General features: G+C 42.4%; 1 protein-coding gene across 1 annotated transcript; it reads left to right on the forward strand.

Moving 5' to 3' along the window:
• The first annotated feature begins 25,378 nt into the window (after positions 1-25,378).
• ADAMTS5 (ADAM metallopeptidase with thrombospondin type 1 motif 5) lies at positions 25,379-116,048 on the forward strand. The gene is made up of 8 exons (XM_040423204.1): positions 25,379-27,257; positions 45,785-45,917; positions 69,808-69,975; positions 84,667-84,950; positions 87,286-87,469; positions 93,543-93,718; positions 94,469-94,644; positions 107,511-116,048. Exons 1-8 carry the CDS (start codon positions 26,223-26,225, stop codon positions 108,064-108,066), a joined length of 2,712 nt encoding a protein of 903 aa, XP_040279138.1. The 5' UTR covers positions 25,379-26,222; the 3' UTR covers positions 108,067-116,048.
• The last annotated feature ends 28,131 nt before the right edge of the window (positions 116,049-144,179 follow it).

Here is a 144,179-nt window from a genome sequence, read left to right on the forward strand (position 1 = left end):
CATTCAGACCTTCCTCAGATACGTTCGCTTGTTGGTCTCCTCGTCAGGGGGCAACCCGTTAGCCATCACCGGGCATTCATTTCGTATAGGTGCCGCCTCCGCGGCCTCCAAAAATAATGTACCGGCACACGTCATTCAGAAATTGGGCAGGTGGAAATCTGCATGCTATGCTCGTTATGTTCCTGATCCTCAACAGGAAATGTCACTTGCTTTCAATTATTTGTTGTTGTAATTTCACTTAGAATACACAGATCCTAACCTTTCCTGCATCCGTGTGGTTTTTGGCCCCTTCAGGCTACCCTCAATACAGCAGTTCCGGCATAACTCTACTGCTTCAGGTAGGTACAGGTACATAGTTCTCAGCCAGCCGATCCTGGCACAAGTGTTAAGCAATGAAGGCATTGCTGGGTTTGTGCTAGGGGAGGCGGGGCCACACAGGGTTAAAAGGCAGTCGAAGATACCTGCTGCCGCACGTTCACCGGCACGTCTACCCACCCAACCCTCCCCTTTTTCAACACATAATCCACACTGGGGTAGCCCCCTTCAGGCTACCCTCAATACAGCAGTTCCGGCATAACTCTACTGCTTCAGGTAGGTACAGGTACATAGTTCTCAGCCAGCCGATCCTGGCACAAATAGACAGTTGGGCAGCAACCAAAAAGAGGGGACCCTACTACATGTATTGTAACTTTTTTTTACCAACTTTTCCAACTATATTACTATTAATTCTTTATCTACCACTATTAGTAGTAGTAGAGGTAGTAGTAGCAGTAATAATAATAATATAGTTTAGGTTAGTTTCACACTAGCTGCAGCCTTCTCCGGCAGACTGTTTCGGCGGTTGAACAGCCTTCTGGATCCGTGCTATATATGGGGGCGGGCCGGAGTTCAAGCGGCAGCATGGCAAATATGCCGAGAGGCGGCCGGAATAAAACTACAACATGTCGAAGTTTTACTCCGGCTGCCTCTCGGCATGTTTGCCGTGCTGCCGCCAGAACTCCGGCCTACCCTCATTATAGTCAATAGGGCCAGAGCGGTTGTACACCCACCGGAACAGGCTGCCTCTAGTGTGAAACTAGCCTTCGTAAAGCAATACACAAAAAAGATAAAGTAATGATTTTTTCTTCACATAAATCCATAAAAAGAATAACAGCCACAGAAAAACTGCTGATGCCTCCCTTGGATGCTTTGTGAATATGAGAAGTCCTCATTAAATGCTTAGACTTTATCTCCATGCTGTCTTTTTCTCTAAGCACTTTAAAATAGGTCAGTTTCCATTAACTCACTGCAGCCTCCATGGTCTTTTGATGTAGTCTTTCCACATGATGAATGTAATGTATTTTGAAAAAAGGGAAAAATAAAAAATACAGCATAAAACTCAAAGCAAATTAACTCACCTGTAAATAATAGATAAAAAAGAAACATTTTTATTCCATCAAAGTTAAATTACCTTTTGCATGAAAACTAATAAAATTGGACAATTGAGATCAATGGATTAACAAATTCAATTGAAATTATAGTAAAGGGCTGGCCAATTAAGTTGGCCATACATTTTAAATAGCTGTCAACCAATTGCATGTTCATTCGATAGCTATCTCTTCAGAATACCCACACACAACCATGCCTGTCTCAAGGAATTGTGCATTTGTTCTCAATGGGAAGATTGGAGTAAAGTCCAGTTTTCTTGCATGATACACAGGGCAATGATCAGGAATGAACTGCTCCCTCCCTATCTATGCCCAATCATTTAGCTGCAATTATCTTTTCTGTATGGAAATGAATTATCTCTACTAAGATCACTCATCTCCATACAGATTCATTGTTTGTCGGCAGCACATCCGTTTACAGCGGATGATTTTCTGCCCACAAACAATCTCAAATGCCTCATAAAGGACAACTCACCCAGAATAATTGGAGGCGATCAGCCTGTGGCACTGCTGAAGTGTTAAGGTTGCTCTGAAAGTGGCCTTCAGCTCGTCTGCATTGTTGGGTCTGGTGTCTCATCTTCCTCTTGACAATACCCCATAGATTCTATATGAGGTTTAGGTCAGGCGAGTTTGCTGCCCAATCAAGCACAGTGAAACCGTAATTATTAAACCAGGTATTGGTACTTTTGGTAGTGTGCGCAGATGCCAAGTCCTACTGGAAAAGGAAATCAGCATCTCCATGTAGCATGAAGCATGAAGTGTCCCCAGAGGGAAGCATGAAGTGCTCTAAAATGTCCTGGTAGATGGCTGCACTGACTTTGAAATGCAGAATTATCTTTCATCTGAAAACAGGACTTTGGACCACTCAGCAACAGTCCAGTCTTTGTCTCCTTAGCTCAGGTAAGACGCTTCTGACATGTGGCTTGACACAAGAAAGGCGACAGTTGAAGCCAGTTGCATGTTTCTAGCTGCTACCAATCAGGAGATAGGAGCATCAAAAGCAGCCCTCCTTCCTCCAGTTAGCTACTTTTCCCACTGCCCGAGCTGGACTAGGGCAAAACAGTTAGGTGGTTAAATTGCTGAAATAAATTAACTTTCTGATGATATTCTCAATTATTGAGATGCACCTGTACATGGTTGTTAACAGTCCAAAATTTCAGAGACAATCTAGGCAAATTTGACAGAATATGGTGCAAGTTTATGAAAAGCCTCTCCTAAGTGGGTGATATCAGGTGGGTTTGGGCTTACCAACGAAGATGTTGATAGAAAAATCCTTTTAGTCCTCAAGCACACAACTGTATTTATGATCCTCATCCGATCTGCATTTTTGGCAGACCGCACACAGACCCATTCATTTTTATGGGTCCCCAAAAAATGCGACCAGCACAGGGATGTCACGTATGGCCATTACACAACTTATAGAACATGTCCTAGTCTTGTCCAAATTGCGGACAAGAATAGGCAGTTCTAGTGAGGAGAATTAGAAAATTGTGGCATGCACCTGTTCAGTAAACATGTATTTGTAAACATAGAAACATAGAATGTGTCGGCAGATAAGAACCATTTGGCCCATCTAGTCTGCCCAATATACTGAATACTATGGATAGCCCCTTGCCCTATCTTATATGAAGGATGGCCTTATGCATATCCCATGCATGCTTGAACTCCTTCACTGTATTTTCAGCTACCACTTCTGCAGGAAGGCTATTCCATGCATCCACTACTCTCTCAGTAAAGTAATAAATACTTCCTGATATTAATTTTAAACCTTTGCCTCTCTAATTTAAAACTATGTCCTCTTGTAGCAGTTTTTCGTCTTTTAAATATTCTCTCCTTTTTTACCTTGTTGATTCCCTTTATGTATTTAAAAGTTTCTATCATATCCCCTCTGTCTCGTCTTTCTTCCAAGCTATACATGTTAAGGTCCTTTAATCTTTCCTGGTAAGTTTTATCCTGCAATCCATGTACTAGTTTAGTAGCTCTTCTCTGAACTCTATCTAAAGTATCAATATCCGTCTGGAGATATGGTCTCCAGTACTGAGCGCAATACTCCAGATGAGGTCTCACTAGTGCTCTGTAGAGCGGCATGAGCACCTCCCTCTTTCTACTGGTAATGCCTCTCCCTTTACACCCAAGCATTCTGCTAGAATTTCCTGCTGCTCTATGACATTGTCTGCCTACCTTTAAGTCTTCTGAAATAATGACCCCTAAATCCCTTTCCTCAGATACTGAGGTTAGGACTGTATCACTGATTTTATATTCTGCTCTTGGGTTTTTACGCCCCAGGTGCATTATCTTGCACTTATCAACATTAAATTTTAGTTGCCAGATTTTTGACCATTCCTCTAGTTTTCCTAAATCCTTTTCCATTTGGTGTATCCTTCCAAGAACATCAGCCCTGTTACAAATCTTTGTGTCATCAGCAAAAAGATACACCTTACCATCGAGGCCTTCTGCAATTTCGCTGATAAAGATATTAAACAATATGGGTCCCAGAACAGATCCCTGAGGTACCCCACTGGTAACAAGACCTTGGTCTGAATATACTCCATTGACTACAACCCTCTGTTGTCTGTCCCTCAGCCACTGTCTAATCCATTCAACAATATGGGAGTACAATCACAAAGACTGTAATTTATTGATAAGCCTTCTATGTGGGACAGTATCAAAAGCCTTACTAAAGTCTAGATAAGCGATGTCTACTGCACCTCTGCCATCTATTATTTTAGTCACCCAATCCAAAAAATCAATAAGATTAGTTTGACATGATCTCCCTGAAGTAAACCCATGCTGTTTTTTATCTTTCAATCCATGGGATTTTAGATGTTCCACAATCCTCTCCTTAAGTATAGTTTCCATTAATTTCCCCACTATTGATGTCAGGCTTACTGGCCTATAGTTACCCGATTCCTCCCTACTACCTTTCTTGTGAATGGGCACAACATTTTCTGATTTCCAATCTTCTGGGACGACTCCTGTTACCAGTGATTGGTTAAATAAATCTGTTAATGGTTTTGCTAGTTCACTGCTAAGCTCTTTTAATAGCTTTGGGTGTATCCCATCAGGCCCTGTGACTTATTTGCATTAATTTTAGACAGCTGACTTAGAACCTCTTCCTCTGTAAAGACACATGCATCAAAAGATTCATTAGTCTTCCTTCCTAATTGAGGTCCTTTTCCTTCATTTTCCTTTGTAAAAACTGAACAGAAGTATTCATTAATGCAGTCAGCTAGTTCTTTATCTTCTTCCATATACCTTCCTTCTTTTGTTTTTAATTTGGTAATTCCTTCTTTTAGTTTCCTTTTTTCATTTATGTATCTGAAGAATGTCTTATCGCCTTTTTTCACTGACTGAGCTAATTTCTCTTCTGCCTGTGCTTTAGAAGCTCTTATAACTTGTTTGGCCTCTCTCTGCCTAATCTTATAAATTTGCCTGTCATCCTCTTCTTTTTTTTTTTTTGAATTACTAAATGCTATCTTTTTGTTTTTAATGATTTTGGCCACTTCTGCTGAGTACCACAGTGGTCTCTTCCTTTTTTTGCTTTTACTGACAAGCTTAATGCAATTATCTGTTGCCTGCAATAGTGCCTATTTTAAGTAGTCCCATTTACATTAATAATTAAAAGTGTCCAGGATTTAAAAAATATATATCATGGCTGCTTTATTCCTGTCATCCTGTCATTGGGTTGTGAAAAAGTTAATGGGACTTAACTACAATACCTCACATAACCTGTTGATAGGTGCGGCACTGTTTTGGGAGGAAAGGAACAAGGTTTTTTCTTATTCTGGACAAGACCCTTAACAACAAATGTCCTAGCATTCAAGAAATACTACATTGCTTTTAACTTTTCTGACCATGTTCTAGTGAGATCCTTTCATCTCAGTCTACTCTCCATGGAAGGACCAACAAGTATACCAAACAGCATAGTGCCGCATGGATGATCACACTACTTTAAGAGGATCTAGTCAGCTTTCATGTCTGATTTAGCCAATACATCCCCCAAAAAATAAAAATTTTAGAGCATCTTTTCTTGTGCTATTCCTCAGGTACTCCTCTTGGAAATATATAACTAATGTAGAAAATGGGTGTTACCATTTAACTTGGACAATCAAAAAGCACTGTCCTAAAGACAACTAAATGCCAACACCCTAAAAAAAGCTTAAGGGGAAAAGGGTGCTGGGTGCTGTAGGTGAAAGGTACATTTAGCGCTTCCTCCGGATAGCTCAACCAGGATTAGCACATACAGAGTGGTGCTTGTTAAAGAGAACCTGTCTCCTCTCCTGAAAAGTCTGTTTTAGTAACTACTTGCATAGCCCATGTAATAACAATTGTGGAGCATCAATTTTTATGATTCCTTTATTATTCCTGCTGGAAGTTATGAATGAATTACTAGCAATTTACTAGTACTGCCAGTGTCAGACCTTTACCTTCAACTGGTAACACCCATCTGAACCTCCATGGCAAACTGTTAATAATCTATTCCTAACTCCTAGCAGGAATAATAAAGGAATGGCACAACATAGAATCATATGAATTGGTGCTCCAAAGGGCATGTAAGTAGTTACTAAAACAAACATATAAAGTGTGGTGATGGGTCCTCTTTATGTGCGCCAATGAAAATAAACCAGTATTTAATAATGTACATTATATAACATATATTCTATTAGGCAAATGTCATCTTCCTTGTCCTCCAGCAGCCTGAAGTTCCCCATTCCCTGCCTCTGTAGTACCCAAGACCTGGTGGTACTACAAATTGTATATTATTATGTTGTGCACTGTGTATTATATTGTTCCTGGCCATTACAACCAGCAAAGAATGGTTGGCAGAAACAGGGTTAATCACCCTGTTCCTCCCCTCCTTGTAGGAATGGGCTAGTCCTTTTTCCTGCCAGGAGGGGAGTTCCTGTCCAGAGACAGAGTGGAGAGGAAGCAACTTGCAGAGCTCCTGCTCCTGTTACAGATTTCTCCAGGGAGAACTACTCCAAAAAGCCTCAAGTAAAGCCTTGAGAGTCTCGACAGCAGAGTGACCTGTTACTTCTGCATCTACAGACACTAGATTGCACTTAATCTACCCGTCCTGACCTTGGCTTGTTTCCTGACTAAAGTTTTATTTTATACTGCCGCTCCAGTGCCTCTCAGTCCCTGTGGGTCATCATCCATTTGACAGAGCCTACTCCAAGAGGTAGTAACCTGGTGGTTGCCCTGCATGCAGCAGAGTCTGAATCCCTGTATAGGTATTAAAGGGTGAAACCAAGGGTGGCCACAGAGATAACACCCTTAAGAGTAGCCCCAAGTGAAATCTATTCCAGGGCACAGTGGATCCACATCCACTTCTGTAACACAATACTTCTTTAAGGATAAATACAATGACATATTTCATATCTACAAAAAACTTTGAAGAGCCGACTAGATAAATCTAGAGTGCAGGGATTTATCGACTGGGTGCTTTGACTAGTCCTTAAACGTTGTGTAACTTGTTGTCTGACTGCTGTTATACAGTAGTTGATCTGCTATTCTTTCAAGATTTTTTAATGTCTTATGGGTTTTATGCTCTACCTAGCAACAAGAAGGGCTCAAACTTACAAGAAAGACAGACAGCTCTGAAGTGGAAACAAAGAAAAAAAAAACTGAGATACAAGAGAAGAATAAGAATGGAGAATAAGAAGATATTGAATGGGCTCAAGTACTATGGGATTATGAATTTATAGTGTTTTATATGTTTATATGTATTATAAGGCTCTTCTTTGTTCAGAAAACATGGCTAATCCATCTCTGAGAGATTTCTATACATATTCTGTCATCCATTATTTTCACCTATGTTGATTCTGTAAATGTTTTATGTTCTACAATCTACATCACAAACTTTTTCTACTAAGGCATCTCCATCTAGAACATGGAGATGCCTGGGCCTCACCAGTGGTCGAATTTCATGCCAAAAATTATGGGAATGTGTCTTTCATTTGTTTCCTCCACCCAGCACAAAAAAATGTAGCTTATGTTCCTAAACCAGTGATTTGACTCATCGCTTGACGGTTTGACTTTGACATTGCAATACAGTGGTATAGTTTGGGGTGGCCACGGGGACCATGTGACCCAAGTGCTGGGCTCAGTGCAAAAAGATTTTACAGATTCCATTGAGTTCAATGATAAGTGTATGATTTTCTATCCACTGATCTCCTCCTGAGGCCTCATGCACGTTCCACGGAGTCATAGCAACCAATGACGCTGTGCGCTCCTGCTGTCAGCAGGAATCCCGGCCGGGTTACCACGGACTGCTCTCGGCCGTGGAACACGGCCGTGTGCATGAGGCCTAAGTAGTGGCTACAGGCATCCAGTTTTATAATATATGGTGTGAGCTGAAGCAGATGATTTAGAGCAGGGATGCCCAACATGCGGCCCTTCAGCTGTTGCAAAACTACAACTCCCAGCATTCATGGACAGTCTACAGATATCAGGGCATGTTGGAATTTGTAGTTTTGCAACAGCTAGAGGGCCACAGGTTGGGCATCCCTGATTTAGAGCTTTATTGTTGAATGAGTGTCATAGAGTCACTTATGACACTCCTTCCGACATAGAAATCCAGAAAGTAGGTGAAAAGCATGATTCTTATCTTCTAATAAAAATGCCTCCTTGATATAAAAAATAGTCAATTCATCAGAAATCTCATTGGGGGCCCTTGCTAAGTGCCATGGGGCCCTATTATGAGAGTTGTACATGCAGAGTTCTACATGTGAGTGCATGTCCTGTGAATGGTTCCAACTGAAATGCAAATAAGATTGTGCCAATGACTGTTGCTGCTTGTTTGTTATAAATAGCTACCATTGCCTCATGTAGCATGATCTGGGGTGTGCAATAGGTTATGGGTCTAGTCTGGGCACTGTGCTCCCAGGGCTGGAACAGTACCCCCGATCACCACATAAATTATATAAAAATTCTAATTATCTCCCATTCCCCAGAATATAAATAAACAATAAAAAAAAATGAAGATTATTTTCACTACCGCAGCCCAAAATGCCCAAACTATTAAAATATACTGTAAATGTATTTATTCTGTATGGTGAACACTGTAATGTAATGTCCGATTTACAATTTTTTCATCATTTCACATCCTAAAAAAAATGTATAAAAATTAAGGAAAATGTCATGCACACTCCAAAATGGTATCAAATGACAGATCACTGCACAAAAAATTAGCCCCAACACAGCTCTGTAGACATAAAGTTATGGAGGTTCAGAATATTGTGATGAAAAGAAAAACAATTTTTTTTTTAAATAAAAAATGAACCCACTAAAACAAAAAATTTGTCAGAAAAGATTAATATTAGGTGCTGGGGTCTGATATTAATATAGGGGTCTAATCTAGGTAGTCTGGATGAGGAGGTCTGGTTTTGGGTCTGAAATTTATTTAGGAGCCTGGTCTGTGACCCACTAAACTTATAGGTGCTTTGAGCCCTTGAGGAGCCAGTGAGGAGGATGGAAGTGGTCCTGATGAGGTGTTGTGTCACGGTGTACTCCTTCAGGCGATTGCTCCCTAGGGATCAGTGCAGTGAAAAGGTGGTTTGAAGAACCAGGCCAGAAGTAAAAGTATAAAAAATAAATCTTTACTTAGTACAGAAATTAACTTGTGGAACATCTAGCAGTATTACGTACAAAGTGCATTTTCTGGCACCAGATGAGGAGGTATGGTGGCTAGTTGTTTGGCAGTTAAATGGCACTTGTGGGTATAGGTGTCCACTGTGTGATAAAGGCTTGAAGTTAGTATGGCATGGTGGTTATTCTAGGTGATGGGCGTCTGACCTGTTTTCCTTCACCGGCAGCAGGGTCTGTCAAGCTGAATCTTGCTGGACATTTTACTGACTTTATCCACTGTAGCTTTCGGGAAAGCTGCATCTTCAATCTGGCAATCATCCTGATGTAAGAGTACATGTACGGCGCTGGTCAGGTTTTTAAAGATTGCGCCCGCTGCTGAATGCTGCGGGCGCCATAGCCGCGGGTGGCTGCCTGCTTCTTATAGCAGACACCCGCTGCTAATGTCCGCAACCGGCAGTAATGCCGATCGCGGACATTTAACCCCTCAGATGCCATGGTCAATCCTGACCACGGCATCTGAGCGCGTGAAACCCTGCAAGCGCGCTCTTCCGGTGGTGCTTTGGCTCCCCCCTGCCGCGATCGGAGGAGCCGGAGCGTGTGTGCAGCAGCCCCTGTCTTTGTTAATGACAGGAGGCTGCTGAATAGTATTTCCTATGGAGCCTTTGCCGGTAATAGGGCTCCATAGGAAACAAGCAATTTTTTCATAGACTCCAATGCTAGTGCTTTGGGGTCTATGATAATAGCAATCTAATGATTGCGTGTTATAGTTCCCTATCGGAACTATAAAAAAGTGTAAAAAAAAGGTTAAAAAAAACAAAAAAAACATCAAAATTCAAATCACACCCTTTTCCCAAAAAGAAAATGAAAAAAATACACATCATGGGTGTCGCGATATGCCAAAACGCCCATAGTATAAAAATATATTCCCTACATGGCAAACCTTAAAATGGAAAAAAGCGTCAAAATGGTCGATTCGCCGTTTTTGGTCCCTTCATTTTCTACAAAAAAACTAAATAAAAAGTGATCAAAAAGTCATACACATCCCAGAATTGTATCAGTGAAAATATCAGAATGCCCCACACAGCTCCGTACACATAACTACAAAAAGGGGTCAAGATATGGCGACAAAAAAAAAAAAATGATTTTTTTTCCCCCACTTTTTAATTTTTTTAGCACTATCAAAACGCAATAACAACTACACATATAAGGTATCGCCGGATTTGTACTGACCTGTAGAATAAAAGTAACCAGTCAGTTTTATCGTACATCGAACGTGGTAAATAAAAAAAAAACGAAAAACTGTGGTGGAATACATCATATGCAATATTAAATGGTGGCGTTAGAAAGTACAACTTGTCCCGCAAAAATGTCTATGTTAACAGACACATAAAAATGTTATGGCTCTGGGAAGGCAGGGAGCGCAAAACGAAAAAACGCAAAAAAAAATTCCCGTCCTGAAAGGGTTAAAGTCCCTTGGAGTAGTAGCTGCTCAAGCATGCGATTCCTATCTCTTCTCTGTTTGGACTCGAACTCCCCCTCCTGGGAGTAAGTAGGACCAGCCCACCCCTACCAAGATGGGAAGAATGGGGAAGTACTAGTTACCCCTGTTCCTGATGACCATTACCAACTGTATTTCCACTGTTGGAAGCCTTCAGGTTAATGTCTCAGTCGCTTGATGTTATGGAGCTGCTACTCAAGGAATTGTCTACTGGATTCTACATAGTGGGAATTTCACTTTAAAGTATTGTGCTTGCTTTTCATCTAGATCTCGTCTGTTGCTCGCTTCTTACTCTGTCCATATCTTTTTCGACATGACTAATCCAAGGTCATGTCACTGTAAGCCTGAAGTGGGAGCATGTCCACACATCTCGAGATCTGCGCAATTACCGGTGTGTACAGTAGATAACACTTTAATAACTTATTGAGCTTTGCCAGCGCTGCCCTCCCTGTACATCTGTAATATGAAACGTTCGACACCTCTTTAGAATTCCGTGTGACAATGTCATCGTGGATAAATTTATTATCAGATACTTTCCATTTGACACATATCTGATGCCGGAGATTCTGGACAGCTAATGTCAAAAAAAAAAGAAGAAGAAGAAGAAAAGGAGTTAAAAATAAAACTTCTGCCAAACAAGCTCCAGTTAAGGCTACTTTCACACTCGCGTTTTGTGCGGATCCGTCATGGATCTGCACAAACGCTTCCGTTCAGATAATACAACCGCAGGCATCCGTTCAGAACCGTAACATAGCCAAAACGGATCTGTCTTGAAAACCATTGAAAGTCAATGGAGGATGGGTCTGTTTTCTATTGTGCCATATTGTGTCAGTGTAAACGGATCCGTCCCCATTGTCTTACATTGTGTGTCAGGACGGATCCGTTTGCCTCCGCATCGTCAGGCGGACACCGAAACCTCCAGAGCGGAATGGAGACTGAACGGAGGCAAACTGATTCATTCGGAGCGGATCCTTATCCATTCTGAATGCATTAGGGCAAAACTGATCCGTTTTGGACCGCTTGCTAGAGCCCTGAACGGATCTCACAAACGGAAAGCCAAAACACCAGTGTGAAAGTAGCCTAAAGCGGCTCCTCTTAATATTCCAGGAGTGCGATGGGAGCCATCAGTAATCATGCCGTGCCAAACCTGCATTGATTTCTGCTTTGCATTTGATAAACAGACTTTTACCTTTTTTTTCTAAGTCCGGCCTGACCGGCATCTCGAGACGAGATCATGTATTTATTTCTCTTTCATTTCAAGTCTAAATGTCACCCGCTTGTTTATTCTCAATTTTATTTGGAGCTGTTTGGCGTTGTCACCCTGGTTTCACGTGGCCGCATGTTTCCATCTATCGGCCTCAAGACCAGAAACTCTCTCCTGATTCTCTGATCACCAGGTGGATCCATAGTGATCTAAGTTTTGGCCACATGTGTGATTTTGTAACCGGTCTTAAAGCGGTATTCCCACAGGAAGTTGTAGCATATCACCATTTCATGACTGGAGGTGGTCAAATCTTTGGGAGCCTCCTCGATTCTGACCACTGTGAATGGGGCTCTGTTGCAATTCCGGCAAAGCGGGTGGCAAGTGAAAATCTATAAAGGTGCGGTAGGGATCGGGAGAGGTCCATGCACACATCGGTTTTTGTCCAGACAAATCCCGGGATATTAGCCAGGTAGCGGCTGTCTGATCTCATTATAGTCAATGGGAATGGTGTGTTAGCCGTGTACCAGGGTGGGCTCCCCAGGATACAGCGAAGTCACAGACAAGGAAAGCGACACTGACACCAGCTAAATTTGCAAGAACAGAAACTTTACTTAGGCAAAAGTAATAACACAAAAATAACCACAGCAATACAAACATGCACAGAAAACACTATATCCCAGACCCACAGTCACTGTCCCTGCCCAACGGACAGGCCTAGCCGATGGCGGACACAGCAGAGCCTGCAAAGTCAATACTGCTCTGCAGAACAGTCCTGTACAACCTGGCAATCACATAACCCTAACTATCTATCTAGTTTCAGGCCTAGGTTTAGTCTCTGTTGCTTCAGGCACCATTAGTATAAAGCATGGAGTAAACGGGTGTACTGACCTGCGTCCGTTCTGGGCCCTAGGATGCCACTTACCCGGGATGGCCACCAAGCTCTCAGCAATCGTGCGGCCTTGCTTAATGATAAGGCTTTTTGTCCACGCACTGGAACTGGTCTTCCTGGGACAACCTTTCTTTCAAAGAGCTGGATTCATGAATTCAGTAAGGCGACAACAGCTACTCTCCTTCCTTTGAATGTCCATTCACTGCCGGACATCCGCAAGCCAGGATGGAATCGGATTCAGTCCCTCACAGCACAATCCTTCCACCATGTCAGATCATCTCAGACTTCCTGCTTTTTTTTTAAGCAGCTTGCATGAGTCATCATCTGCTTTGCATATGCAGATCCCAGAGTGTGCTGACTGTAGCTGCAAAACAGTGGCCTCTAGTGCCCGGAATGCCAAATGACAGCTCCAATACAATCTAGGCATAAACATTACACAGGCAGAATTTTTCCACATTCTCACAGGTGGGCACTCCAGTAACATCCGGGCAATGCCGGATCCAGAGTACTCATAATGGCAGTGTGAAACCGGTCTTAGGGCTCATGCACACGACCATGTGCCAGCCGGGCCCGCGCTGCAGACCGCAAATTGCGGTCCGCAATGCGCAGGCACCGACCGTGGGGCCGCCGCATGTGGATCGCGGACCCATTCATTTGAATGGGGTCCACGATCTGCATCCAACTCTCCGCACTGCAAAAAAGTAGTGCATGCACTACATTTTTGCGGTGCAGAGGCACGGACAGAAAACCCACGGAAGCACTCCGCAGTGCTTCCTTGGGCCTCCGATCCATGCCTCTGTTCCAGACCGCATCTCCCGGGTTGCGGACCCCTTCAAGTGAATGGGTCCGCATCCGTGATGCAGGGTGCCCACGGCCATGTGCATGAGCCTTTAGAAGGTGTCATATTTGTATTTGGATAGTTGTGATTTCTGAAGACTCCATCACCCTGGTTTCACACCTGAGCGTTCTGAAAGGAGCGCTCTGTATGCGCGATTGTATGGGCGTTTACAATCGCGCATACAGAGACAGGCGAACACACATTGTCGCGCGTTCCCGAAAGTCTATTGTACGGGAACGCGCGACAAACGCCCAAAAAAAAGCTCAAGTACTTGTTTGAGCGTCGGGCGTTTTACAGCGCGATCGTACGCGCTGTAAAACGCCCAGGTGAGAACCATTCCCATAGGGAAGCATTGGTTTTCATGTGTTGAGCGTTTTACAGCGCGTTTGAACGCGCTGTAAAACGCTCAGGTGTGAACTTAGGGTCACACTGACTTTTAAAAGTTTATTTTTATTAGCATTTGGGTTCCCCCACACAATATTTTGTCCCTGTTTTTTTGGGGGGGGGAGTCTCAAAGATGCTCGATTGATGTGTTTTTGTAGTGTTTTTTTTCTGCAGTTTTGTAGTTGTTTTTGCTCCCATAGTGTGTTTTTGCAGCTATCGTTTTTTTAATGACTTTTGTCTGAGAGGAAAGTATGTGACCCTTTGTAATGTCACCTCCTCTATAGAGCTGTGAGGGGAAAAAGAATATTGCTAACGTCCATTGTACACAGGGGTGCACCTAGCATTTCTGCTGCCTGGGGCGAAAACTGAAATGGCGCCCCTGCCTCCCCAATGCCAATTTCTTAACCTAACTCCTTCCCTTCAGCCCATGGCCCCTTTGGCTGCCTCTCTCTTGCCCCTACCTGGTGCTGCCTGATGCGATCGCCTCACCTGGCCTCATTGGTGGTGCACCCCTGATTGCACATGCATTTTTTTTTTAAGCAACAAAAAAAATAATACAATGGGACAATGGGAGAAATACTCCAGACCATAAGGGAAAAATGTCAGATTCAGTGCATTATACAATTGGAAAAAAAAAGACAAAAAAAGACCATTGACCTAAATTAACCACGCCTCAAGGGTAAAAAAAAACATCAGTGCATAAAAAAGCCTGTTTGCCCCACGTTTAATATTTATTAACTTACATAGCACCGCGCTTTACAGACATTATCATCCCTCACTGTCCCCAGTGGAGCTCACAATCTAAGTTCCCTATCAGTATGTCTGTGGGAGGAAACTGGAGTACCTGGAGGAAACCCACAGGGAGAACATACAAACTCCATGCAGATGTTGTCCTTAGGGCTCATTCAGATGGCCGTATGGATGAGTCTGCATCCGTTCCGCAATTTTGCGGAAGGGGTGTGAACCCATTCATTTCTATTGGACCGCAAAAGATGCGGACAGCACACCGTGTGCTGTCTGCATCCGTGGTTCCGTAAAAAACGGTAGAGCATGTCCTATTCTTGTCCACAATCACGGACAAGAATAGGTATTCTCCATTATGGTTGCGGCCATGAGCGGTCTGCAAATTGCAGAACACACACGGCCGCTATCCATGTTTTGTGGATCCGCAAAGCGCTATGGTCATCTGAATGAGCCACTGTCTCATACACTACCATGCAGTATCTGGAGCTCGTACTTCAACCATGGGGTGCATTTAGGATCAGTTGCGTTTTTGCAGGGCTGACATTATTTCCTTCATTATCTGGGGTTTCTTCAAGAAAACACGTGCAATGTGTCTTGGCACGCCATTTTGCCTTATTTTTTGTTTCGTTAGCAATCATTTTTTCCCATGTAACACTATACCTGAAATGGCATTACAAGGGTATATCATTTCCTCAGAAAAAATTAGGCATGCAAAAGATGACATTCAAATGGCTGGTACTAAGACACACAATGAGGGAAATGAATCAAACTGGTGTAAAGTAGAACTGGCTTAGTTGCCCATAGCAACCAATCAGATTTCACCTTTCATTTTTCACAGCTCCTTTGGAAAATGGAAGGTGGAATCTGATTGGTTGCTATGGGCAACTAAGCCAGTTCTACTTTACACCAGTTTGATAAATCTCCCTCTATATGGGCAAAACATCTCAAAAACGTCCTAGAATACGATCCGAAAAATGCTGATCAATTCAGTGGTTTTGTGAGGCATTTTCTACTGAGGCCATAATCTATGTGTGAAGGATCTCTTAGGCTGGTTTCACTCATATACGCCTCTTTTACACAAGCGTATCAGTCCGGATTCCGGCTACGGATTCCAGATAATATGCCTCCCAGACTGTCATCAGTATTGCTTCAGTAATTCATCCGGATTTACATGCTTATTACTTCCTTCCTGCATTTTGATGCACTCCCATAGACTATAATGGGCACACAAAATTAGGCCATGCTGCGGATTTCAAATCTTGATAGAGACGGAGCAGATTCCAGAACACAAAATACACGCCATATACAGATTACAATCATGCTTGTGTGAAAGAGGCCGTGGGAAGATTTATTATGAAGCTGTCTTAAAGGAAAACTGTACTTGTTGCCCATGGCAACCAATCACAGCACAGCTTTCATTTTACCACAGCACTATTTAAAATGAAAGCTGTGCTGTGATTGGTTGCTATGAGCAACAGAGACAGTTTTGCTGTTCATTTACAAGTGATGAATGCAAATAGTGAGACTTAAAGGGGGTTTTCTGGGAGATAGTGAGGTCATCAATAGCTGATTGGTGGGGGTCCGACACCCGGGACACCTGCCGATCAGTTGTTTGAGAAGGCTGCTCAGCTCGCAGTAAGGGCTCATTCACACGACCACATGGTCACTGTGCCGGTGTTGCGGACCACAAATAGCGGTCCGCAATCCATGGTTACCAGCCATGTGCATCCCGTATTGCGGTGTGGACAAATTGACTTAAATGGCTCCGCGATCCACAAAATATGGCAAAACATAGGACATATCCTATCTTTTGCAGTGAGAGGCACAGACCCGAAAGCCCATGGAAGCGCTTTAGAGTGTTTCCGCGGGCTTCCGATCCGTGCCTCCGCTCCGCAAAAGATAGGAAATGTCCTATCTTTCGCCATATCTTGAGGATCGCAGTGCCTGTGTACTACGGACCCACCGTTAGCGGTCTGCAATACGGGCACGGACCCCTTACATTCGCTTGCATAAGCGCTAACGCTGTGCGCTTCTCTCAGCTTTCCCTAGGCTGTGTGACGTTCGACATTCATTAGTCACATGGCCTAGAAGTGAATGGGGCTGAGCTGCGATACCAAGTACATCCAGTATACAATGTACAGCGCTGTTCTTGGTGAGTTGAGAGAAGGTCGCAGCACTTCTGCGAGCGCTGCTGCCTTTTCAAACAGCTGATCGGCTGTGGTCCAGGGTGTCATACCCCCACCGATCAGATACTGATGACCTATCCGGAGGGTCATCAGTAAAAAATTTGCGTAAAACCCCTTAAAAAAGGGTTCTCCATGATTTTTGTACAGATGACCTATACTCAGGATACGTCATCCATATCACTTTGGTGGAGGTCTAACTTCCAGAAACCCGCCGATCAACTGATCAGGAGTAGCACTGGAATTACACAGCCCCATCCATTGTGGTTACTGCAGCGCCACTCTCATTTACTTCAATGGGAACTGCACCGCAACAGCCAGCCCCTGCCACTACATGGTGAAGGGAGCAGCCCCTGCCACTACATGGTGAAGGGAGCTGTGTTGTTCAGGTGCCTATTGAAAAGCAACTGATCGCTGGAGGTGCTGGGAGTCAGACGCCTTAGGCCTCTTGCACACGACCGTATGGCTTTTTAAGTGTTTTGAGGGCCGTTTTTACTGGATCCGTTTTTTGTTTCCGTTGTGTTTCTGTTTCGGTTCCGTTTTTCCGTATGGCATATACAGTATACAGTAATTACATAGAAAAATTGGGCTGGGCATAAAATTTTCAATAGATGGTTCCGCAAAAACGGAACGGATACGGAAGACGTACAGATGCATTTCCGCATGTGTTTCGTTTTTTTTGTGGACCAATTGACTTGAATGGAGCCACGGAATGTGATTTGCGGGCAATAGTAGGACATGTTCTATCTTTTAATGGAACGGAAATACGGAAACGGATGGCATACGGAGTACCTTCCATTTTTTATGCGGATCCATTTAAATTAATGGTTCCATATATGGACCGTATACGGAACACAAAAAATGGCCCATATACGGAAGAAAAAAGGTTGTGTGAAAGAGGCCTTACATATGCATATACCAATTACATATGTATAGTTGCCAACAGTCCCTAATTTTTAGAGACAGTCCCTGAAAATTTGGGCTGCCCCGGGGGTGTATGTAAATCCTGTGGTTCTATGCTGTTAGGGGGCGTTAGGGTGACTTCTGTCCCGAATTTACCAAACTGCGAGGTTGGAAAGCATGTTGATGACCAATCCTAAGGATTGGCCACCAGTGCAAAAGTTTCAGAGAACCCCTTTAATACTATTAATACTATATACTGTAGGTAATTGGCGCCTAAGATAATAAATGGTTTTTATATCATACAGTCCTGATCAAAAGTTTAAGACCACTTGAAAAATGACAAAAAATCATATTTAGCATGGCTGGATCTTAACAAGGCTCCAAGTAGAGCTTCAACATGCAACAAGAAGAAATGAGAGTGAGACAAAACATTTTTTGAGCATTCAATTAATTGAAAATAACGATTAAACTGAAATTTTAGGACCACATGCCTTTAAAAGGCCAAATCTGTGCAAAGATGTGGATTCATTGTCATTTTCTGTCAGGTAGTCACACGTTGTGATGGCAAAGGCAAAAAAACTCTCCCTTTTTGAACGTGGTCGGGTTGTTGAACTGCATAAGCAGGGTCTCTCACAGCGTGCCATCGCTGCTGAGGTTGGACGCAGTAAGACAGAATTTCTTAAATGATCCTGAGGGTTATGGAACAAAAAAGTCAAGTGGAAGACCCAAAAAAATGTCATCAGCACTGAGCCGGAGGATCCAATTGGCTGTCCGTCAAGACACTGGACGATCCTCGACCCAAATTAAGGCCCTTACTGGTGCTGACTGCAGCCCCATAACCATCAGACGGCATCTGAGACTGAAGGGCTTCAAAAACAAAAAACGTCTTCAAAGACCTCGTCTCCTTGAACGCCACAGAACTGCTCGTTTGGACTTTGCAAGAGAGCACCAAACATGGGACATTCAAAGGTGGAAGAAAGTTTTATTCTCTGATGAGAAAAAATTTAACCTTGATGGCCCTGATGGTTTCCAACGTTTATGGCATGACAAGCAGATCCCACCTGAGATGTTTTCTACGCGCCACAGTGGAGGGGGCGCCATAATGGTCTGGGGTGCTTTTTCCTTCAGTGGAACAATGGAGCTTCAGGAAGTGCAGGGGAGTCAAACGGCCACTGGCTATGTCAAGATGTTGCAGAGAGCATTCCTCATGACTGAGGGCCCTCGTCTGTGTGGTAACGACTGGGTTTTTCAACAGGACAACGCTACAGTACACAATGCCTGCAGGACAAGGGACTTCTTCCAGGAGAATAACATCACTCTTTTGGCCCATCCTGCGTGTTCCCCTGATCTAAATCCAATTGAGAACCTTTGGGGATGGATGGCAAGGGAAGTTTACAAAAACAGTTCCAGACAGTAGATGGCCTTCGTGCGGCTATCTTCACCACTTGGAAAAATGTTCCCACTCACCTCATGGAAACGCTTGCATCAAGCATGCCGAAACGAATTTTTGAAGTGATAAACAATAACGGCGGAGCTACTCATTACTGAGTTCATGTTTGGAAGTTGGATTTCTGTTTTGGGGGGGGTCTACTTTTTTTGGAGGTGTGGTCCTAAACTTTTGATCAGCTGAAAAACAGCCTGTTTCAGTTTATTTGTTGTTTTCATTAAATTGAATGCTCAAAAAATGTTTTGTCTCACTCCCATTTCTTCTTGTTGCATGTTGAAGCTCTACTTGGAACCTTGTTAAGATCCAGCCATGCTAAATATGATTTTTTGCCATTTTTCAAGTGGTCTTAAACTTTTGATCAGGACTGTACAAGGACGCTTTTTTCTTACATTTCATATATATTTGTGGATTTTGAGCTATAACAGTGCACATGGGTCCTTGCATTGTGGTGGAAAACAGATGAGCCAACCAACTGCACAGCAAATCAATGTCTGACAGATGACCAGGTGAGGAGGAGAGTGATAGTAGCAAAAATGGTGGTTGTAGTTGGCACTCACTCTGACGCTCCCCTGTATCATGCAGTAATAGAGAAGGGTGCACCTTTTACTCCTTTTGGGACACTCTGTGACCTGATGATGGTTGAGGTGCCCTTGGTGTTGGTGGATTTGAGGTGCAAGGCAGGTTCCCTTGGCACAGCTTTGGATGTCGGTGCAGTGTGACGGTGCAGGAAATAAGCAGGCCAGATTATCAGCAAACAGTGCTTTATTGAAGTTCAAATGCATAAGGTACAGTTCTAAGCATGCATGGACTGGCAGTTCTTACACAAGTGTAATTTTGTGGTGGATACCGATTGATGATGGATCAGGTTCAGAAGAATGAAGAAGTAGAGGTGAATGGGTTAGAAATTAGGAGGTGTGATAGGCCACCCTACAAATATGTGTGTTTAGGGAGAACCGAAAACTGTGGATGTTGGGAATTAACCTGATGTCTTGGGGTAGGGCGTTCCAGAGAACTGGTGCAGCTCGGGAGAAGTCTTGGAGATGGGAGTGAGAGGTTCGGATTATGGCGGATGTCAGTCGTAAATCATTGGCAGAATGGAGAGCACCTGTAGTATGGAAGACAGAGATGAGGGAAGAGATGGGATGTAGGGGGTGCAGCACTGTGGAGAGATTTTTGGGGGAGAATGAGCAGTTTAAATTGAATCCTATATTGTATGGACAACTAGTGCAATGACTGGCACAGGGTGAAGGCATCGCAATAGTGGTTAGGGCTCATGCACACGGACGTTGCTGTTTTTGTGGTCTGCAAATTGCATCCTATTCTTGTTCGTAAAAAGGACAAGAAAAGGACATGTTCTATGTTTTGCGGGTGCCGCAGAATGGACATACGGATGTTCTGTCCGCATCTGTTGCGGCCCCATTGAAGTGAATGGGTCTGCATCGGACCTGCAAAAAATGTGGATCAGATGTGGACAAAAAACTCGGTCGTGGACATGAGCCTGGCTGCTGCATTCAGGACAAATTAGAGAGGAGAGAGTCTGCTAAGGGGGAGACCAATTAGTAATTAGCTACAAAGTCGGGAATGGATCAGAGCAACTGTGAGAGTTTTTGTTGTTTCTACAGTAAGAAAGAGCCTGCTGTGGCCACATTTTTTACATGGTCACACAACATCAAGTGTCACTATTTCCCAGTTTAGAGGTTCAGTTGAAGGATTAAGGGGCACGCTCCTTACTCTACAATACCCTAGTCAAGGGACCCTTGTTCTGGAGCTCAATAGCCTCTTGATATACCCTTGCAATAAACCATAAACTTCTTATTAGGGGCTCATGCACACAAAGTATTTTCTTTCCATGTCCGTTCCGTTTAGTTTTTTTTGGACCGCATGCTGAACCATTCATTTCAATGGGTCCGCAAAAAAAAACGGAAGTTACTCTGTGTGCATTCTGTTTCCGTATGTCCGTTCCGCAAAACAAAATAGAACTTGTCCTATTATTGTCCGCATAACGGACAAGGATAGGACTGTTCTATTAGGGGCAAGCTGTTCTTTTCAGCAAATTACGAAATGCACACAAACGTCATCTGTATGTTTGTCGGATCCATGTTTTGCGGAATGCAAAATACATATGGTCGTGTGCATGAGCCCTTAATATATTATATTGACCACTATAGTGTTTTTATTTTGGTTGTTTTTGAAGGCTAATGACACTTAGGCACCCTATAAGTGACAGAGACTCCTTAGCATGATAGATGTGTATTTGCTGATTGGGACCACAGGGGAAACACGTGAGGCTACGATGTGCTGATGGGGGTAGTAGTTGTTTGGACTCACGGTTAGCAGAGCCTACCTGGGCCGGCAGTGCAGTGGATGGGAAGACAGCACTAAATCCTCCAGGGCACTCTCTATTTGCAGGGAACACCAGACAGATGGAAGTTGAGGTGCCCTTGATGGTATAGGTGTTTAAGGTGCTTTGGTGGCTGGGCCCCTGTGTTCGTGACGCCAGCACCGTAAGGTGTAAATGTTGAGTGTTGTAGTGGAAATTATGAGGATACAGTTGTAATAAAACTGTTGAACATTTACTGAATCAATTGTCTTCAGGTAGTCAGTACAGATACAGTTCATTTGTATGGCATGAGTGATGACTCAGAAATAGGTTCAGTAGTATTCCTTTTATCAGATTTAGGCAATTGTCAGTAGAGGAGTTCTCTTTAAGGCTGACACTTTACAGGCAAGACTTCTGTATTATTCCAAGTCCAAACTATAGCACTCTGGTACGAAATATGCTGTTTTCTACATATCTTGAGCTATCCAATAAGTGTGTTTCTCCCTCGTGGCAGGCAAACTCTCTGCAACATTAATTGCAGGGTGCTCTCCTGAAGTATTCAGGTTCACTATATCCTGGAAGGCTTCTAGTGAATAAGGATAATTATGGCCTTTATTCATCCAGTCGTGTCCAGTAACTTGGAAAGTTACTCTTGGTCACTTGTGCTTGTGAAGTCCATAGGCCAGCTCTAACCTTCACTAGGCTTGCTTCATATTTAGATGTAGACTTACTGTCCAGTGCTAAGCTGCTGCAACTGCTCTTAGTTTGTCCTTTCCAGGATAGATTAGGTGCCGGAGAAAAGAAATTGCAGCTACATGGTGTATAAGGCTTGTTTCTCTACCATCCATACACTTGCTTTCCTCCTCTCACTACGCTCTGAACTAACTGAATTCACTTCCTGTTAACTAACTTTATTAGCAAACCCCTGGCTATACCTATTATGTGGCGCCAGCACCACCTAGGGGCAAATGGGTGTAATGACATTGCCAGCCTGATAAATAGGAAATACCTTACATTGCAACTACATCAGATAAATAGGCAGATGTTTAAAGTGTCCCTTTTACACACATATGTGGGACGCTGCAAGTCTGCTTGGACACTTACCACCTGGTGGAGGAGAAGACCTGCTTACTCTGCGTTTAGCATGACTGATCCATGGAGGCTCCCATTTGGTGAACTGAGGGAGGTCCACAGCCAATTTTCTAATATACTTCTATTATCTAAATTGTTCCGTTCATTAGTGGGAGAGTGGGAATCTGAAAAGAGAAATGTAAGGGCTTGTTCACACTACCGTGCTGTGTTTTGCGGTCCGCAAATTGCGGATCCGCGAAACACGAATGCTGCCCATGTGCCTTCCGCAATTTGAGGAACGGAACGGACGGCCCTTTATAGAAATGCCTATTCTTGTCCACAAAACGGACAAGAATAGGACATGACTTAAAATTTTTGCGGTGCTACGGAACAGGAGCAACGGATGCGGCCAGCACATGGAGTGCTATCCGCATCTTTTGCGGCCCCATTGAACCACGGTCGTGTGAATGAGCCCTAAGGAGGCACCTTCAGCATAAGTGCCTTATGGTATAAGTGGTTCCCGTTGTTACTCCCGACTTTTTACCTGCATGATAGTGAACGTAGAACGGTGGGAGATGCTTCTTTGTGCGCAGATAATGCTTCATATACTGTAAGTCGCCGTAGGTTGGAATTATACAGGCAGAAGCAGATTTTCTCCTTCTAGGTCCTTTTCTGGCTTTGGCTCAAAAACCTGCATTAAAAAAAATGCATGTGTGTTTCTAGCCACAACCCTGACAAGGGGCACATAAGTCAATTTAGGATAGTGTACTTGTAACAATGCCTGGAAATCAGGGGTGACGCCTCCGAATCATTGTAGAAATGTCATTCTGTCCATAGATCATTGACAAAGAGGTATGAGGCTAGGGCTACACGGTGAAATTCATGCCACACCAATGTCGCGCAGCATATTCTATAATGCTAGTCTATGGTGTCTTGGATGGTTGTTTTGCTTCTGTCGCAGTTGCAGCATGTCGCATGTCGCCACGCGACACCATAGACTAGCATTATAAAATGTCACGTGACATTACTGCGACAAATGTCGTCGTGTAGACCTAGCTTTAGTGTTGTCATAGGGAACAACAACTGCTTACAATGGTAGCATGTAATTGCATATCTAGAGACATTTTATATTCTGGATCCTGGGAAAGTTGGATCACTTTTAGCTATAGATGGTAAACACAATGGACTATGATTATTAAAGAGAACCTGTCACTATTCCCCCTTCCCCCTGACACATCGATTTTTAGTAAATCTTTGCATTCCTCAATTCTACAAATTTGCACTGCATTGTCCCATTCCTCTGTTATTACTCCTGATTATTTTTGACAACTGGATGTTACCATCCCCTTTGTCAAAGGTACACGTCCCTACATCCTGGCATTTCCACTACTGTGTAGAGGCACACCTCCAACCGGTAACAATTAATGTATACATTTCCATGAGGATCAACAGAGGAAACAACACAAGGCAACAGTTTAAGAAAAGATGTCCCAGCACTGTTATGTCAGGATGACAAATTCTCTTTAACCAGGAATTACATTTACAGGTGAATCTTACATGAATTTGTTTTGGGGGGAGGGGATGCCAGTAAAAACATACTAATGTTGGATAACAACTACCTGTAATCAATATATATATATAACATCCGGTAGAGGAGGAGGAAGGGAGCCCCATAGTCAAGAGAAAAATGTGGTGCCTTTCGGGAGCTGCTTGACATTATTGGGTTCTTGTGGCATCTGTCCCTAAAATCTGGCACTTCCACTACTGATCGGATAGTATCTGACTATGTAGAGGCACGCCTCCTCCTCCGGGTAACACCCAGTTGTCAATATACATTTCCAGGAGGAGTAACAGAGGAACAGGATAAGAAGCTCCAGCATTTTCAGGGGCATTGAGGAATCCTCCTTAACCAGAGAAAGAGACTAGGAATTATATTTACAGGTGAATCTTACAAGGTATCAAATCATCAGCATTCACTTTTATCAATCTGTATTTAGGATTTTTTATTTATTTAATTTAATTTATTTATTTTTATTTATTGGGGGGGGCTGGATTCTGAAAACCAGTACAGCACTCCAGCTGTTGTGAAACTACAACTCCCAGCAGCATGCTCCATTGTCTTCTATGGGATTTCTGAGAACAGCCTAGCAAGTGTGGATGCTGGGAGTTGTAGTTTGATACAGCTGGAGAGCTGGAGGCTGCTGACCAGTGACACAGAGGAAGGAAACCCCAAATGTGGTGCCTTTCAGTGCTGCTCCTTACTCAGGGCAGGGGATGCCCCCAGTAAACTGCATGACATCGCAGCACCTGTGGAGACCACCTACTATACATCTAGCAGTCTTAAGTCACCTATGTTCTGGGACTTGTAGTTCTACAACCAGCAAGCACCCAGGCTGCCACACTGAGGGGACAGCGTTTCCAATCATACATTTGTGAGTTTCAACTCTTCTCATTAAACAGTACTGTGCCCCCCCCCCCTCCTCCTCCTCCCTCCTTCCTCTCCACCCCAACCCCCCTCTTTTTGGGAAATGAATCTCTGCAGGCTATTTCATTACCAGTAGAAAATATTGCTGAACTCAGATCTAAAAAAAAAAAGAAAAGCGAACCACAATCAGGATCCTTAATCCACGTGTCATCTGCAATTTCATCCCAGTACAGTACTGGTGAACACAATCTACTGGGATGGTTTCCATTTAGCACTTTATTTTATTTTTTACTGCTTCTCCATTTATGTGTGACCTACCTTAAGGTTATACAATCAGGGTGAAGGCTGCACAAGACAAATGGTTGGGCTTGTGTTTATTCAGATGCCAGTGGGACAGCATGCCCAGTCCTCCCCCCCCCCCAGACCCTTCCCAGTAAACAGGTCCCATCCATAAGGACAATTAAGTGACACCTCTCATCTATCACTTGACAGCTTGGATAGCAATAGACACAAGGCAGGTATATCCAGCCAAAGCATGCAGGCAGTAGGACATTCCTGATCCAGTCCTCCTCCCAGAAGAGTCACTACAACCCCCACCATCCAAGGGGTTATTTTCATGATGATGATGATGATGGGATGATGACTGCCTCCTGTAAATTTCCCAGTTTCCAGGACAAGACATTAAAAGGCAATAAAAAGGAGGTGCTGGAGATGAAGTCAGCTGTTGGTCAGGACAGTTGTGAAATAGCAGCAGCAGCAGCAGCTAGAAGCAGAGGAGAATGAAAGAAAAAGCCCTGCACAGAGTGGGAGGGAGGGGAGCACTCCCTTTAAGAGGCAGTGACTACTCACATTTAAAAAAGCATTCCAGTATAAATTCATTGTTCCTCCTCCTCATCTTCACATCTCTGTCTCTCTCCTCTTCTTGCACACGGGGCTGGAGAGAGTAAAGTGCAAAACACTTGGCTGTGGAGGACTCCAGGGAAAAAAAGCTCCCAAAAAATATCAAATCCAGGGACCTTGCTCCAGACAATCTGTGGTTCCCAAGGAGTTAACTCATGCTGCCCTGCAGAGCCTAACAGCTGTGGGCTCCCAGTGCCTGGGGTATTGTTCCTGGTAGCCTAGCAAGCTGGTGGATCTGATGGAGGAGAGGAAACAAGTCACCTCCAAGAAAGTTTAGAGCCGTCTTTGCTCCTGTTGACATTTCACTGCCGGTTGATTCATCCCAGGCTGGTTCTTTCCTTCTTCTTCTTTTTTTTTTTTTTTTTCCTCTTCTCTCTCCAATTTCCAGAAAGAAGAACAATGATGCTGATCATGCTAGTTATATTGGCTGCTGCTAGAACTGCAGACACCAAGCCTGGGAATCCACCTGCTTCTTCCAAGCATCACCAAGGTTCTGAACCCCAGAGAAGGAGTGGGATAGTGCAGAACATTGACCAGATCTATGTTGGAGGAGGTAAGGTGGGCTACATCCTCTATGCAGATGGCAAGAAGTTCATTTTGGACTTGGAAAGGGACGAAATGCTGCTTTCTCCGCACTTCAGCACCAAGTACCTGGGACGTCTGCATCCTCAACATCGTTTTCATAGGCACTGCTTCTACAGGGGGACCGTAGACTCCAGCCCACAGTCCTTGGCAGTCTTCAACCTTTGTGGGGGTCTGGATGGCTATTTTGCAGTCAAGCATGCCCATTATACCATCAAGCCTCTCATTAAGGGCAAGGCAGTGATAGGGCAGGTCTACAGGGACGGATCTGAGAGGGTCCTACATGTTTTTATCAAGGATCGCTTCAGTTTTGAGACTGTGCCTAGTAGAGCTAGCTGTGAGACCAGAGGTTCTGGCAACCATCTCCATAAACATGGGAATAGCTCCAGAAGACATCACAGCGAAGACCACCCTAGGTGGGGTAGCCCACACAAAGCCAACCAAAGTCTTTCCTCTTCTTCTGCTGACCCCAAACTCAAGGAAACCGTCTTATTACAGGAAGTAACCGCACTAAAAAGACGCCAGAGGAGATCCATCTCTAAGTCCAGACACGTGGAGCTCCTCCTGGTAGCTGACGAGTCTATGTCCAAGAAGTATGGGAAGGACCTCCACCATTATCTGTTGACCTTGGCTTCCATCGCTTCCAGGCTTTACAGTCATCCCAGCATTGAAAACCACATCCGCTTGGCAGTGGTGAAGGTGGTGATGGTCACTGACAAGGAGAAGGGGCCTGAGGTGAGCAAGAATGCAGCCACCACTCTGAAGAACTTTTGCAAATGGCAACATCAACACAACCAGCTGGACGATGAGCAGGACCAGCACTATGATGCTGCCATCCTCTTCACCAGAGAGGTAAGTGCTTGTGCCAATCTGCTGGGGTGGGTTCTCTGCCTTACATGACCTTACATGACTTGTTATGTTTTAGCATTTACTTTATGGTTTGCAATGTGTATTTAGCTAACCACAATGGGAATCACTAGTTGGAGGACTTACTTTGCTGTAGGTCAAATACTTATGGCTCCTGACAATATGTATGTATGTTAATTAGGGCAGCCAGGCATTTCTATCCTGTATACCGAGCTGGCACTTGTAGTTCTCCTTTACCTGGCATGCTACAGACTACCTCCTAGTATGGAATGATGAGGGTGGAACTAATAGCTCCCAACTCTTAGAGCATGTGACTTGTAGTACCACCACCTACTGCTAATGTAAGGGTGCCAGATGTAGTATTAAACTATATTTGCCCAGAATTGCTTATTTGAGGTAGATCATCATAAAGGTTTGCTGAGATTTGTAGTTCTTCACAACCTAGAGCTTGGTTCCTAGGTGCCTACAGCTTTTCCAGGCATGAATTAGAACAGCCAACATGATTCAGCATAGTTTGGGTTAATAGAGCCAGATTTGCTGAGGCTTGTAATTCCCACGCATGATACATACTGCCTTGTAGGCGTTGAGTAGAATTACACTGCAATCTTGGGACTTGTAGTCCACCCTGTATAGTTTATCCTTAGTAGCAACACCTTGCCTTACATTGACTTCCTATGTGATGCTTGTAATACCCCTGCTGGCATTTTCCTTGTACACATGATGGCTGCATGCCAGGGAGTGAAACACTACAAGTCTCAGCACCTCCCTGCCACCCTGTAAACCACTCAGAGGCTTCTAGTTCCCTCGCTGCCTGGCAGCCAGCCTGGAAAAACAAAATTGCCAAAAGAGCGCAACGTTAAGTATGCAAGCCTCGCCGGGACTCTAGAGCCTAGAAGCTATAGGTTACCTACATTTATGGTCGGCTGATGTCTTCAGTCGAGCTTCCCAAATCTGTAACATGGAGTCGGCTTTGTTACATTACAGATCAAAAATAGAAATCTTTGTGCACAAATACAATAAATGAATTGTATACCTCCAGTTGTGATGGAAGCATCTTGCAGTCCTTCTCCGGCAGGTGTTTCCAGTGATATATTATTATGGAAGAGTGTCCCATAATAACATATTCTAGTTCTCCAGTGTAGTCATTCATTTCATTCTGTATACACAATGTGAGAGGTACACCCGAGCTTTCATATGGCAGAGATATTCCCTGACACTATGAGTAATTGGAATAAACAAGCACATTCCTTCCACATCAAGTGCCTGGGGCTGCTGCAACCTCTTACGTCTACTAAGCAGAGGAGGATTCCTTCCATATTATCTTCATTATCCGTCTATTCCTCAAAGAAATAAGAGTCAGTATGCAGTAGTTTGTAATTCTCCACTGACTTGCTTATTGAGAAGAGTCTTGACAGGTGACAAATGACAGTCTTCAGAATGTCATAGCTCATACACATGTAAGTCTCCTACCCTTTAGAAACACATGTAGACGTGTCCTATACCATATATCGGGTTCACAGCACGGTATAATTGCTTACATTGAGTTGCCAAACATGTTTTCATCCAGACCTGGAAACATGGATGCCTGTGAGATGACATCACCGACTTCTACCTGCAGACCAAAATATTAGTGTAACTAACGTTGCGAACCATTACGAAGGTGACAAGTACACAACTTGATCGTTATGCAGCATTGTTCAAGAAAGTAGTCCAGTTTATCCCTTATTTTTTGGAACCCTTCCCCCCCCCCTTTATTTGCCTGGGGTCACGCTGAGCACTTTCTAACGAAGGCCGTGCAGGTTGGGTGGAGGAAATGTGAGATCTGCAGCTGAAAGTTTAAACAAGGCCCTGGAGGATTGCTACAGCTGGCTAAGACTTGTATCCTGGCCGGCTGCTTTATATTTGAGAGGTCGCCCAAAGCCTTGAGGAAAGGCGTGGGTAACGTAGCTCCTGTGGTTCGTGGGTAAGATGTGAATTAGAATTTTGCCCACAGAGAGGTATTAAAGTTCAGAGAGAAGGTCTTATCGTAAGCTGGAATAAAAAACACGCTTTCTTTTGACTCGACGCGAAGAGTAAGATTTACACTATTTTTTATATCAATCAGATGTAAACGCCAAAAACCACATCATTGACCACAGGATGGACCATTTAACACTTGTGTATGTAATTTCTAGGCTTGATATATATATATCACCAACATCTGCCATTGCTAAACTATGCATAATCTGAGAAAGAGTAGGTCCACCCAGGAAGATTATTTACATGCAGTTTCGGACTGAGGTTCTTTGGGACCATCGAGGGAACACCGTCTATCTACAAAACTTATACTGTAAATGCAATCTAAGGGGTTATCTGCGAATCATCCCATAAGAAATAAACCCTAGTGGTAAGACTCTAAAGTCAACAAAACAGGGGTCCTGAGCCCCCTATTCCTCCACACTGCATGACTGCAGTGAGGAGAATTTGGAATGGAGCAGAGGTCGAGAATGAAAGCTGCCACTTCATTCAAAGTCTATGGGATCGATGGTTACAGCCATGTTGTCTTTCTACGTCAATCCTTAGACATTGGGGTACATTTATTATTAATACGCCCCTGCACTTGCAGTGAATTACTGAAGTTATGTAGAGGCGATGGCCTCTTACATTTAGACCATTTTCTATTCCTAAACCAGATTCCTGGCGTGAGCGGGGGAAGAAGTCGCAGATTCTGCCACAACATGGCATGCTACAGAATCTGTGCCAGATATACACCAGAAAAGTGGCATATATCTGTTCGTAAATGAGCCCATTGTTTCTAGTGGCAGGACACATGCTTGTTTACCATACCTTTTTAAATTTCTTTTAATTATGATTCTGAAGAGAGGATGAGGGCTCGGATCTTTTGTTCCAGTGACCAATGGGTTCCCATTGCTAGAGATATTTTTCGCTTATCCTTTGGATAGGTATTCAATTTCAATTTTAGGAAAACCTCTTTAAGAGATGATCGGCTTGGATGTACTTAAAATAGTCTGATAGCTACTGAGATGGTGCACCCATGGTGTGATTGTCGCACTGTGGCAGTTCATCTTTTTCTCAAGTCATTTGAAAGAGACTACACTTCCAACAGTTTGGTCTTCTATATGGGACAGGGAGGTCAGGCAGTGAAGTCCTGGGCAACTAGGTCAAGAGCATATGCACTGTAGGGACAGCCAGTGTATCTGTGGGTCCATGAAGGTCCAACTAGGCTTGCCCCATCCTTCTTCCCAATGGATAGTGGAAAAAAAGAAAAGGCTTAACTCAGGGTTATGTGGCCAACCGTCCTACAGTATGTGAATGTTGATGAACGAATCTGTCAAATAACTTTCACACTCAAGTAGGATAAATTAGGACCAAGTTAAGGTGAAGTTTTCTTAGGAAAGGTGCAAGCATGCTTGGCAGCACAAAAACCATGCTATTCTATCTTCTACTGCCCCAATAGACAATCTCCTTAAGAAATATCGTGAAGGAACAAAGCTTAGCAATCAATGTATCAGCTCACCATTTTTCTTAAGGGTTATGCCATATGTCCCAGCTTTGTTGTTTTCCTGAAAATAATAATATAACTGCTATGGGGAGATATTACCCTCTAGCATAACTGATATTCCAACTTGAAGGGAGTTTGTCAGCATTTCTAACCCTGCAAAACGGTTGACTGCACTAGATAGGAGATCTTAAGACCTGTTTAACCCTGTCATTGGGTACTGTATGTTCTTTGTATTAGCATGACAAAGAGAATGTTTAACTGGAACCCACTACTTTGGCAAGCGTCCTAATGCGGAAGAGCTCTTAACTTTCTGCAGTGAGTCCTTCACAACCTCTCACCCCCCTGCTCTTGAGTGATGGCTTAGCGTCCATCCAGGAGCCTGCTCCAGCCATCATCCTGTATAGTGATGTACGCTTACTGCAGATAGCCAAGGGCACCTCAGCATTAGAGAACATCCAGAGGGCACTTGCCATTGTGGCACACAATGGATCTATTCTTCTTTTTCTTGATGATACTGATACTACAAACATACACAAAAGTATGTTTAAGTGGGTCTTCTATCTAGTGCTGCAGGGTCAAAACTGCTGATAAACTCTCTTTTATAAACATTGTGGTCATCGGAACTTATCAAGGATGGAGGATCATTTGGAAGTCCTTTGGTCACTAGAGTTTCTTAAATATCTACAGCCACAGTGAAAACCAACATTAGTAAGTCTATTAGGGTCATCACCGCATTGTATACATACCACTGTCAAGTGGTAGAGACTCAGTCAAACATTCACATGGAAAAACCACAGCACTTTCCTGAGTGCAGAATATAATTTCTATTTATGCTGACGACTTGCATTCATCAAAGAGTCAAAAATAAGGAAATACCACATGTGAAAAAATCTTCCAATGTTACACTCCTCCCAGACCTTGATCATGGTGACAATCTGCGGTCTGTTCAAAGGAGGTCGACTGGAGGAGGATGGTTGCACCCAAAAGTGGTTTTCATATGTGACTGTGAAAGCCAATGACAGGAGGTCAAAGACAGTAGAAATATTTTTTGTAGCTACAGTACATTTCATCGGGAGCTTGGGATTGATTGCTTTGCATTTACAACAGCAGATAAAATCCTTCCAAGCCAGTGAAAAATGAGGCCCATGGTTCATTGAATCTACCTGCTTCTGGATGATGGCTGTGCTTGACGTCAGTTATTACTATTTTGACCATACTACATGCGACTGACAAGAAGTAGTTTAATGAATACATCTTGGGTAGACTGTATCCAATCTGCTCACATGGAAGAACTTTATAGCTGGTGCCTATTCCATATTTCAAGTCCTTCTACCAAAAGCTACAGGGGGTACAGAGGTATCTGTTGAACCTTAGCCCTGGTTCCTAAAAGGACTCAGAGGCCCTTCTGCCACATAAGAAGACACCAATCGTATTAATGAGAGATGGTAGCAGGGGGCCCTGTTACAGAATTAGCACTGGGACCCAGGAGCTTCAAATTACATCTCTGCTGGCATTTCAGTGGTCTTACCTCAATGTAATTTCAATATAAATGCACCAACTGGACATGAATGGATGTGCCAGCTGTCTGTTGTATTTAAAACGGTTTTGCGAGATTCTGATTTTAATGACCTATCCTCAGGAGAGATCATGAATATCAGATTGATTGGGGAACCAACACCCAGGACCCGACTGTTCAGCTGTTTGAGGAGGTTGTGGTACTTTGGTTAGAACCATGGCTTCCTCACGTGGTCCATTGGATAGTGGCTGCGCTTGGTAGTGCAGCACAGCTACATTCACTTCATTGTGACTGAGTTGCGGGTAACGTGACTGGTGATCATGACATCACTGGACTAGGAAGAGGCCGCAGCATTCACCGGAGCGCCGATGCCTCTTCAAACAGCTGATCAGCGGGTGTGCCAGGAGTCAGACTCCCACCTATCTCATATTGATTATCTATTCCGAGGATAGGTCATCAATATAAAAATCTTAGACAACCCATTAAATGCACCTGTGGTCCTCCATATGTAGTACACATGGCTGGCAGCTTCCATTAATAGAAGCAGCTCCTGGAAGATTCGATCTTGGCTTGCTAAATATACCTTTAACCTTTAGCTGATTTTTCATAGAGGTGGGAGGAAATGGTGTTTACTCATACACAGGTGGGTTTATCTCGCTATGTTTGTCAAACCTACTGCAGAACCTCTTGAAATAGCATCAGGAAGAAAAGAGAAGAAATAGTTGATAACATTTTGTCATGACTAGTCAGTAGGACATCATCAGACTGTAAGACTCATTGCCCACAAAGTACGGTATTTATTTGCAACAAGCAGTCATTGTGCAATGGCTATTGAAGAGGAAGTCACCTCCCTTGGTGGCCCAGATATAATCCTAAAGCTAAATGGCCCCTGGTGACCCAGACAAATCCATCCATCGTCAGATTCTTCAAACGTGACACTATCGTCAGTTTCCAATGCATTACATTCACTCCGTCTCTTCTTTTCATGTTAGATGTTGCATGCCAACCTCAGAGTTTATAAATTCATTTCCACATCAGAGGTTTGGAAAAAACGTCCCTGGAATGTCTTGTGGAAACCACTCGTCCAGATGGCATGGCATAACTTCCAGAGCTGGAACTGCTTCTTAGCGGGTACTTTTGCTTTTCTCCACTTTCCACTTGAGAATTCTTTTTGCATTATATACTGATCCATCCTGGTGAAGCTTTATGACCCAAGCAAAATCATTGTTCTATTTATAAGTCACCATGAGACTGCAGATGACCCATTCCTCCCTTCCCACCGATGGTCTTAATCTGATTAAGAAACTCTAGATCATATTCTAGGAGTACGTGTAAGCCTGAAGTTTGGCCACCTTCCCTTGGCAAGTGGTTTCCCCTAAGATGAAAGTCTGTGAAATTATAATTGGTTCACATAAACAAAGCGTTAAATTTAGATGGTAAAATATACAATGTAGTATTTGTTTTCATGATCTACAATAGGTAGTCCCAGTAAACTTCATGCAACTAACTCGAAACATATGCTACAACGGTTCGTCCAACGTACCGTAACCCCAGGAGAAGTCAGCTTCCTAAATATGTTTGGAACAATGAAGCAAAGGGTTTGGAATTTGCAGTTACGACGTCTGCATTATTGTAATATTGAAGGCCCTTTTGGAAAAATGATATTCGCGCTGGCTTGCCTGAGTTAACCTTTTATTTCAGATGAAGAATGAATACAAATCTATTACCATGAATGGCACGAAAAGGAGAAATCACCTTGGATATTGAGATTACATATTCCTCCGAAATGATCTCAGCCATTTTTTTCTTTTTTCGATGCAGTGGGTAGAGCGGTCCAACTTTAGCAAATGTGTTTTTCATGTATAAAGTTGGTTGCTTGGAAACGAGACGCTAAACGACCGTCTCGGTGTTTGGATGGGCTGTGACTGCTGCCTTTGCCTAAGTTTGGACGTCCAGATGTCGTCTTCTAATGGCATGTTTACCCGCCATGAAGCAAATGCGTGAGGTACATTTTCCATTCCTGTTTACCAGTGAAGTCAGCTTTGAACTTGGTGTCTATGTGCGAAAGAAATAATATTTGCATTTCATCTGTCAGTGAAATACATCTCACGAGTGGTTGGTAACTGGGAAATGCACTGAAGGTATGCATTAGCGGAACACAGGAAAATTTAGAGCCAGGCGCACAAGTGAAACTTTGGAATTTGTCATAAACATTACCTGGAGTGAATCTGTACATTCGCTTTTGTTGCCAGGTTATCCATCCTGAAGCTTATCACAACCTTGGTGCAGTTGGCGATATATTCTAAAAAAGTGAAATAATATTAATGCAAATGGAAGAATACTTTGAGATATGATGTAGGAAGCTGGAAGAGGTACGACAGGTAGCGCTAAGCAGTTATGTAACCTTGCTAGTGCTTTTCACCACCAATTTCACAGTCACCATGAACTGCATGGACCTTCTGACCTAAGTCTAATTGGTGAAGACCAAGGAGATCATTTATTATGGGAAGTACGCTACTTTTTGGTGTACTTTTGTCGCAGATTTGGTCGCAAAAAGGGCTGAAACTGTGACTTTTCCCTGCTCACGCCACTTTTCCGATGTGGTGGAAAAAGGGGGCATGACGTGGTATGGGGAAGGCTGTCAGACCCATCTGATTCATCATTTTATATGCCTGTTTTTTAGTAGAAAATGACTTAGATCTACACCAGCAAGGGAGATGGCGTAGATTTAAGCAAGTCGCACGGCCGCCGGTAAAGCACCTAGGTTATGTAGAGGCCAGTGCTTCTACATAACTTAGGTGCGTCAAGCGGCAGCAGACAGGGACTAAGACTGGCGTCTAAATTGCCGGTCTTAATAAATGTCCCCCCAAGTTTTTACTTTAGGTTACAGTAACATAAAAGGTTTGATCACATGACATGAAGATTGCAATGACACATTGTGACTGCATTAGGTTTCTTTATGGCATTCAACCTAATGTGAGCGCAACACAACTGTTGCCAAAACACTAAACCTGCTGGGTTTCTGGTTACATATGGCTTTGCAATAGGTTATGATCTTCGGTGTACAAGTCCCCAGTTCATAACCTCAGTGTGAGCTCCCATTAACTGTAGGCGGAAATAGAGCAAGACAGGACTGGATCAAGATTCAAGCCAGGGTTAGGACCAGTATGTGAAGCAGGAAAATTGCTGGAGGACAGGATCATTAAATATATGATTTTGCCAGACTTTGTAACCACAGCAGCACTCAAAAGAAGTCCCAAGGAGAAACTGATATCAAGATCTAACAAACAACAAGAATCAGAACTAAGAAGGGCAAACACAGAAGACATACCAGACCTGGATGTGGGGTTAAGACCAGGAGCCAAGATTGTGACATAACTACACAGACTTCCAGACACAAAAGATAAACCAGCTGCTATGGTAAGAGGATGTGGCACTAAGAATGAGCAAATTTCTCAAAATTATTTGTATTTTCTGAAACTGAATCTGAACACAAATCCACCCTTAGCTTCCTTCCTCTCCTTTACCAAGGTAATCTAATGTGCATATGTTTTCCCAGAGACCAGGAGGAGCATTGTCTAGCCTTTAAGACTCCTCACACCCACTAAGTGCTCAGGTGCTCTCCATAAGGAGAAATAGTACCAAGGCTTCTCACCTAGCTAAGCCAGTTTTCTCTTCTCTGCACTGATGAGGGACATTCTAATGTATCAATGGTGGGAAGACAAGAGTGGAATACTACATTCTAATGTATGCTTCAAGTCCTGTTTAAAAGGCTAAGCATTGAGCTATTGGATTAAGACCTATTATCCGGTGGCATCCAAGGCTTAGCTTTCTGTTCTTTTTGGAAGGAAAGCTAATATGTATACTCAGAGGAGGCTTGCCTGATATGACTTATCCTGTAGGTGAATCTCTCCCTCTCTCTCTCTGATAAAATTGAGGTCAAATATCAATTCTAACAAATTGATTTGTTCATTTCTAAATGGCACCTTAGGGTAGGCCATCAATGTTTTGTCGGTGATGTTCTGATCTGTAGGACCCCCACCGATCTTCACAACAAAGGGAATATGTCATTTTACCCTCATTTACAGAGGATCATCCATTCACTGCAGCTCATCTCATTCATTTTTATTTACTGGTCACCTCTTGATTTTTAGGAGGGCTACACTTTAATGACAGGATAGTTTTTCATCTCTTGTACAACCACCACAAACGTGCTGGTTAGATTTCTAGTTCTACTAAAACCTGTGAAACATAACGTCAAAAGTAATATCGCACTGAGAAAATCAATGAAAGCAACATTATTCTTCTGGTGCTGGGAACAATGACATGTTGGACCTCTGATCGGGAAATCAATATTAATTTTAGCTCCAGATTTCAGGACATCTGTATATTTTGAAGCAGAGAACTAAAATGCCAGCGTAATCACACAATGTCATGCCCACAAAGCTGCTTGTGATGAATGTACACAGATTTTCTTTCAGCTGACCGATATATATATATATCAGTATACAGTATATATTATATGATATAAAAGAGTAGCCTATACGTTCTGCAGAATCTAGTGCCTTGATGGACACTTGGTAATCCAGGGAGAGCATGTTTCCCCTAAATGATCTCACTGCTCTTCCTGGCAAGGTGGCCTCACAAAATCTGGTGTGTGTTTCTCACCTTTACACCTAATCCAAGATCCTTGGGCCAATTCCCCATCCCTTACTTGGTAACATTGCCCAAGGAGTGAAGAATGATGCACCATTGCAAAAGTGCTAAGCCCCATTCTCTAAAGGTCCCTTGAATAGAGTCTTTGTACAACTTTGGTGTGTGATCTACGTTATCTTCAGACCTACTGTAGCGTGGTAGATGCCCCCATAAGGTAAACATTTTAAAGGGTTCTCCCATTATCTCCTATCCACAGTGCCAATCACTCTCAAACACAAATAGGTACCCAGTGTTCTCTTTTTGAATGGAACGGTGGCCACGCATGCAAGCCGCCACCCCATTCATCTATGGGGGACTGCTGGAGATAGCCGAGAGCTTGAGCTATCCAGTGGTTAGGGGATAAGCAGGGGCGTAGCTATAGGGGGTGCAGAGGTAGCAGTCGCTACTGGGCCCAGGAGTCTGTGGTGGCGCAAAGACCCTTGAGCCGCATAAGAAGACACCAGTATTTTAGAAAATGCATGCTGGTCAAGAATTTGGCGTGGGGGGGGGGGGGGGGGTGCCATTTCAATTTTTGCCTCAGATAGCACAAGAGTATGTGCTTCCCTGTCCCCTGGTCACAAAGAATTGAGAGAAGGGGGACCCAAGCTAAATTCTTGCACCAGGGCCCATGAGCCTTTAGCTACGCCCCTGGGACAAACCAGCAATTTTCTTATTTTGTTTTGGAATCATGAGTCTTCTTCTTCAAGGGAATGTTTCATTATAGATATTTATTGTATAATGATGGCGCTGACCAATTGACTATAGACTATATGGAGCTCAGGATATTGCGTACTATGTACAGTCCTCTGATGTGCTCAGGGTTATGGTCATTACTAAAGTAAAATAATTGCAGTAGAAATCTATGCCTGCCCGTAGCAGCAGAGTAGATTCTATTTTCTGTCTTTAGGATAGTCCACGATGTACCAGATTGAGGTATTCAGCAGATTTGTCAAATTTCATTCCGAGGAACTTCAGGATAAGAATAGCACATTTAACACCAGGCTTAATAAATCTCTCCCCACCTGTCTATCAAGAAACTGAATAAATGATCATTTTAGAACAGTTGCTGAACCTTTGTAGGCCTCACTCACACATTTCTAATCCCTTCAATCCTGCTTGTGTGTGAGGAAAAAAAGGGAGTGTGACTAGTGTTGAGCGAGCATGCTCGGCCGAACACCACGTGTGCTCGAGCGCGATGCTCGAGTCAGTGTATTTAAATCTAATTGAGCCTCTATTTTTATGCAGAAGATCGCTGTACAGTGAGGGAATTCCTCAGTGTGAGTCCGTGGCTTAGGAGTCCCTGTTCTGACTCCATAACTTCCATTTTTAGGTCCATCATTCAGTTACAGATCATTCATTTCATAATATACTGACAAAGAGTTAATTGATAACATGTTGTCTGCCTCCAGCCACCACTAGAGGGAGCTTAAGAGCACACAGTATACTATGTTGTTATTGAATTTAATGCAATAAGTACCACCCTCTAGTGGTGACTGCAGGCATTCAGAATTTTACATTTCACTATGTCAATGCAGAGGATTTGGGGTTATTTTGGACTTAAATATTGATAACCTATGGTTCATCATTATCAAATCAGTTGGTGACTGATTCCCTGCCCATCAGTTGTTTGAGGGGGTTGTGATGGTTGGACGAACACTTGTTTTCTGGCAGCAAATGCCTGTGGTTGTATATATTGTACACCTGTGCCACCTGGGGTCATCTAATCCTCCTTCTTCATCTTTCCTGTCTTCAGGGCTGAAAAATGGCTGATGCAAATAATTAAACAGTGGAAGTGCCCCACGATCAGATATTGATGACCTATCCTGAGGATAGATCATCAGTATTTCAGTCCTGGCAACCCCCCACCCACCCCCCACAACATATCCCGCTGTATAGGCATTCAGTATGCAGAAAGCATACTATTATGGCAAATGCTGGGTGCATGGAGGACTATGGACTTGTCAGGCTGAGTTCACACCTCAGTTATTTCCATCAGTTAGGGTCCATTCAGACGTCCATTGTGTGCTGTCCGCATCTTTTCCAGCCCCATTGAAAATTAATGGGCCCGCATAATTGCGGAACGGATCCGGACTCAAAGTGCGGACATATGAATAGACCCTTACTGTGAGCCAAAACCCATAGTGAAGCCTACTCAGAGATCAGGTGTAATGTAAAGATCTGCATCTATTCTGTGTTTTTACCCGCACCTGGTTTTGGCTCCCAATCACTGATGGAAATAACTGACCAAATAACTGAAGTGTGAACTCAGCCTTAGGGCTCATGCACATGACCGTTGTCGGCCGGTGCCCATATTGGGGCCCGCAAACAAAATACAGGCATACAGGCCGTTTGTGCACCACATCACAGATGCGGACCCATTCGCTTGAATGGCTCCGCAATCTGGAAGATATGGTTTGGTGCGGAACAGAGGCACGGAACCCCAAGGGAAGCACTACGGAGTGATTCTGTGGTTTTCTGTCCATGCCTGAATGGGTCCTGTGTCCATATACGGTGGCCCTACGGCCGGTGCCTAGGCATTGGGGACCGCAATTTGTGTATCTAGACATGTAAAAAATTAGATGTGAACAGAGTGGATATGAGCGAATCAATTCATAAGAATTGCATCTGCGATGGGGTGTCCCCGAAGTGGAGGAAGGACGGACGCCCACCTCGCTGCTTGGTTGACAAGGCTGGACATTTTGGCCAATCCTACTAATGTTGTGCCTGCGCTGTTGCTCCTAGTAGCGGCACATGCGCTGAGGAGCGAAATTGGCGAGTCCGGCTGAAATGTCCGACCCCATAAATCAAGTGGCGGGGAGAGCATCCTCAGCTTAGGGGGGGCACCCTTACAGGTGAAAAATCCTCCTTAATGAGACCAATCGATTGTTACAAATCAATTCATTCATCTCTCGAGTCCGCACACTGACCCTAGCGGTCCTAGTCAAAAAATAGAATGACATCCACAGGCCTGAGAAACACATATACTATGCAATTTTATGCAATAGTTTGGTACTGTGAACTATTATAGAAGAGTATATACCGTAATGTGAAAATGTAATAAAAAGCTGTCACTTTCTTGGCTGGCGCGCTATCCGTCCTCCTCGTTTCCCGGTTAGGATTTAAATAGCACATCTTGCAATAATCTGTTGCCGTGTTCCTTCATGATTTTATCATCAAGTTACCATGACATTTTCCTCGGTTACTCTGACTGTAAAAATCCATCATGAAAGGTAAATCCTACGTATTATGTAATCCGCTCCTATTAATACCTACTTATATAAGAAGGACAAGAAAGGAAAGCCCAATACGGGGGAAATCACTTGAAATGTTGAGTTCAAGAGATGTCATCATAACCCGGGAAATAGAAAGATCTACGGCCTCCTTATCTAGGCCGCGATTGCATCGAATACATAGATTCCTGTTATTCTCGGCCTGAATGGAACTTGGTTATTTCTCCCAGGTCCCTTATTTCCTAGGGATGCTGCATCCTCTGAGCGGTGGGGTTCAAGGTCAGTTTGACCTTGAGCAGAAGCTCTGGAAACACTGAGCGTTGAATACATTGCCTTCATTTCAAGTCTGGAGAAAGTCTTCATTCATAAATATAAAGCAATAATGGGTGTAAAAGGGGTGAGCCTCTAAAAGGAAAAGTCTTTGGGGGAGACTTATTAGGACTGGTATCGTGTACGCCCGCCTTAGGCTAAGTTCATATCACCGTTTAGCTTTCCGTTCTTCTGATCCGTCAGAAGAAGAGGAAGAAACAAATAGGATCCTGTAAAAAACGGATCTTCTTGCATCAGTTAGCATTTCCGCCTGAGATCCGTTTTTTAGATGGAAAAAAAAAGTACTCCATGCAGGATTTTTTTTCCTGTCTAAAAAAAACGGATCTCGGACCGAAATGGCTAAAACCTATGACAACTGATGCAACTGATCCTGTTTTTATTTTTCGTCTCTCTTCTTCTGACAGATCAGAAGAACGGAAAGCTAAATGGTGATGTGAACTCAGCCTTTCTCCTGCATGGGTGTGATATGCTCCACAATTATTGAAGGGGTTATCCCATGATTAACGCCCAAAAAATTCAAATCAGACATCCTATAGGACATGACGATCTCTTTCTAACAAAGCTAGAACCAGCCCTGTACCTCACATGGATCCAGAGATCTCCCCGTTCATTGCTCCTATTGCTCTTCTACATTTATATGAAGATGGCAGCTTGAGGGGCGTGTCCTTTCTGCTGCAGCTTCCTACCTATCACGGCTCAGGAGGCTGTTGTAGGATAGAACTGAGCATGTGCGACCATAAGAAAAAAAAAACAGCAGGTGGCGCTCTACAGATAGATATTATTGAATAACTCAGTGGCTATGCCAAATTTTTAATTACATGCAATTACAAAAGTATACAGCTCCAGGTGCTGGTTTGAAAACTTATTTTTCGTGGGACAACCCCTTTAATTATAACTGAAAACAACATATTTTTCCTCTTCTGTAGGCTTTTTCATTGCGGTTTTATAGGTCCTTCTAAAGGAAGTGACATATCTCGGAAAACATTAAAGCTCCTAATAATAATGTTCAGCTCTTTCAGAGCCGACGTGGTGTACGGAGAATTTTTATGGGAACAATTAGTCCCTGTCCGAACGGCGTAAAATCAAATTTTCGCAGTCACAGGCGGAGGGAAGAAGCCGGTCTCGCAGAGTATAGTCAAGTGACTCTGATACCAAAGTCTTTTGTAATTAAATCAAAGGTCTCCTTATCAGCCGGCTGCAGTATTCCTGAAATTCTCCAGATGATAAAGTCGAAAAAAAGAAAAAAAAAAAAAAAGGCAGAAAAACACGAGAGCATATGGCGCGGAGTGAACGGCTTAATAGAAGTAAGCAGGATCTCCAGCCGTTCGCACACGTATGTTAATCCTGTCACCTGTGATGAGGCAGCTACCGATACGCGTCTAATCATCTCGCCTCAGCCGCACTGATTCCTAGCGGCAGGTTGGTGACAGACAAGCTTCAGCATCACGGTCGATTATAAAACAGGAATTTGTAGACGATCTGCTTTTTTATGTTGTAGGTGAATTCTAGCAATTGTATTGCAGGAATGTCTCTACACGCTGTGTCACCTGGCATGGAACCTCGCTCGTACATCCAACCTGTGATTAGGTGCAGCGTATGATTTCTATATTTGTAGATTGCGAGGTTATTTAGATGTAGCAGAGCTGGGTTTGTCATTTATACTACTTTGCGTGGTATGAATTATGATAAAGGGGAACTTAAAATTTCGTTTTTTATGACATGCGGCTGCTGCATCAAGGTAGACATTAAATGAATTGACGCCCCCTCTCCATTTAATTCTATGCCCCCCTTCCCGCATCATTTCTATATTAAAGGGGTTGTCCAGGCTTTACTATTGATAACTAGTGTTGGTCGAGCACCAAAGTGCTCGAGTCTACAGAGCACCCGAACACAATGGAAGTCAATAGGAGAACCCAAACATTAAACCAGGCACCCCCTGCTCTGAAGAAGGGAGGGTGTCGGGACTCTAGTTCGGCTTAGGAGTCCCTGCTCTGACTCTATATATGGCTATGTCCATATATGGAGTCAGTGCTTGGGAACACCCCAGTGTATTTAAATCTAATATACCCTCTATTTCTGAAAAATTTCTGGCAGCATTCGAACTCACAACCTTCTACATTACAGCCAAGAATCTTAACCACTACACTATAGAGCTGCATGGCCAGTTACTTTATTAATAATAATAATAATAATAATAATAATGATAATAATAAAAAAATAAAAAGAGACTTCTACTGTTACTAGTAGCAAGTATTCCTATAACAGCAGTAGTCTAATTTTTTAGAAACTGGCCATGCAGCTGTATAGTGTAGAGGTTAACATTCTGGGATGTGATGTAGAAGGTTGTGAGTTCAAATCCCGTCAGAAACTTTTCAGAAATAGAGGCTAAATTAAATTTACACATATACTGTATATGTTTTTAGCCATAATATATTTACATATATTATTATATATTTAGAATATATATTATGTAAATATATTATGGCTAAAACATCAGTAGTAGTTTCCCACATATTATGCATTCATATATATCAGAAGTAGGATCTTATCTATCTCCTATCTATCTATCTATCTTCCTGCTCTCTGTTGCTTTGCCATAGACAGCAGCGATGAGCATGAATACAGACAGGAGACAGCACCTGCACACTGCATGCGTCGTCTCCTCATACAGCTGTTTGGCCGGGGTGCTGGGTGGCGGACCCCTGCCGATCTGATATGGATGACCTATTCTGAGAATAGGTCATCAATAATAAAAGCCTGGAAAACCCCTTTAGTAGACATGCATTACGGCCCCTCAAGAAAAACGCAGCACCGAACCTTGGGTGAATGCATCCGCGTGATAGGGGACTCAAATCATTGAAGGGTTTCTCCGACGAAAAATATTTTACAGTTTGCAAACCAGCACTTAGATCAGAATTCTATGTCATTAAACATGTAGCATAGCCACTGAGCTGTTCAATGAAATCTATCTGTATAGCGCCACCTGGTGCTTGCTCTTTCCCTAATTTCTTTGTCCACCTTGTGGACGCACATGCTCAATTGCATCCATCAAATGTTGCCAGCTGCAGTAGAAAGGGCGTGCCCCCTGAGTAATGACAGGGCCCCTGGGCTTGAAATTATTCTAGCAGAGCAATTGGAGCAATCTCTGAATCCATGTGACGTACAGGGCTGGTTCTAGCTTTCATGTGTGCTGCTGCCATATAAGAGGTGAGGACTGCTACATCCCTTCCCAATTCTTTACACTGCAGCTCTTCTTCAGACTGCACCGTATAAGCACAGGCATAAATAAGATAAAGGCATATACAGCAATTTCCATTACTGCAAAAATGTAAAAATAAAATTGTGATTAATGTATGATCGCTTGGGACGCCACCAGTGGTGGTCCAAGTCCCAAAATTCTGGTCCACCTTCTTCTGCGGTGGATGAACATGCTCAGTAGTTCCCTGCTCCCCTCCCCTCAGTGCTGGTGTAGTGATTTCATAGTGGAGCAGGTTGAGGACACCTCTCATTCATTCCATTGTCCGTGCCTCGGCGTATATAGAGAGTGGAGAGGGGATTACGTACTGTAGTGCTATGTATTAGGCCTCTTTCACACGGGCGTTGCGGAAAAATGTGCGGGTGCGTTGCGGGAACACCCGCGATTTTTCCGCGCGAGTGCAAAACATTGTAATGCGTTTTGCACTCGCGTGAGAAAAATCGCGCGTGTTTGGTACCCAAACCCGAACTTCTTCACACTCCTTTCACACGAGCGAGTATTCCGCGCTGATGCGATGCGTGAGTTGAACGCATTGCACCCGCACTGAATACTGACCCATTCATTTCTATGGGGCTGTGCACACGAGCGGTGATTTTCACGCATCACTTTTGCGTTGCGTGAAAATCGCAGCATGCTCCTCTTTGTGCGTTTTTCACGTAACGCAGGCCCCATAGAAATGAATGGGGTTGCGTGAAAATCGCAAGCATCCGCAAGCAAGTGCGGATGCGGTGCGATTTTCACGCACGGTTGCTAGGAGACGATCGGGATGGAGACCCGAACCTTATTATTTTCCCTTATAACATGGTTATAAGGGAAAATAATAGCATTCTGAATACAGAATGCTAAGTAAAACAGGGCTGGAGGGGGTTAAAAAAAAAAAAAATCATTTAACTCACCTTAATCCACTTGCTCGCGATGCCGGGCATCTCCGTCTGACTCTTTTACTGTATAGGACCTGTGGAGAGCATTAACTATAGTTTAAGGACCTGGGATGACGTCACTCCGGTCATCACATGGTACGTCACATGATCTTTTACCATGGTGCTTCATGAGCTGCTGCCCACCCACAGATAGGGAAGAGGCAAGTCCTCCGGATAGGTAAGTAAATAGAGGATAAAAATTACACCATATTTTTTGCACTAATGTAGTAAAAATAATTGTGCATTACTCCAGATATATTTCTATTTTAGTTTTTTAGTTTTTTCAAAGGGCATCTGTCAGCACATTTGTCCCTATGACACTGGCTGACCTGTTACATGTGCACTTGGCAGCTGTGTTGGTCGCATGATCCTATGTGCCCGCATTGCTGAGAAAAATTATGTTTTAATATGTGCAAATGAGCCCGTAGGAGCAACGGGGGCGTTACCATTACACCTAGAGGTTTAACTCTCTCTGCCACTGTAGCACCCTCTCCACTTTGATTGACAGGCCCGGGCAGCGAAAACGTGATCACAGCTGACCCTGTCAATTAAAGCTCAGTGGACGTGGCATTTGCAGAGAGAGCAGAGCCTCTAGGTGTAACGGCAACGCCCCCGTTGCTCCTAGAGGCTCATTTGCATATATTAAAACATCATTTTTCTCAGCCATGCAGGCACATATGAACATGGGACCAACACAGATGCCTTCAGCTGCCAAGCGCACATGTAACAGGTCAACCAGTGTCATAGGTACAAAACTGCTGACAGATGCCCTTTAAATTGATGTAGAAGATATTGAGCAATGTCTCCCTCCTGGGAGGGAGAAAAAGGATGAGAAAGGTTAAAGATCTCTGGCGTGCTTGTTTTTATACTGCTCCAGTCTGCATAATACGGAAATGTGAAGGTTCTCTGGCGAGGAAGTGCGTGTTATAGAGACAGGTGATGCCTGTAATCCACCGGCCGCAGGCTCTGTCTGTGTAAGCGGCTGACAACACCTTGTTACTCACTGTTTAACGTAAGAAAACAAGATTTGCATGACTTATTTTTTTCCCTTCTTCTTGGGCAGGATTTATGTGGGCATCATTCATGTGATACCCTGGGAATGGCAGACGTGGGGACCATATGCTCTCCGGAGCGCAGCTGTGCGGTAATTGAAGATGACGGCCTCCATGCAGCTTTCACCGTCGCTCATGAAATTGGTATGTAGCGCTGTTTCTGTTCTGTGGCCAAATCAAACACTCTAACCAGCTGCATTAGGAACCAGAATACCCGTCAATGAATTCCAGGCCTGAGGTTCTTCGTCTGTTCACCTGCACAAGCTGGGGTCATCAGAGGGATAGACGCAGAGCACTCTTCGGGGTGTCATAGGATCGAATGATCATGAAAGGTTGTGGATGTGTACAGGAACAATGACATCTCATAGGGTTTACCCAACAAAGACGAATCACACGGTTCACTGAGCCAGATAAGTACAGACCGCAGTGTGGCCACTTATCCCCTCAGTTCGCCTCCTCTTGACCCCTTCCTTCCACGTTGGAATCACAATTTCTAGAATATAATTTATAGGATGGGGGAGGAATGTGATTCACTAATAAAAGATATTATAATATTTTAGAATACCATTCTCCATCACAGAGAAGCTCTACGCAGGCGGTATAAAATGTGAGTTAAAAATGAGGAACATGAACACTCCACCCCCACCCCCCCGTCAGGGCCATGGGACCCATAGCCAACACACTTAGGGCTCATGCACACAAACGTATTTTTTTGCCGTATCCGTTCAGTTTTTTTTTCTTTGCAGCCCGTATGCGGATCCATTTACTTCAATGGGTCCGCAAAAAAAAACGGAAATAACTCCGCGTGCGTTCCTTTTCTGTGTGTCCGCATGGCCGTTCAACAAAAAAGATAGAACATGTCCTATTCTTGTCTGTTTTCCAGACAAGGACAGGCATTGTTACAACGGATCCGCCAGAAAGAAATGATGCAATACGGACGTCATCCATATTTTTTGTGGATCCATGTTTTGCGGACCGCAAAATACATACGTGCGTGTGCATGAGCCCTTAGGCTACATTCACACGACCGTATCCATTTTCCTTGAATGGATCTGCGATCCCTCCGTTCCGCAAAAAGATAGAGCATCTTTTTTCAGTGCGGAGGCACGGAACGGAACCTCAGAAAGCACTCCGTAGTGGTTCCGTAGTGTTCCGTTCCGTGCTTCCGTTCCGCACCTCCGGATTTGCGGACCCATTGAAATGAATGGGTCTGCATCCGTGATGCGGAATGAGAACGGGACGGTGCCTGCGTATTGCGGATCCGCAAATGCGGTCCGCGATACGGGAACGGGACACCAACGGTCGGGTGAACGAGCCCTAAATGAGATTCTGTGTAGCTGATACTGTATTATGTTATGGATCTAAATAGTTACCAACAGTCGCCTCTTCTAACTTATCTTTTTTTGTTTTGTTAATACCTGTATTCCCCATGACATGAATTCAGAAGATCCTTTTCCTTGGACTCTGTTTTGTGTTATTACTCTGTTATTCCTGCTGGAAATGTTTTAATAAATTCCCACTTTGGTGTTACCATTGACCTTATCGGGGAGGGTGTCTCTACACGGTCTGGCACCGGCAGCACTGATTGGACAGTGTGAATCCGTATAGAGACACAGCCTCAACTAGTAAGACCCAGTTGTCAGTTTTATTCATAAAAGTTTTTGACGGAATAACAGAGGAACAACACAACAAAGAATTCTTATAGCATATTTACTAAAATAAACATGTCCACAGAGCTGACAGGTCTTCTTTAAGGCCTCTTTCACACGGGCGAGTATTCCGCGCGGCTGCAATGCGTGAGGTGAACGCATTGCACCCGCACTGAATCCGGACCCATTCATTTCTATGGGGCTGTGCACATGAGCGGTGATTTTCACGCATCACTTGTGCGTTGTGTGAAAATCGCATTATGCTCTATTTTGTGCGTTTTTCACGCAACACAGGCCCCATAGAAGTGAATGGGGCTGCGTGAAAATCGCAAGCATCCGCAAGCAAGTGCGGATGCGGTGCGATTTTCACGCATGGTTGCTAGGAGATGATCGGGATGGGGACCCATATTTAATATTATTTTCCCTTATAACATGGTTATAAGGGAAAATAAAATAATAGCATTCTTAATACAGAATGCATAGTAAACTAGCGCTGGAGGGGTTAAAATAAATAAATAAATAATTTAACTCACCTTAATCCACTTGTTCGTGCAGCCGGCATCTCTTCTGTTTTCTTCTTTGCTGTGCAGGAGGAAAAGGACCTGTGGTGATGTCACTGCGCTCATCACATGGTCCATCACATGATCTTTTACCATGGTGATCGACCATGTGATGAGCGCAGTGATGTCATCAATGGTCCTTTACCCAGGTTCTGAAGAAAGAAGAAAGAAGAGAAGCCGGGCTGCGCGAACAAGTGGATTAAGGTGAGTTAAATTATTTATTTATTTATTTTTAACCCCTCCAGCGCTAGTTTACTATGCATTCTGTATTAAGAATGCTATTATTTTCCCTTATAACCATGTTATAAGGGAAAATAATACAATCTACACAAAACCTAACCCAAACCCGAACTTCTGTGAAGAAGTTCTGGTTTGGGTACCAAACATGCCGGTTTTTCTCACGCACGTGCAAAACGCATTAAAATGTTTTGCACTCGTGCTGAAAAATTGCACATTTTCCCGCGACGCACCCGCATCTTATCCAGCCCAAATCCATGACGCCCGTGTGAAAGAGGCAAATTTTTTTTTCCAGAAGTTTCATATTAACGGCCTATCCTCAGAATAGGTCATTAATATATGATCAGTGTGGGGGTTTGACTCCTTGCACCCCATCTATCAGCTGTTTGAAAGGGCCAGTGCAGCTCCATTGTCCATTGACAGCACATTCATCGGTCACATGGCCTAGGTGAAGCTCAGCTCCATTCAAGTGAATGGGGCTGAGCGGCAATACCAAGCACAGCCACTATACAATATATGGCGCTGTGCTTAGTGTGTTATGATTTGGCTGTAGCGTCCACCACAGCACCACAGCCTCTTCAAGTAGCTGATATGTTGAGGTGTTAGCTGTCAGACTCCCACCGATCACATACTAACGGCCTGTCCTGAGGCTAGGCCATCAGTATTGAACTTCCGTAAAACCCCTTTAACCTTTCTATGTATTACTCATATGCTCATTCAGATGAATGACTTGCAATACTGTTACTTCATGGGAAATAACTGGTTGGCTATGTTTTTTATGGTTTTACGAACGTAAAAGACCCAGTAGTTTCTCTAACGCCAGGGATGACAGCTGAGTAGTCATTGCCACATCAAAACCACATCTGTTCTTTCATTTCCAGAGCATCTACTATAGGGTATTGTATGCCATGCAACAAATGGACAGGCAGGGTCACCAGAGAGGATGGGCATGAGGAAAAAGGTTGTCTCCATGAGACATCCCGTTTAAGAGTTAACTCTGTTATGACTAAGGTCAATAAGTTCCAACACCACTAGAAGATCTGATTACAAATGCCTCAATATTAGTGATGAGCGACATAGGCATTATTCGTTTTCACAATATTTCGTGAATTTTTTGAATAATATTTGCAATAAATCCGCAAATTCTAGAATTCATGATCTCCAGTCATTATTTTCGCGATTGCGCAAATCGGCACTAATGATGCACATTTTTTTCCCCCCAATAAGTGCAACTTCACATTTTATCAGGTCTGAGTAGATATTACTGATTGGTGCACTAAGTATTGTTGTGACATCACAGGACTATGTCTGCAGCATGTATGTATGGACAGCAGAGAAACAGTAATTCCTATCACACTACCTAACACCCTGCACTGGAACCTATCAGCTACACTATATCACTATCTGACCTACACTGACTATCTGACACTAACTATCTGTATTTTATATATGAGTAGTGTTGAGCGCGAATATTCAAATAGCTAATTTTTTTAGCGAATATCGGCACTTTGCTAATTTGCGAATATTTCGAATATAGCACTATAAATTTGCTATTTCGAATATTTGTTTTTTTGTTTTTTTTTATTGTTAGATTTTTTTTCTTTCCCACTTCCCAAAAGTAGTTATTACCTGTCCTGAGGATTCCTGGCTTCCTGGCTGCTCCAGTCAGTGCCCGTTGCCGCTTCTGCTGACTTCCGTGCTCATGGAGCGTCCCCATCACCATGGGAACGTCTCCATACTAGAATGTACTGTCGGATGTGAGAATTAAGTTGAAATCGCAATGCGATTACTTCAAGTTATATTAATCGAATTGTGATTTCAACTTAGCACTGCTATATTCCATATTCGTTAACTTTGTTAATTCTAGCAAGCTGACCCATTAGAAACACAGCTCTAAGTTGAAATCGCAATTAGATTAATATAACTTGAAGTAATCACATTGCGATTTCAACTTAGACCTGGTTTATTATGGTTGGCTTGGTAGAATTAGCGAAGATGACGAATATGACGAATGTATTCGTCATATTCCTCAAAACGAAGATAACGAAGTATTCTCCATCTTCGTTTTAGCTCCATATTCGTCAACTTCACTAATTATAGCAATCAAATAGGAAGGTTGACTATAGAGACAGCTGTGTTTAATTCGCTATGCGATTATATTACTTTGCTTTTTTTAAAATAAATAGAATAATTATAATAATTATCAGGTATTATAATTATTTTATTTATTTTAAAAAAAAGCAAAGTAATATAATCGCATAGCGAATTAAACACAGCTGTCTCTATAGTCAACCTTCCTATTTGATTGCTAGAATTAGCGAAGTTGACGAATATGGAGCTAAAACGAAGATGGAGAATACTTCGTTATCTTCGTTTTGAGGAATATGACGAATACATTAGTCATATTCGTCATCTTCACTAATTCTAGATATCAAACCAATAGGAAAGTTACCCTAAGTTAAAATCGCAATACGCGATTATTTAAATCGCATATTAATCGCGATAACTAGAATAATGACGAATATTCTATTTCAAGCGAATTCTCGCGAATTTCATCGAAATCGAATATGGCACCTCCCGCTCATCACTATATATGAGCTAACTAACTATCTAATGTAATAGGATCCAGATGAAAGCACAGAGCACAGCAATGACACTGCTCGCTCTCTCAGAACTGCAAAAAACAGCAGAAAATGGCTGCTGGGGAGTTTCTTATATAGTAAAGGGTAGGCAACTTTCCTATTGCTTGCTAGGGATGCTGATAAGCTCTGACAAATATATTGCAGCCTTCTCATTGGCCCACAAGCAAGAAGGGAGGTTACTGATGAAAAAAAAAATGGAATATTCGCGATTATGAATATATAGCACTATATTCTAGATTTTCGTGAATTCTCGAAATGCCGATATTCGCAATAAAAATTTGCGATTTGAATATTTGCGATCAACACTACTCATTATGTAAACCTTGGCTAAGATCACATTTGCACTTAGCACAACAATGCTGGCAAAAATATTCTTAGAAACTAATCATATAATATACTGCACAGGCGTTTCATATTGTACGTTCTTCTAGGTACTTATAGACTACACAACGTTAGTATGATAGGATCCATCTGACTTGGACCTTGCTTCCTTATTTGTTGTAGTAGGATATGAGGGAAGGAACTGATCGTGGTGGTGGCGGTGGTGGCCTTTGCCAAGACTGTTTAGACTGCTGAGATTTCCCAAATTTCTTTCTATTGCTGTCAGTATAGCCTTGAAGATGCTTTCATAACCTTGCTCCACATTGCAATACCCTTTATGAAATCTCAGTTTATTTGTAATGCAAGAGCCTCTTACAGTTCATACAGAAGATCTAAGGAATTAGGTCAATAGACTTAATGTGTGTTATAATAAAAGTATAGTAAAAAACTGAGTTCTGAAGGGAGAGAGCCAAGCTGCTGGTCAGACAGGATAAAAGTAAGTTGAATAGGAGCCCTTAGTTTGGCCAAGAAAATTGACTTTCTAGGAGTGGTGCCAGCATCTTGTACAGGTCCTAGTAATGAGGACTGGGCACCCATCCACTGAGTATCATGAATATTTATTAGAAACCAATTAATATTCAGTAAATTTTATCCAATATCATTTTGTATGTCATTGGTGAAATTGGACTCAAAAGTTGAGGGTTTTGACTTCTCGAGAAGCGTTGCTATACATTGGTTCTGTCGTATCTCCATTGACATCAGACTGGAGGCAGATGTGGTATGAAACATGAACAAAGACAGAGATCCCTTTGACTCATTAGAAATTGCCCTTTACTTATGGTACTTAGATCATCCAGTAGCACACTTAAAGGGGTTTTCTGATGGATAGGTCATCAGTATCTAATCGGTGAGGGTCCGATCAGCTTTTCCTAGGCCACTGATGACACGTTCATCAGTCACGTTGCCTAGGAGCAGCTCAGTCCCATAGAAGTTAATGGGGCTGAGCTGCAATACCAAGCACAGCTGCTGTACTATGTACGACACTGTGGTTGGCGAGCATGGAGAAGGCCGCGGCACTCACAGGAGCAACGGTGCCTTCTCAAACAGTTGATCATGGACCCCCACCGGTCAGATACTGATGACCTATAGGATAGGTCATCACTTCATCAGTATTAAAGTCTTGGAAAACCCTTTTAAGGCTTGGATACCCTACACGAAATATAACTTTAGTCAAACCAAGCATCCTCTATACTCGTAGGTGACTTTTCAGTTTTCTTTCGGTTGACTTACAAACTCTGAAATTTCCATTATTTCTTATTGGGGTTCACCACACCTAAGTAATGGTTTACATCTCTTCCTTTTTGATTTGTCTCAAAGCTATATGAAAGTACGGTTTTCACTCTCTAAATTGAAAGAATTTCCTGGAATGATCACTCCAAGTTGCAAAACCGAAAAGGTGGATTTAATGGTCATAGGAAGGACACCCATATGGATGAGAGGTATAACTCCCAGTAGAAGCAGAAGATTTGTTATTATGGATGAACTTGAACTTTTTTTTTACTCCTATACTGGACTCTTCGGATTACACTTTAGTCGTTAACCACTTTTCTGAGACCCCAGAAATAAAATGTATCCTACTGTATGGAATACTAGATGTTTTACAGAAGCATATCTCCTAGAAAAAAATTGTTCACCAACATGCCGTGTAATCGGATTCATGTGCATGAAATCAGAAGCATATGGAGATATAGTTAGGTTTCATATTCAGTAAGTTTATAGATGGCAAATTCCATCTTCCTACGAGTCAGAGGTTGGATGGAACCACAATACACGTGTGTCCATGAATTCTTAGCTAAAAGAAAACCAGGTGTGGTGACATCACATCCCCAAAAATTGACTCAGAAACCCAGGATGAACCAGTCTATAACCATCCTAATGTTTATTAGGATCTGTACAGTAATCCCATAGTAAGACCCTGTACACACTGCTCTCGCGGTCACTGATGTTGACATTGACACGTAATTTACCTAATCGGTTACGGGCTGCTTCAGAGAGAAATGATTAACCAGACTGAAAAAACACAACTTCACAACACGTTATTCTCTCACTATTTAAAGTGGTTTGAACTAGTGAACCGAGACTCAAAGGCAAACTTTATTTTGATTTGGCAATGACTTATAAGTAGTTTTAAAGTTGGCAGTTTTAAAATCTGTTTCTCTCGTGTTGTTTTTTCCCTGCCAAGAACACGAAATAATATTTTATTTTTTTTATTTTCTCTGTTTTTATTTTTTATTTTTGTAAAATAATGATATCTCCAAAAAGTCATGTGCTTTGTACATGATACTATGAAACGGCCCGAACAGGGTTAGTGCTAAACTATCGTCTAGCTGGGGCAAACATTTTATTTTCTGCTATAGCCATATATCGAAATACCCTGGTCATGGCATTTAGAACGCCAACTGAGGAACCTTCGAAGACCATAAAAGCATCTAGCACACCTACCTACCAAGGAATCCAGCATGCCCACCAAGAAACTATGCAAGCCTTCTAAGGCACCTAGCACACCCACCAAGGAACCTACCATGCATACACATGCACCTAGCACACCCACAAAGGAACCTACCATGCCTACAAAAAGCCTAGCTTACCTACCAAGGCACATAGCATGCTCACTAAGGAACCTGTTGTATATACATTTAGTCATGGACTACTGGTTGCCTGCTCTTGACATGTGCATTTGTGTTGTGATTTTTATTGGTTTAAAATTTAGCAAGTACCCACTAAGGAACCTAGCACACCCACCAAGACACCTAGCGTGCTCACTGAGGAAGCTAGCGTGAGCACGAAATACCCCTTGGTTACGCCTGCCATAACTACCCGTGCACCTATCACACCCATCAAGGAACCTACCATGCCAACCAGAAGCCTAGCATACAAAGGCATGTAGCATGCTTACTAAGTAACATAGCACACCCACCAAGGCACTTAGCATGCTCACCGAGGAACCTAGCGTGACTACCAAGACCACATTGGTTATATGCCTAGGCTCATAAATATGTTGCCTAAATACATTTGTAAGCATACAAGCCTTCACAAGAGGTCTCAAACCTGTAGCTCTCACTACAACCTCTGGTCTTCACACCATGAGCTGATTTGCTCAGTCTGCTGTCTTCTTTTCTCATAAAGATACTCATTACTTTACCAATTTAAAGGGATTGTCCATATTTTTTTATTTATTTTTTATTGCTATGCATGGTGCAAAATAATAAAAGAAATCATACACACCTTACCGAACAACCACTGGTTTTGTACTGACACTTTTCGGTCCTCTGCTGGTCTCTGTTGACACGCAGGATATGGCCACTCACCCAATCGCTGGCCTCAGCTCTGACCCACCTGTGATTAGTTGAGTGGTTTATTGGTCAGAATGAATTTTATTAGGGTGCTTTAGCAGTAGACATGAGTTGGGGAAGGTGGCAGGTGCCAATTTTATGTACTGTTATTAAATAATAGGATGGGCAGTTAAGGAAACCCCTTCACTAAATCTCTGGGGAGCTTTATGTTGGCAGTGTCGCCATGTTCTAAAAAAAGATAAAAACTTTGTCATTGAAATTATTACATTTTTAGATGTAGACCTAGACACTGACCGATCATATGCATGTATGTTCTGAAGGACATAGCTGGGGATATACTGTAGTTATATTTCCACAATCAGCAAACAGTGACACACAGAGACTCTCTGACTTCTCTTGAACTTCCGCAGTTTTCTCCTTCCCCATCCTTCCTGCTGAGCTTGAGACCATTGATAGGCAGTGAGTGACATAGCCTGGATCAGTGAGACCCTGGCAGCTCTCCAATGGCCGTAGTCTTGAATAGTAGGGGATAATCAGCTACAGCAGGGAAGTCACTGTATAACTGGGCCAGAGATAACAAATAGACTGACTACGTCCAGCCAGCAGGAAAGGCGAGAAAGTTATTTTATTTCTATTGTACAGAACAGGAGCGAAGCGTTGGCATGTGTAGAGCGATCCTCGGTCTGACCTGCCAAGACCAAAGACATAACACAACGTGGCTCTAACTATTTACAACCTAACAGCCAGCTCATATCTGCCTGGCACGAGAAGCCTGCTGAACTCGTACTGTTCTGAACTGGTGTAAACGTGAAGGATTAAACATCTCAGATACGCAGAATTTGCCATATGGTCACCTCCATGCAAGCCTGCAAATAGACAAAGGGCAATTTCAGCTATGGTGTTATTGTGCAGTGTATAAGATGGACTCCTGGCATAAAAAAAAGGTCAAGTCCCTCATAAACACTCCTGGCAACTGGCCTTGGTGAGCTAATTGCATATGTATTTATATTGTTCCCATTGACTTGAAGGGGTTTAATATGGATCACATCCTTAGGATAGGTCATCAATATCAGAAGGCCAGGGTCTGACTCCCAGAAGCCCTGATGATCAACTACTTGAAGAAGAGCTGCTGCATCGAAACCAGACACCGAAACACCAAGCAGATGGGAGTGTTGCTGCCGTAACCAAGCACGCCCATTACTCAACATGTAAAGCTGTGAAGTTCTGGTGCTTGGTCCGACGCAATAGCTGATCGACGGGTGAAGGGGGGGGGTCAGATCCCCAACTATCTGATTTTGCAGATCTATCCTAAAGACTGTGGGGCTCATTTATTAAGACCGGCTTTTAGAAACCATTCTTAATAAAGTCCCATAGCTGGCGGAGGATCTGCCAAAGTTATGAAGAGGCGCAGGCCTCTCCATAACTTTGGCGCATCCAACGCCAGTTCTAAATTTACACCATTTTCTACGCCTAAAACAGGTTTAGAAAATGGTGAATGAGACGGGCCTGTCCCCTTCTCCGCCCACGCCCACAGTTTTCGACCCGGCGTGAGCGGGGCGAAGTTGCAGATAATTTAGGTGTATTTCAGCTTAGTAAATGACCCCCTGTCTATTTCGAATAATTCCTAGGAAATGGTCGATGTGCACCAGACTTTATTTGCACCCAGCAGATGTCAGGCTGCCAACAATTTAAGGTATCTCCCAGGCTTCCCCTACACACTGGTGACGAGATGGATTTTTTATGGTTAGGCTAAAATTATAACTGAAAAATGAGACCACTTTACTTCTGCATTAATTTGTTCGTAGAAGCTAAAAGCTTTTAGGCCAGAGGTTTAGATTTCAGGCTCTTCAGATGGTGCAGGTCCCAGTGGATGTCAGATTTTTTTTGTAATAGGACCCAAGGTTCTACTGAATTGCAGACGAGGAACAGCAGGGGTTTCATTGAGGCTCATGCCCACGGAGACAGTACAGCCTAATAGCATACTTGTCAACTCTCCCCAAGCCTCCAGGCCCTCAGACTCCCGTAAGAGATGTCAAGCCTACTGAACATCACCTATATGGGACAGGTTGTATATGTCTGCAGGCTAAGACGCTCTCCTCCTGACTGTACAATATATTGGTCTGCCCCTCTTCATCATTGATGTGTCTCTGTGACCTTAACAGTGGTTGTCTCATGAAAAGTATTCTACATTTTCCAAACCAGTACCTGCATCTGAATACTTTTGTAACTGAATGCAATAAAATTTTTGTATAGTCTACTGAGTTAGGGTACATTCACACGAACGAATAATTTTATCCGCATTTTGCGGAAGAGATGCGGATTCATAGATTTCTATGGGTGAATAAAATGTGCGGAAAACGTTCAGTATGTTGTCCGCATCCGTGTTTCCGCATTTCTAGTCCGCAAAAATATGAAGCTTGTCCTACTATTGCCCGCACAGATCGGTCAATGGATCCGCAAATTGCGGATGACATACGGAATGGTTTTCCTATGTCATCTTTTTTTTGCAGATCCGTTTCCGTATTTTTGAAGACCTTAATAATTCTTTTTTTTTTCTCTCTATCTTTATTTTTCCTTCCATTTTTTGCAGACCGTAAAAAACGGAAGGCATACAGAACACAAACGGGAGTCATTTGTCTGCAAAATGCGGACACGTGGTTCCTTTATTTGCGGACCGCAAAACGGAAAGGATTACACACGGTCGTGTGAATGTACCCTAAGTCAATTAAATGTGTATGTATAGCGCCCCCTGCTGTTTGTTTATATTTCTAATTTCTCTGTCCACCTCGATGAGGTAGACACACATGTTCAGTTCCATCTTTCAATTGACACCAGCTGCAGCAGATAGGGCACACTCCCTGAGAAAGGACACGCTTTCTGAGCTTCCAGCTTGAATTAAATCTATCAGAGCAATTGGAGCAATGTCTGATTTTCATTTCTTTACATCAATCATGGGATAAACACTTTAAAGGGGTTGTGTCACTTCAGCAAATTACATTTATCATGTAGACAAGGCACTTACTAATGTATTGTGATTCTCCATATTGCCTCCTTTGCTGGCTGGATTCATATTTCCATCACATTATACACTGCTTGTTACGACCACCGCTGCAGCGCAGATATGAGGTGACCCGGACAGGAGCTACCACGGTCACCAGACAGGCCACTTTTCCTATAGTTTCATAGTTGCCAACTGTCCCCAATTTGCCGGGACTGTCCCTGATTTTCAGAGACAGTTGCAGGTAATTCGCTCTGTCCTGGGCAGAAAATGGGTGGGACTAACACGAACCCCACCCACCATTGGGTGTTTCCAACGTGTTCGGAGCGTTCAAGGGTCGGGGCTTATATGCCCTGATTTAACCAACTGAAATGTTGGTAATTATGTAGTTTGCAAGCACGACCACCGCTGCTGGATTGCAAGGTGGTCGTAATACCTGGAAACATGGGTGCATCGGAGAAAGCCGAGTGGTGTACTTCTCTGGTGCTCCCATAGAATTTAATGGAGTGGCAGTGTGCATTTCCGACCAGCCGCTCCGTCCATTCAAGGGAGCTCCACAGGGTACAGGGCCCCCGTTCTTGTGATCTGTGGGGGTCCTAGAGGTAGGACCCTCACCAATCTGATAGTAGATAGGGGATAACTTGTTATAACTGGAATACCCCTTTAAATTATAAGATTAATTCCTCATGGTTTCCAGGATCTCTGCTTGCTGTTGGTGAATGGAAACAATCTCGCTTACGTCCAGCTGGTATTCGTTGCAATGCTGACACAGATGCAGGGTTTGTTACAATTTATCAGTGCAGTTTTTGTTTTTTGTTTTTTCGCCCCTGCATTGAAACCATTTAGTTGACTGTTAGCAGTGATTTTGAAAACAAAAACACTGAAAAACAAAGTACATTAGAAAGTTACAGAACATTTTATCAAAACATGAAGGCAACCTTACATGAAACCGGAGTGCCCCTTTAAGTAGCTTCTGTATGGCCTAACAATTTGTAGCATGCAATTATCCAGATGCATAGATTGAGCAGATTTGGGGAATTTTGCTGTGAAGTTGTCCAGTGTAGATGTCTGTACACAGATTGAGAACAGATGTTTGGATGCTGTGACTATCCCTCCGCGATGAAGCCTGCACATTGTGTCTCGAGACCCAGGAATGCCCTCCAAGATGGCTAGATAAGGAATTTTAAAAGCTTCGGCAGTAATAACTGGCATCAGCATTTGTCACTCTAATATATACAGGGCTGTACTGGATCCAAACAGGATTGTTTTTGTCTGTCATCCTTGTGTATGGAGGATGGGGGTAGTAAACTGTAATGGTAGGCGCTGAGTCAGCCACATTCCCATGGGAGTAGCTGATGCCCATAGCAAATGCTTACACTAGCCCTTCATGTTTAGAACAGCAGCAGCGACCAGTGAATGACCTGAAATGGCGGTGTTTAAAGGACAGCTAGGATGGACTGAAATGGTTAATCCACAGTCAATTACTCATTTCTTAAATCATATATAACCATGACAGTGCTAGTCACATCACTGTTGTCCTGTATTACAGTCATTGTCCCATTAGGACATCTCAAGTCTCCCTTCCTTTAGCCAGAGCAGATAGCTGCTGAATAGATGTCGTGTAATACCAAATTTCTCCTGAAGTGGCCACTGCAGAAAAAATCTGTGGTCAACTACAAGGAATGGCTGATCAGTCGAAGCGATCAGATGATCACTAATGATCCCTATTTAGAGATGTGCCATTTGGAGAACCCTTTAAATAGTAAAGATATAAAATACAGTGGTTTCAGATTTATTGTCTGCTTTCTTCTAGAAACAGCGTCACACCTGCCCACAATTGAAGCTTAAAACTTTAAACCACTTCAGGACCGCCTGTCCTGAAAAGGTCCTGAATTTCCTTGAAGAGTTTGTAGCCGGGCACTAGTTGTTGCAGCAGGCCTTCAACACAAAGGAAACAGAGATGTTTTTACTGTCCTTAACTACTCCATCATTGTATACACAATGAGCCAATGCCGATGCTTCCTGCTCTGGCCCTAGCAATCATGTGATCACTGGGGTCCGGGTGTCTGCATGAGCTGCTGGACCTTAGCAGATCCAGATCAGCTCTGCAGTGAAGCTGAACGGCTTTGTTCCAGTCTGCAGGGACTGTATTCCACCTTCTGGCTAATATAAATAGATAATAAGTAAAAACCTGCGGCTGCTACCACATGCTAACACATGCTCACTCCCAGATACCATACCTATATGTCCTCCTCTATCAAAAAGGGACATAAAAAGGGACATAAAAAATGGAAAAAAACTGTGAACAGACAATGTTTAGCTTTTTTTTCCCGGGTATCAAAAATAAAAAAATAAAAATTCTAAACTAAAATAACATAAAAATAAAGCCCTATGTATCACTGAAAAAAGGCACAAAAATGATTTACTTAACTGAAAGCTATCACTTTTGCATGTACTTAAAAAAAAAGTAAATGTGCCTAGTTAGGAAAGAAGGTAAATGGCATGGTCTTGAACTGGTTAAAGGGATTTTCTGATATTTTTACACTGATGACCTGTCCTCTGGAAAGGTCATCAGTATCTTATCAGCGAGAGGTCCGACACCAGGGACCCCACCAATCAGCTGTTTGAGAAGGCACCAGGGCTCACAGTAGCGTTGCGTCCTTCTCCATCTTTGCCTAAGCCAGGTGATGTCACGATCATCGGTCACCTGGCCTAGGGGAAGCTCAGCCCCATGCAAGTGAATGAGGCTGAGTTGTGATACCCAGCACAGCCACTATCCAATGGACGGCGCTGTGCTTAATGAACTGAGAGAAGGCTGTGGCGCAACTGTGAGTGCTGGTGCTTTCTCAAATGGCTGATTGGCGGGGGTCCTGGGTGTCGGACCCCCACTGATCAGATACTGATGACCTATCCATCAGTTAAAAAAATCTTGGAAAACTTTTTTAAGATGTCTCACTAATCTTACCTATAGTCCTGTGGAAAACTACCACTAACAACACAATGTGATGATGGCAGATTGTATTGTCCCAAGCAGCAAACTCAGCTCTGCTCCTTCTGTAGCACTGACACCTCTGTCAGTGCTACAGTGGATTTTCCCATCCTGTAATAGTATATCTATTGCTAACATTTGGCTACGAACACGAGAAGTTGTAATTGTATCACTGAGTTTCCTGTTTGAACCACAAACCCTTTTCTCTTTCCTTTCAAAATATGTTGTTCCATTTCAGGCTGCTCTTTCTACCAAGACGCTGCCGGTCCTCTTCTTTCTCCTTTTAAGTAATGTTGTTCTACTTTCGTGCTCGGAGTTTGTGACTGCGGCTGGTAAAATGAGTCAAAGGCACAAGTTAGACAATCTGAAATCAAAGCAGAATGTTCAGCCAAGATATTAGGAAGTGCTTCAGACACAACACTATCTCCGCACGGCGTTTGCTGAGGTTTGAGGGTTTTTTCCTCCAGCTTCTGCTGATCCATGTAAAACTTATTCCCAACAAATGGCTAAATTAAACAAGACTTTTATTTTGAGAGCTGTTGGGCAGGCTGATAACATAACCGTAAAGGAAATCTGGGGTTACCGCTGCATTCCTTTTTACTAGATCTGAAATAGAGTAATCTAGAATTAACACTGGAAATTGATATGTGACCAGGTAAGGAATCACTTATATCGCTCCATTCTCTTACATATAAAAGTTCAGTTCAGGTTGTGTAAGAAAATACTGAAGTCCCTGTCCGGAGCCATGGCCAGCAAACTCAGAGACTGTTGCCAGTCTTCTTTAACCACTCCACTTGGTAGGAAGCTAATGTTACTCCTAGGTTCTTCACCAGAGCCTGCCACAAGGCTGGGTGGACTTGACTGCTAGGAACCGTGGTTACGTCTGCGGTGTAACGTAGCAGTAAACTGCTGTGAGCTAAGCACACCTACCAGAATAACCTGAGTTCAAAGGGTAGTAGACAAGCAGGGTGAGAACCAGGAGAGATGGATAGAGCCAAAACAGCAGATGAGGGTTTGACCTAAAAGATAGAGACAGTCTGAATACTAGGAGCATAAGTAGAAGCAAATTCAGCAGATGAGGGGTTAATCCAAAAAGACAAGCCAAGGTCAATACACAAAGTGTTAACAAGCAGATCTGTAGAAAGCTCTCTCTCTCTATATATATATATTTTTATTTTATTTATATATACGGTATATGTTTTTAGCCATAATATATTTACACATATTATTATATATTTAGAATATATATTATAATATATGTAAATAGTTTAATGTAGTTTCCCACATATTATGCATTCATATATATCAGAAGTATAATAGGTCTCAGTAGAAATACAGTACAGTAGAAGTCTCATTTTTATTTTTTTAAGTAACTGGCTATGCAGCTATTATAGCTGAGTGGTTAAGTGCCTTGCCTCTAATGCAGAAGGGTATGAGTTTAAATCCTGGCAGAAACTTTTCTGAAATACAGGCTAAATTAGATTTAAATACACTGGCGTGTCCCCCAAGCAATGACTCCATATATGGACATATCTATATATGGAGTCAGAGCAGGGACTCCTAAGCCACGGACTCACACTGAGGGATTCCCTCACTGTACAGCGATCTTCTGCATAGAAATAGAGGCTAAATTAGATTTAAATACACTGACTCGAGCACACACGGTGTTCTGCTGATCCTAGTGATGCTCGAGCGGAACTGGTGTTTGGCCGAGCATGCTCGCTCAACACTAATAATTATAAGGGTTGAGAAACGCTGGTTTAGAGTACTGTCTTACATGGATATTAAAAAGTAAGGCCACTGAGGGTCTTCTCTGTAGAAAGACTTCGGGGGTCATTTATCAAACTGGTGTAAAGTAGAACTGTCTTAGTTGCCCATAGCAACCAATCAGATTTCACCTTTCATTTTGGACAGCTCCTTTGGAAAATGAAAGGAGGAATGTGATTGGTTGCTATGGGGAACTAAGCCAGTTCTACTAAATGAATCCCATAGGCTTCTTACAGTTAGGTCCATAAATATTGGGACATTGACACAATTCTAACATTTTTGGCTCTATACACCACCACAATGGATCTGAAATGAAACAAACAATATGTGCTTTAGCTGCAGACTGTCAGCTTTAATTTGAGGATATTTACATCCAAATCAGGTTAACAGTGTAGGAATTACAACAGTTTGCATATGTGCCTCCCGCTTGTTAATGGACCAAAAGTCATGGGACTGAATAATAATCATAAATCAAACTTTCACTTTTTAATACTTGGTTGCAAATCCTTTGCAGTCAATTACAGCCTGAAGTCTAGAACGCATAGACATCACCAGACGCTGTGTTTCATCCCTGGTGATGCTCTGCCAGGCCTCTACTGAAATTGTCTTCAGTTCCTGCTTGTTCTTGGGGCATTTTCACTTTAGTTTTGTCTTCAGCAAGTGAAATGCATGCTCAATCCGATTTAGGTCAGGTGATTGACTTGGCCATTGCATAACATTCCACTTCTTTCCCTTAAAAAACTTTTTGGTTGCTTTTGCAGTATGCTTTGGGTCATTGTCCATCTGCACTGTGAAGCGCCGTCCAATGAGTTCTGAAGCATTTGGCTGAATATGAGCAGATAATATTGCCAGAAACACTTCAGAATTCATCCTGCTGCTTTTGTCAGCAGTCACATCATCAATAAATACAAGAGAACCAGTTCCATTAGCAGCCATACATGTCCACGCCATGACACTACCACCACCATGCTTCACTGATGAGGTGGTATGCTTAGATCATGAGCAGTTTCTTTCCTTCTCCATACTCTTCTCTTCCCATCACTCTGGTACAAGTTGATCTTGGTCTCATCTGTCCATAGGATGTTGTTCCAGAACTGTGAAGGCTTTTTTAGATGTCGTTTGACAAACTCTAATCTGGCCTTCCTGTTTTTGAGGCTCACCAATGATTTATATCTTGTGGTGAACCCTCTGTATTCACTCTGGTGAAGTCTTCTCTTGATTGTTGACTTTGACACACATACACCTACCTCCTGGAGAGTGTTATTGATCTGGCCAACTGTTGTGAAGGATGTTTTCTTCACCAGGGAAATAATTCTTTGGTCATCCACCACAGTTGTTTTCCGTTGTCTTCCGGGTCTTTTGGTGTTGCTGAGCTCACCGGTGCGTTCCTTCTTTTAAAGAATATTCCAAACAGTTGTTTTGGCCACGCCTAATGTTTTTGCTATCTCTCTGATGGGTTTGTTTTGTTTTTTCAGCCTAATGATGGCTTGCTTCACTGATAGTGACAGCTCTTTCGATCTCATCTTGAGAGTTGACAGCAACAGATTCCAAATACAAATAGCAAGCTTGAAATGAACTCTGGACCTTTTATCTGCTCATTGTAATTGGGATAATGAGGGAATAACACACCTGGCCATGGAACAGCTGAGAAGCCAATTGTCCCATTACTTTTGGTTCCTTAACAAGTGGGAGGCACATATGCATACACCATTCACCTGATTTGGATGTCAATACCCTCAAATTAAAGCTGACAGTCTGCAGTTAAAGCACATCTTGTTTGTTTTATTTCAAATCCATTGTGGTGGTGTATAGAGCCAAAATTTTTAGAATTGTGTCGATGTCCCAATATTTATGGACCTGACTGTATCTCGAACAAATAAGTGAAGAAGGGGAATGAGAGCTACCATAAACATAGCAGACAGTCGAGGATTTAGTTGTTGCCAAGTAAAGGGATAAAGTGAATATGGTCAAATAGGCTGCCAACTGGGTTAAAATAGAATAGATTTACTTACCTCACGCACCTCCACCAGTAGACATTTTTTGTCTCTGGCTGAGGCTCAAGGAAGTTGTCCATTACCAGCTAATTCTCATGATTTTCCTTCTTCCCCACTGGGACATTATCAATGGTATCCTTTTTCTTTACCTCACACACAGCTATGCTCACTTACTAGACATGCCAGGATTGACGTCATGTCCACTTACCCGTAAATGCTGTCACTGTGAGGGGTTCACTAAAGTTACGTAAATATAATAAAACCTAATAAAGTAATTTTAAAGACAGCTTAATTCATGAAGACAAATCCAATGACATTGAAATGACATTATAACCTGAGTGCCTTATTTCCTCTACGTATGGATGTCATGGCTCATATGATTTGTCTGCTGTGAACATTTTTTATGAATGAAGGATCTATGCATTTTGATAGGTGTTTTTATTTACTAAGTTGCTCATAGAGTTTTAGGAGATTTAAAAAAAAACATGGCCACCCTCTTCCAGAAACACTGCCACTCCTATACATGGACTGTGCCTGGTACTGAGGCTGCTCCACCTCATTCACATAAATGGGGTGAGCTGCACAAATAGATTCAAGCTGCCTATAAACCTTCAACTTCCAGCATCCGTCTGGCCTACCAGAGGATTCTTCAGGGGGCCCAGGCTCTTTACCACAGCAGACCCCAAAGTTCCAGGAGGAAAAAAATAACATTTACAGCTGCCTTTGGAGCTAAAAAGTTGCTATGGGGGTCTATTTCTTTAAATCAAATCAAATTTGATTTTGTTGAGGATATTGGGGCTGGGCCACAAGAATAATTTCCTCTAGTAGACCCAGGCACTCCAGTCCAAACCTGTCTAGATCTGTTCTTCTCAAATCCCCATACACATGCAGAATTGGTCTGTCCAAGCATGCCTTGTGTTTTCAGTGATGAGGAATGATTAAGCTGCTGCCAAACACCTCTGGTGCTGGCTAATCTGCTGAAAAGTCAAAGGATCAGGAATCCTTTCGTTCATATCCTCCATCCATAGAGAGTTAGTAGGCTACCATACACATAAGATATTGGCCAGTTCCACCAAAATTGCCATGGTTGGGTGATTTTTACTGTATGTATATAGGGCCTTTAACCTATAGAAGTTGCTGTGACCTTTTAAGTCACACTGTAAAGTAGTTGTCCACTTCCAATCAACTCCTTATATCAAGCTAACCAGCAAGATTAGCACCTTCAGAAGTCATGAGAACATGTTGGTGATGAGCAGAATTGATATGATTCTGTATTTTGACAGAGAGGCATTCAGTAGTCTAGAACATTAGCTAGTTCATCCCAGTCTAGACTCTTGATGATCAAACATACTAGATAAATGGAATTTTAATTTATTTTCTTAGATGACTACAAGGCATCTACAACTTTATTGATACTGAGAGGAGCTATAGATGGAGATGACATATGCCAGCCAGTGGTTACTTTTCCAAACAGCTATTTCTCCAGATTCTACTATAAATTCATAAATTTAAAGGGGAGGGGAGGTGAGGAGAAACCGCTGCCAAACCTCTGGTGACAGCCTTTCAACTATGGGAATAAGCAATCAGCTAGGCTGCACTTTAGATATGCATAGTATTGAAAAACTTTGTGAGTGTGATCGTGTAATAGATTGTTTATAAGCCACTGTGGACTCGTCAGTGCTATAAACCATTCCCGTTTACACTTGTGGAATTCTGGATGGCGAATGGTGATTTAGGCGACAAACTAAAAACGATTATTGCTTGTGGTTTGATCGTTCAATGTGTTTATACTTCTCTATAACTGATGACTTTCGCTCAATTTTAAAAGATTTTTTTTTAAAGATTATATACACATGTAAATCCTGTATTACACTGCCCGATTTTTCGGCAGATAATTGCTGACGAGCGTTCGTTTTTGTTAGCTTTCATCTGGTAGTGTAATACTACCGCAGATTGCCCCATGAATAAGCAAATGCTAGATCATCGGGGCAATCCAAAGATTTTGACATGTTAAAAAATTAGTGTTTGCAGGTAGCATATCATGGTGTCTAGTAATGATCTGCCGCTGGCAAACCACTATACAGTCAGGGGATGAGCGATCGCTTCTCCCTATGCTGCGGAGGAGATGATGCGGAGGTTTTAGCAGCAGTCTCCTCCGCTAGCGAACAGACGATTGCCAGGAGAGAACGCCTCCCTCCCGGCAATCTTCTGCCACATTGGGCTGTGTAATACAGCCTTAAAGGGGCCTTTAGCACAAGCTTAAACAAGCTAAGTCAACACAGAGATAACTCCAAGTAAAATAAAGCCAAACACCTAAAAAAAAATAGAGATCAGTTGAAATATTAGCGAGAAGCATAGTTAGAATCTGTACTCTTCATAGCCTATCCTCATGATAGGCCATCAATATAAGATTGGCAGGGGTTCAGCACCCTAAATCCCCCGTCGACCAGCTGTTCTGCAGTAGCTCTGGTGCCGGAAGTCAATACTGGAACTACACTGCTACGATCCACCGAGTAGTCAATGGGAGCAATGCTGTAGTTACGAGCTCTGTCTGCAAAATGAATAGGGCAGTGTGGCACCAACCTGTGGCGCTGAAGCTAAAGCTAAACAACTGATCGGCAGGGGTGTGGGGTTTGGACCCTGCTGATCTGATATTGATGGCCTGTCCTGAGGATAGATAATCAATAGAAAATGCCTTTAAGAAGCAGCAGAGCCTGGGTTCAGTTATTACCTCAGTACCCCCCATGCAAACGAATGGTAGAATTTGTTCTATAACATTTTAGAATTATTTTCCAACTGGTGTTTTTTATAAATATTGTTCCAAAACGGTTACCAAAGATTAGAATCTGATGTTTTTGGGCTCAAGTGTTTTCAGATACCTAACACTTTGATAAGCACAGGAGGGAACAGCATGTGTGTTTCTTAATTTAAGCTTCTTAAATTCTTAAGTCTATGAAATGCAATCTACACACCACTTGATACTCGCCGTGAATTTGCTAGTAAAGCCATGTTAATGTTGGCATTCGGCACTATGGAAAAAATCTAAGGTGACAAGAAGCAATTACGTAACTTTTACCGGGGGAATAAGCTCTGGGCAATTAGTGCTTTGAGTCGGTTGTTTAATTAAATAGTAAGTAGCACACCTGCAATATGTCGACACTTTGAGACCTGTTTACTTTTTTATGCTACTTTGCTGTTAGTTTAATAGTTAAAATTGAGCACATTATGACGGTATATGCACACAGCGCTGTGTTACTACAGAGACTTATTGAGCAGCAGAGAAAATATGGAAGAAAGTTCTAAGAGGGTGACTGGCCAGAGATGGAAAGATATGTTAATGAACCCCCCAGGAACCTTGTTCATTACTGAGAGTTATGTCTACAGTACTATAATAATTGCTGACATAATGTTTTTATGATACATGTTTAAATTTTTTGTTGTGGATGATTAAGTGAATTTTAATGTGTGATTAAAGGGATTGTTCGAGCCTGCAAAAAAAATATAAAACATTGGGGGTGGCCGTGCACGGTGTGTAAGTGCAAAAAAAACCCACTTCCCGCTCTGGTCATCTCATTTCCATTGTCCCCACCTGGCCAGAAGTTTGATGTGCCAATTCTCTTCATGTTACTGTAGCCGGATAATCAGTGGCCTCAGCAGCGACGTGTGCAGACACGGCATCTGACTGCTGACCCCATCAATTGACTGGCAGCAGTGACATGCAGGGGGTCAGCACATGACACTTCTGATAGGCAGGGACTGGAAGCATAAGTGTGAATCGGGAAGACCAGAGCAAGCAAATGTTTGTTTTGTTTTTTTAACTTACTATGCCAAATCAGGACAACCCATTTCATTGATTTGTTTCCTTATTTTTCCTTTTGTCATGACACATAACCTGGTTTAGGTAAATTTATCATTTTAAAGGGGCTTTCCAGGACTTGAGTATTGATGGTCAATTCTCAATAGGTCATTGGTGGTGGAACGACTCCTGGGACAAATCAACTGTTGAAAGCAGCCACAGTATTCAGACGAGCGCATCGGCCTTTGATTCTTGGGCCAATGAAGTCGCACCAATTGGTCACATGGCCCCATGTGGCCCTCATGCAGCTCTGTCCCATTTAAGAATGTGACTGAACTGCAGTACCAAGCACTGCTACTATGCCATGTACGGTGCTGCGCTTGGTATACCATAAAGTGGCCACAATACTCTTCCTTTAAAAAGCTGGTGGGTGAGGATGCTGGGAGTCAGGGTTAGACATGCCATGTACAGTTGTATAGGGTCAGTATGTAATGGGGTCTACTGCCACAGTAAAAGCAGCTTCCTTCCTAGATTGCCTTTAAGGACTGAGCTTTTGAATTTCATGGTTCACAATTACTTGTGGATTATTAGAGAGACACATGAGGGTGTTTTATGCTGAGCTATTAGAAACCAGTGGGGCTACATGTTCTGCTTACATGGGGCCAACTGCTGTCATTGTATGGAAAAGTGCCAGATGCAACATCTTTAGGATAAGAGTTAAATAGCAAATCCCCTTTGTAAAAAGTAATAGCTGATCACTAAGATATGCCATCACCTGCAGCATGGTCCCATGTGTATGATGTTAGGCTGCAGGTCGCTGCTCAGCCGGGTTGCCAGAAAAGGCATTGGGTAGAGAAGACCTAGAAGGGACGCAGGGTTACACCACTGCCCTTCAGTTTCAGGATCTGAGGGGATCCGGAGGTGATCCTAACAAGTCATAAAGTGATGGCATTTTCAAGATGGGAACAGACCTTTAGATACCCTAAAAGAAACAAGTCAGACAAAAGCACCTTTGCAGTTGCCCATGAAGTCTCATATGGGGCAACACAAAAAGCACTTCAGCTCTGTAAATTGAGCAACCATGAAACATGTAAGGTAGTAAAGTGCCATGGATGCCATTCAAGCAGTGCACTTAGTTTACATAGCTGCACTCTCTTAGGTGCTGTTCAACAGTAGCCTTGTCCGGCTTTTTGAATTTCTAAGATATTATAGGTGATGGGTAGAGATGTACCGTAAGTTAAACATCCTGAGCCCTGGGAAAAATGTGTAACAGAGCCCTTCATCTACCATGTGCCGCTTATAATACCGCTGTCTTTTTTATGTGATAGGGGTACCATTAGGCCTCTCCAGGGACCAAGTGCCACTGCTACTTCTACACCCTCTATAGCTACACCCTGTTGCAGGGCTAGTCCTCGGGAGAAGATCCATTTAGTTAACAAGTATCTTCAACTATGTTTGTGGCCACTATGGGTATTCTAGGAGAGTATTAAAGAAGAGAGTGATGCACTTTAAAAGAAGATTGCAATATACTGTATGTATAGTGATATACAATAAACACACTGTAAGTGCACAAATACACCCCATAGAATTACATACATTGGTATTACATATCTAATAACCACAATCTCTGCATGGAAAATGTTTGTAGGTGTCTGCTTGAAGACATAACCATAGCCTTCATACCGTGCTCTGTAATACATTCCATCCATATGTTTTCTCAATTCACAGGACATCTCCTTGGGCTTTCCCATGATGATTCAAAATTCTGCGAGGAGAACTTTGGCTCCCTGGAAGATAAACGTCTTATGTCATCTGTTCTAACGAGCATTGATGCCTCCAAACCATGGTCAAAGTGCACCTCAGCGACAATCACTGATTTTTTGGATGACGGCCACGGTAAGTGCCTCGAAGTGCGCAAATTGTCAAGTATATTCCATAATTTTAATCACTGACAGTTATGAAGTCAGCAGCCAATTTATTACTTTGGACGTCTGGTTCATTAAAAATACTTTCTATGGTAAATGCTAATGGTGCTGGGTCAGGGACATTAGCCATCTCTGAAATGGGAGATGAAATGTGTTAAACTTCGGCAAGTTCTAATATATGAAAATTGACATAAGTTCATATCTGTTAAAATGGATCCTGATAGTTCTTGAAATATTGTGTCAGATGGAAATCAATTTTTGCCTGACTCCATCATAGCCATACACAGTGGAGTGGACAGAGTTGGCAGCTGAACTCAAGGTAAGTTGGCCCACTGCCACTCTGAAAGCAGTTTCCTACTGGTCGATTGTTAGAGATACTAAGGGAGGTGCTGTATGATGTTCCTCTGCTGTTGTACATGGACCCAATACATAAGAGGTCCATTACATTAGAGGTCCATTATCATCCTAAAAGCAGCTTCCTACTGGTGTATTATTAGAGAGACTTTGAGATGTGCTCTGTGAAGGACCATTTTAGACCAAGGGATTCATATACTGATCTTGAACAGATGTCCTGTAGGCAAGTGGGCAACTAAAAAACAGATTCCTGGTGGTGGTTTGTTAGAGCAACTAAGAGAAGTTCTCTGTGATGAGTAATTGGAGACTGAAGGGCCCATATAGTGGTCCAGTAGATAATGGGTCACACATTGCCACCTAAAAGCAGCTTCCAATTGCTGTACTGTTAGGGAGACTTCAGGACGTTCTCTATGAGGGATCATTTTTGACCAAGGGACCCATGTACTGCTCTTACACAGGTGACCAGCACATAAGTGGACCTTCTACCACTGAAAAACAGTTTTCTACTAGCGATTTGGTATAGAGACTAAGAGAAGTATTCTATGATAAATCATTGGAAACCAAAGGGCCCATATACTGTTCTAATATAGAGGCCCATTAGACGAAAGACCACTACGTTCCTAAAATTGGCTTTTTGAGATGCTCTATGATGAGACATTTTTGACCAAGGAGCCCACATGCTCTAGCACAGGGACCAAGTCAGTAAGTGGGCCCACTGCCAAAAAACCATATACCTACTTGTGCATAGTTAAAAAGACTAAAGGTGGCTATAGACACTAAACAGAAGTAGTCTGATGGTTCAACAACCCTCAGCTGGTGAACGGTCATTACCCTGATGAAGTCAGGATTAGTCCATATTGAATGTTATATTCCTACTGGCCATATATACTTCAATGACACTGACAGAGTGAAGAAGATCATTCTGGAAATAATCTTTCTTGTTAAAGATTGTTTATGGACTAATAAAAAAATTTCAAGCATGTCTTTTTTCCAGGTGATGATGTTCGGTCAGCTAAAACGATCGCTTATGTATATGATTTCACCCTGTCATTATGGTTGAAATTGTCTGTTCTGAGCTACTTTGGACTAATGTTTATGGCCAATGAAGGGAAAGTTAACTTTGAAAAGCTATTAAAGACCATAGATGGCCTGTAAATTGGACTTGCACATGTCTTTCTTTTGTCTTTGCCTGCCCCCAGTCATAAGATCTGATAGTCTCTAGATAATGGCACACTCCTTTCACCATCCTAGAAGACTAAACCTACAAAGTACGCTTAATCTTTCTAAACCGCAGGATCTATTTTCTAGAATTAGCTACGGAGAAAACTTCCACCTACCATAAAATAATATTTTTTTTAGCTTTTTAATCATCTGTCCTTTGAGGTTTGTGGGCGATTGACTGAAATTAGTCTGAAGAAGCCTGGCATACCACAGAGACAATTTTAGATCCTATTTTACGGAGATGAAACGTGATAGTCTGGTGCCCAGCATTGTTGGTTACAGGGTTTCTCACATTCCAGCTCGCAGTTGTTACCAATTATTACTGAGTGAACCGGAAACGCGGCGGACTATGTCTAGGTTATATTTATTATTACAAGTATTTGCAAAGGTCCGTTAAGATTTCAGAGCTATTTTATTTTGGTTCCTTGGATCTCGCTCCAGATTTCATCTAGTTTATGCTTCTGTCTCTCTTGATATTTGTCAGAAATATGTTGGATTTTCGTGAATTTCTCATTTTGTTCGACAGTTTGTATTTTTTTTTTAAATGCTGTCAATATCTACCCTGTTCTCTACATAAATAAATGCAACCACAAACAAGTGGCAAGGCTCCATGCAGGTATTGAGGGTAGAAGATCCTTAAAACTTCCACATTGCGTGACCCCCAGATATTTAGAATTTTAGGCTTAGAATATCGTGCCTAACAAAGGCAAAATTATAGAGTAAATATTATTAAAATAATACATGTCTTATGAAACTTGGTTGCTGCATTCCCCCCCAAAAAATACATTTATTCTGTATGCAAATGAATGCTTCAGTGCACCTCAGATCCTCAGATTTCCAGTTCTGCCCCCCCCCCCCCTCTCATTTGCATGAAGAATAAAAGTTTTTCCTTATTAAAGCCACAATCAACTTAGACAAGACAGGTAACAGTTTAGGGTTCCTTCACATTTGTGATACAGCCTTCTGGCAGGCTGTTCCAGCATAGACTGCCAGGAATCAGGAGGACAAAAACCGTTGCATGTAGCTTTTTTTTTTCTGGCCAAAGCCCAGCGCATATTTTCCAGATCTCTGCCGGACCCCATTAGTTAATGGGGCCAGCGGGAATTCCAGTAACATCTGGTAATGCCGGATCCGGAGAAGTCTGGCAGACTTTTCTCTGCCAGAACAGACTGCCGAAATGTTATTCCGGTAGAGGTAGTGTACAGTAAGTCTAAGTGAGGCAAAGGAACTGTGTTGTTTTGGTATAAAAAATCGAACTAATTTGTGATAAAAGCAAATTTTTTAAAAACCCGCCGGCCACAGATGATTCTCTTCACCCATTAATGTTTTTGAGATATGTGGATTGGTCACTGCTGCCATCCCTGACCTGTTGGTTCTTTTATTACCTGATTTATCAATTTCAGTAATATTTAGATTTTATGTGCTGTTTTTTATCTAGTATTATATACTGTATGTACTATAATATCTTTCACTAAGTAATGTTTTGCGCTTGAGAAGAATAAATCATTTGTAGCTCGGTACTTGCATACCATAGATAACAGGAACACTTATCTGTGTATATGGATGTACTTAAGTATAATTGCATTTTTATTTTGAAGTTGGTCCAGAAGGCGTCTTGCACCGATCTTCTGGTCCGTGTCGGATTTGGATGGTCCTGCTTATCCTCTAAGTATAAACTGATTTTGTCAACACAGCTGTGTTTTCACAACCGTGACCACCATCCCTTCTGCTTTCCTATATCTTTCCGTCTTTCATGTCTTTTCCCCAAAGCCTATCATTGGTGTCTTGCTTTTGATTTCCATGAGCTCGACACATTTTTTACATTGTTGATATTTTAATACTGTGAGTTTCTTGATCACACTGTAAATGTGGAAAGTGGAGAAACACAAAGCAGCTCCATCTGCTTTTCAGTTCTGCCATATTAAACTAGTTAATGTAGTTTAAGGGTTTTTTCTGGACTTTTATATTGGTGGCCTACCCCTAGGACAGGTCATCCATATGTGATTGATAGGGGTCCTACTCCTAGGACACCTGCTGATCAGCTACTATGCGTAGTTCCGGTACCAGAAATAGGTGACAGAACTACCCAGTCCACGGTGTAGTATAGCAGTGCCACAGTACCCAGGTCATGGACGGACCTGTGTAGTTCCAGTGAGGAGCAAATGATGGAAACAGGTGACAGGAGATGGACAACGCCGATCTGATATTGACAGGGAAATATCCTGATGGGCCGATGCCCAGGTGGCCTCCCAAGATCTTCTCTCTGATGCTGGTCGGGTACATAATGAGCTCTCATCGGTAATTAACTCTGTGAGAATCAGGTACTCATGTACCCGGTTTGCGACTGCACATGCCCTCCTAAATACAACTGCTGTGGCCCACATCTCACCTCCTATGCCCCCTGCTCCATATCTTTATCACAGAGAACTGGAGGAGGAGGACAGAAAAGGGCAACTATTGATGGCCACCACAGAGGGACAGCTTTTGGGGCAGTATATTGTGCTGCACTGTGGTATATGGTTATGATGAGAACAGTATTTTGCACTATGATATTGATGATCCTGCCTACATGTATTGTCCTGCCTTCTGGCAATTTGGACCCCCTTACAACATGGGGCCACTTTTAGTTTTTTTTCCAGGGCCACTATAATTTCCCAGTCTGCCGCTAAATATTGATGACCTATATAATATAAAAATCACAGAGAACCCCTTCTAATTTTATACCATGATCCTTATTCTAGCTTTCTACCACTAGGTGACACATAGCTGGGTGATTTGACTGAGCTCCTTGTTACTCATCGATATATTGCCACTCAACTGCACACCAGCTGGTCAAACATGGTATTTCAGGTGGAATCCCAGTTTTGGAGTTTATGAGTGGGATAGCAGCCGTACAGGGAGTGCAGAATTCTTAGGCAAGTTGTATTTTTGAGGATTAATTTTATTATTGAACAACAACCATGTTCTCAATGAACCCATAAAACTCATTAATATCAAAGCTGAATATTTTTGGAAGTAGTTTTTAGTTTGTTTTTAGTTTTAGCTATTTTAGGGGGATATCTGTGTGTGCAGGTGACTATTACTGTGCATAAATATTAGGCAACTTAAGAAAAAACAAATATATACCCATTTCAATTATTTATTTTTACCAGTGAAACCAATATAACATCTCAACATTCACAAATATACATTTCTGACATTCAAAAACAAAACAAAAACAAATCAGTGACCAATATAGCCACCTTTCTTTGCAAGGACACTCAAAAGCCTGCCATCCATGGATTCTGTCAGTGTTTTGATCTGTTCACCATCAACATTGCGTGCAGCAGCAACCACAGCCTCCCAGACACTGTTCAGAGAGGTGTACTGTTTTCCCTCCTTGTAAATCTCACATTTGATGATGGACCACAGGTTCTCAATGGGGTTCAGATCAGGTGAACAAGGAGGCCATTTCATTAGATTTTCTTCTTTTATACCCTTTCTTGCCAGCCACGCTGTGGAGTACTTGGACGCGTGTGATGGAGCATTGTCCTGCATGAAAATCATGTTTTTCTTGAAGGATGCAGACTTCTTCCTGTACCACTGCTTGAAGAAGGTGTCTTCCAGAAACTGGCAGTAGGACTGGGAGTTGAGCTTGACTCCATCCTCAACCCGAAAAGGCCCCACAAGCTCATCTTTGATGATACCAGCCCAAACCAGTACTCCACCTCCACCTTGCTGGCGTCTGAGTCGGACTGGAGCTCTCTGCCCTTTACCAATCCAGCCACGGGCCCATCCATCTGGCCCATCAAGACTCACTCTCATTTCATCAGTCCATAAAACCTTAGAAAAATCAGTCTTGAGATATTTCTTGGCCCAGTCTTGACGTTTCAGCTTGTGTGTCTTGTTCAGTGGTGGTTGTCTTTCAGCCTTTCTTACCTTGGCCATGTCTCTGAGTATTGCACACCTTGTGCTTTTGGGCACTCCAGTGATGTTGCAGCTCTGAAATATGGCCAAACTGGTGGCAAGTGGCATCTTGGCAGCTGCACGCTTGACTTTTCTCAGTTCATGGGCAGTTATTTATCGCCTTGGTTTTTCCACACGCTTCTTGCGACCCTGTTGACTATTTTGAATGAAACGCTTGATTGTTCGACGATCACGCTTCAGAAGCTTTGCAATTTTAAGAGTGCTGCATCCCTCTGCAAGATATCTCACTATTTTTGACTTTTCTGAGCCTGTCAAGTTCTTCTTTTGACCCATTTTGCCAAAGGAAAGGAAGTTGCCTAATAATTATGCACACCTGATATAGGGTGTTGATGTCATTAGACTACACCCCTTCTCATTACAGAGATGCACATCACCTAATATGCTTAATTGGTAGTAGGCTTTCGAGCCTATACAGCTTGGAGTAAGACAACATGCATAAAGAGGATGATGTGGTCAAAATACTCATTTGCCTAATAATTCTGCACGTAGTGTATGATTAGAATAGCAGCCGTATGTTGCTTTCTACCATCTGCTTCTCTTCTACTGGTGGTATATTAGCGAGTGCAAGAGGTAGATGGGAGGAAGTAACATAAAACTGCATGATCAGCTATCACAAGTTTTTGGTGGACACCAAACTGTATTTTTTATGAAGTTTATATGCAAAGTTTCATTTGATCCAAAATTGCACACAGCATTTAAAGGGGGTTATGGGTTTCCAGGATCAGACTATTGATGTCCTTTTCTCGGGCCGAGTCATCAGTATCAGATCAGTGGGGGTCTGGCTCTCAGCATCCCTGCCAGTTAGCTGTTTGATGGACCCGCAACACCTTTTCAATGTTTATCAGAGCTTGTCTGCCTGCCTAGTGGTGGTGCTGGGTATTGCAGCTTTGTCACACATTCAAGGAGCCATTCTGACAAATACTGGTGGCATTGTAACCAGCAATAGCTGACATTATGGTTAGCTTTTGGGGAGAACACTGTGACTGGCACCAAGTTTGCACATTGTGAACTAAGGATTATTATCTAAATGTGGCACTGTATGGAGGGTACATTACTGTTGTCAGTGAATGGAGGGGCACACCGTAACTGGTGCTGGCAGTGCCTGGCAGTGTAATGTTCCCCCATTTTGAATCTGATAATTTTATATTAAACAATTGCTATAATGCCATTGCCTAATATTTCATTAGTGGTCGAGTTCCCTTTAAAGGCATTACGTAAAACCAGCTCTAATCCCAAACAGATGGGTCTTCTGCAACTTGATAGACACACTCTTTAATATGATGGGATAGAGATAATAGAACAAACTTTTACATATACTTATGTGCTCAACCGAAGATTAATGGTTCTCAGAAAATGGTGTTTTAAGTTCAGAATAGTAAACCCTGGATTAATACAGACAGTGCATCTGTGCGGAAACCAAGTGCTTAGCGTATGGCGAGCAGAACACTGCGCTGAATAACATAAAAAGTGGCGCTGATAGGAAGATGGATGGCTCATGAATTTATAAGGGGCACACAAGTTATTGCCTTGAAATAGAAGGAGGTAGGAGAAGCAGCTGCCACATTCAGATATTTGGATGGGAGCGTACAAGCATTAGAGCACAGAGGGAGCAGAAACCAGACCATACAGATGTAAATACTATAAAAGAGGCATTTGTAATATAAACCACCTTCCCCCCACACCTCATTATGTGATCAGTGCAGCCACTATCGTAACACAATGGTCTAAAACATGAAATTATTGATATAGTAATTTGGAGGACTGCTTCACATATCAATAAAAATCTCCTACTATATAACCCTATGCTGGTTCTGGCAGAAAAAGTCTTATTTTCCTGATACAGAGCAGTATTTCTTCTACTTAAGCATACATGATTAAATGCTGATTGTCTGCAGCCACCACTAGGGGGAGCTTGAGAGCCTATTGTGTACTGGTATATTATTAAGCTCAATGCATAAATAATATGCAGACAAGTCTAAGCTCCCTCTTGTGGCGGTTGAAGGCAATGAGAATTTTATAATTTAACCCAGTCTAAGCAGGAAATTTGCATCTTTGTATCCGAAAAAGAGAGGCACAACTGCTATGGATATATTCAGAGATTAATAAGCCTAGGATTTTGGACCTATTTAGCTAAAAGGAGTTGCCAGGGGTTAGAAAAAGCAACCAAGCATCCTGTCTGCAGAGTATTGCAGAGCAGCCGCATGACAATGAAAGGTGCTGAACTGCAATGCTACACGGGGAACATGAACAGGCATCCAACCTATGGGACCACCCAGCTGTGTAAGGGACTGTAGACAGTCTAATTTATTCTTATAGGGCCGTGCTGTCCTGTTCCCTGCACAGCAATTGGCAAAGAGGCTATTGTGCAGGGAAAAACAGTGAAGAGACACTGCCCTAAACTCACAATGTGTCCCCTTTATTCCCAGAGGGTAGACCTCCACCAGTCGTGAAGTGAATGTACAACCTGCCAATATGCAAAAACTCACAATGTGTCCCCTTTATTCCCAGAGGGTAGACCTCCACCAGTCGTAAAGTGAATGTACAACCTGCCAATATGCCATCATTTTTGTGAGATGGGAATGCCCCTTTAAGAGATGGGGTATCTACATTTTAAAGTATATGTCGGATGAGTGATGATGGCAGTTTTTATTTTCTATACCATTACAATGGACTACATAGGAGAGAGAAGGGCTCCACAACAAAGACCAAATTGTACTCTCCCCAATTCTGGTGCTTGGTTTTGTCAACCGGTATGAAAGGGTCTAGTAATTGTTTGTTAGTCCTTCCCATGAACTTTGGGCTGATTCTTCATCCATTCCTTGCTAACAATGTAGTTCCTCCTGAGATCAACCAGGGTTGGACCTCTTCTCTCTGACGGACCCACAGCAACCTCATAGTCTGGAGCGTCCTCCCATAAATGTAATTAAGAACCATTCTTGCCATTCTGCTCCACAATTCAAACAATGATAAAGACAATAATTTTTTTCTTTTGAAGGAAAATGAAAAGAACAAAGTAAAAGTATTTCATTATTATTTCATGAGACAAGCCTTTCCTTTGTCAAGTCCTATTAGTTTTCTGGCACAGTTAATTACTTCTTTATCTGGCTTAATAACATTAACTGAGGACCATGGCAGCTAACCATTGAAGTTCTCTGCCAAGCATTGCTTTGAGCTGAGTAACTGCTGCAAGTTTCTTTGAGGACACAGTCGAATAAACTCCGAGAACGTTCATACTTTTGTTTAGGACGTACAGGTCGTGTCATTTATTTTTCCACTTCCTGGAGATAAATGGCTTTTACATGTGGCTGCTACTGATTATTACACAAGAGTGAACCATGAGCAGTTTTATTGAGAGTGTCCCCGGCTTGAAATACTTTATATATTAATGTTGGGAAATGAGTTGCCTAAGGTGAAGACAATGAAGTTTTCTCAAAGAACGTTCATAGATATTTTTCCTAGTCATTTATCATCCCGGGGTCTCTCACTGGGCTGGATTTGAATTGACCATGTCCAATTATAAAAAACATTTATCAAAAAAACATACACTGCCTGTCCAAAAAAATAGATAAGATTCTCAATGGGGTTAAGGTCTGGACTCATGATGTCTCATGCTCCCTGAACCACTCTTTCACAATTTGAGCCCGATGAATCCTGGCATTGTCATCTTGGAATATGCCCGTGTCATCAGGGAAGAACAAATCCATTGATAGAATAACCTGGTCATTCAGTATGTTCAGGTAGTCGCTGACCTCATTCTTGGAGCACATACTCTTGCTGAACCTAGACCTGACCAACTGCGGCAACCCCAAATCATAGCACTGCCCCCACAGGCTTGTACACTAGGCATGATGGGTGCATCACTTCATCTGCCTCTCTTCTTACCCTGATGCGCCCATCACTCTGGAACAGGGTAAATCCGGACTCATCAGACCACATGACCTTCTTCCATTGCTCCAGAGTCCAATCTTTATGCTCCCTAGCAAATTGAAGCCTTTTTTCTGGTTTGCCTCACTGATTAGTGGTTTTCTTACGGCTACACAGCTGTTCAGTCCCAATCTCTTGAGTTCCCTTTGCATTGTGCATGTGGAAATGCTCTTACTTTCACTATTAAACATAGCCCTGAGTTCTACTGTTGTTTTTCTTTGATTTGATTTCACCAAACGTTTAAGTGATCGCCAATCACAATCATTCAGGATTTTTTTCCGGCCACATTTCTTCCTCGAATACGATGGGTCCCCACTATCCTTCCAGTTTTTAATGATGGGTTGGACAGTTCTTAACCCAATTTTAGTCGTTTCTGCAATCTCTTCAGATGTTTTCTCTGCTTGATGCATGCCAATGATTTGACCCTTCTCAAACAGATTAACATCTTTTCCACGACCATGAGATGTGTCTTTCGACATGGTTGTTTAAGAAATGAGAAGCAACTCATTGCACCAGTTGGGTTTAAATAACTTGTTGCCATCTGAAAGATAATCGCCCATGCAGTAATTATCCAATAGGAGGCTCATACCTAATTGCTTAGTTAAATCCAGGTGGTGACTTTTTTGGGGGACAGGCAGTGTATTTGTTTGCCTCATCGACCAAAGAAATTGATTCATTCATTACTGAAACACAAGGTTAAACAGGTCGACCTGAGCAGTTAAGCAACCAAGTGTTTCCGAAGGGTCAAACAGGAGAGGTGGCTCTTAGACTCTTCTACTCTAAGTAGATTATACTTCTCTTTGGTGGATTTACATGTGCCATCCCATATTATTCCTGACATCCCATGTTTTTACATGGAACAGTGACCTCGGGGGTCTGGGCCATGGAGCCATGCTGGCCTGGCTAACAGCACACATTAGGAAGAGAGAGAATTTTATATCAAAATCAAAATGAGACCCCCTTAGGTAATGGACCTGTAATGAGGTTGTCCCACAAAAAATAGTCTACATTTTTCAAACCAGCACCTGAATCTGAATACTTTTGCAACTGCATGTAATTAAACATTTGGTATAGCCACTGTACTGTGTTATTCAATAAAATCTATCTGTACAGCGCCACCCGCAGTTTTTTTTATTTTCTTTATTGCTCTGTCCACCTCACTAACATCGTTCTGATGGACACACATGCTTAGGCCTCCTGCACATGAACATAGGTGTCCCTTTCCGTATTACGGACCGCATATGTGGATCTGCAATACACGGGTACCGTTCCGTGTGCATTCCGCATCAGGGATGTGGACCTATTGACTTGAATGGGTCCACAAATCCGGAAATGCGGAATGGTGCGGAACAGAAGCACTACGGAGTGCTTCTGTGGGGTTCCATTCCGTACTTCCTTTCCGCAAAAAGATAGAACTTGTTATATATTTTTGCGGAACGGGCGGATCACGGACCTATTCAAGTTGAATGGGTCTGGATCCGTCCCGGAGGCCGCACAAATGTTCTCCGTGCATTGGGGACTGCAAATTAGGGTCCCCAATGCACGGAACAGAATACATTTGTTCGTGTGGAGGAGGCCTGAGTTGCATCCTTCAAATTCCACCAGTCCGTTCTTCTGTTAGAAGCTGTGACAGTTTCAAGGAGAAAACTTCAGCAGAAAGGACAGACCCCTGAGCTGTGATAGGGAGAGAGCTTCATCAGAAAGGACACACCTTCTGAGCTGGGGTGGATCGCAAGTCAGGTGACTAAAATAGACATGCTTAGTTAGTTTGTTCTCCTGTGTAGGGATAAAAAAGTTATGGTTATGGGACTAAAGGTATGTGACCTATGCAGATGTACATGATTTAACACTAATCACTAGGGGCCTTGATAAGCTGGACACTTGACGCTTGAACCCCAAATCCAGAAGTTACTTATATGTTAGTGGTTATTTAGCACTCCGACATTGTATTATTTAGGTGCTGTAAAGAACACTGTTGGGGAAGGGATGGATTGTACTGTAAAACCCCCAAAGCAGTCCACAGTCCAGTAAACACTTCCTAATATCCAGAAGTGGATTTCCCATTAAACACTCATGTTTAGATGTGGTCCTGCATGAGCGGGTTCTGAGTCCTCAGGGTCATAGCTGGGTTTGTCTCTTACTGGTACAGTTGGTACAGTAGTCTCCATTCACTTATAGATCATCAGTATTTGATCTGTGAAGGTCCGACACCCGGGACCCTCACCATTTAACTGTTTGAGAAGGCACCAGTGCTTCTATGAGCAACCTTCTCGCAGCTTATCCTAGGCCAGTGACGTCATGTTCATCGGTCACGTGGCCTAGGAGCAGCTCAGTCCAATTCAAGTCAATGGGTCAGAGCAGCATTACCAAGTACAGCCTCTACACAATGTACGGAGCTGTGCTTGATAAGCTGCGATAAGGCCACGGCACTCACAGGAGCGCTGTAGCCTCCTCAAACAGCTGATCAGTGAGGGTCCATGGTATTGGAACCCCACTGATCAGATACTGAAGACTTATCCAGAGGATAGGTCATCAGTTAGAAAGACTTGGAAAACCCCTGTATTATCATTAGCAGAGTTTTGCATTTCCTAATAACGCAGTAGGTAACTAACACAGAACTGTATAGATTTCTAAGGTAGGTTCAGTTACCATAAGCAGACATGATGATAGAAGTCTGATAAACCCTGCTGTGCCACTATCTGCTGTATATGCAAACAATATGGGATCATATTAAACCTAAGAAGCTGAGGCAATCAGTGCTCCTAGGGTCGACTTTAGTAATTCTCGCATATTCATTATAAGAGCAGCAGGAGTTTCCCGATAATACAACAAGGAATTGCCTCCATTCCACCTCAGCTCTGCTACATCTGCCTAGGAATTCAAAAGAACGTCGTATAAAGTGATCAAATGCGTAGACACCAGTACGGGCCTCGCTAAACAGATTGTTCCAGTAATTACTTTTCATGATCGTTGCCCCTATTAGACCGTGTTATGCCTGTCAGTGGAACAGCGAACGACACACATACCAATTGATAAAAGCTGCTGGAAGCGGAGCTGCATTCTTTAACGCAGTCAGAGGGTAGATGAGGTCACCATGATTCTGTTTTGGAAAGTACAGCAGAGTGCTTTCACGTTGGCCTTTTCTGCTCCACCAGCAGCCTGTTTTAATGTTCCGGTTTTCACGTTCGTATTTCTTTCCATAATACCCAACTGCTTCGTTTGGAGCTGATTTACAATGCCAGCAGCGGGCACAAGGGTACAAGTGTTTTGATTCCTGGTGGACCCATGCCAGTGTTTTGAGTCCTTGTGGACCCATGCCAACAAGCATTCTTCGAGAGTCAACAAGAGCTTTACTGAATTCTACGGGGGCGCTTGTGTTTATACCTTTCTTCTTTGCTCAAAACTGCTGACAGTCATGAAAACCCATTTGAGAGATGATGCCGTAGCCAAGGATATGGAAAGCATTAGAGTAGGCTTATTCCCCGGGCGTGACTTCAGTGCTGTACGATGTATATGAGGATACGGAGTCTGTTTATTGATTTCAATCTGTTGGCTCGGCAATCTTGTTCTCAATAAAATACATCTATGGCTTAAACTTCCCTTCGAAATCTATCACTAGGCTTTACATGCATCGTTGTCCCTTGCCAAAAATTCATTTCCTTTCTCATTATCGAAAAAAAAAAGGGGTTTCCTCTTTCACGGACCCTAATTTTCTAGGAGGTTTCAGATTGTTCAGTTGGAGAGCTTATCTTTCCCATTTCCTCTGTTTTTCTAGCAAAACTCAGGACTGTTGTCTGTAACGTAACTAGAAGCTCCTTGACCCCAATGTAAAATTGGTCCCCACCTGCCATATCTGATTTATAATACTGGTGGCTTCTTATGTAGTAGAGCGGACTTTGTGCCTAAATGTGACCATTACCACTCCCGTAATAGCTACACCCCTGATTTATCTGCTGCAGGTTTCTTCCAAAGAGATTGCTATATGTGTACAACATTCTGTATTCAATGGAAGTCAGTGGTGGGACAGCTCCTCACTTGTCCCATGCCCTTGCCTTAAAGGTGTTATACTGGGTTTATACTAGAGATTTTTGAAAAGACAGATTCAGACCATTAATTGTCTACCGACCTTTGTCACATTTTTGGGACACAGGCAAGAATGACAGATGTCAATCAATGGCAAATACATGTCAAAAAGTTCGAATTTTTGGGTTATAGTCGGTTGCTAGAACACCATCCCTTCATTTGAAATCCAGATCAGGCCCCAGTTCATGGCGGAGATCAATTAGACAGCAACTATCACAGACCAGCCTTGAACAAATTGGTTAGAAAATGGCAAATACAGACGACCTATACAGCTTAAAGGGGTAGTCTCACCTCAGACTTTGTCAGATAGGTGTGGGTCCCACCTCAAGGACCCACTCCTATCTCCAAAACAGGACTCCCCCTGAAGTGAACGACCACGACCACCCTCTATTCATTTCCATGGGAGTTCTGAAAATAGCCAAGTTCTGGTTAGGCTATTTCCGGCAGTCCTCTAGAGGTGAAGAGAGTGGTGGGCGCACTTGTATGGTGCGGTCTTCGTTCATTTCTATGGAGAGCTTGTCATGCATTGCCAGTGCGCTCTCCTTTACTTTCTGGAGATAGGTGCGAGTCTAACTGACATTGGTGGCATATCCTAGTGATATACCACCAATGTCTGAGATTATAAAATCCCTTTAAAGTTTTTGCAACACATTTATAGCTATCATGTTCAAAAACTTTTGATGTGCCATAGTAAAATTAAGAAGTTTTGATCAGTTGGTTCCGATGCTGGGACCCTCACCACTGTAGACTGCTCACTTCGGGGAGAGATGATCATAAATGAATTGGTGCTAGACTGCAGTACACAGGAGAGATTTGCCTAAGGATGGCCCTGTATCTGCTTAAGTTATAGAGCAGATGAGTTACAGTTCAGCCTAAGCACAGATTTACAATTCATGAACAGACAGACAAGCATCGAGTGATAGCATAGGTATATCACATGCCCTAAAGGTGTGACATGGATCAATACATCATTCCTCCCACATTTTGTTTGCATTTACTTGCATAATCAGGCCGGTGCAAACAAGCGCCAATGGGTGTGTTCTCACATATATCGGCCAATGTAATTTCATAATTTCACCTTAAGGTAATATATCTTTTTTTTTTTTTTTTTTAGGAAACTGTTTGCTGGACCAACCAAGAAATCAAATTCTGGGTCCTGAAGAGCTTCCTGGACAGAGTTATGATGCCGTCCGGCAATGTAAGCTAGCCTTTGGACCAACGTACACAGTGTGCCCCGGTATGGATGTCTGCTCACGACTATGGTGTGCGGTTGTTCGACAAGGTCAGATGGTTTGTTTAACCAAGAAGCTGCCGGCTGTGGAGGGAACACCTTGTGGAAAAGGAAGGATCTGTCTCCATGGCAAATGTGTAGACAAGACCAAGAAGAAATATTATTCGGTAGGTGTGCCGTTTACCACTTATTTTGATCACCCAGTGATGAATATACCAGTGATAAAATTATTTTCCAGTTCTTGTGCGTCTATAACCTGTATTGAAGCGGTATAGGTATATACAGAGCTCTAGTAGTTCAAGGGAAATTCCACCTTAACTTGTAAGGTGAAATTTAATAGAGGAAACAAAACACTACATCTGAGTTGAAAAAAACTATGATCAGTACCAAAGGTGAGCAAGCATCCTGCATTATGTTGTGGCCCCTTCATTTTGGGAAACACTGAAAGGCCAAACTCCTATACTGCCAGCTCTGACATATTTATATGATATGTGCAAAAGGTAGAATTCCATTTTCCAGGATTTAATATGATTATCTGGTGGTGACTTACCTCCCAAGAGAGCAAAAGGATCGCGCTTTGAAATTCAGAGTACCCGATCCTTCACTCCCCCAACATCATCTGTCGAGGGAGAGCCAGGGTCTCGAATGCCTTAGTACCCTAGAAGCTTGATTTACAGACCCCAAATACACAATTGTCTTTCATTTCCATTCAATTCTTCCATACTTGTCAGTATTCCAAAAATAATGCATACAGTTTAAATGGGTTGCATTAAAAAATCATGGCTACTTTTTTCCAGAAAGAGTGCAGCATCTGTCCATAGGTTGTCGGTCGTATTGCAGCCCAGCTCAACTGAAGTGTGTAGCACTGTTTTGTAAGAAAGCAGCCTTAGTTTTCAAATCCTGGACAACATCTTAAAGAGGTTCTCTGAGAATTGGATTTTGATGACGCATCCTCAAGATAGGTCATCAGTATTAGTGTTGGGGCGCGAATATTCGAATTGCGAATTTTAATCGCGAATATCGTCACTTCGAGAATTTGTGAAGATTTAGAATATAGTGCTATATATTCGTATTCGCGAATATTCTAGATTTTCTTCATCTGAACCCATGATCCCTCCCTGCTTCTTGCTTGTGGGCCAATGAGAAGGCTGCAATGTCTTTGTCTGAGCTTAGCAACATCCCTAGCAACCAATAGGAAAGCTGCCTACCCCTTACTATATAAGAACCTCCCCAGCAGCCATTTTCTGTAGTTTTTTTGCAGTTCTGAGAGAGAGAGCAGTGTCTTTGCTGTGCTCTGTACTTTCCACACTACATTAGATAGATAGTTAGATAGCTTATATATATATATTACAGATAGTTAGTGGGAGATGTCAGTGTAGGTTATATCCTGATATAGTGGAGCTGATAGGTTCTGCTGTCCATACATACATGCTACAGACATAGTGCACCTTAGTGCACCAATCAGTAATATCTAGTCAGACCTGCTAAAATGTGAAGTTGCGCGTATTGCGGCAAAATATGCGCATAATTAATTACCGATATGCGCAAACTTGTAAATATATTAGAGCACTTTATCTGCATATAAAGCTATTGTAATGTTCTGCCGTGCCAACCATTTTCTCCAGTCTCAGGAAACTTCTAGCAGCTTGAAAAATGCAGCAAAAGTGACCCACGCCTGTATTGCGCGCGCATTACTCACGTATTACAGTGCCGATTTTCGCAAACAAGAAAATAATGTCGAATTCATGAATTCACGTATTTATGATGACTATTTGCCCAAATATTCGCTAAGTATCGCAAATTTGAATCCTGTTCTTGCCGCTCATCACTAATCAATATCAGATTGTCATGGATCTGAAATCCAGCACCCCTGCTGATCAGCTGTTTGGAGAGGTCATGTCGCTCTGCTGAGTGCTGCGGCCTCTTCCTGGGCCAGTGAGATCACATTCATTGATCATTCCCGCTCAAGTGAATGGGGCTGAGCAGCAATACCAAGCACAGATGCTATCCAATGGACGGCACTGTGTTTGATAAGTGCCGTGACCTCCTCAAAAAGCTAATTGGCAGGAGTGCCAGGTGTCTGACTCTTATATTAATGACCTATTCTGAGGAGAAGTCATCAATATCAGAATCTTGGACAACCCCTTTAAGAAGTTTATAGGGGTATTAACGGGGTGAAAAGAAAACACATGGCAAAATTTAAGGAGGTTGACCGAAAAATAAATAATTACCACCTATCAATGCATGCGCAGTAGTACAAATCTGTGACCATCACTATGTTCCCTTCTTATGGGATTGCCGAATATGGCTGTGAGTAGTGGATAAAATGTTTTTCGTAGGCTGACCTCTTTAGGATCAGATTTTTTTGCTATATTTTTTTTTTTGTTCTTTGATGATTTACATAATAGTTTGATACAGTCGATTATTCATCTTTTTGACCTCATCCTATTTTAAATGTTGTCCTGTCTTCACTGTATTCCACTGTTTATTTGTATTGTGCAGATCTCCAGTCATGGAAACTGGGGCTCCTGGGGGCCTTGGGGACAATGCTCCCGAACATGTGGAGGAGGGGTTCAGTTTGCTTATCGTCACTGTAATGACCCTGCTCCAAGGAACAGTGGTAGATACTGTACAGGGAAGCGTGCAATTAACCGATCCTGTAACATCAATCCTTGTCCTTCTAATGGTAAGAACATTTTCATTAGCATTCATTAGATAAAAAAGTAGAAAATGCATGATACACTCCTTGACAAAAAAAAAATAATGCACCAAGAATGGAATGAAACTTTCTATGTGTGAATGTAATGATGATATATAGTGTTGAGCAAATCGAAGCATCTAAAGCAGGATTTGATCCGAAGTTTAGGAAAAATTTGATTCGCAGTAGGGGTGACAGATTGTCGTATACGATGGCTCCCCAGATCATGTCACCCACGGTAGGAGCAGTGTGTCGCTCCACAGCAAAGGCAGGATTGAAGCGCCCACCACCAGGCCTCCATACTCAAACCTGACCATCATCAGATCCCAAACAGAATCTGGATTCATTACTAAAGACCATGGAGGGAATTTAACATAGACCATTTGCTGCTGGAAGAGGCACCAAATTTTTCACAAGGATCACGCCTTGTCATCATTTAGGCACATCTTAGTGCGCCTAAACTGAAATCCACGTCAGTCCCGGGCTGGAGCAGATTTCAGTCTTCTTTTACACCAGAAACTAACATAAAAGAAGAGTGGCCTGACCCCTTTCCACCCTTTCCACCCCCCCCTTTTAGAAAAAGTGGCGAGGGTGGTAATTTTCCTTCTGCTAAGCACCTGAAAATGCCCCGGGCAGAGAAAGGGGTGTGTAATAAAGTTGCCACCTAAGACCAGATGGTGGACAACAAAACTATGGGACTTGCTTGTGCTCATAGGCAGATGGAAGGATCCACTCTACTGGTGGTCTGTCTGGGCTGTCCAGAGCCCATTTGTCACGTGTGCCTGCCCTCATCTAACCATTGCTTCCAGCACCTCCTGACAGGTCAGAAATATCTTCGAGTGCATTGTAGAGGCATATTTTGTGGACAATAATATCTCACCACCAAAAAGTAGCCTCTGAGAGCCTTTTTATAGGGCAGCTGGGGAAGCAGTTCTACACCCACATGTGGCAAGACCCAGTGTCTAATCAGATCACATGAATAATCATTTAGTTATCTGAGCCAGGATGCCGGAGCAGAGAAGTGGAGGGCAAGTGAGTATGAGTCTTTGAACAGGTGCCACACACTCTGGGGGCTAGGTAAAAACATCCATAGTCTTGGAAAACAACTTTAAAGGGGGTTGTATGTTAAAAAAAATACGTCACCTATATACCGGATTGGTAATAAATATATTATTGCTGGGGGTCTGACCACTGGGACCCTAACCGATCATGAGAATAGAGGTCCCCGATTAACCTGTATGAGACCAGAGGTGAGAGCCACACCTGTACTTACAACGGAGCCTTCAAAATGCTGGAGCGTGCACCGAACATGCGTGGCCGCCGTGCATTCATTCCTATGGAAGCACCGAAAATATACAGCTCGGCTATTTTCAGAAAGTACCATTGAAATCAATGGGAAGCGCACCACGCAAACGCACCGCCACTCTATTCACTTCTATTTGGCTGACGGAAAAAGCTGAGACAACACTCAGCTATTTTCGGTGCTCCCATAGGAATGGATGGAGAGAGGCACTTCTGCGGGGTCCCAGAGGTGAGACCTGCACCTACCAGACATTAGGGGCACATCTTAATGATATGTCCCTAGTATCCGAGATTGGAATACCCCTTTAGTTATCCAGAGTGTCTTGCTCCGAAGATCCCAGCCGGTCCATGGGTTTCACAGACAGCCCTTTCATGTCAGTAGGTTTCATGCAGTGCTTAAATTCTCCTGTGGTGGCACCGTAGAAAAATTGAACACTTTCTTCTAGGTTCTATCACAGATTATACCTGATTGCTGGGGATCCGAGCAGGACATTTGAGATCATCTGATTTTCAGGAGCTCTTCAAATTTGAAAGTATTAAAGCAGACAGTCCTATTAAATTCTTTACCTTTGGACCCCCACCTATAAGTAAAAAGCAGCAACAGTGTAGCTACAGCATAATAAGGATGATCAAGCAAGTGATTAGATGGAAAATGTAAAAAGTATCTTCATTTTCTCCCTCAGCATGTGTGAGCATGAACGAAATCCATGTGGTGGTCTGCTAACCGCAGCAAATTAAATTTTACTTTATCCAGGTGGAGATACTGCAAATACATGATCTAGTATTATCCCAGTTTTGTGAGACGGTCCCTGCTGTGAATATGTCACTCTAAATAGAAAATGTTGTAAAGTCTCATTAGTGCCTAGTGTCTGTTTTACCAGCATACAAAATCTACTGTCAGAAGACAGACTGATCATATACCTCAGCGGCTTACTTCACAGAAGGTAGCAGCTAAGCCCTACAGCAAATAAAGAGGAGAAACAAATAAAATGCGAATACGAAGGCCGAGAGGAACTTCACTGAATCCACGGCCCTGTATGGTTTCTTTTAAACACTGAATAATTACAAATGCCCTTGAGTTTCTCAAGTAAGGGTCAGCTGTCCATTGTTACAAGTGTAAGGCCTCATGCACACGACCGTTTTTTTTGGCGGTCCGCAAAACGGATTTCTGTTGTTCCGTGATCCGTGACCGTTTTTTCTTCCATGGGTCTTCCTTGATTTTTGGAGGATCCACGGACATGAAAAGTGAAAAAAACAAAAACAAAGTCAAGTTTGCATTGAAAATGATAGGAAAAACGGACACGGATCACGGACACGGATCACGGACGCGGATGACTATCTTGTGTGCATCCGTGATTTTTCACCGACCCATTGACTTGAATGGGTCCGTGAACTGTTGTCCGTAAAAAAAATAGGACAGGTCATATTTTTTTCACGGACTGGAAAAACGGATCACGGACGCGGAAGCCAAATGGTGCATTTTCAGATTTTTCCACGGACCCATTGAAAGTCAATGGTTCCGCGAAAAAAAAAAAGGAAAACGGAACAACGGCCGCGGATGCACACACCGGTCGTGTGCATGAGGCCTAAGAGTGATATATTTATAGTCCCCGCTAAAAACTCAATACATCAAAGTTTAGATGCCTTCAACCTTGACTTTCTGAAATTTTGTGGAGGACTCTAATATATCACAATGAAAATTCAATACAATAAGCTAGGTAGACCATGGACTGGCTGTGATTCCAATCACAACCACTTATGGACACTTATATAGCTTAAACATCTCCCAACAGAGTATCATGAAATCATAATAATTTGATTTTTGAAGCTGATCTTCTCACGCTACCCATCTTGGGAGATTAGGACAGGTAATGAAGAAGACCACATCTGTATTATATCTTACATTCTGTTCAGTATTATGATTTATTATTACCCTATGAACATTTGTTCCAAAAGTTAACAAACTGAAGCTCAACTGTTATAAGCAAAAATGACAAACGCTCTAGGTCCCATATTGCGCTATCTGTGTAGGTTGTCACTCCTTTTCTTCCCTATACAGTAAATGTGAACTGAATCGGGGTCACAGTTAACCTGGGAAATACAACTGAAATGTATGCAAAAATTTACAAAATGTTAACTTGATATAGGGATGGTAATTGCTAAAATTGGATTTCTCTTTAAAATTTACAAAAGGCAAAAATTCTCATCTATAAAGTTCCCTGGATTCCAATAGTTGAATGCTGTCAGGTAGGAGTCAATTGGAAGAGAGTTAGACTGGTTGGTGAAAATATAGAAGGTGATTGGACAGAAATGTATAATCTGGTCTATTTGCAATGTATGGGTCCTTTCATCTATAAGTATTATTTTGTTTTTGTACACACAGTTCACAGTTGTTGGGAATGTGTCACTTCACCAAATAGCATTTATCATGTAGAGGAAGTTAATACAAGGCACTTACTAATGTATTGTGATTCTCCATATTGTCTCCTTTGCTGGCTGGATTTATTTTTCCATCACATTATAGACTGCTCGTGTCCATGGTTACGACCACCCTGAAATCCATCAGTGGTAGCCATGCTTTCACACTATAGAAAAAAAGCACCAGCCTATATGCTCTCCCATGGTCCTCGCCACCAGAGAGGTCAGCACTTTTTCCTCTAGTGTGCAAGCACGGCCACCACTGCTGGATTTCAGGGTGGTCGTAACCATGGAAACAAGCAGCGTATAATGTGATCGAAAAATAAATCAAGCCACCAAAGGAGGCAATATGGACAATCACAATACATTAGTAAGTGCCTTGTATTAACTTATTCTACATGATAAATGACATTTGCTGTAGTGAGACAACCCCTTTAAGGTTGAAAAAAAGGCACAGGTCCATCAAGAGGCCGATGCCAATTGCCCCATATTAGGGAAAAGAATTCCTGGCCAACTTTAAATATGGCAATTAGAATAAATCCTTGGATCAGTGTCCTAATTCAAGAAATCTAGTACATATAACTTGAAATATTTTCAAAAAAGGCATCTTGGCCCCTCGGAACATGTTCAGTGAATCAACAATCACCTTGTGGCAGAGAGTTCCAGAGTCCCATAGAGTGAAGGCATCTGCCCTATAAATTCCTTGAAGGGGCTTTCCGAGCATTTTATACTGATGACTTAGGCCTCTTTCACACTACCGTTTTTTTTTTTTTTCAGTTTTTCGGGCCGTCTTTTGCGCTCCGTATACGGTCCGTATACGGAACCATTCATTTCAATGGTTCCGCAAAAAAACTGAATGTACTCTGTATGCATTCCGTTTCCGTATTTCCGTTTTTCCGTTCCGTTGAAAAATAGAACATGTCCTATTATTGCCCGCAAATCAGGAAATGCATCCGTATGTCTTCTGTATCCGTTCCATTTTTGCGGAATCATCTATTGAAAATGTTATGCCCAGCCCAATTTTTTCTATGTAATTACTGTATACTGAATATGCCATACGGAAAAACAGAACGGAAACGGAAACACAACGGAAACAAAAGAACGGAACAACGGATCTGGGAAAAACGGACCGCAAAACACTGAAATAGCCATACGGTCGTGTGAAAGAGGCCTTATCCTGAGGATAGGTCAATAGTAACTGATTGGCGGAGGTTCCAACTCCTGGCAAAACTACTGATCAGCTGTTTGAAGGGACCGTGCCACTCCAGTGAATGCAGCAGTCTCTTCCTAGGCCAGTGGCGTCACATTCATTAGTCACATGGCCTAGGCTCAGCTCAATCCCTCTGAAGTGAATGTGGCTGAGTTGTGATAGCAATCACAGCTGCTTTTCAATAGATGGCACCATCACTTGGTAAGCTGCGAGTAGGTTGCGGCGCTCACCAGAATGCTGCAACCTCTTCAACCAGCTGATTAGTAGGGATGCTGGATGTCCTTTCCAAGTGTCTGACCTATCCTTAAGCCATCAGTATAAAACACTCGGAAAACCGTTCAAAAGGGCAATTCCAACCATGGACATATATTGAGTATCCATAGGATTCATGTGTGATAGGTTGAGGTCCCACTATTTATCACAGAACAAGAGTCCTCAGGATTCCATTCAGCAATCCAACATAGTTAGCACGAGCTGAGAAAGGAAAAATATTGAGTAAAATGCAACAGTTGAGCACTCCTTTTCACAGTTGTCATAAGTCACTTTGTATTACCAAATGGCTTCCGCGAGACATCCAGTTTTCTAATAGATGGGACAGCGAAAACATTTATAAAATATCCATGTTGGCATGTATGATATCTTCCTTGGAAATTGGCGAGGAGTTCTCCAGGAAACAGGAGAAGAGTTGTCAGTTGGGGTGGTGTACTGACTTGAGACACTCAAAGGTGCTTGGCATGGAGGAAGGCAAAGCTGTCAACAGGGAAGGGTTACTTGACTTGCACCTCCACCAAGTAGAAGTGAAAGTAGAAGGTTTCCCAGAAAAGGGGAAAAAATTCATAGGTCTGCCATTGTAAAAAGTTTGGGAATTACTGTTTAAGGACCGCTTTTTGGGCAGTTTCTGCATATTTCTTGTCAAAGATGGAAATTGATCCCAGCAGAAGAAAGTAGCGAAACCTTTGACAAATGAAATTATTTCCAACTTTCCTCCTGCTGTGATCCGTTCCTGTTTTTGGAAAGAAATATGAGGATAAGACACATCCACACAGCCTATTTTTGTTCTAAGTATGTACAAGAAAGTGAAATTTAAAAAGGAGGCACAACATTAGAACGTTATTTTCTCTTTCCCTTAAGCTAAATCATTCCGACAGCAGCAGTGTGAAGCTAGGAACGGTTACCAGACTGATGCAAAGGGTGTGAAGACATTTGTCGAGTGGGTTCCGAAATATGCAGGGATTCAGCCGGGAGATGTCTGCAAGCTCATATGTCAGGCTAAAGGAACTGGATATTATGTTGTGTTTTCACAAAAGGTAAATTTATTACAATACGAACTTAGAAAGTAAAACAAAATAGAAATCTGTAACCCCAGACAAAAGTCTCTGACGCTGATCAGCCATTCTCATCTGTATACTCCCTCCCTGCAAAGCTTAAAGGGGTTGTGCAGCGCAAAGATATTGATGATCTATCCTCAGCATAAGTCATTAATATAATATCAGGGGGTTCGAACCCCGGCACCCCCACCAAACAGCTATTTGAAGCGTTGTGAGTGCTGCTTCTGCTTCAAAATTACCTCTGCGCCATCTCCTTTGCGGCTTTGGCACCGTGTAATTGTAACTGCTTGTCCTATTCACTTGAATGGGAAAAGCAGTTGTAATTACACTGCGCAAGCGAGATGATGGGCTGGTCATTTTGAAGAGGGAGTAGCCTGTGCTACCTCTTCAAACAGCTGACCGACGGTGGTGCCGGGAATCAGACCGCCTGATCTGATATTGATGACCAACCCTGAGGATAGGTGATCAATATCTTTACCCTTCACAAGACCTTTAAGCAGCAGTGGTATGCAAAATGGAGTGCATAAATCCACCGTGAATGGAATAATGATGTCACACACACACGGATGTAGCAGAAATAAAATTGTTTGTGTTACCGTGGCCTATGGTTCGAATGAGAAACTCAGAATTAAAAATTTACATCTTAGGAGCTCCTCAATAACTGCAGTGTATAGATTTTGCACAAAACATACTTATGATTGTAAGATGTCTGGTTTCTTTGGCCCCTAGGTGACCGATGGCACTGAATGTAGACCATACAGCAATTCTGTTTGTGTGAAAGGGAAATGTGTCCGTACTGGCTGCGATGGAATTATAGGATCCAAGCTTCAGTTTGACAAATGTGGAATTTGTGGAGGAGACAACTCCAGCTGCACTAAAGTCATGGGAACCTTCACCACTAAAAGGTATTTGTTATGTACGATGTATATATATATTTTTATAGAAGTCGATAAACTTTACATAGGTCAATTTTCAGAGAAGGTCATGAAATAATTTTCAGGGAAGGTCATGAAATATTATGATGATCTGATTGATTGGTCTAGGATTTGAGATGCCAATTATATGTTCTCAGGATTGGTCTGATTGCACTAGTGTATATATTTTCCCCTGGGGTGTTTCATTAAATTTGACCATGGCCTCCCAACTTACTCTCCAGAAGCAAATCATAGAGTTCAAGCATCGACACAAAAAAAAATTGCTAATGAATAATTACACTGGAAGTCTCTGGTTTTACTGAAGTTTCCGAATATGTTGTATTGATCCAGAATAAGGAGAATAAATGGGACAATACCTCCATCAAATCTATTTATAGTTTGTTTTTCATATATTACTTTATGCTTGCTCTCCTGCCGGATTTTACATTGGGCATGAAGAATAGTGATGAGCGGAATAGGCAATATTCGAATTCGCTAATTTTTGGCCGAATATTCGCCATAAATTCACAAATTCGAGAATTCGTGATCTCCAGTCATTGTTTAATTAATTGTGAAAATTGGCAATGTAATATATTTGCGATAAATTCGCAATTAGAATATTCAACACTATTCGCAAATACGAATATATAGCACTATATTCTAAATATTCGCGAAGTGGCGATATTCGTTATTAAAATTCGCGATTCGAATATTCGCGCTCAACACTAATGAAGAAGGCAATTATGAGTGGTACAACTGCCAAGGCACCGATATGATACCCAAGCAGTCTCATACAAAGTCCTATTAATTAGAATCGGACCTGCGCATGAGGTTCCTTGATGGCCATATGGTTGCCTCGACAACTATACCATCCAGCACCACTATGATGATGTAAGGTAAGATCGGTCGGGGGAGAGATGGGAAAGTGACATTTTAAACAAGCAATTTAGGCTCACAGTACAATGACTGTCTATAACAGTCTCAATCCTAGATTGTCTGGGATTATTTACATTAATGTGTAAAAAAAGAAATTAGCATCTCATTTTATAACATTTCTTTTTATAAACCTCCTCCTTTAGATTTAGTGGCCCTTTAATTTGGTAGAAAATGCTTCTAATTTGCTTTAGGGTCATTTTCCTGTATCAGTGACCCCAGTGCAGTAGAATATTATGGCTACCACTATTATATGGCAAGCCATTGTGCAAGCTTGCATGATGTCCACCACCAGTGGCTTCATTGTCAAAGTCACCACCAACTTCTAGGATTTCAGAGTAGCTCAGCAGGCCATTTGAGCAAAAATGTTACAGAGTTTTACAATCTCTTAACTATAAGACTTTCTTGGTCTTTCTTGAGCATTCAGCACTATGCTAATAGACATCTTCACATCACGTTGCTCGGAGACTGCAAAGGTTGGCTTTAATCTAATGTGTTCCACCCATCAACCCCACTTTAAATCCTCAATGCAGTGGAGCTAAACAGAAGATATTAAAATAAACTTGAAAAGATACTTTATAGAGCCGCCGATGCGGGTGCCTTATCCTGCAAAGCATCTCCCTCCACTCGACTATGAAAGGCGCTGAATTTGCTGGGACCGTTCTTCCTCCCGCTTCTGATGGAAGGCTGAATACTTCTAATGTGAAAATACAATTTGAAAGTGAATGAAAAGTGAATTTCTTAGCCTGCAAATTGGCCTTTACTGCACGCACTACTAACACGACGAGCTTGTTTAAATGAATTTGGATCTCAATTTATCCCATTTTAAAGAGTCATTTAAATGTTACAGAACTCTACTCAATAAAGCAATGTAATAAGGTAAGACTTATTATAACAATCTAAGAAGCTAAAAGTTCTTAAGATGTCATATAACTTCTTCCAAGCACTAGACAGAATATACCCATTATATAGGTATTAATAAACATTTTCAATGGAAATTATCTACGGATATCAGAATACAAAAAATGATAGAGGTTGTTGTGCAACAGTTCTAGATCTCTATGACTTACTCTAGATCTCATTGAGCAAATAGGAGAATGGCCCCATGGCAAATATCAAAATGAGCCCCTATTATGACTCTGGTTTTTCTGCCCACCATTGACACGACCCTTGGGCTCATTCCCCAATCCCCTGGCTTTCAGTTTCTCTACAAAGAAAGTTCTTACAGGTTCTCACCATGCAGTAGCTAAAGGGATGAGGGCACATAGGTCTATCCCTCTCACTCCAAGAGCCCGGTAGCAGCGCCATGGTCTGCTCTGTGAAATAAACGCCCTTGCTTAATTGACTAACCACCATCAATGCTCCTTCTCTCCTTCAACTTTTGTCTGGCACTCCTTAACCCAGAAATACTTTGCTGCCAGGAGAAGCTTCATGTGAAGAAGTAGTGATTGACATGAACATAACCTTTCCTCTTTCAAAAACTGCTTTGAAGAAGCTGATGAAGGGCACTGAAGCCATGTAACTTTGAGCATGAGGTGATATTTTGTCAGAATGCCAGAATCCTTACTGGAAACCCAACAAACCCCATTGGGATCTGTCTAGTGCTTGTGGTATCTGCCATAGGCTGGATTTGGTGATTCCATTTTTCTGCCCCTATTGCGATACAGAATTAGTGCCCGCATGCCATGTTTTACTAAAGGTGGATTTAGATGGGCAGATAATCGGGCAGATTGTCGGGAACGGACATTCCAGAGAACACTCATTCCTGACAATCTGATCGTCTAAATGGGTAGCCGATCACACGATAAACAAGCGGGCACACAAATTATCTAAACAGCGATCTGCTGCCCAGAAACAAAGCAGATGTTTGACGACAAGCAATGGCAATAGCGAACCCTCGTCCTCATACTGTGGAGGTGATCGCCACATGTAAATGCAGCAATTCACTTCCACTTAACGAGCAGCTGACTGTCGGGAAGGAATGCTTCCTTCCTGACAATCTGCTGCTCGTCTGCACGTGTAAATCCACCTTAACCCCTTTAAGATAATAATAGGCTCTAGAATAATTCTCTCATTGTATGCTGTGAAATGAAAAATTTGAAAACTGAGAATCTGAACCACCCCAAATAATCTGACTATACAGGACAGTCTGTATTGTCCCATGTATCCTTGTATTATTGCATTCCCTTATAATGCATTAAGAATTTGGCAGCAGACCCTGTGAGCTCACTTTACAGCTTTGTAACTGGGTAGCCTTGAATTATCTAGCTGGCCTTGCTGAAAATGATTGCTCAATCTGTGTGGCTGAATGAAGGTTATGTACAGAAGACGGCTGGACATACCGAAAAGAACGATGTAAATAAATCAGCCCTCCACCATGGCTTTGTTATCCCGTTACGTCCTTCAAGCGGTTGTCCATCCCTTTTTAAATATGGCCTGAAAAGCATTGTGCCTAAACAAAGAAATACACTCACCTGCTCCCCTCTCCCGTTTCAGCACCATGCCCCCCTCCTCCCACAACTTATGCATACATGTTTTCATGACTTTTGCATTTTTGTGACATTTCTTGCACATTATTATAATTATTATTCTTTTTTTTCATATATATTTTTTTGTGCCGGAATGAAATGTCGGCTCTTGATGTTAGCTAAAGGTCTATGGAAATTAATTATTTGACCTTTTTTCAGTGTGGTGGCTTTTTAATGTTTCTCCAGCATATATTTTTTTTTTCTTTTGAAAAAAGAGGCATGTTAAAGCAGTGGCCTTTTTTTTAAGTGGCCTTCTCAATTAGGACAAAATGCCATACAAAATGCATGTGGTATGGAAAAAAAACACAAGCAGTTTCTATGGCTTTTTTAGTTAGGCCTCATGCACACGGTTGCTCCTTTCCGAGGCCCCGCAAAAAAAAAAATAACATGTTATATTCTTGTCCGTCTTGCGGACTGGAATTGGCATGTCTACAATGGGCCCCCCGTTCCGTTCAAATTGCTTCCGTTTTTTGTGGATCCGCGGTTTGCGGTCCGCATAAAAACAGCATGGTCGTGTGTATGAGGCCTTAATGGCAGAACACATTTGAAGGAAGACTAGGGTGCCTTCATATGCAGTAGATTTTGTCACAGAATTTTGACTGTGACTGAAAATCAGTTCCATTTATCTGAAAGTGGTTGCATAGTGGCTCAGTGGTTTAAATCTGGTCAAGGACAACATCTGTATGGAGTTTGTATGTTCTCCCAGTGTTTGTGTGTTTTTTTTCAACACTCCAAATACATACTGATAGGGAATTTAGATTGTGAGTGATGACAAATGTCTAGTGCTGCGAAGTATTGTCGGCACCGTGTAAGTAAAATTAGCATCTGGGTTTCTGCAAGCACCATTCTAAATGAAAATGAATTTACAACAAAGTCAGTTGAGTATGACGGCACCCTGAAGAGAATAAATCACATAATGACCAAGGAGCAGTAGTTGGTCTTTAGTGCCACACGGCCAATTAGCACATTTTTAATGTGGGTTTGCAATGTTTTTTTCTTGGCTGTGTAGTTTTGTGCATCACGATCTTAACCTCAAAGTATACTAATATTCAGCGGCTCACCCACCTTCTACCCAAAGGACCCGGTGCTCACTCCACGGATTCACCCAAATCCGATTGAGAAGATGCAAAGTAAATAAATTGTTGGAGGACACTCAATTACCTGAAAACATCCAGCAGGGTATCAGTAAACCTATTTATTGCTTGATCGCATAAAATATTCGCATAAAATATTCACATAAAATATTCACATAAAAAACACACAATCAATAAAACCATGTATGCATATAATAGATGCACCTGTTGGACCCTACTATATTATCACATAGGAATATCGATGCGCAAATGTCCATAAATCCAATTGGTGGACTCGATCCTGATGTAGGTAGTCCGAATCTAGCTGCAGTATTAATACACAATCTTTTTATGACAGCACTTGATCACCATGTGTGGCATATAAATAGCGTGTTTAATTGCAAAGTGTAGCGTATGATGGAGATCGCATACATAAATGTGTCAATATAGCCCCATGGGGCAAAGTATGTTACCCCTCTTGTGTCACCGTTGGCAAGTCCTTATTCAGCCAATTCGACTCACATTGGCGTCCTGTATGGTCTGAAGGTCTCGAACGCGGCGTCCCACGTGACCTAGGCTGCGTCCCACGTAATAGACACGGCTCTTTAGGAGACTGGTGAGTAGATTCGGTCCTAAAGTCCGGACTGTATGCTTGTATTCGCACAAACGAATCACTCAGCAGGGGTCCAAGGGGCTGCCTTTCAATGTCGGCACCTTGGTATTCCGTTGGAGAAGACTTTTGCTGTCATGAACCGGACGCGTTTCGGGGATCAAGCCCCTTCCTCAGCGATTAAACACGCTATTTATATGCCACACATGGTGATCAAGTGCGGTCATAAAAAGATTGCGTATTAATACTGCAGCTAGATTCGGACTACCTACATCAGGATCGAGTCCACCAATTGGATTCATGGACATTTGCGCATCGATATTCCTATGTGATAATATAGTAGGGTCCAACAGGTGCATCTATTATATGCATACATGGTTTTATTGATTGTGTGTTTTTTATGTGAATATTTTATGCGAATATTTTATGCGATCAAGCAATAAATAGGTTTACTGATACCCTGCTGGATGTTTTCAGGTAATTGAGTGTCCTCCAACGATTTTAACCTGTTTCACTTGTGAAAACCACATAATTAGTGTTGAGCAATTTGAAGTCCACGACTTTGATCCGAATTTCAGGGAAGCCAAATTTCCTTTTGATTCATGGCAATGAATAGATTTTCCCTGAAATAGGTTAGAAAAAAAAACATAATTGAGCGCGAAGAGTCGGCCGCTGCCATCTTGATTGAAGATCCCATGCGAAATCACGTGATCGGTGATGTATGACATCACCACACCTGCCAACGTGGTGATGTCTTCATGGGCCGCGCAAGATTTTGCACTAGGTCTTCAATCAAGATGGCGGCGTCTGGCTCTTCGCGATCAAATTGAGGGAAGTATGATTCTATTGATTTTTTTTGTATTATTCACTTTAATATTAAATTTAGATCCCGCGATCAGCAATGAACACGGCATCTGAGGGGTACAATGACGGGGAGCAGCGCTAAGCAAATTTTTTTTTTGCAACAAAAAATTAATTTTACAAAACTTTGCTCATCACTAAACATAATCAATAACTTTGTCACCAAACCATATCAATTCCTGGTGAAACACGCACAGCTTTGGTGTACTTGGCCAAATGGTGTACTACCAGCCTTATTGGTTATGTTTTCATTTATGGGATTTTTTGCTTGTTTTCTATTGATGGCCTATCCTCAGAATAAGCTATCAATATCTGATCGACGGGGGTCTGACAACTCTGCCGATTCGTTGTTTTGCCGGACCCTGGTGCCAAAAAGTCAGTGTCAGAACTACAGCATTATCTATGGTGTGTAGTGGATGAAGCTGGTGGATACAGCACTGAAGAGAATGGGAGCAGCGCTGCAGTAACCAGTATGGATGGAGCTGTAGTTCTGGTGCCAGAGATATTGCAGGATAATTGGGGTTCCACATGTTGGACCTCCTCCGATCTGATATTATGGGCCTATCCTGAGGATAGGCTATCAATATAAAGGACCAGAAAACCCCTTTAAGATGATTGGCTGCTATTCATTACAGAAAACCACCAACCTTACAACAGATACTTAGTTACCTCTTTCTGTATAACAATGGTTGTATAACATTTCCATGAACATATGTGGGAGATGTATCAAAACAAAATGTATAAAACAACCCAAATATGAAACAGTTGCCCGTAGCAGCCATTATGGATAATAGGTAACTACACCACCTTTTCCTTTGCGCCAGTTTTGATAACCCCCCCCCCCCACACACACACACACACACACACACACACTATGGATATATGAAATGATGCAAGAGTTTAGTATTCATCCACAGAGTAGCTCTCATCTCTACGGTCTGCTGTGAAGTCTTGGCGTCAATAGACATATTCGTTTTACTAAGGTGAAGGAGAATTTGGACATTAGTTGATGGCATGTAGACTATTTTGGGAAATCTTGAGCTGGTGGAAATGTAATTAAAGATATTGGCTTCTATGGAGCAAGGGAAATGCTGTTTTTAAGGCACTGTGCCCAAAAATTTGTTCTTGCTTCAAACATTTGGCTGCTGTGGTATGGAAGAAAAAAATATGTTATTTTCAGACTAGAAACACAACTGCCAGGCAGGGATTTACATTGCCACCCTAGTTAAAGGAACACTAGGTGGAACTGTATTATGTCCAGTGTAATGCAGGGTGATAGGCTGAAGTGGATAGGCTTACTGTACGTCTTTTTCTCATCTTTACAGACTATGACCCAGGGATTCTCTATGGTTCTCCTGATTCCTTTGCCATGCACCCTTCAGCATAATGCCATACAACAGTTTTGATGTGTTCCTGTAAAGGGGTTTTTCTGGGATTTAGATATTAATGACCTATCCTCAGGATACCTAGCAATCAGCTCTTTTGGGAAGCTGCTCGTGTCAGAAACTATACAGTGGACAGAAGGCTCCATTCACTGTGTGGTGCCACATACTGCAGCTTAGCTCCTATCTGCTCCCAAGATGTAGCAGAGCTGATTTAGTCTGTAATCATGCCTTAAAGCTGTTGTCTCACTTCAGCAAGTGACATTTAGTGTAGAGAAAGTTAACAAAAGGCACTTACTAATGTATTGTGATTGTCCATATTGCCTCCTTTGCTGACTTGATTCATTTTTTCATTGCATTATACACTGCTCATTTCTATGTTCTATGCTCACTCCCCTGGTCCCAGCCACCAGAGAGGCCGGCACTTTTTCCTATATTGTGCAAGCACGACCACTCCTTCTGGATTGCAGGGTGGTCGTAATCTATCCCTAGGAAAAGCCATCAATATGAAATCAGTGGTGGTCCATTTCCAATTGCCTCCACCATTCTGTGGTATTGGTTATGCCTTATATTTCAGCCCAGTCCCATGTCCCTGAAGTGAATATGAATACCAGGCATGGCCTCCCCTAAATGTACAGAGCTGTGCCTGGACACAGCGCTTGATTTGGTGCCATGAACCCATTCAGTCAACTGATTGGTAAGAGTGTCGTGAGTTGGACCTCCACTGGTATTGATAGCCTAATCTAAGGATAAGTCAACAGTTATAGTCGCAGAAGACCCCTTAACTTCGTTTTCCCGCCCTTTATCTGGCCAAGACAGAGTGGCTCCCTTGAACCCTGCACCTGGGGCTCATGCAGCCCATGCCCCCATCTAGCTACACCCCTACTCCCTAGAGTGTCCCCTTTATGGATTTCAGTGTCTTAAAATGTAACCTTGAAGGAGTCTTCATAAGGGAGATGCATTCATGTCGGTGTCAGCAGATGTACAGTAAATTCTGGCACACTACCATCTTTTCTATTAGCTTTGTAATTTCCCAATAGCAGAGCTCTCTGTGTATTCTGAGATAAGATTATTCAGCTTTACGCTCTGTATTTCTCTTTGGACTAAACACAGCGGTTCCCAGATAGTGGGCGTCTCAGGCCTCCAACTAATGAACAAAGTTGAATTTAATACTGTATTAACACTGCATTGTGCTTTCCTCTTACACCTCGATCACAATATTTTAATAAGAAAAGAATTTGTGATTTTTTTTTCCCTGTAGGACTGGAGTCATTTTGGAAATTAGATACTTGTGAAATGAATTATCACCTACGCATTAATCTTTCATATCTTTAAAGAGGACCTTTCATCTGGCAAAAAAACTGGGAACTAAGTATCATGATATATACAGCGGCGCCCAGGGATCTCACTGCACTTACTATTATCCCTGGGCGCCTCTCCGTTCTCCTGCTATGTCCTCTGGTATGTTCGGTCACTTGGTTATAGCGGTAGAACGGAGCGGCGCCCTGGTATAATAGTAAGTGCAGTGAGATCCCTGGGCGCCGCTGTACAGATCATGACACTTAGTTCTGAATTTTTTGCCAGATGAAAGGTCCTTTTTAAAGAGGTTATTCCCCTTTGTGGATGTTTTCTACAGACTCCACAGACTGGATGGACCTTTGGTGGTAATTGTTAGGGATGAGCGAACCCATGGAAGCTCGGGTTCGCCAGGTTCGGCTGAACTTCAGGTCAAAGTTCGGGAACCGAACTTGACCCCGAAACACCATTGAAGTCAATGGGGGCCCGAACTTCACTTTATTATTTTCCGTTATTGCATGGTTATATCGGAAAATAATAGCATTCTTAAGACAAAATGCAAAACAATATGGCCATTTAGGGGTCAAAAAAGAAACAACTCACCTCATCCACTTGATCGCGCTGCAGCAGCTTCTTCTATCTTCACTGAACAGGACCTTACAAAGGACCTGGGATATTTTATGAGTGATGACGTCACAGCGTGGGAGAGCGCAGTGACATCATCACACATATCGCAGGTCCTTTGGCAGGTCCTGTTCAGTAAAGATAGAAGAATCTGCTGCAGCGCGATCAAGTGGATGAGGTGAGTTGTTTCTTTTTTAACCCCTAAATGGCCATATTGTTTTGCATTCTGTCTTAAGAATGCTATTATTTTTTCCAATATAACCATGTTATAATGGAAAATAATAAAATCACCTGAACACCGAACCTGGACTATAATTGAAAAAGTCCAGGTTCGGGTACCCGAACTCGAAAAGTTCGGTACGAACCCGAACTTTGCAGTTCAGGTTCGCTCATCCCTAGTAATTGTATTTGCCTGATCCCTACCGCTAGGTTCAAGCTCCTTTGCTGGCTCTGCAGGTCTCCCCTCATCAACATCTGGTTTGACCCTGGGTCAAGTAACTACTGGCTACCACCTACCTTTTTAACAGGACTTGAGACATAACTTTGGATTTTAGCCAAACCAGCACCTCATCTGCAGACAGTGTTTTCAAGGTGATTGCTCTCCGTCAGATAAGTGTGGTAGAGAGCTGTAATACAGGCTGATATGAATCCATACTATACCTCAGTATGACTCCAGTACTATATAGAGTCACATAAACTGTTTGCCCTTTTTGGAAGGATGAAACATGGCATGGTATGCTGGATTAGAGCAATGCACCTCTAGAAGTATTTTTGAAGAGGAGAATATGGTGCTGTTTGGAGACATGGCGATGGTACGCATAGTGGATTTAGGACTGTAGCGACTGTGCCTACCACACTATAGTCATGAGACCTCAGTTTATTATACCAGCACTATTCTAGTATCTTTGGACAAGACTGTGGAACTAAAAAAGTTGTCATATATCTGTATTTCTCAGGTACAGTGTTATATTAGGGTAATGCCTTGTGGGTACTAGAATTAATAGAGTTTCTGTAACTACACAGGACAGCTTGTCCTTAAGAGTGAAGGTCCAAGCCCCTTAGGCTCTCACTGATCAGCCTAGGGACCACAACTGTTTTAGTGTGGTTTCGGGGACAATGGTGTATCTGTAAATTTGGTAATACCTAGTCCTGAAGCTCAGACCCTTTTAAGTTAAATTCTCTGCCCTTATGGCACACCTCTCCAATTGTTTAGATCCCGGACAATAAGGATAATATTGATTATTGCAACATCATATTTCTTCCATCATATGAAGCCATTTGCATCGTTTGTATGATGTACATCTGCTGTATATTAAATCTAAGCCAGCATTGGAAATCAAATTTCAAAGAAAAAATTTATGACTAAGAAAAACTTCAAACGTACATCTAAAAATGGAATGAAGCAGATCTATAATTTAGAAGTTGTCCTTACTATAAAATTCAAAGACTCCTGCTAAAATCATTCCTTTTATACCAAAAAGCCTTCGTAAGTTAAATCAGCCGCTCGATAAAATCTGGAAGATGTCGATTCTACACTATGGCCCATATGCTAAAAGCTTCCATGTGGATGCAGTGTAAGCGCTCTTACTGTTTTGTAGATCTTGATGCCAGTCGTGACGGATATCTAGTCATATTCTGCATGTGACAGCAGATGATCTCCTCCAGTAGGCAAATTATATTGGAATTGAACAAAACAGTGAAATTCTCCACAGGAAGTTAATGTGTCTTTTCAAAAAAAATGAAGTGAGCGAATCATTTCTTTTATCAAAGTCTCAAGGGAAGAAAATGTGATTGTTTTCTTTGGTTGATATATTGTGCTCTTCAGCACCTCAGAGTTGGATGTGTTTATTTGGGTATTTATTTTATATATGGTAGAATACAACTTCTCATTGCAGTACAAAGAGCTCTGAAAACTAATTGGGTCTTCACTGCAGGACTGTACGGTTTTATAGTGAACAGGACAACTATGGTGTGTAGATACTGAGCACCAATGCATTTACTAAAACCAGCTTGGAGTAAGTCTAACTTAAAGGATATGTCCACTTTTGCCACCATTTTTGTTTTGCACCAATGCACCTAAAATAAGCACCTTTGCAGATTATCTTGAATAAAAATCTCCTTCTCGGTTGTGCATGCAGCTCCTGCGCAGACCAGTTTTTCCGTGGTTGCAAACTAAATGCAACCTTTGTATACCCTGATCCTGCTTTTATATTTGCCTTCATTTGTATCCTACTCATTGCTATAGTCCTGATTGTAGGTTATCAAGACATAAGGGGTTCATGGAAGAAGTATGATTGTGAGATCAGGCTACACCGGTGGTCTATAACTATGGAGACACATAGGATTGCAAAGGAGCTGTTGTTCTCTACTGTATTGTACACACGCAGATTCTGCTGAGAAAGTATGTTTGTGGTGCACTTGAAAACCAAGGACTGCAGACAGATAACACTAGATTACAAGGCAATAGACACAGTTAAGGGAATTTTCAGGTTTCAGCAAAAAAAAAAAAAAACAAGATGAGAGAGGATGTAATAAAATAATAAAATAATAAAGCTTTGTTACAGCACCACTACTCCAGTCCTTCCAGTATCTGACCTCAGCAGTATATGGTACGAGCCTGATGAGGCCAGAGACTGGCTGCAGCAGTCAAATAGGTAGACAGGCACATCACCACTGCAGCCAACTAAATAGAGACTGGAGTTGAGGAACTAGAACAGTAGGTACAAAAACCTAAAGTAATGCTTATTATTATTTTTTTACACCCCCCCCCCCTCTGCATTTTTGTACACAACTTAAAAAACACATTTAACAAATGATCTCCAGGGATTGACCACAATATATTAAAATATAAGTTAGGATTGACGACAGTGTAGTCAATGGAGAACAACATAATTGTAGAACCTCTATAGTGGAGAAGGATGCAAGACCAATAAAGGCAGTAACAACATAGGTTTGTGTGTCCATAGTAAGTGCTTATTGTATATACCACTGGACATTGCAAGTTGGATGTAAATTATCTACCTAACATTTTAAAAAAATGTGACCTTGTGAGCCTCATAGTTTTGTATTGGTGACACATTTAGAAAGTGGAACAGCTTTAAAGCAGTCTATTCATGTCCATTTTAAAATGAGACCTTATAGGGGTTGTCCATTGGGTTCAAATGATGGCCTATCCTCACAATAGGTCATCAATATCTGATAGCAGAGGTCTTACACCCCACATCCTTGCTGATCAATTCTTTCAGGTTAGCTCCAGATAAAAGTGGTGTCAAAATTATACACCTCTGTCCACTGTGTAGTGAAAATTGCTGGCTACTGCACCACTGCTTCTGTTCACATCACACCTGAGCTACACTGAAACAGTTGATTGGCGGGGGTGTGGTGTGGTGGACTTGCAGCCTGAGAATTGGCCTTCACTTGTAAAAATCTGGACAACTCTTTGGTGTTCCTCAATCGGTGTCCTTTAGTTTTTGGCTGACTACTATGTTTTATGGTGTATTTATATTGCATGTACCCTATAAATAACGTATTACTCTAATTTGCTTTACAGCAAAGGCTACACAGATATTGTCAAGATTCCAGAAGGAGCAACCCATATAAAAGTGAAACAGTACAAGGCCAAAGAACAGACTAAGTTTACAGCTTACCTAGCATTAAAGAAGAAGACTGGGGAATACATCATTAATGGAAAATATATGATATCAACTTCGGAAAACATCATGGAATTGAATGGCTTTGCCATGAACTATAGTGGCTGGAGCCATGCTGAGGATTCATTTCACAGTATGGGGCATTCTTCTACAAAGGAAATTTTAATTGTACAGATTCTTGCTACAGATATTATTAGACCAATTGATGTACGTTATAGTTTCTTTGTACCATCAAAACAAGGTTCAACCACAAATAGCATTAACAATAATGTGGTTCCTCAAAGTTCCCAACCGCAGTGGGTGACTGGACCTTGGTTATCATGCTCTAGAACATGTGACACTGGATGGCACACCAGAACTGTCCAATGCCAAGATGGACAAGGGAAATTAGCTAAAGGATGTCTACTTTCTCAAAGACCTTCAGCATTTAAACAGTGCTTACTGAAAAAGTGTTAGCCAAAAAGGATAGACATTATCTTAAAAACGACACGGTCTTTGCTGTGTAAAAGTAGATCTAGCATGTCAATGTTGGCTAAAGTTTGGTTTGAGCTCAACGAAAATAACTCAAGGGCTGTACAAAATTTTGGCCTTCGTGAAGATACTATTTTTGAGACACAGGCTCTTCAACCAACCTTAAAGGTGGAAAGGAGTTCCTTATTAAACCACATTATGTAGGTGATGGGGTGGATGCTGGCTTCCTTAACGTCTTGTTTGCATCACCTACCTCTCAAGAAGAAAGCCTTCAGGAACATCTGCTAAGTTATACTTGTGGACGGCATGTTGTAGGTTATATGTGTGGTGTTTTGTACATATGTGTCATTAGATGTGTCACTTTATATATCACTTGCTTCTTACGAACAGTGATTGACCAAAGTAGATCTTCAGCTACATGTCTCCGCTTGTTCCAAATACAGCTGTGGATATTTACTGGTTAAAAAAAAAAAGAAGCTTGCCGCTGTTTATCAGCTTACTAGTTTTTACTTTCAACTTTTTTTTTTGTCGACGAACCAACCTTGAATGACAGATTTTCATTTTGAAAAATAGTTGTATGACGTCTGTTTACAAATTAGAGCAATCTACCAAAATCTAAGGTTTCAGCTGAAACTAAAATTTTTAATTCCCTTTAGCCGAGAAAATTATTATTTTTTCTATGAAAAGGTTATTATTCTTTGTAGACATGATAAGGAATAAAAAAAAAAAAAAAAGCAACAGCGTATTGTCTTAAGACAAGTTTCCCCGATGACCTGTTGTCTCTAGCTAGAACTAAATTAAATATCTAGAGACAACAAAGACCTTCCAGAGAGGGTGTTTTTCTCCATCTAATGATTTTACAAATACTACAAGGTGCTACCAGTTATTCAGAGAACTAGTAGTGGTAGTTTGTTAGTACACTTATATGAACACTAAATTTCTTTGATTTCCTTAGATATGTTAGTTTTTGTTCTATCAAACATTTGCCATGTTTGGTGTGGTGCCTAACTTTTTTTTTATCAAATCTACTTAAACTAGAACTATTGCGGGCTATCTGACCCAGTTAAACACAATTTTGAAAAAAATTCTAAAAGTTTCTGCTGGCAAAGCCATGTATGATACCAAAGCATACATTCCACACTGGCAGGTTCTATTTCTTCTCTGGGGCTCCTAGAGGGGGCCACAGCTCTGTTTGGTTTCCCAAACACTCCGCAGGCAACATAAATGTAGACAATAAGGGACTGGGGAAATGGACCCAAAGGTCATATTTTCGTATATGAGCCTAATATATTATCAAGTAAAGAATTTTCTTGTTCTCATTGAAAAAAAGCAAAAACAATCAAAGTAAAAAGAAAGAAAAAAAAAAGGTATAATATACAGAAATGGCAGTAAGCGTTATATAAAGTGTCCTCGACAGTATCATTTTTCTCAGTGACAAGGATATTGTTCCAAGATTTGGAGGTTTCCAGTTTCCAAAGGCTTATTAAAAGACTGCAGCCTCAGAGTTAGTTAAAAAAAACATAACATCTCAAATACCAACCTTCAATGTTCTTTCATTGAGTTACAATGCGCAAAATAAATGTAAAAATAATCTTAAAATATGATAGGTAAACAAAGGCAATAAAGGAGACATATGGCCAAATAGTAAATTAGGCTTTATTTTTGTTCTAAATATTCTATTTTTATGGAATAATTGACATTTATTCTGACAGTTTTAGCATACAATATGGAAATGAAAAAATACTAAATATTTTTTCTAAAACAAAATGCCCCTTCCATTTTACAGATTTCAAATTTTTTTCAATTTTTTTAAAATCAAATTATAAAATGAAAAGACTCAAAAATTGGTTGAAATTCTCTATTAATTGCAGGGAGGCACTGAGAAAAAAAGTTGAGAAATAATTTATTGTTTGTACAACTTGTATGTGAAAATACATTATGTAATGATTTTATTTATTTTTTTATTTAAAACAAAAATACCTATTGTACAAGTTCTGTATATAACGTGTTTTACGCTTGTCATTTTTATTTTCCTATTTATGCTTCCTGTGTGTTAATAGTATACACTTTGTGAGTTTACATAATGTGCAGCGCTGGTTGCTTTTCTATGTTTTTCAAAATGCATTCAATATAAGATAACTGTACATGTACACATACTGTAAATAATATATTCTCTTTATAGAACTATATTCTGACACCAGCTTGTTTTGCCTTTCAAAAAAAAAGTTTAAAAACTAGCTTCTTTTTTATTTTTTATGACAGGCAATGGTCTACGCACACTGCTGAACAAAATGTACTTATGTAGTCTTATGAAATTCAGGTCAAACTAAGTTCACTTGGTATAAACTACACATCAGATTGTACTGTTGAAAGAAACATTTTGTAAAAACTTTTTACATTTTTTTCCATTATTGATGATTTTTCCAAAAATGCTAAATCTGCTTTAATACATGAGAGGAAAGATATAGTTCAAGGTTTAACTGCAAGTTCGTGAATATAAAACTATTAGATCATGGACCAAAGGTTGCATTTCTATTTGAGCCCCAGGCTAAGAAGAACTGTGGGTCTTCTTTTTAACTTTTAAAAAGTAGTTCCTGAGAATATTGAAAATTGGTGGGATTCTGAGAGCCTGTTATCAGAAGGGCATTTGAGGTTTAAATCTAACACATGTCCTAATGGCCGACTGCACAATTTTTTGGCCAAGTGTTCATAGAAACGCTCATTCACTATAATTGGCCCATTTAATCGATCAGCTGATCAGCTAATGAGCAAGAAAATGCTCATTTGTTGGCTGATGGGCATCTTTCATTAGGATCAAAGATGCCCGATTACCAGCAGCACGTCTACCTACGTAATTATGGATGTACTGGCAATAATCAACAGAACTGAATGAGAATGGAATGACTGAGGTTGCAATTGTCTCTCCCACATTCAGTGTTATCATTCATCGGTGCTCTCACTGTCCGAACACTGAGCAGTGTAATAGGGCCTTAAGCTAGAGCTAAGCAACAAAATAAAAAATAATTGAGCCCAACCTCCCAAAGTGGTAATCAGTTGAATAGGAATGCTTGTTGCATAGTGACCGTTTCCAGATGTTCCTCATCCTTACCTATTTATTAGAGATTACTTATTATTCAATAAGTGTCAGCCTTGACTACTTATAAACAGGACTCTAAGCAGTCAGTAGGAAATAATTTCCTTCTTCAGACCCATAGCTTTTAGTGAATGCAATTGCACCCACTTGTTCAGCTTTATTAGGACTTTGTTAAGATATCCCAAGTGATATCTGTCCTAGCTTTTCTCAATTCATTCTCTACATTGAGTTTACTTGTGTGGCCATTTTCTTTTTTATGTTGATTATATTACTAGTATTCTAGAGTAACAAGAAACCGGAAATGAGTAAAATGTTATGACTGCTAATAGATTACACCCGGATATGCAAGTAACATTCTAGTCCATTATCCTTAGTTACCAACTAGTAATGAGAGAATTCCTTAAAAAATTTTTGGTCCAATTCGTCCGAATCAGCCAAGAGATTCGATTTGGGTACAAATCATTTTCACCCAAATTGAAAGTGTTGTAAATTCCTGCAAATTCTCTCTCTCTCGCTATGGAAAAATTCTACCTAAATGAATCTGAGGAAATTCTGATTCTACCGAATCAGAAAAAAAAAAAAATATTCTGGTCAAATTTTAATTCTAACAAATTCATTCACTCATCTTTGTTACCAACAATTCCTACTGTTTCTCAAATGGAATGTGGGTTGGATATGGACTAAAGCATTGATTTTGCCCATTGATATTTGATCATTGGGGTATCTACCATTCCCTGGCTCTGCATGCTGATCATCAGAACTAAGGAGCCACTACATTTGGTGAAGTATCACAGCCCCTTTTTATCTTGACACAACAGCACATCCGTAGGTGCATGGATTGTGCCACAGCTCATCTTCATCAAAGTTTTAGTCCTAGAAAATCCCTCTAAAGTTTGGATCAATATTGCAATCAAAAAGAAATCTCTTTTTCCCAATTATTAATACTAAGATATGGATATTCCATATCTAAGCTATTGACTTATGAGTATTAATTTAAAAAGTCAGAAAAAAAATCTGATTTTCCCAGAGTAATTTTTTTTTTTAATGTGTGTACCATTTGCTACCACCAATTCTATATTAAATACAGTTGATCAATCCAAAAGGTGACACATAGTGAAGTACCAGTGTTAATAAAAGGATTGCCATATATATATTTTGTATTATAAATAGAGATAATTTTTTTCTCCCCCCCCCAAAAAAAAATAAAAAATAATTATATTTGTAGATAAATGAAATGGATTAAGTAAAATATACTTTTTCTATTTATAAAGCTGGACGATAATAGCCATAAACTAGAATTATCTTATATCTTATATATAAGTCAACTATCAATTTATAATGGGAAATATTACTATATTTTATTAAACTATCATACTGTATATTACCCCCCCCCCATTCTTTGCACTCACATTTGCCATGCTCACACTTTGTTTTTTTAATGTTTGCACAAATAATCTAAGCAAGCATTATTATTGTGTGCATATATACCTATGTTATTTGTGTGTGTTAGGTATATTGTGTTCATTGCTTTATTAGGTGTATTTTGCCTCATACCATAGTTTCTACTGTACATTGTATTGAAAATGAATGATACTCAACAAATGGATGCTTGCTGTATTTTCAGAATGTATTACAGGCAGACTGATCAGGTAGACTCGGTTAGATGTATTTTGACGATGGCCAAACAAAATCTTGCATGTCTGTTAAATGTGAAAATGCAAATTTGAGCCTAATACAAAGTTAGTTACTGAATCTAACATGGGCATTTTTACATGATAATATATATACTGTTGTATATTTTGCCTTTTTTATCGAAATGTATCTTTGTTGCCCATAGACAGCATTGGAGTAGCGTAACTTGGGCCCACCAAAGGGAAATATTCTGAAGGTCAACACTCCAGCCAGGTCCACTTTCATTTGTAAAATAAACTCAGGACATGTAGTGATATAAAGTAGTAGGTTCAGGGGCATAACTGTTTATAGAGTGCAGAGGTTGCAGTCGCAAGATGGGACCCAGTTGCCCCTAAACTAAATAAGAAGTACCAGTACCAGAAATGGAACACGATGGTCTGTGGGCCCAGAAGCTTCAATTTATACCTATGGATAGACCTCATTGGGGCTCCATTGTTGTGTAACAACCTGGTCCAACATGAGCATCCCCCATGGCACTGTTGGTGTTTATATGGTGGGCCTATATGTCGCCATGCATATCAACATTATGTTTGTTCATTGGCAAATAAGACTAGTTCTTCTTTTAACTGATATTAGGCAAATATGTAGCGTAGTAACATTATATTCTGCTCTCTATAAAACTGGAAAGGCTACAAAACATCCTATATTAATTGTGTAGCAGCTTTATAGCTATTGGTGAGGTAGGGTGTTAAAGGCTACAAAAAACCTTTACTTCTAGTCTCCAGTGAGTTCAGTTTGACTTTACTGATTTAGGTTCTGAACCGTAGCTGAACCTGACTAGACACCTACAGAAAATAGGTGTCCCATCCGCCACATATACTACTGTATGACCAGACTGACTTGTTGCAATGTATAGTTCATATTTTCTTGTATTTTACCATTCAAGAGGTTTCCAAAATGATGTTGATATTATAAGGTTTGCTTCCAAACTAAGACATGTTAACTTTTCCAAATACAAATGTGCATGAGCACATAGATGGTTGGAGCTATTTTATTCCATTAAAATAGTATACAATAACAGGTTTCTTAATACATGATGTCAGGCGGAAGGAAACTGTAGTTAGATGACCTCTAAGTCAGTGTCCTAAAGAGCCTTTGATTTTAAGCCAAGAAATTAGGGATTTTAGCCAAGAAAGATCTCCTGCAAAAGGAAGAGATACCTATCTGTACGCAGATGTTTCAGGGTGGTTGTCCCTCGTTAGTACAGAGCAGCCTCTTCCTTTTGAAAGTAAGTCAGATTTGACTAAAAGTCTTCCTTATGTTTAAAGGTATGATCATGGGTTGGACATTGACTTACAGGGAATAGTTTGGCATTTCCTTCTTCTGGGGGGAAGGTAACTTTCATATCCAAGGGAGCATTGCTTATAAGACTCCCTAAAGCTTGGCTGCTCGTTCAGTGGAGGTGAAGTGCTGCATTTAGATGCAGTGATCACCTCCACGGTATGAGAACGAGCGATGGTTACTGCTACCTCTCATCCTCATACAGCTACCTTGTATTGGGACAGCAGAGCGGTGTTTAGACAGTACGATCTGCTGTCGGGAAATCATAATTTAGGTGTCTAACAATTGTCTCACCCGATGAATGAGCGAAACATGTAACCTTAAGATGGGTCAATCGGTTTTCTTAGGGCAAAACTTACCAGACTCCTCTCTTGCCATATGTTACTCGCTCCTATTATGTGGCCTTGTATGATTTTTAGACCACTATAGCTACAGCATGACTTATAGTCATGTTTAATATTGACTGTCTATCACCAAGGCAAGATCTGTTCTGATTAGAACATCTGTACAGTGTCTTATCAAATTGAACTATTGGATACAATTGCATCCACTTAAACAACCATCACAGGTTCAGTAGGAAATCAAAGGAAGTGAGATTTCCCGGTTAAACTTTATGGGGAATTATGTGATGATGTGCCTTGTTGATGGACATGTGTATGGACCAACCTTCTAATTAGAGCCTCAGGAGGCCAATTAGTGGGTTTAACTATCAATTTCACTATATTAAATTATTTTCAAAGGAAGCAGAGACCAATAATCAAATTCCTCATCACAAACATTAGAAAGCCAATCCCTACTTAACGAATTCTATTAAATTACTTTAGTCTCATCAGATGATCCTTGACTCAGCACTCAATTGGTGTTAAAATTATTTTTCACTTGTTTGCTCCTTTATGTTAGACATATCTCAGGCTAAAACAAACTACTGCATGGTAAAATTGGGTTCTTAGGCATCATGGCTTCTGGACATGTAGCTTAAAGGGTTCATCTGGTTTTAAAAAAAAAACTACTTTCAACTGTGTTAGTAGATGGGGTCCCTCATACAGTGTTCTCTTAGACAAGTTCTAAACAGTTTCTCTTGCTCTGCACGCTCATTAGTTACATGGACAGCGTTTTGATTTCAGTGGGAATCGTGAAATGCTTAATTCCTCCTGTGGTGACGCTGCAGAGGAATTGAACAATTTCTGCAAAGATTCCTCCACAGCTTATGGCCAATCACTGGGGATTCTAGTGATGATGAAACACTATGTGGTGAGCTCATCATCAGGAGATCCTTCTAACAAATAGGGAATATCTAAAGTGGACATCCTCTTTGAATAAGCCTAACAGTCTGGTCACTGGGAATACATGCTATGCAAGTATGAGGTGCTGTGGAAATGCCACTACCATCTCTGTTCTGTACCTCTATAAGGTCACCCTAGAAAAAGCTGAAAGTTGTGGTAGTAGACAGTCCATTTAATATATGTTTGTCTTCCTTTTATAAAACTAATGGATGGATATACTCTAGCCCACAGACATACAATAGGTATTTCGGATGAAAGGATCGATCAGGTTTTTACGAAAGGAGGAAAAATTGAGTTATACATTTCAATTGTGTCATATGTGATTTTCTTAATATAATGCAGGTAAATTGTCGCCATGTCTACTAATTAATGGCGTCAAGAGACAAACTGTATAGCCGTATATGTTATCATTATGCAACTAAGGTTCTCCACGATGAATGTCAATGATAGGATACAGATATTTTATTAGCGGACAGCTCAGTCTATCAGGCTGAGATCAAATTTTTTTACAATCAACTGCACTATTGGTTCTAAGGGTAGATTATATATCGTTACGCCCTTTCATTAATTTGTCTCCTCTTCGTATATGCAGTAGTTTGCACCTCATTATCCAAGAACTGTAGGATAAAAAAAATGTACTGTATCAGCAATGTAATGGAATGTTAATGTCACATTTTCCAAAAAACTGAAAAAAAAACTTTTTTTTTAAATGTAAGCAGAAAATAATTATGTTTTATTTACGATGTATACTCTCGACTTTGAATTTTGTTTGATGTTTTGGCGAAATTATAAAAAATAAATAAAGATGTAGTACATGGTTATTTTAAATTACCTACTAGCAATGCTTCTTTATTGTGTTTCCCTATGCGACAGTGGCAGAGGTGACTTTGGTCGGTACTAGGCAGGCAAAAAAGCATAAGGTTGGAATAAGCAGCAAATGATGAATTGGGAGTGGGAGAGAATGAGATTCAGCATAAGAAGGTGTATTAAACAGAAGAGGAATTTAGCTGGAAATTCGCCCTGAGCATCATTATAGCCCATCAGCTATTTGTACATTTCCAGCGTACAGAAAGCTGAACCACAGGAACATTATTCAGCCTGTTTCATTTACCGGCTATGGAGTAAACATCACTTTCATTCCAGTTGTCGCTGTTTTTCATACGAGCAGACGGACTAGGGGTGGGTTCACATCTGCGTTCTGGATTCCGTTATGGCTTTTTGTTATAATATGGTTATAATGGAAAATAACGGAATCCATAAGACGGAAATCAAAACGGAAGCCTTTAACGGATCCGTCTGATTCCCGTTATGCAAGACAGAAAATAAAATCCTGTCGACAGGACTTTTTTCTCCGTTCTGCATTACGGAAACGGGACGGATCTGTTTTGCTGCCCATACAATTGTATTATGACATAATGCAAAACGGAAGCCTTTAAAAGGCATTCCATTGTGCTTTCCGTCATAATAGAAGTCTATGGAAATCATAACGGATCCTTCCCGTTTCCGTTATGCAGAACGGAGAAAAAAGTCCTGTTGACAGGACTTTGTTTTCCGTCTTGCATAACGGAAACCAGACGGATCCGTTATGATTCCTATAGACTTCTATGAAGACGGATCAAAACGGAATGCCTCTTAAAGGCTTCCGTTTTGACTTCCGTCTTAGAGTACTTTCACACTTGTGTTTTTCTTTTCCGGCATAGAGTTACCTCCTAGGGGCTCTATACCGGAAAAGAACTGATCAGTTTTATCCCCATGCATTCTGAATGGAGAGTAATCTGTTCAGGATGCATCAGGATGTCTTCAGTTTAGTCTTTTTGACTGATCAGGCACAAAATTAAACCACAGCATACTACGGTTTTATCTCAGGCCAAAAAAACTGAAGATCCAGCATTTTTTCCCATAGGAATGTATCAGGGCCGGATCTGGCATTCAAAATGCTGGAATGCTAGATCGTCCTTAAATGTGAAAAAAATCGAAACGGATCAGTTTGTCCGTATGACAAACGGACAGATGGATCCGTTCTTGCAATGCATATTTAAGAAGGATCAGGATCCTGATCACTCTTAAAATGCCATCAGTTGGCATACCTTTTGCCGGATCCAGCAGGCAGTTCTGGCGACGGAACTGCCTGCCGGATTCCTCTGCCACAAGTGTGAAAGTAGCCTTATGGATTACGTTATTTTCCGTTATAACCATGTTATAATGGAAAGCCATAATGGAATCCAGAACTCAGATGTGATCAGGATCCTGATCACTCTTAAAATGCCATCAGTTGGCATACGTTTTGCCGGATCCAGCAGGCAGTTCTGGAGACGGAACTGCCTGCCGGATTCCTCTGCCACAAGTGTGAAAGTAGCCTTATGGATTACGTTATTTTCCGTTATAACCATGTTATAATGGAAAGCCATAATGGAATCCAGAACTCAGATGTGATCAGGATCCTGATCACTCTTAAAATGCCATCAGTTGGCATACGTTTTGCCGGATCCAGCAGGCAGTTCTGGTGACGGAACTGCCTGCCGGATTCCTCTGCCACAAGTGTGAAAGTAGCCTTATGGATTACGTTATTTTCCATTATAACCATGTTATAATGGAAAGCCATAATGGAATCCAGAACACAGATGTGAACCCACCCTAAGAAAGAAGGGAACACAATGGATTGATTACTTGGGTGGGTTTGACTGCTGGAATTGGCCTATGATAGGTGGAACATTTAACCAGTCTTAAAGGGGTTGTCTCACCTCAGACATTGATGGCATATCAATATCGTTGTCAGAAAAGTGCCTGTCCCACCTCTAAGACCTGCTCCTATCTCCAATATGAGTTCAGAAAATAGCTGAACATTGAACTTCGTGGGACTGCTAATTCCAGAAGTCCCACGAATGGTGGCCGTACTTGCGCAGTGCATTCTCTATTTCTATGGGACCTACGAAAATAGCCAAGCATTGACTTGGCTCTTTCCACCAGTCCCATAGAGGTGAATGAAGTGGTGGACACACTAGCAAAGATCGTTTTCAATTCATTTTTATGGGATCTTCAAAAATAGCTGAATGCGCTCTCTTGGCCATTTTCAGAACTCCCTTAGAAATTCATGGAGAGAACGCTGTTAGTGAATGGTGCTCTCTCCTTCACTTTGAAGGACCCATTCTGGAGATAGGTGCAGGTCCGATCGCTGGGACCCACACCTATCTGAAATTGGTGGCGTATTCTAGCAGTATGCCACCAGTGTCTGAGATGATAAAACCACTTTAAAGGTCACGGGCTAAGATGTCTGTAGTAGAGATGAGTGAATTGATTCTTAAGAATTCATTTGTCTCATCAAGCATAGTTCTGCACCTGCAATGGGGTGTCCCCAAAGTTGAGGACAATCTCCCTGCCACTTGATTGACAGGGCCAGGCATTTTGGCCGGTACCAACAATCTTGTGGCTCTGCTGCTGCAGTATAGCAGTTGTACTTGGTATTGCAGCTCAATCCTATTCATTTAAATGGGACTGAGTTTCCTGAAGGTCATGTGACTGATGGACTTGACTTCACAGGCTGAAGAAGAGGCTCATCCAAGCACTGCGAGCCTCTTCCAACTGCCGATTAGGAATGCCAAGAGTTGGGCTCCCATTGTTCAGATATTGATGAACTATCCTGAGGACAGGTCATCAATGTTAAGTCCCCAAAAAAAACTTTAAGTCACTTTGTAAATACATTACATTACTTATTTTGTACTGATCCTGAGTTACAACCTGTATTGTTCCCCACAGCTGCATTCATGAATCTGCTGTTCTTATTGCATACAAACAGATACCCCCACCAAACAACTTAGTTAAACTCCTATACATCAATCGGACAGTTAATTTTTCTCATAACAGTTTATTGTATTGTGTGTGACAAAAAGATTTCTTAGACTGCAAATTATCAGAATCAGAAATGAGTAAGCAAGGTATGCTTATAGTTTTCAGCTCTGAAGCCTGCAGTACTGTTAATTCAGCTCTGGACTACAATGAACACTGTAACTCCGGATAAGCACAAATGGAAGAAAATTGTAGTGACTAGAGATGAGCGAATTTTTAAAAAAATCGATTCGCTGGTTCGCTGAATTTTTTGGGAAAAATTTGGTTCGTTCCAAATATAATCGCGGCGAATTTCGTTAAAAAACTGCTATTTCCTGGCTGCAGAGAACCTTTATAGTGTATAACACTGTGTAGAACACTGTGCCTTGCAGTAACACGCATAGGGAGTCTGCTGTGGTAGTGAAATAATACTGTGAGTCAGTATGACATGCAGATGACAGTAGTCGCTCTTAGAATCACTGCACACATCACTTATTTGGGCAGTCACGGGGCCAAAACTGACCAAATAACTCAAGTATGAACTCAGCCTTACAGGTCGATGTAAGCGCCACAGTTGTCAACTGATTTCACATAGATGTCTACAGAACCTGTTCTATTAAACGCTTATACAAGTAGAGCCCCCCGACAGAGTGGAGAGGGTGTCAGCTCTAAGTTTGTGTTGACGTCACTGATTATTTTGCCCTTCCTCTGATCCATCAGAACAATAACCCACAAAAAACGGATCCTGTCTGTGGAGTATCCGCCTTCATTTGGTAAGTAATCCATCAGTATTGCTAATGCCAAAAAAAACAGAAGTGGATCCAAAACAGAGATGACACGTGAACAGAATATTTGCATGTCTTCTGTGTTTTGTACCCACTCCTGCTTTTGGCTACCAAATATTAAGCCAATACTGATGGGACCATACAGGCCTTACAGCTGCTACACAGCGAGGATCCGTTGTGCGTCTAATTTTTCCTTCCTTCTGACAGATCAGAAGAAGGATCAAATAAAATGATGATGTCAGCCAAGCCAAAAAGACTAAATAGTGGCCCAGTCATGAAGTGGGGAGGGTGGGAACAGCATGAGAAGTCCACAGAGTGGCCCTATGACATAGTGGTGAGGTGGAAGCAGCATGAGGAGTGGCACAATGACAGTGTGGAGGTGGCGGCAGCATCAGGAGGAGGCCACAGATAGGTACAATGACCGTGTGGAGGTGGCGGCAGGATCAGGAGGCCACAGAGTGGCAAGGTGACATAGTGTGGAGCGGGGGTGGAAATACCAGTACCAGCTGCAGATGGTGGGTGAAAGAAGGAGCACTTGTCATCAGATGTGTGGCATCAGGCGGGTGGCAGCATCAGAATAGTAGCTGAGGCAGGTAGCCAGAAATAACCGGTCTCTTTTGTTAAAGTGTTGGTGTGGCACCGTGGATGATCTAGTCTGATGCATCAGGCATTGGTGGGTTGAAATCCAGGCTGATCCACACCTGATTCATCTTGACAAACGTCAGTCTCTCCACATTTTGGGTGGACAGGCAAGTTCTCCTTGGGGTAACTATGGCCCCTCCGCTCTAAACACCCACTCTGATGCCACACTACTTGCTGGGCAGGACAGCTTTTCCAGGGCAAACTCAGTCAGTTGCGGCCAAAACTCCAGTTTGGCTTTCTAGTAGTCCAGTGGATCTTCAATGATGGCTGGCAGGGTGCACTCCAAGTATGCCACCACTTGCTGGTTCCAGTTCTGCACGATTTTCAGTTGTCGCTGAGAAAGCCAGGATTCGATTTCTTGCTGCAGGACACGAAGCAGTTCCTCTTCTGTGTGACTGTTCGCCCAGGCAAACCAGGTGCAGAACAGCTTGAAAGTGATGAGAGGGGTCCCGCATGGCTTGCATACAGTAAATGTGTAATACCCCAGAGTGGCATTACTACTTTTTGCACACCCCCACTATCTCCTTTGGGTGATCCTGTGTCATATTATGCATCTATTACTATGTCCTGCATAATGTGTATATGTATTTCCTATTTTGCAACTGTTAAAGTGTAATATGCCTGGTTCACCAGCAGATGGCGGCACCTATGGCAGAGCTAGTTTACATAGAATGGAACTTGTCTTTTCATTTTAGCCCTTTCTAGAGAGGGAGGAATTCTAGTTAGTGATGTCAGACTAGAGTACCCCCTGCAAGGGGAAGGTCATATGCAACCCAGCAGAGCACACCTTCAGCTCTGCTGGATATAGAGGCCCAAGCTGTAAGCCTCACAAGCCAGGAGTAAAGTTCCCTGGATCAAGATAAAGACAGAGTCAGACTCTCTGGCATTCCTACACATGGGTTCCATCATCACCTTTTACATAGGGGGACCTAGTCCCTCGTTGCTGAAATGCAACTGGCATCACGAAAAATTACATTTATCACATCTTAAAAGGACTCCAGCTGCATGTCGTGCGTTGCACAAGCCTCCAACATAATTCTTGGATCTCTACATGAAAATAATGTATTTGCTGTAAATCGCGAGAGTAGCATAGGTGGAGACATTGACTTTACAAGAGATATAGAGCAGCAAAGTTCAGCCACCTCTATTTGCTTCCCACTGTTTACTGCTCCTGAATTAAAATTGGGGCAACCAGCTTCAGCTTCCTCTAATGTGAATGTCTACGGAGTCCTTCTGTTATGGCTTTGGACAGGAAGCAAGATTGTTACGCACAATTCTGATGGAAATCCTGATCTTAAGAAACTGGACTTGGACACCAAAGCAGAGGCTCTCCTGTCATGTCTTGTGTGCTGTGGAGATCGCATGCAGACGGAGCAGATAAAAACACATGAATATCGTCATCTTACGGAAGCTGGTTGATTTAATTGTAAATAGATGGTAAATAGTGTTGGCCGTGAATATTCAAATCACGAATATTAATCGTGAATATCCACACTTCGAGAATTCGCAAATATTTAAAATATAGTGATATATATTCGTAATTTCAAATATTCTAGATTTTTTTTCCCATCAGTTACCTCCCTTCTTGCTTGTGGGCCAATGAGAAGGCTGCAATGTCTTTGAGCTTAGCAACATCCCTAGCAACCAATAGGAAAGTTGCCTACCCCTTTACTAAATAAGAACCTCCCCAGCAGCAATTTTCTACAGTTTTTTGCAGTTCTAAGAAAGAGAGCAGTGACATTGCTGTGATCTGTGCTTTCCACACTACATTATATAGATAGATAGTTAGATAGCTTATATACAAACCGGATTCCAAAAAAGTTGGGACACTAAACAAATTGTGAATAAAAACTGAATGCAATGATGTGGAGATGGCAAATGTCAATATTTTATTTGTAATAGAACGTAGATGACAGATCAAACGTTTAATCCGAGTAAATGTATCATTTTAAAGGAAAAATACGTTGATTCAAAATTTCACGGTGTCAACAAATCCCAAAAAAGTTGGGACAAGTAGCAATAAGAGGCTGGAAAAAGTAAATTTGAGCATAACGAAGAGCTGGAAGACCAATTAACACTAATTAGGTCAACTGGCAACATGATTGGGTATAAAAAGAGCTTCTCAGAGTGGCAGTGTCTCTCAGAAGCCAAGATGGGTAGAGGATCACCAATTCCCACAATGTTGCGCAGAAAGATAGTGGAGCAATATCAGAAAGGTGTTACCCAGCGAAAAATTGCAAAGACTTTGCATCTATCATCATCAACTGTGCATAACATCATCCGAAGATTCAGAGAATCTGGAACAATCTCTGTGCGTAAGGGTCAAGGCCGTAAAACCATACTGGATGCCCGTGATCTCCGGGCCCTTAAACGACACTGCACCACAAACAGGAATGCTACTGTAAAGGAAATCACAGAATGGGCTCAGGAATACTTCCAGAAACCATTGTCAGTGAACACAATCCACCGTGCCATCCGCTGTTGCCAGCTGAAACTCTACAGTGCAGAGAAGAAGCCATTTCTAAGCAAGATCCACAAGCTCAGGCGTTTTCACTGGGCCAGGGATCATTTAAAATGGAGTGTGGCAAAATGGAAGACTGTTCTGTGGTCAGACGAGTCACGATTCAAAGTTCTTTTTGGAAATCTGGGACGCCATGTCATCCGGACCAAAGAGGACAAGGACAACCCAAGTTGTTATCAACGCTCAGTTCAGAAGCCTGCATCTCTGATGGTATGGGGTTGCATAAGTGCGTGTGGCATGGGCAGCTTGCATGTCTGGAAAGGCACCATCAATGCAGAAAAATATATTCAGGTTCTAGAACAACATATGCTCCCATCCAGACGTCATCTCTTTCAAGGAAGACCCTGCATTTCAACAAGATAATGCCAGACCACATTCTGCATCAATCACAACATCATGGCTGCGTAGGAGAAGGATCCGGGTACTGAAATGGCCAGTCTGCAGTCCAGATCTTTCACCTATAGAGAACATTTGGCTCATCATAAAGAGGAAGGTGCAACAAAGAAGGCCCAAGACGATTGAACAGTTAGAGGCCTGTATTAGACAAGAATGGGAGAGCATTCCTATTTCTAAACTTGAGAAACTGGTCTCCTCGGTCCCCAGACGTCTGTTGAGTGTTGAAGAAGAAGGGGAGATGCCACACAGTGGTGAAAAAGGCCTTGTCCCAACTTTTTGGGGATTTGTTGACACCATGAAATTCTGATTCAACATATTTTTCCCTTAAAATGGTACATTTTCTCAGTTTAAACTTTTGTTCCGTGATTTATGTTCTATTCTGAATAAAATATTAGAAGTTGGCACCTCCACATGATTGCATTCAGGTTTTATTCACGAATTGTATAGTGTCCCAACTTTTTTGGAATCCGGTTTGTATATATATATATATATATATATATATATATATATATATGTATTAAGGCTGATTTCAGCCTGTATTTGTGGGCAGGGCATTAGCTCCCTATATATACCTGCCAATTCCTTCCCTCAGGTGGTGTGTCTCACTTGCATCTGTAGGAAGAGCCACACCTAGCTGCCCAGCAAGCTTCACGTCTGTTTTTTCTCTTCAGTATGATTCTCTGCACAGTGCGACATTCCTGAGAGAAGTTTTCGTTCTCAAGAGGAGCCACATCCAGCTGCCGGCACGTGCAAGCATCACGGTTGTTTCAAAAGTTTCGGTTCGCTACACGGTATAGTGCAATACTTAAACTGTTTTTCCGGTCTGTCACCGGGTAAGTACTTGTCCAATGGAGCGTGCCGTATACTTGCGGCCACGGGTCGGTCTCCCCTTCTCGCGGATGGCGTGCGGTTCACGGTGGAACGCACACGTGACCGCCGGGCCTCCACAGGCATGTTCAGCCGAGCGCCGAAGAAATGACCCTCCTGTACACGTCCACCGCTCGCTCTGCCTTCCGGAGCTCCTACGGTGGCAGGAAATGGGCAGTCGGGGGTAGCTATGTTTAGTTAGGGAAAGAGTACAAGTCTAGGTTCCCCTTGAAAGGCACACACGTCCGTCCACTCCAGGCTCGCACTTGGGGACCGCACATCCCAGTCCTAGCAGGGTCGCAGGCACGGGGGTCCCCCTTCCCCTCCCTGCAGCGGCCATGAGCGCGCCACATGTCCATTCGGAAATATCTGCCCCAGTTTAAAAAAAAAAAAAAAAAGGGATAATTAAATCATTGCCCCAGCAGAGACGCTATATAGCAGAGGCGGCACAGGTGGGAAGCAGTGGGCATTGTTGCCGGCGTTACGCCAAGCTGCGGCAGCCCAGCTTCCAGCCTGTGTCAGGGGCAATTTTGGTGTGCGTATTTACATATATTAATCAACAGCACATGGGCCAGTAAGCTACTTGGTCCCTGCAGGTCAGAATTGTGTCTCGGCATGGAGGCAGGGATTCACTCTGCCAGCAGGTGCCAGGGGTACAAAATTGCACGTGGCAGGCTCCCCGTTTTCCAAACGCAGATTTGGCTGGGAAGATTCGTCAGTGGCGCGCGATCAGTTTAGTTACCACATATACTGCGTACTTAAATTATCTGTCGCCTGGACCACTCAGGCCAAGATCAATGTTGTACGTCACCTGGATCGTCCAGGCCGTGTTTAATGTTGTATGTCACCTGGATCGTCCAGGCCAACTTTAGCGTTGTATGTCACCTGGATCATCCAGGCCGAGTTTAACGTTGTATGTCACCTGGATCGTCCAGGCCGAGTTTAACGTTGTATGTCACCTGGATCGTCCAGGCCGAGTTTAACGTTGTATGTCACCTGGATCGTCCAGGCCGAGTTTAACGTTGTATGTCACCTGGATCGTCCAGGCCGAGTTCAGTGTTGTATGTCACCTGGATCGTCCAGGCCAACTTTAGCGTTGTATGTCATCTGGATCGTCCAGGCTGAGTTCAGTGTTGTATGTCACCTGGATCGTCCAGGCCAACTTTGCGTTGTATGTCACCTGGATCGTCCAGGCCGAGTTTTAATGTTGTATGTCACCTGGATCGTCCAGGCCGAGTTCAATATTGTATGTCACCTGGATCGTCCAGGCCAACTTTAACGTTGTATGTCACCTGGATCGTCCAGGCCGAGTTCAGTGTTGTATGTCACCTGGATCGTCCAGGCCGAGTTCAGTGTTGTATGTCACCTGGATCGTCCAGGCCGAGTTCAGTGTTGTATGTCACCTGGATCGTCCAGGCCGAGTTCAATGTTGTATGTCACCTGGATCGTCCAGGCCGAGTTCAATGTTGTATGTCACCTGGATCGTCCAGGCCAACTTTAGCGTTGTATGTCATCTGGATCGTCCAGGCCGAGTTTAATGTTGTATGTCACCTGGATCGTCCAGGCCAACTTTTGCGTTGTATGTCACCTAGATCGTCCAGGCCGAGTTTTAATGTTGTATGTCACCTGGATCGTCCAGGCCGAGTTCAGTGTTGTATGTCACCTGGATCGTCCAGGCCGAGTTCAATGTTGTATGTCACCTGGATCGTCCAGGCCGAGTTCAATGTTGTATGTCACCTGGATCGTCCAGGCCAACTTTAGCGTTGTATGTCATCTGGATCGTCCAGGCCGAGTTTAATGTTGTATGTCACCTGGATCGTCCAGGCCAACTTTTGCGTTGTATGTCACCTAGATCGTCCAGGCCGAGTTTTAATGTTGTATGTCACCTGGATCGTCCAGGCCGAGTTCAGTGTTGTATGTCACCTGGATCGTCCAGGCCGAGTTCAATGTTGTATGTCACCTGGATCGTCCAGGCCGAGTTCAATGTTGTATGTCACCTGGATCGTCCAGGCCAACTTTAGCATTGTATGTCACCTGGATCGTCCAGGCCAACTTTAGCGTTGTATGTCACCTGGATCGTCCAGGCCGAGTTCAGTGTTGTATGTCACCTGGATCGTCCAGGCCGAGTTCAGTGTTGTATGTCACCTGGATCGTCCAGGCCGAGTTCAATGTTGTATGTCACCTGGATCGTCCAGGCCGAGTTTAATGTTGTATGTCACCTGGATCGTCCAGGCCAACTTTTGCGTTGTATGTCACCTGGATCGTCCAGGCCGAGTTTTAATGTTGTATGTCACCTGGATCGTCCAGGCCGAGTTCAATGTTGTATGTCACCTGGATCGTCCAGGCCAACTTTAACGTTGTATGTCACCTGGATCGTCCAGGCCAACTTTAACGTTGTATGTCACCTAGATCGTCCAGGCCGAGTTCAGTGTTGTATGTCACCTGGATCGTCCAGGCCGAGTTCAGTGTTGTATGTCACCTGGATCGTCCAGGCCGAGTTCAATGTTGTATGTCACCTGGATCGTCCAGGCCGAGTTCAATGTTGTATGTCACCTGGATCGTCCAGGCCGAGTTCAATGTTGTATGTCACCTGGATCGTCCAGGCCAACTTTAGCGTTGTATGTCATCTGGATCGTCCAGGCCGAGTTTAATGTTGTATGTCACCTGGATCGTCCAGGCCGAGTTCAATGTTGTATGTCACCTAGATCGTCCAGGCCGAGTTCAATGTTGTATGTCACCTGGATCGTCCAGGCCAACTTTAGCGTTGTATGTCATCTGGATCGTCCAGGCCGAGTTTAATGTTGTATGTCACCTGGATCGTCCAGGCCAACTTAACAGTGTATGTCACCTAGATCGTCCAGGTTCAGCTACCACTGATACCATGTCACATCATTTATCTTGCCTCTGGGTCCCGCCAGGATGAGCCAAATGCTGGGCGACAACTGGACCTTCAATTTAGCCATTGTTGTTTCCACGCCATATGTCATATTGAGTCCGCCACACCCTACTCCAGGCCATCCGGGCTCGGTTCTTAGTTAGGAGTCTCCCGGATGGTCAAGGGGTCTCACGGTCCTTATCCTATCCCCACGGGTACGTTATTCAGTTTACTTTATGTTTCCCCCAGATTCCTAGAAGCGTCTCCGGCCATTATCATTCTAAAAGCAGGCAAAGCCCCGCAAGGAGATGCCCGACGCGGACCCCACGGGTGCCACAATCCCAGCATACAACACCCCAGTGATGGTTTAGAATCTCTGATCTCAACAGCAAAACACCTCATAACACAATCATTAGCCCCAAATATGTCCAGGAATTATAAAGCGGGGTTGAAAGCGTTTGAGAGATTTAGACTTCTCTATTCTCAGGGCGGCCGCGACGAAATATCTTACTTACTGGCGTTCATAGCCTTCTGCCATTCCCAACAAAAGCTCTCATATAATACTATCAAATTATACCTAGCAGGCCTTCAACTCCATTTTATGCTTAGTAATCCGGGTTGTTCTTCTATCTTGTCCAACCAGGTCATCAAGGCGGCCCTCAGGGGAATACAGCAAAATGCAAAACAGGCTGCCACCCGCAGACAGCCGGTGTTCGGCAAGCTGTTCAGGGATTTGTCTTCTGCCCTGGACGGCGATCCTTTTTGGCCCTTGACCAGCACGGTCATCCAAGCGGCCATGTTCTAAGTTTTTACGGCTTCCTCCTGCCAGGAGAATTCACTGGCAGCTCTCCGAGACCCGGCGGTCTTCGCAAAGAACAACTGTCGTGGCACTATAACTATTATGTACTCAGCATTCCGTCAACCAAAACAAACCAGACAGGGCCATCCACGGAAATTAAATATTTCCCTACCCGGAATAATTGGTGTCCAGTCCAGATCCTCAATAAATTATTGTCCCTGTTGCAGACAGCGCCTCCTGACAGTCTGCTCCTGCCCTTCAAGAACAAACCCCTCACTTCAAACCAATTCACGTCCCACATCCGCTCTCTGGCGGCAGGTCTGGGGTACGACCCAGGAGCCATTTCGGGTCACTCGTTCCGTATTGGGGCGGCATCGTCAGCTTCGAAACACCAAGTCCCCGCTCACGTTATTCGATCCATGGGGCGCTGGAGGTCATCTTGCTTCAACAGATACATTCCGAATCCACACCGGGAAATTTCTCAAGCTTTTCAGTCGTTGGCGTTATAGGTCATGCGGGCTGGAAGAATATGAATAAACCAGTGTAGACAACATAGCGTACTTGTCTTTTTGCCCTCTCCAGGCTTACCCACGCCCGTGGCTTCCGGCACAACTCAGCCATAGTTCAGGTTCGGCATGCCTTACCCACGTCCAAGACGCATTTAGCCCTGCCCATAAGTATTAAGGCTGATTTCAGCCTGTATTTGTGGGCAGGGCATTAGCTCCCTATATATACCTGCCAATTCCTTCCCTCAGGTGGTGTGTCTCACTTGCCCCTCCCTCCCACCCCTTTTTTCACACACTCCAATAGGGTACGCCCTCTCCAGGCTTACCCACGCCCGTGGCTTCCGGCACAACTCAGCCATAGTTCAGGTTCGGCATGCCTTACCCACGTCCAAGACGCATTTAGCCCTGCCCATAAATATATATATATATATATAAAATACAGATAGCTAGTGGGAGATAGTCAGTGTAGGTTATATCCTGATATAGTGTAGCTTTCATAGTGCAGGGTGTTAGGTAGTGTGATAGGTTATGCTGTCCATACATACAAGCAGACCTGCTAAAATGCGAAGTTTTATGTTTTATGCTAAAATATTTGCATCATTAGTGCAGTTTAGCGCAATTGCAAATATATTGGAGCACTCTAACTGCATATAAATCTATTTTTAATGTTCTGCCGTGCCAACCATTTTATCCAGTCTCAGGAAACTTCTAGCAGCTTGGAAAATGTAGCAAAAGTGACCCACACCTGTATTTTGCTCGCATTACGCGAATATTACATTGCCGATTTTTCGCATTCAAGTAAATAATCTCAAATTCGTGAATATTCATCCAAATATTCGTGAAATATCACAAATTCGAATATAGCCCCTGCCGCTCATCACTAAAGGTAAAGGCAAAGTCTGCTGGTGTATTGTCATCATCATCTTCATTATGTTTACTGCAGGACCCACGTCAACTTAATTCGGTCCATACAGCAAAAGGAGGTGTACAATCACCCATAAATTTTCTCAAAAAATCTGTGTCACATAATGAATTTCACCACTAAGTAATTCGGTCCATACCGCAAAAGGAGGTGTACAATCACCCATAAATTTTCTCAAAAAAGTCTGTGTCACATAAAGAATTTCACCACTAAGTAATTCGATCCATACTGCAAAAGGAGGTGTACAATCATCCATAAATTTTCCAAAAAAAGCCTGTGTCACATAAAGAATTTCACCACTAAGTCGGTCCATACCGGAAAAGGCGGTGTACAATCATCCATATATTTTCCCCAAAAAAGCCTGTGTCACATAAAAAATTTCACTGCAAAAAGGGCTTTACCACATATAACTGCACCACTGAACGCCAAATAGGCCCTTATTTTTTTCAAATTTTACACTACACAAGGCTTTTCAACATATAAGTGCAACGCTGAACGACGAATATATTTTTCTTTTTCTTATGGAGTCCTTTTGTCATGGCTTTGCACAGGGAGCAAAAATGTTATGCACAATTCTGATGGAACTCCTGATCTTCAGAAACTGAACTTGGACTCCAAAGCAGAGGCTCTCCTGTCATGTTTTGTGTGCTGTGGAGATCGAATGCAGATGGAGCAGATAAAAACACATGAATGTTTTCAACTTACTGCTTGATTTAATTGTAAATAGATGTTAAAGGCAATTTATAGGGCTGTGACATCACAGGGCTGGCTGGCTGCTGATTGGCTGCATGTATGGCATTATGGGTGATCCTGCCTTCCCAGAGTTCCTTTCTCCATGTCCTCACACGTGCAGCAGCAGTGTGGGGAAATTAGGCTTCAATGCGAATCAAATTTTTCCTGAAATTCGGAACTAATTCCACTTTGTCAGCTTCAATTCGCTCATCTCTAGTAGTGACAAAAATATAAAATTTCTAATCTAGATTAATTATTTAAACTGAAAAGGGAGTAAATGGTGGACAACACGCTTGTGTATTTCTATAACACCAACACATCATGCAGCTCTGTACAGAGAATTTTATCACTTACTATCTCAATTGGGTTCACAACTCACAATTCCAAATACATTTGCATATGTTTTTGGAATGTCGGAGGAAACCCACAGAAGCCCTGACAACATATAAACTTCATGTATATTCAGAATTTAAACCCAAGACCTCAGTGTGGCAGGTCCAATTAGGTAATGGCTAGGATCAGTCTAAGTAATGCAAATAGTTACCAAAACTAAGCTCAGTTTATGCCAGGTTTACAAAAAAAAAATATATATATGCCTATGTGCACAGTACCCTTCTATGGGGCATTGCTATAAATAATGAATGTGCAGTACCCCCGTTCAAGGGGTATCTGCAACGTTTGGTTTGTTATGTAATGTTATGTCATGTTTGCACTGTACACCAGTAAGTGAGGTATGGCTGGCATCAGGAATGGAGCTTATGACCCCATTCCTCCCCTCTTGGTAAGAGCCTTACTTTCTGTCTAGAGGGCCTTAGGGACTAAGAACCAAACTATTGACCTACAGTGTTTACAGATAGCAGAGTGATCAGCAACCACAGCTATTCAGATTGCTGCAGGTGAGGGACTATAGCTCAGACACCCATCACCATAGATCATGTCCAGGCCAGGCCAACTTAAAAAAGCCTGAATTACACTGTTGACACCTACAGCCACAAGTTTCAACTCAGAGCTGTTAGCCAGAAGTTCAAGGGAGACTCATCAGCAAGATAGCATACCATAAGTGCCATCATCTGTCACTTTGCCAACCACCTTACCTCATCATCTGGGAAAAGAAATTGCACTGTGTATAAAATACTGCCGGGTGTACTTCAACTTTTATTTTGCAATTAGTAAATATAGAACACATTTTCACTGCACCTATCCCCAGGGAGCAATGTCCTGAGGGAGTACACCATGACACATCATTTCATCAGGGCCACTACCACTCCCATCCTCTGCACTTCAGTGACTTTAGAGGCTCACTTAATAACATTATCTTGGCAGCACCCTGGTCTTCACTCTTTAACCCCCTATACAGGAATCTGGACTTTGCTGCAGGGGAACCACCAGACCACTACCTCCAGGAGAAGTCTGTTTTCAGTAGACTGTTGAGCCATGGGGGAGAATCTCTAAGGGGTCAGGAGAAACGGTAGTCAGGAATAAGCCAAAGTTTGGGCAGGTGGAGATTGCACAATCGAAAATCGGTCCAAGAGTCAGAGCAGGCAGAACTGGGTCAGTTTGACAAACAGGCAGAGGTCAGGCTAGGCAGCAAAGGGTCAAATTCAGAAGTCAGAGAGTGGTCGGTAAATGTGTAGTCAAACAAAACAATGGCATACCTTCGCAGAACACTGGTTAACTAGAACTTATTGCTTAGGCACTCTCCCACAGGGGAAGGATCCTTAAATACCTGCTGATGGATAGACATATGGTAGGTAAGATTAGGGTGTCCAAGCTGGCCCTTTAATAGCCAGAAAGAGCGCACGCTCAACAGAGACTGAGTCTGCAGGCAGGAAATAGGCCTCAGCCTGCAAAGAGTGGACCAAACAGTGCTTCTTCAGCGGTTGGAACCGGACAGTGGGTATAATAGGCATATGTAAGCCAAAAGCTTGTAGAATGCCTGTCAGGGGTGTCGCCAGGTTTTCCATCACTTTTGATGTCAAGAATAGCACATTATGCAGTGCACTCATCTTGCCATCAAAGTGAAGGAAACCTCAACATTTGGTTACCAATATAAGTGAATTGTATAAATTGGTTATATGAAGGATCCAGCACTGCATTGTGACTTTTATTATAAAAATAAAACCATGACACCACTGTGGCTAGGGCCCTAGTTATTCCTTCTATCATATTTTGTGCTCACCTACATTTATTTTTGGTCTCCAAATATTTTTCTCATTCATCTATAAAGCACCTGTTTTCTATGAGATACCTTTTACAGTGATATATTTATATATAAAAAAGAGGAAGAGCTGTAAAGCCTGAATAGTGTACCAATAACGTAAACCTAAGAAAATGAAAAGTCCTTTCTGAAAGAGATAAACCTGAAAATATGTTGTGTACTGCCAGCTGCGGCTCCGCAGACATGGTAAAATTGTTCACAGCGGCATGATCTATGGTGACCACCACAAAAAGCACAAAGCAATAGGAAATTACACCTAAAAAGAAGAAAAATCTTAAATTCGAACCAATGGTGATAAATTGAAAGAGGGTTAAATAAAATGTGGTCACTAAGTGGATGGTAAAATGTGGAGGGAGCAGTGTTTTCCTATATACACCTGCCAAAGGACTCCAATAAACTGTAATGCCAACCACAACATTAAAGCCACCATTAAGGTGACCTGAATACCAATGATTATCTGGTGACAATGGTTTCTGTCAGGGGGTAAGATAGATTAGGCAGCAGGTGAAAATACTTCTTGAAGTTGTTGGGTTGGAAGCAGGAAAAATAGGCAAGGTTAAGGATCTGAGAGACTATTGCAAGGCCAAACTGTGATGACTTCATGACTGGGTCAGAGCATCTCCAAAAAGGCAGGTCTCAAGGGGACTTCCTTGTATGTAGTGGCTAGTACTTATCAAAAGTTCTCAGAGGCAGGACCAGGGGCATAGCTAGAAATGCATGGGCCCCATAGCAAAAAAATGTATGCCCCCCCCCCCGTGCCATCCACAGATCCCCCTCCCCTAAACAGTGCCATCCACAGATCTCCCCCCTAAACAGTGCCATCCACAGATCCCCCCCTAAACAGTGCCATCCACAGATCCCCCCTAAACAGTGCCATCCACAGATCCCCCCTAAACAGTGCCATCCACAGATCCCCCTCCCCTAAACAGTGCCATCCACAGATCTCCCCCCTAAACAGTGCCATCCACAGATCCCCCCTAAACAGTGCCATCCACAGATCCCCCCTAAACAGTGCCATCCACAGATCCCCCCTAAACAGTGCCATCCACAGATCCCCCCTCCCCTAAACAGTGCCCTGATGGCACTTTATAAACTAATCAGTAACTACTTTAACTTTAATCATTGCTCATTGCTGATCTCTTTACTTGGATTATTTGGATATCTTACTTTGTCTTAGCTTCGGTAATAGCAGGCAGTGCGGGGGGCGGTGCTCACTCACTGACGTCACGCGCCTGCGCCGCCTAGTGGGAGGAGCAGGCGCGTGACGTCAGTGAGTGAGCGCCGCCCCCCGCACTGCCTGCTATTACCGAAGCTAAGACAAAGTAAGATATCCAAATAATCCAAGTAAAGAGCTCAGCAATGAGCAATGATTAAAGTTAAAGTAGTTACTGATTAGTTTATAAATATACTGCTGTGAGCGGCGTGGCCCTGTATATTCTAACCCCCAGGCAAGCGTCCCTGTCACCATGGGAATGCCTGGGGGTTAGAATATACCATCGGATTTGAGTTTTTACGATCTCACTGAGCTCGTAAAACTCAGATCCGATGGTATATTCTAACCCCCAGGCAAGTGTCCCCGTCACCATGGGAATGCCTGGGGGTTAGAATATACCATCGGATCTTCTGAGTTACTCAGTGGCCTGGCTGGAGCCTCCGCAGCTACTGTGTGGGCCCGGCCCTGCGTGTGCCCTGCTCCAGTCCGGACTCCTCCCCAGCCAGGCCCGAGCCTCGGGCCTGGCTGCCTGCCTGTGTGTGGTTGGTGTGTGTGTAAATAAAAACAAAAAATAAAAAAAATCAACAGAAGGCGGCACGGACGGGCCCCCAGTGGCGTAGGGCCCCATAGCCACTGCTATGGTTGCTATGGCGATCCCTACGCCACTGGGCAGGACAACTGGTGAGCTGGCGACAAATACATAGGTGTTCAACACTCACGCACCACCATGGTCAGGGCTAAATGCAGTACCCCAGAATAGAGTAATTGCAAAAGGGTAAATTATTGTAATATTGTATTGTTAAGTAAAATGTTCTGATTTACTGTGTAGTATTGTATGGATAAGTCAGGGTTAACTCTGTGAATAAACCCCGATTAGATTGCCAGGAGATGGGTCTGCCCCTGCTTACAGAGAGAGATGATCTGTGCTAGCTGAGGAAGAGAGAGGACCTACATGTGCGTACCCATCAGAACTAGGTCTGAGCTCAGAGACTGATCCCCTCTAAAGTTTATATAGTGTAGGGATCTGCCCTAATGGTAGCCTTCAAATAAGAACACAGCAGCATCTTTTTAGCGGTGAAAACAAAGCAACGGTTGTCTTTTATTTTTGACAAAACAATAAGACAGTACACGGCAGTGACCGGCTTGCTCCAGCCGGCCTTAAAGAAACAATAAAGTCCCATATCTATAGCACAGCTTAGGTATGGTATTGCACAGTACCGTAACTCCACGGGGTGTACGTGGACCTCGCTTTGTCCTCAGTGTTACAGGCACTGCAACTCCTGCTTAGATTCTGATCCAACACAGGACTCCACAGATTTCCACTGTCAGAGAGAGGTAATCACCACCACCTGACACTGCTGGCAGTTTTTTGTAGGCCAGTCAAAACCTGTCCTGGAATGTGGGGAGTAGTCACCCACCCAGCACTATAACTACTCCCAGTAAGAGCCGTCCTAGATAAACTATTCACAGCTATACTACACTGAAGAGGACAGTATAATACTAGAGAGGGATCTGGATAGATTGGAGGCTTGGGCAGATAAGTGGCAGATGAGGTTTAACACTGACAAATGTAAAGTTATGCACATGGGAAGGAATAATGCAAGTCACCTGTACATACTAAATGGTAAAACACTCGGTAACACTGACATGGAAAAGGATCTAGGAATTTTAATAAACAGCAAACTAAGCTGCAAAAACCAGTGTCAGGCAGCTGCTGCCAAGGCCAATAAGATAATGGGTTGCATCAGAAGGGGCATAGATGCCCGTGATAAGAACATAGTCCTACCACTTTACAAATCGCTAGTCAGACCACATATGGAGTACTGTGTACAGTTCTGGGCTCCTGTAAACAAGGCAGACATAGCAGAGCTGGAGAAGGTCCAGAGGAGGGCAACTAAAGTAATAACTGGATTGGGGCAACTACAGTACCCTGAAAGATTATCAAAATTAGGGTTATTCACTTTAGAAAAAAGACGACTGAGGGGAGATCTAATTAATATGTATAAATATATCAGGGGTCAGTACAGAGATCTATCCCATCAGCTATTAATCCCCAGGACTGTGACTGTGACGAGGGGACATCCTCTGCGTCTGGAGGAAAGAAGGTTTGTACACAAACATAGAAGAGGATTCTTTACGGTAAGAGTAGTGAGACTATGGAACTCTCTGCCTGAGGAGGTGGTGATGGTGAGTACAATAAAGGAATTCAAGAGGGGCCTGGATGTATTTCTGGAGTGTAATAATAATACAGGCTATAGCTACTAGAGTGGGGTCGTTCATCCAGGGAGTTATTCTGATTGCCTGATTGGAGTCGGGAAGGAATTTTTTATTCCCCTAAAGTGGGGAAAGTTGGCTTCTACCTCACAGTTTTTTTTTTTGCCTTCCTCTGGATCAACTTGCAGGATAACAGGCCGAACTGGATGGACAAATGTCTTTTTTCGGCCTTATGTACTATGTTAATATGTTACTAAATAAACAAGGTGTTAACCACCTACTGCCGCTGATACCTGAAATACTGGCTGCTACTTCACCGAGGCCAGGTACCTCGGTGACACGAATCTACCATCAACGATGGTCCCTTGTGCCTTCCTACAATAGGTAAAGAACAACAGTTGCATAAAAGTGATCCAGAAAGAGAAGAAGTTAGAAGTTCCCGGATCTGCAAGGCCATGCATTGGAGTCAGTCTGCAATTTATCGTACTAGTCTACAGCAGAAAAAGAGACCTTACTGTGGTGAGAGGGAATATTGCTAACACACTCTTCTACAATTTGAGATGGTTTGGCCAGCCATATCTTAATTCTGTACCCCTCACCTCGGTAGGTACAGAAACATCTACTAAGGCCCCTTTCAAACGAGCGAGTTTTCCGCGCGGGTGCAATGCGTGACGTGAACGAATAGCACCCGCACTGAATCCTGACCCATTCATTTCAATGGGTCTGTGTACATGAGCGTTGTTTTTCACGCATCAGTTCTGTGTTGCGTGAAAATAGCAGCATGTTCTATATTCTGCGTTTTTCACGCAGCCCTGGCCCAATAGAAGTGAATGGGGCTGCGTGAAAAACGCATTGCATCCGCAAGCAAGTGCGGGTGCGATGCGTTTTTCACTGATGGTTGCGAAGAGATGTTGTTTGTAAACCTTCAGTTTTTTATCACGCGCGTGAAAAACGCATCAAAACGCATTGCACACACGAGGAAAATACTGAACAACTAAACGCAATCGCAGACAAAACTGACTGAACTCGCTTGCAAAATAGTACGAGTTTCACTGAACGCACCCTGAACGCATCCGGACCTAATCCGACTGGCTCGTGTGAAAGGGGCCTAAGACATTCATTGCCAGCCTTACGTTCTGCAGAGGTAGAATTTGGAGAGACAGAAAGCAGGAGTACCACAACCCCTATCATTGCTCCTGTCTATACATTGTTACAGCAGGAAGATCTGCACTGTGAACTGCTCGAAACTGCGCCTTGGTAATTCCTGTTGGATATACTACTACTCCTATTCTGCACTTTAGTAAAGAAAGACATTTATTTACTACCACTGGCCTGGTTACTGATTCCTCAACCATCCGCTGGCCACTTCATTCACCCTCCTGCCTTGCACTCTGTAAATACACCTAACAACAAGGGCATCCCAATCACCACCAGGCAGGAGCTCTAACATCAGGTTGTGCCCCGGGGGAAGAAAGGGTGTGCGCTCCTGTCAGTGCTGGGCCCCAGAGAGCATTAGTGTGAAAGTTGCCACTGTGATCTGTGTGTTCAGCTATACAACTACCATTGCCAGAGTTACTACCACTCCTATAATCCACTCACTTTTCCTGGGCTCGCAGCATAAACAGGTAGTTTCCTATGGCTGGCTTAGTCCACAAGAACTATTATATATATTTAGTCTGACTGTGAAAGGTACAATGGGAAAAAATATAAAAATGCCAGAATCAATGTTTTTTTGGTCACCGCCTCTTGAAAAATATCCGATATCTAAAATATTCCCTCCAATTCCGGGGACCCTTGTATGGATTATGCTACCCTGCATCCCAGCAACCACTTTAAAACTTGAAACCAAACTCTGCTTCGGTTCCGAGGTACTAGTCGGAACTTAAGCCGAGTTCGGTCTCAAGTTTTAAAGTGGTTTTTGACTTTAAAAATCAATTACCGAAGTTATTCAACAAAGTCTTGCGCGACTTCATGAATAACTAACTTCGGCTCATCAGAGCCCATACATTCTAATACTGTATGGAGACGAATCTCCGTACAGTATTATTTTGAAGTTTTGAACTAAGCATCCGAAGCTCGCTTCGCTCAACACTAGTCAACGATATCTGATCGGTGGGGGTCTGACTAATCAGCTGTTTAAGAAGGCACAGATGCTCACAGTAGCGCGGCGGCCTTCTCCCTGCTCACTGAGCACAACGCCGTACATTGTATAGTCATTTACTTCAATGAGGCTGAGCTGTGCCTAGACCATGTGACTGATGAACATGATGAATAGAAATCCAGCTCACCAATTCAGTCGTGCGACGGAAAAGCCAGGTCAGCTCAGCGTAAACTTTATTCAAATAAACAGAATTCCAGCACGAAGGAGATAAAATCTTGCATGTTCTTTATTGAATATTCCAAACGTGCATAAGGTGCAGTGAAAGAGGTCCCTCCGTGTCCCTGGTCAGACCGACATGTTTCGAGCCAGCCGGCTCTTAGTCAGATCATGTCGGTCTGACCAGGGACACGGAGGGACCTCTTTCACTGCACCTTATGTACGTTTAGAATATTCAATAAAGAACATGCAAGATTTTATCTACTTCGTGCTAGAATTCTTTTTATTTGAATAATGAACATGATGTCACATGGTCTAGGCAAAGCCGCAAGAAGGCCGCAAGAAGCGTCGGTGCCTTCTCAAAGAGCTGTTCAGTCAGGGGGTCCCAGGGTTCGAACCTCCTCCAATCAGATACTGATGACCTATCATGATGACAACATGGAAGCATGCCCTATTTTTTTCTGTGATTACAGATCCCTCACGCACATCATAGTCTATGGGTTGGAGGAAACCACGGACACAACACAGATGCCATCCATGTTTGGTCCGAGGTTTTCACAGACTATTGGCAGGAGATGCTTTGGAAACTAATTTTCAACCTAGCAGTGTCCATGGAATACGGATGACACTTGGGGGGCAAAAAAGGACACATGGATTCTTCATGGCCATCTTCACAGATGAACCACTGACCATCTTGTCGTGGAGGTCATCACAGACAAATAAAAGATGTCTTACATGTAAAAGCACATCTGGTCCCCAACCTCAGTAACTGACTGCTGTTCTCCACTGACCACGCTGTTGGTGCAAGTTCTGCCCAGGGTTTGAGCCGCCTTTACAAGTCTACCGTAATGGCGGACAGAAACTGTATAAGACTGCATGATTTATCATGACTGAAATTTAAACCTGGTAGAGCGTGTACAGTAACACTCATCCAGATTCATTGTCTTAATATTTTATTGATTTGCTGTTCATTTCATACATCAGATATAGGGCTGTTAATATTTTATTGCTTTTTAAGTGATAATTCGTGCTTGTCAGGTATGTGAAATTAAAAAGAGAGCGTAGAAAGCTGTAACTACTGGCACTGATTCAGAGGCATTAAAATTATTATATATTATTTATAAGGTGTCATATCAATAGCTCTGTGGTGACTGGGAGCTCATAAACAGAAAAACTGCATAGAAGGAATAAAATGGAAATATTTAGCCTTGCCTAACATGTGGGGTTAACACTGTTGTCTTTAAATGTGGCCACGGTTGGACTGTTGCCTTTAGGCATGGGCAGGGTTGGACTATTGCCTTTAGGAATGGGCAGGGGTGGAGTCTTGCCTTTAGGCATGTGCAGGGGTGGACTTTTGCCTTTAGGCATGGACAGGGTTGGAATGTTGCCTTTAGGCATGGGCAGAGTTGGACTGTTGCCTTTAGGCTTGGCAGGGTTGGACTGTTGCTTTTAAGCAAGGGCAGGGTTGACTGTTGCCTTTAGGCATGGGCAGGGTTAGACTGTTGCCTTTGGGCATGGTCAGGGTGGACTGGACCATCAGAGTACCAGAGGATCCTTCAGTGGGCCAAAACTCTGATGCAATAGTGGGCCTCGAAGATCCAGGAGGAAAAAAAACCCATATAGAACTGCCTTTAAAGCCAATCTCTTACCTCTTGGGTCTACAGGGGACATTTATAATTTGTGGTTGTTTTTGTGTCAGTTTTAAGTCTGTCTTTGATTTGTGTGCCTGAACCAAATTTTGGAAATGGTGCAGCTTAATAATACCATAGTTACCAACTGTCCCGAATTTGGCAGGGCTGTCTCTGATTTTCAGAGGCAGTCCCAGAAAATTTTGCTGTCTTTGGCCAAAAATGGGCAGACCGAATACAAAGCACGTCGATAACTGGTTGCACTTGGGTGAGATTGGGACGTTCAAAGGGCGAAGCTTAGATGCTCCGATTTTACCAACTGAAATGTTGGTAGGTATGTAATATATTTGGAGTGAGTGACTTGGTTTACATCTATATGTGTAAACGTACACCAAGGGTTTGCCTGGTGTAGGAAGCAACTTTTTTGCGACGTTTGTAAAAAGTCGCACATAGTAAATTCCGGTCCAATCTCCCTTTGAAAAGTGGTGAGGATGACCAAATATCGCAAAAAATTGACTAACTGTCAAAGAAAACTACACAAACGCCATGACTTGCAACTTTTTTAAGCTAGAAAACTGACATATCTGATTTGATAAATGCCCCCCTATGTCTTTGATTCAAAATCAATTTCACATGAATACCTTCCTGACCAGCTCCGTATATGTACGACCGACACTAGGAGATTAAAGATGGTGCTCACTCCGCTCGCGTGTTAAACAGCAGGCACCCGGGACTAATGTCCGCGATCGGCCGCCAATCTCTGATTTTTAACCCTTCAGATGCCGTGGTCAACTGCGTGCTTCCAGGTGTGCTCCAGCATCCCTAGTGGGAATCGGGGGAGCTGTATGCATTGTGCAACAGCTTCTGTCCTCCTGAATGAACAGAAGCTGCCGCACATTAGTTCCTATGGAGCCCCTGTCTGTGGCAGGGCTCCATAGGAACATATACAATCTAATGATAATGCATTGGGGTGTATGAGAAGCAATATAATAATTGCTTGTTATAGTTCCCTATGGGCCTAAGGCTTCATTGTTTCTTGGTCGCTTCACCTCCCACAAAAAATTAAATAAAAAGTGATCAAAAATTCATACACACCCCAAAATGGTATCAATGAAATGTACAGATCGTCCTGCAAAAATGAGCCCTCGTACAGCTCCGTACACATAACTACAAAAAAGTAATAGGGGTCAGAATATGGTGATGAAAAGAATCAAATAATTTTTTTAAAGGTTTTTCTTTTTTTTCAATATTAAAATGCAAGAAAAACTATACATATGTGGTATCGCCATAATCGTACTGACAAGTATAGGGAACGCCGTAACAACAAAACCTATAAAACTGTTGCAGAATTGCGTTTTTTTCCAATTTCACCCTATTTGGAATTTTTTCCAGCTCCCGACCTACATTGTATGCAATATTAAATGGTGGAATAAGAAAGTGCAACTTGTCCCGCAAAAAGCCATAACATGGCTATGTGAATGGGGGAAAAAAGTTATGGCCCCTGAAAGGCAGGGAGTGAAAAACGAAAACTCAAAAATGAAAAACCCTCTGGGGCTGAAAGGGTTAATATCGATATAGGGTTTTAGCCCAAAGAATAATTTTCTCTGCTGGGCCCAAGGAACCTTGAGTTCATATCCATTCATCTGCAAAAATTAGAATTGGGGACAGGAACTAATGATTAGCACTACCAAGTATGTTGGTAGTATGTAAGCTATAGTAAGTACAACATGGTACAACCCCCCCCCCCCCCCCCCATTAGCTAGACTCTTAAAATGGATACAGATAGGGCCATTTTTGTCAGCGGCAAGACCAACTCACAGATGTTTCAATAACAATGTGCCATTCCCATATTCCCACATGACACTATACCACCAGCCACTAATGCCCACCATGACAATGTCATCCACAGATTCCCCACCTCATGCTTTCCTCTTTCATCACGGGACATCTGCAGTCGGATGCCCTGACATGTCATGGACAGCTGAAACCCAGAATCTCTCTCTTCCTTCGGCATTCGGAATAGGGACTGAGGAGCAGTGATGGCCAGTTCGCATGCGAACATATGCGGGCTGCCATCTTTTCTCACAAGTCTGGCGAGGCACAGGTAAGCCCTCACCTGTGCCTGTGCGCGAGCCTGTCTGAAAACAAGTGCGGTCAGCGGGAGCAGGCAGTTCCGAGAACAGCCCGATGAAGGCTTTTTTTTTTTTTTTCAGGATGCCTTTGCATAGAAAAGTGTTCAGGCAGCCGTTATTAGGGGGAGCTCAATGCACAGAGATTTCCCCCTAGTGGTGGCTGAAGGCAGTCAGTTTTATCATGGGTTATCATGTACTATATCAGGGGAAATAGGAGACATAGATGTGCATGATGGAAATGTATTCATGGTAATTATCTGGTGTACATACATTGAGCAATATAGTGTTCAGAATGAGCACCATATTTATGAAGGACCTGTTCCACATTTACTTACATAGAAGTCAGGTGAAGTGGGGGGTGAGGCCAAGCACAACTTTTTTAATTATTAAAAATTTCTTAAACATTTATTTTTATTTGTGATATATTTTGGGGCATAGTTTTGCTATTGGGCCCTATGTTCTGTGTACACCCCTGAGTGTGATATATAGATGTACCCCCAGCACAAAAGAGGCCTCAAGCATAGTCTTCTCACATCCATCAGGTGAATGGAGGCCTATGTCGTGTCTTAGCATATATACCAAACATGAAGCTTTAACATGATGTGAACAGAGTCTTATCTGTGTAGAAACTGGAATCGACATAGGCAGATATTCTGCCAAATAATGAGCACCATCCGTCAACAACGGTTGGTTGTTACATGTGTTTACAGCCATCAATCATTGTACCGTATGGGGATCTGATCACCTTTGTTGGGTGAGTGGCTGCATGATTTTAATGGGCAATGATTGGGAATGAAATGACTAAAATGGGATCTGACATGGATCAAGTGGCTGTCCAGCATCCATGTGGATTTTGGCCCGACAAATACTGCTTGGGATCCAGCAGTGTGTGACAGTATCCAACTATGCTAGTTATGGTAAACCCCAGTCAAGGTTGGACTGGCCATAGACCTCATGGCTGCCGGCTGGGTACATAACGATCTGATGCTCTCAGCATTAATAAATACTTCTGCACCTGGCCATTGTTGACAGGTGTTTCACTGTGGTATGTGGCTCTGCTGGGGCGGTATTTTGTGCTGCACTAAGGTACTGATGGCCCCGCCTACTTCTGTTGTTCCTGCCTAGTTGTGTTGCCCCACCTTCTGTGAATTTGGATCCACCAACATGGGACCACTTTTAGTTTAGTTTTTTTTCCAGGGCCACTTTAAGTTTCCCAGTCCTCCCCTGACTCCAGTAGTCCGTTCCTCTGCCGGAGCAGACTACCAGAGTTGCTGCCGCCGATATAAAGGGCGTAACGAAGTTCTAAGACCTATCCTCCCCTTCATCCACATCCTCTCACCTTTCCTGGTTGAACTTGACGGATGTGTCTTTTTAGCTGTTACTAACCATGCAATTTGAGTACCACTTAAAACCTAATAAAAATATATATTTACAAAAAAAAAATTCTAGGCAGCCTCTTGACTTTCAAATCCAAAGAACATGTCTAACATATCAGCCCCGACACTTGGCTCCCAGTTTGGGTTTTTTCAGAGCCGCGGCGGCTCTGGAGCAATGTTCGTTTTTGAATATTAAAGGACAATGTTAAAGGACAGCGTATACTGATCTCCCAGAGAAACAAAGTAATCACCTCTCACAGCCCTCAGAGTCAACATCAATCCAATTATCCCGAACCTAGAGCAATAATCCAACTGTATGGGAATGACTCAGAGCTCTATCATTATACTTATCAGTCAGCCATGGCACCGGGGCATCTTATCTTTTATTACTATTTCTAATCCAATTCTATTACTTCAGCTATGCCTCATTATTCCAATTCAGGGAAAGACATGTACTTTTCACTTTTGTCAATGCAGAAGGCAGTGAAAAATCATAACAAGGAGGAGAATTGTGAGACCTTAAAGGGAACTTGTCATCAATTTTATGCTGACCTCACTGAGGGCAGCATAAATTAGTGACTGAAATGCTGATTTCAATAGTGTCACTCATCAGCTAAAAGTAAGTAGTTGCCGAGAACCAGCATCATAATCATTGCAGCCTGTGCCTGGAAAAGAGTCAAATCTACCTGAGAAGAGTCCTGGTTATTATAATCTCCTGCTCTCTCACCCATCTGCTGATGATTGTCAGTTCTCTCCTAGATAGAAAGGGAGAAAACTAGGTAG

Source organism: Bufo bufo, chromosome 3 (genome assembly GCF_905171765.1).
Source record: "Bufo bufo chromosome 3, aBufBuf1.1, whole genome shotgun sequence".
In the NCBI taxonomy this organism is placed as follows: domain Eukaryota; kingdom Metazoa; phylum Chordata; class Amphibia; order Anura; family Bufonidae; genus Bufo; species Bufo bufo.

Excerpts from the sequence above, each read along its gene's own strand:
- ADAMTS5 (XM_040423204.1), top strand. The coding sequence starts at position 26,223 with ATGATGCTGATCATGCTAGTTATATTGGCTGCTGCTAGAACTGCAGAC. Across the intron at positions 69,976-84,666 it reads TTTTTTGGATGACGGCCACG|GAAACTGTTTGCTGGACCAA; the intron begins GTAAGTGCCTCG and ends TTTTTTTTTTAG. Across the intron at positions 93,719-94,468 it reads ATGTTGTGTTTTCACAAAAG|GTGACCGATGGCACTGAATG; the intron begins GTAAATTTATTA and ends TTTGGCCCCTAG.